Source organism: Thunnus thynnus, chromosome 17 (assembly GCF_963924715.1).
Source record: "Thunnus thynnus chromosome 17, fThuThy2.1, whole genome shotgun sequence".
Classification (NCBI taxonomy): domain Eukaryota; kingdom Metazoa; phylum Chordata; class Actinopteri; order Scombriformes; family Scombridae; genus Thunnus; species Thunnus thynnus.
The window spans coordinates 1,948,259-2,092,437 of record NC_089533.1 but is presented as its reverse complement, the minus strand read 5'-3'; the positions used below and the strand labels follow the sequence as shown (position 1 = coordinate 2,092,437).

Here is a 144,179-nt window from a genome sequence, read left to right as displayed (position 1 = left end):
AGAGGGTTCAGCCCGTAAAGGAAGGACAAAGAAGGAAGCCAGCGCAAACACCAACAGACCAAACCCAGGAGGACATGAGCGCAAGATTGTGGAAAAACTGCAGAACAGCGAGAAGAAAGCCAAGGCGTGAACACTGAGGTGAAACACACTTTCTACTAAAAATCACTTTGAAATGTTTGTCCGTGTCTGTTTGATCACCAGCTGAATGTGAGACTGGTTTAATTTATGTGCTCTTACTTTCATCAATCAAATCAATAGATAACTTTTAAAACGGTCAGTTTGTAAAATGACAGTTGAAGTCTTGAGTGATGGAAAAACAACCAACTTGCCAAGTTGAACTTCTCCTTTAAGAGCTGCCCGCCTCGTGACTCAACAGCTGATTTGTTTTTTTTGTACAGAAAAGTGTTTCAACTTCTTGGTTCATGTCTTTATAATTAACTGAATTTGACAGTATGTGTTCTATTTTTAATTGGTAAAGTTGTTTAATCACTTTATGCACTTTATAGTTTAAATAAAGCAGCAAAAGCTTCAAATTTGCTAATTTCTGAACAAAGTCTGGCAGATGGGGCTGAAGACTGAAGGGGAAATGTGTAGAAAAGTGTGAGTTATTTACATATATGACAAACATTTAAACCACCAAACTTCCTTTTAAGAATCTCTTAATCTAACTGTCCTCCTCTGTGTGAAGTGGTTTCTGCTCAGCTGTGCCTGTTTGGAAAGAAACGTTAACTCTTTGCTCACGTTGAGAGTGAACAGTTTACTTGTGATTGGTAACTGCTGGATCACTTTATATGCTCTGTACTTTCACAGATCAGTTGATCTCTGAATGACATTCAGCTTAGGGAACTTTAGGAACAGGGAACAATTTGTTGGTAGGTTTTCTTTTTTTTTTTTTTTACAAGTTGCGTAAAAGCTGTTGAAGGATTTTATGACTCAGAGCTCCCGCCTCACAACGCACTTCAAGTCTCGACCTGACAACACAAAGAAATTCCCCAAAATTTTAATTGTTTTGAAAAATATTGGATTTATTCAGTTTTGTACATTTGATTTTTCTACAGTACATGATGTTGAAGCCTTCTCTCCACTGACAGGAATATAACTATGGTGGAGAAATACTAAATTATTTTACTTTTTAATTAAATTGGACAAAAGTAGGCACATTTAAATACATATTGAGTCTTAAAAATACCAGAATCAGCCTGTAAATACTCACCATGTTAGATCTCTAACTGTGATTCCAAGATAAAATACACAGAACATGACTTTCTAAGACATGTCTCTGAAGCCTTTTCTGCCAAATAATAACCAGAATCTCATTTTTCTCATGTAGGACGACTCGGACGGCTTATCCCGGACACGACCATGGCCTCCTTGGCAACAGAACGAGACGTGCAGACAGAAGGAGCGTCCTGAGCTCCGATTTGGGCGAGGTTTCACCTGGGCGTGAGAAGGAGACCACAGATCCAGATGTTCCAGCTGCAGCTTCAATATTGTCGTCGTCTCTGACGGGCAGCAGCATGTGGCTCCTCCGCCTGTAGGTGCTGTAAAGCACTCACCTGTGGTGGCGTGCACCCGGTCCCTGTTTGGACCCTGTGGGTGCACCTGTGATTGTGGTGGTGGCGGTTGGGTGATTTCTATGTGTTGATGAGTTTTCAATGAATTTTAAAAGTTTGTTTCTATTAAAATCTTTTTTAAAAGACTTTTGAAGTGTTTTTTTTTCACCTCATGATGGAAAGCTTGTTATATTATCCACTAGATAAATATTGTGGAGTAGAAAGTACAATATTTCCCCCTGAAATGTAGTGGAGTAGAAGTATAAAGTAGCATCACATGGAAATACTCAAAGTACAAGTACCTCAAAATTGTACTTAAGTACAGTACTTTAGTAAATGTACTTAGTTACTTTCCAACTCTGCAGACTGGTGACCTGTCCACCTCTAAAGAAGGATAAGCAGGTTTAAATATTAACGGATGGATAATTGAAGCGTGTCGAGAGGTTTAGCAGTGACTGACACATGCAGAGACTTTGTGATCCCTAAAGATGGAAAAATAAGTCTGTTTACCTGTGAGATTCATACCTGCAGGGATCCACCAGCAGGTGGCAGCGACTGACAAACTGAGGCAGCCTGGATGCACTGCAGTGTGCAGAGACTTGCTGCAAACACAACAGCAGACTAAGGGTTAGTGAGTTTATGGCTCCTGAGTGCACCATAATGAACTGGTTATTTTCCAACTTCAGCTGTTTGCTTCTTCATGCTGAAAACCACAGAGCGTCAAACCTTTCCACAGAGTTTTCATATAGGAGAAAAGTTTAAATTGTGTTGTGTCACAACTGCAGTTTTACAGAAGAGGTTATGCAACAGTCTGGTGTTATATAACGACTCAGAGTGCAGCGGAAAGGTTTAAACACTGATTAAAGGACGGGTTCACAATGTTTCCAGTGTGTCTTAAACCAACAGTCAGGAGCCCAAATGAACAGTGAAACCTGTTTTTCTTGCTGTAATCATTCCTCCTGTTCATACTGACCATTAGAAGATCCCTTCATAATGACCTTACAATGGAAGTGATGGAGGACAAAATCCACAGTCCTCCTTCTGTGCAAAAATGTATTTCAAAGTTTATCTGAAGCTAATATGAAGCTTCAGCGTCCAAATGAGTCAAATCAAGTAGATATCTTTCAACGTTACAGTCTTTTTAGTGCCAAAGTTCCTCTTTTTGTTACTATACTTCCACCTGCAGCTCAACAGGGAAACACTGTCCGAGGAAACACAAAGAGGGAATTTGATGCTAAAAAGACTGTAAATGTGTCAGATATCCACTTGATATGACTAATTCAGACTGTTGAAGCTGAATATAAGCTTCACAGAGACTTTTAAATAACTGTGTGGACACACTCTTTCACTGTTCATATGGACACCTGACTGTTGGTTTAAGACACAGTTGGAAAATTGTGAACCTGTACTTTAATGGAGGTCTCTGAAAGTCAGATAGATGATGGAGCAGAGGCTTGTGGTGTCAGTTTGTTGTTGGAGCAGCTGATAAAAAATTCAAACTAGAACACATTTAGTTTGTAGATTATAACCTTTATTTTATATGTTCAACATAAAACTGCTTCTACAGGATCAGCTGGACAGATTTCTTGCTAAAACTACATAAAAAGTGAAATCCTCTACAAACATTTCAGTGTTATAAGCTGGCTGATGGCGACTTTTCTACTTGTGCCTGCAACCCTGATTCATGTGTAAAGCCTTTTAGTGTCTCCAGAGGGAGCTGTGTGAAATGTGATGGTTTAGACGCTGTTTCAGAGTCTTTTCCACACTGATAAGAATTTTTTGTGCCTTTCTTTTGAGTCACATTTGGAGGAATGACTGTGAGCTAACTGTGATCTGAACAGAGTGTATCAGTCTATTTCTGTTTAATCCTGATTTACTGTTTGGCTCTTGGAGCAACGTTCTGCTGCTGCTACTTGACAAACAGGAAGCAGAACGGTTCGAATCCCTTGTACACCTGCAGCCTGAGAGCAGCAGCCAGCAGGATTTGGCTCTGATGAGGAAACGGGGATCAGGAATATTTATAGGAACGATCCTTCATGCCAACTTTGAGACAGCGTTACATAATCAGCTTCACCATACAACATCCTGTTCAATATTCAATGTTCCCCCCTCCTCCCTCTGCAGAGGAGATACCAGTGCTTTTAGAAACTCCCCTGGTTGCCTAGCAACTATTTCTCAGGTTTGCCAAAAGAGAGCACTGTTCATTTGTCTCTTATGAGAGTGTAATATGATATGCTGTGTATGTGTGTGAGTGTGTGTGTGTGTGTGTGTGTGTGTGTGTGAGAGAGATGTACTCACTGTTGAGATGAGGGTAAAAGTCAAATTATGACTGTACATGAAGAGACGGCAGTGACGGAGAACTAACAGCGTAAAAAGGCGACATATTCTGCTTTTAGTGGTTTTCTGTTATTTATATCCTGTTCTGATGTCAGATGTTAAACATGGTCAAAGTTCCAAAACTTTAGGTGAACGTATGTAGAAACGCTGCCTGCAAGTCAAAAGTCAGGGCTTCAACCCGGTCTGAACGCTTCATTTGCAAAACTGCCTCTACTTCCACCTCGTGATGACTTCAGATTGTTTGCACATGCCCACAAACATCTGTTCCATAGCCTTGGTTGCTAAGGTGGTTACCAAGGTGGTTGCTAAGGTGTTTCCATGTGTTGTTCATGTTGTCCGCTCTCATATTTCAGATGTGATTCAGCTCCAACATGTACGGATGGATTTGACACTTGACAATCCTGCTACTATAGTTTTGGTGCTTTCCATTTGGCTAACGTGTCTACTCGCTTCCTCACTTGTGTGTCTTCCTCAGGTCTCAACTCCTCCCAGTGAGGACGGAGGAATTTAATTCACCAAACAGGACGTCTTCACTCACTTCAGTGTCATTTTGAGGAGATGGCAGCTACTCATAATATACATCTCAACTGTTAAATATGTAGAGTCATCAATATGTAGAAATAAATGAGTAACAGTTTAAAAGAATAACATCTGATAATTGCTCCAATTTGATATCATTCAATTAAAGAAGAAGTATTGTGTAGAATGCCTCAATTGATAAATTGAGGATTATGGTACCAAAAACCGCTGTAGATAATGAGGATATTTGAAATGTACACATTTAAAGATGAGTTGCAACCAATGAATGTGTCTTCTTATATTGAGCGGAAGCCATTCAAGTGAGTTATGCATTATACAGTAATGAGAACTAAAGGAACATCCAAGATCAAATTTACAGATATTACTGTATGCTGTGTTGAGGGGAGGAAGGTTAGTTTTGGATGTTACATCGATAAATAACATTGGCAGAGTCAAGAAATGTTAATATAAGTTGTGAGGCAAGTTTCTTTTGGACATTAGGTGTAAAACAGTTTCTAGGTTGAAGTAAAACACTGGTTCCAAAATGAATTTTGTAGAGAACGTGGTCAATGTGAGACTTGAATGTCAGTTCAGAGTCAACCCATAAACCAAAGTATTTAATTTCAACAATTCTATGAAGAGAAGCACCATCATTACACTTTATTATTAGATTATAAAACTCTGCCTTGTACAAAAGACCAAAATGTAAGATTTTGTTTTATTGAGCAGTAGTTAATTATATAAAAGCTAGTTTTGTAAGGCACTGAAATCCGTTTGAAGGGAAGTTTGCATTTGCCGTAAATGAGGTTTAGAAGTAGTATCACAGTATCATCTGCATATAATTGAACAGAAGAATTAGAACAGATTAAAGGAGGGTCCTTAATGAAAATAGAGAGAAGAAGTGGACCCAGCATGGAACCCTGGGGTACACCTCCTTGTTGAACAAATGAATAAGACTTACTCCCTGAAGGACAGCATATTGTTTTCTATTATGTAAAAAGAGTCAAACCATAATAATGCATTTTGAGACGGACCAACTACATAAAGCCTATCTAAGAGTAAGTAGTGATCAACCAAATCAAAAGCCTTCTTGAGCTCAATAAAAATATCCCCTGTAAGATTACCAATATCAGATGCTGAAAACACATCTTTAGTAAGTTTTAAGAGAGCAGTGGTTGTTGAATGATAAGGTAAGTCCAGATTGAAATGGTTATTAGTTATAATAATAGGATATTATTCGTATTAAGATATCCATAATGGTCTTTAATTATTTGGATCAAGAATGTCACCATCTTTGTGAAGTGGAGTATTTCCAGATAGCTGGTAACTCACAGGTGGATAAGGACATGTTAAACAAGTCAGCAAGGGGTACAATATTAGTCCATTTACACCTTGCATTAAAATGTATCTGATATCCAGATTGTATCTAGATATGATTTAACAAGATTACATTTACACCTGGTATTAATATGTATCTGCAGTGTAAACACTGAGATCAGATTGAGATCCGTCCAGCTCAAACAACCGAATGTCACGTTATCCTCTCATTTGCATGGGTCCGAACCCCCCCCCCCCCCCAAAAAAACCCCAAACAACAACAAAAAGAAGGTAGCCATCCGTGAAGCTGCGCTATCATATGGACTTTTGCTTGCTTCTCAAAGAGGGGAAGAAGCTGATTCTTGGTCTCGTCTTGACTCCATCCACAAGTGTCTTGAATATCCATAGCTTTCTTGCTGCTTTCTTGCTAGTAGCTTAGCTCGCTAACTGGCTAATGTCTGCTACCTTGCTGGTGTGGATCCGTTGTGCATGATGACATATTTCCACCAATGTAGGTGATTTATGTGGACTGACAATGCAATTGCATTTACAATTGTGTTCTATGTGGTCACAATGTGTCCCTGACCACCTTTTACACTTGTACTTTCATGTGGTCAAGCACTATCTGATACGATCACCCAAAATACATTTTAATGAAAGGTGTAACGGGGGTCCCTGAGACGCTAATTTAATATATCTGGATTCAGTCCCATCATTTCCTGCACCACTGTTCAAACTTAGTCGTTTGACAGCATTCAGAACTTTGGTAAGTGTTACTTTTGTAAAGGAAAAGGTTTTGTGACAAGATGAAATATTATTGAAACTATCACTGTAGGAAGAGTCAAGTATTAAGTCAGAGCAGACAGAAGAAATCATATTTTTACACATGTAGTAAAACACATTGTGAGCAGTCACATCACTATTTTAACAGTAACATGAGCAGCTGATTCTGGTGCTATGTTGGAGTACTTCCCTGTTACTGAAATGCATCAGATCGATAAAAAATAAATGATTTTGTCTCTCGTCCTTCGACTGTTTACCAGTCGGGGGTGGACGCTCTGCCCTTTGCTGATAAAATAGGTGATGATGTTCTAATGGGCCTCTAATTTAGCTGCTGACATCAGTTAACAGTGTGTGTGTGTTTGTTTGATGATGTACTTGTGAGTAAGGGGTGTTAACAGGAGAAGTTTAAAATGCTGTGTGGTGGTTTTCAGGATGACTGAACACTCAGGGGTGTTTTTGGCCGGTTGATCGCTGCCTCTCTGGGCTGCGAGGTCATCCTGAGACAACGAGCTCGCCCACTTTGATATTGGCTTGCTCCCTCTGAGCCTCATTATTTTTTACTCAAACCTGTCTCGTGCTGATTCTCCTCTCCCCCCTCTGTCACTGCTGCACCTCAGAGGTTTTCTAAAGCAGCAGTGGGTTTAGGATTGCATGTAATTATATTATTTTTGTTTAGAGAAAACAACAATTTAGCAAAGCTTCCTGTCAAAACACACATGACAAGTGAGATTTAAAAGGAGTTTTTCTAAATTGATTTTTGTACAAAAACATTAATTTACATCTTTATTACCTGTTGAATGTAACAAAATTATAGTCTGTAAATGGAAATGATAGTGTTGCAGTACATTCAATGAGATAAACAATCCAAACTTTGGGGATTAATTACAAACTGAAGCAGGTAAACTGAAATGATGCATTTGTTCTGGTGTGTCATCAACATGTGTTGAGTTGTTTTATTCTGAGCATGTGATCAGCCAGGATGTTGTAACTCGAATTTGTTCATTTTTTGAGTGGAATGGCAACCTCAGTCAAATGTAACATATAGCTGTATATTTAGTCCTCTAATGTCTGTAGGAATTATGACTCTTGTCTGGGGGAAATAATGTGACGTTGTTTTAGAACCACAAAGTTTGGTAAAATAATGCAACGTAACTTTGAAAACAATTTAGTTGTATATGAGTGTAATTTCTAGGAGAGAGTCTAGAGATGGAGGATTGTTACCTAAGTTTAACCAAGTAATTTATTTAACCCAAACCATGTTTCCCTAAACATAACTAAGTCATCTTTGTGCCTAACATATCCAAACCTCAACCACAGAGATGTCACCTACATAGAGAACAAAACACATACAGCTTGTTGTTCGGGAGAGCAACTAAAAATTACGTATTTTACTGTTTACTATGGAAGTCTTGTGTATTTTTCTGTTCTTGCACACAATTTTTTAATTAAAATAATTTAATTTTTCTGTGATGAATGCAGCAAGATGCCAAATCAGAGTTTGAAAGTAAAATCAAACATTCTCTCGTAAGCAAATGGAAAACTTTGTAATATGATTCTTGTCTTTAAAATCGGAAGTCTGCCAATTTTTGATATCAGTTATTACAAGCTGGCAGAGCTGTTTTTAGTCAAAGTCAAGTCTCAAGTCTTCGTATTCCATTTAGACTTGCCCTAAATGTAGAGACAATTAGCCATTAGAGGAAGTCAGAGGATCACCAGAGTTAATATAATTCATCCTCTGGAACCATGAATGTGTCAATCCATATAGATGTTGAGATATGTCACAGAGTAAGTGAAAACTTTGACCTGCTGGTGGCACTAAAGGAAGTCAGAGGATCATCAAAGTGGTTAGGATGTATCCTCAAAGGAGCTTGAATATCTGTGGTAAATTTTAGGGCAACCCATCCGATATTTGTCAAGATATTTCAGTCTGAACCGAAGTGGTGGACCGACTGACCGACATTACCATCCATGGAGCCTGCATGCAGCTAGCGGGGCTAAAAACAACAGTATAGCATGCTCACGGCTCTGTAAGGCTATATTTAGTTACAGCAGAACTTTTAGCTAAATGCTAATGTTGGCATGTTAACATGCTCTCAATGACAATGCTAAGATACAAATGCTTAGCAGGTATAATGTCACACCTCTGTTCATGTCCCTCCACTGGCCCCCTGGTGGCGGCTGGCATCAAGTTCAAAGCTTTGATGCTCACCTTCAAGCCAAACAAAGGGTACTGAGTCACTCATCAGGCCATATGTCCCCTCCCGTCTGCTCCAGTCTAAAAATGAATGACATCTGGTAAAACAATCACTGCCTGGTATGAAACCAACATGGAATGAGCTACCAGCTCCACACAGTTTGCTGATTCCACATGGTGTATTCAAGAAATGCCTGAAAACTCAGCTCTTCTGTGAACACCTCAACATGTGAGCTCCTTAACCTTTTAAACCTTTTAACCTTTGTTGATTTTTGCACTGCTTTCTTGTTGCCAATGGTGTGTCTTATGCACTTGTCTACTTCTGTTTATTTCCTTACTGTGATATAAAATTATTATGGAAAAGTGAAGGGGGTTAGCTCCGAAGTTAGCAAAAATGGGTTAGCCTAACCTGAAGATGCTAAACAGAGAACTAGAGAATGGAGAAATGTCTGCCTGCTGAGTCTTCCATCTTTTCCTCAGTGCATCCCAGGCCAAAGTAGTCAACCTTGGGGAAACACTAAAAGTGTATCCAAACTTTTGACTGTGTATACTGTGTATTAAAAAAACCTTCTGTCAATCACTCTTTTTCATTACACTTGTACCTGGTCAGCTACTTGAGAATCTGTATCATGGCTCATTTGGAGTCTCTGTCCTTTAATGCTTAATTGTCTTGCCTTGTTTGTAAGTCTCTTTGGATAAAAGCATCTGCCAAATGACAAAATGTAAATGTTTGTCAAGTTCATGTTGGTTTAGTGTGTTAACATGCTATGTGAAAAGTCATAGCATCTCCACAGTTATTATAATTCATCCTTTAGAGAACATGAACATTTGAACCAAATTTCACGGCAATCTATCCAATAGATGTTGAGATATATTTCACATAAAAAGTGAACACTTGCTGGGGGAGCTAGAGGAATAATCAAAGGATCACCAATAGCAATCCATCTCACAGTTGTTGAGATATCTCCATCTGGACCAAAGTGGTGGACCAACCTCATGGCTAAAAACATGTTCACCTCCGGTTTTATCCAAAAACAAAATAATGACTTCAGTTAACACAACTGGAGATTCAGAAGGCTTTCACAGGTAAGGAGTGACTTTATACAACTGTAGAAACTATCAAACTGGTAAAACACATTCTTCCTTTGCAGAGGAAGCAGTGATCATAGTTCCCTGATACTAATCTCACAGACAGATTGCAACAGATTCACTCATATCTGCTCAGCTTGCTGCTCCGCGCTGCATATTGGCTTCATTGATTTCCACATGCAGATGGATGGTTTTAATAGTCTGTCCAGATAGGCCAACAAATCCCAGTTAAACACAAGAGCACAACACCAGTAACACTGTGATTAGATTTTTATTTTCCTGCTTATAAATCTTTTTCCAATCTCCAATTCGTTCACGTCTCAGCAATGCGTTTAGGACCAGATTTACGTTATCTCACCGCTGTATGTAAATGGGGACAACAAATGACTCTCATCCATGTGTGATTCAGTTAGTAATGTAAGATAAACAGTGCAGAGGCCAGAGTGCAGATTTTTATTATTTTCCTTGTGCTCTCGTCCTCCACTCTGTTTGCCTGTAATCATGTTTTCATGAAGTCTGAGTGCAGCGTCCTTGCTTCATTACTAATGTGATGTTTTCAGTTTGTACATTTTTATATTTCAGCGTGGGGGAAAATGAAAGTATTGTGTGTGACTGTAGTAGAATAAATAAAAAGTCAGTGTTGGTATCATGAAGCTTCAGTGGTGGAAAATAGCTAGGTACTTATACTCAAGTTATGTATTTAAGTACAGTTTTGAGGTACTTGTACTTAACTTGAGTATTTCCATATGATGCTACTTTCTACATTTCAGAGGGAAATATTGTACTTTCTACTCCACTACATTTATTTGACAGCTTTAGTTACTTTTCAGATGAAGATTTGACACAATGGATAATATAACAAGCTTTTAAAATACAACACATTGTTAAAGATGAAACCAGTGGTTTCCAACCTTTTTGGCTTTTGACGTCTTACAAAAAGCAGTGTGTAGTCGGGGTCACATTTCACATGTCTATGAGTTGTTAACAGCTCCACCAAATAGTGATTTTTCCCTCTAAACTTCTCACATGCTTTCATTTCAATAAATGTTCAAATGATCCAATATTTCAGCAAAAATCAAAGATTAGAGAAAAAGTCCAAAAACTGAAAACAGATTTGTGTATCAGAATTTTCCTCTCCCATTAATCATCTACCCCTCCGACCCCTCACATTTATCTGGTTTGTCTGATCCGGTCACTGATTCTGCAAGCCTCATCTCCTCAGGCAGGTTGTTCCAAAGCTAAGGAGCCCTGATGGCAAACCCTTACTTTTATTGGCTTTTTACTCACAAAGCTTTTATTGCACTTACAGAAACATAACAAGTGTAGTTGTTGAGTTGAGTACTTCACCTGGTTCACTCTCTCCTCTGCTCCGCTCAGCCGGTGGTGAAACAGAGGAGAGACCATCAATGACAGCAAGATCATGATGTTACGATGGTAGAGGCTCAGTGGTTGATGACTGTCAGATGGCATCGCCCATCAGCCCAACCCTAGACTGGACAACTTATCTGAATGAAACAGTATTACTGGCAACGAGATTCATACTAGCAGACAGGGGACTTAACTCACTCTCAATGAGACTGATAGGCTTCAGGGGACTGAACAACATGATTGCTGATTTTGAGTTATTGAGTTGAAGAAAAGGTTGTGCCATCCAACAGTTGACATCACTGAGACAATCTGTAACAGCAGCTAGGCTTTTTGGGTCACTAGGTCTCAGGGGAAGGTATATCTGTGTGTCGTCTGCATAACAATGAAAAGAGACAATGTGATGTTGGATAATTTGGCCAAGTGGGAGCATATAGATGCATGCAGATACATAAAACTGAACCTTGTGATGCACCACAGGTAATGTGAGTTGTAAGTTGTGAGTAATTAACTATGGTGACCGAGTAGGTTCTTTTTAAAAGGTAAGAATAAAACCAACCCAGATGTTAAGATGGTCAATTAAAATGTCATGATGTACTGTGTCAAAAGTTGCACTTCTAATTGTGGTCTCCCCTCTGGTGCTTGCTAAAAGGTCATTAGTTACCTTGAGGTAACCAAAATCTAACTAAAACTTCTAAAAGATGTTATTATGACACATAAAAGTTAAAAGTTGGGTCGAATCATTTTTTCTAAAACTTTTGATAAAAATTGAAGTTAAGAAATTGCCCTAAAATTGTTAAGAACAGAAGGATCAAGGTTAGGTCTCTTTTAAAGAGGTCGACATGTTTAAAAATCGATGGAAAAGTGACTTTTGCTAAGGAGCTATTAGTAATCAATAAAATACTGGGCCCAACTGTGTCAATAACGTCAGGTCCGCTAACCACTGTGTTTGGTTGTGTCAGGGACTCTGTTTCTGGACTTTCTGTGTTTTGGGGTTTTTTGCTGTTGCTCTGTGTGTGTTTTAAAATGTGCTCTGGATTACAAATCGTTTGTGATAACTGCATTTGCCATTTTGTGTTTCTTTGTGTAGTGCTTCAGCTTGATATAGTTTTTCCTTTGAGCCCAGGGCTCTCACTTTCTTTAGTTTTATCTCTGCCTTACTCTGGTTTTATTCTTGACAGTTTGTAACCTTGTGTTTTTTGTAGTCCTGCTCAGGATGTTTTCCCCTGTTCAGTGTTTAGTCTTGTTAGCCTTGCCCTGTGTGTTGCCTGCCACACTCTTGTTGTCTTCATTGTTAATCAATCCTTGTGTTTCCCTCCTTTTCTAGTGTGTGCCCCACTCCAGCTGTGTCTTGTTCTGTGATTATTTTCTTGTTTACTTATACCTGTCTTTGTCAGTTCATGGTCAGTGTATCCCGGGGTTTGCAGTTGTTGTTTTTGCACCTTTGCTCCTCATCTTTGCTCCTTGTGTTTCAAGCCAGTCAAGTTTTGTTTTTATCTTCATCAGCCTGTAACAAGAGTCTGGTAATAAATAGTTATTTTCTTCAGTTCCCGTTGCCTTCCTATTGCTTTCTGCATTTGGATCCATCTGCCTGCATAACTGTGACAGGTTGATTTAATATGGGATATGATTTCAGATATAAAGGACAGCAATACAGGTTCAAAATTAGAGAAGAAGGATGCTCATGCTTCTTTAACTGCCTTTTGTTAATTCTTCATTGTGTCTTTCCAGATCTCATAAAATACATGCAAACACGTTTTTTTTTTTCCATTTTCATTCTTTTCTCATACAGTCTCTGTTGAATTTAAGCTTATCTAGTGATGTTTCAGGAGCAAGACCACACCTTAACTGCACCACTTCTGGCATTCCTATAAATGCATGTCAAAACATTTTATCACGATTGCACCTTGTTAATAACAAAAACTGAGAAAGAGCCATTAAAGAAATTACCTTTAAGAAGATTGTACTTGATGCCGCTTATGTTTGGCCGTCTTAATACGATCTTTTATATTAGCATTACCACTATGCGTGACAGAAAATGTACTCTTGCAGTGTGTACAGAATGCAGCATTTTCATTGCCAGATACTTTATGAAGGAAGGCGTAAGCTTTCTGGAGCTCTTTAGATAAGACCAACTCTCTCTTTGGCATGATAGCTAACTGTTAGCATACTGACAGGCTCTGTCAGAGAAAGCCGCATAGCAAAAGCCTTGACAACGGCACATTGATTGACACACATACAGACAAATTAGTGTTGAATTCAGACGTGTGGTGCGTTGTTCATATTATGTTACGTAATAATGAGCGGGACAGAACATGATAAATATCTATGTAAATGCTGAAAACAAGTATAATAAAATTATTATTTTAATTGTGGTGAAAACTGGGACAATTTAGTAGTGAATGTTTAAAACCGAGACATTTTAGTGTTTTACAGATGTTGGTCGGGACTCGGGACACCCAGCTTGAAACTGGGACAATCCCGTAGAAACTGGGATGTCTGGTCACTGTAAGTTAAAAGCACGGCAACCGAGTAGTTGTGATAAAATCACACTGAATATTACTGCTTTGTGATCAGACACACGTTGCTTCAATAAGAGGACTGCAGTCTCCCTCTCTGTGATGATAAAAAGTGAGTTATTATTTAGGGATCTGATAAGAGCAGAAGGTAACAGAGGTTGCCAAGGGACTTGTATTATATTGTATTAGATTAGCAACAGAGGGGTGTGATATTGAGATTGCTGCAGTGTGTCCATGATAGGAAATGATGGTGGTTATAGAAGAAGGCGTACCAGTCCCATTTAGGAGAGCTGAGTGGGTTGCAGAAGTAGGGGATGGTGGTGGTGACTTATCATTTCCAACCGTGCTGCTGTGTCATTCCCTCAGGCTAGAGTCCATGTTCTCAGACAGCATCTGGGATCCCCTCCTGTGTGAGTGGAGGCCATCATGCCTCAGAAGGATAGGCCTCACCCAGAACAGGACACAGTTGTTGCTGTAGGGGATTCCAGTGATGGCACAGTAGTCTTTCAGCCAGGTGTGTAGGGTACTTCAGGTACTATGACAAACATGTTGCATAGTTCACATTTCATCACTTTCAGGTTATTGCTCTCTGGACCGGCTGGTTAAAATGATCAGACTTGTGTCCGTCAAGTAAAAGGGGAGAGTGATAAGACTTTAAAACAACTGCATAAAAAAATGGTAAAAACAGCTAAAACGAAGTGCAACTGACAGGAAAACCCCTCCTCTCCTCCCCCCCAGACAGACAACAGCTAAATTGCCTAGAGCAGCCTGCGTACAGTTAAGCTAGGTTGTCAAAGGGAGACAGCCGGAAATAGGTGAGATTAGCCAGGCTGAGGACAAGAGGCGAGGAGCCCTCCGACTGTGCAGACACACCGCAAATGGCTGTTTTTCTGACTTCCTGTGTCAGTACGATTTTTCATGCAGGACTTTTACTTGTAATGTAATATTTTTACATTGCTGTATCAGTACTTTTACTTATTTAATGGATTATAATACCTCTTCCACCACTGCGAAGCATCATCATAGAGCTGAGACATCCAGTGTGCATGCGTGTGTGTGTTTAAGCCTCACTGACAGGTTGAGTGATGAGGCCTGCCGAGTGTTGGCTTATGATGGTGAGTCCCTGGCTGTGGATTTGTTCCCTGAGGGCCGAGCACAGACAGCAGGAGCCGGGTCAAAAGTCAGCTGCAGACCACTTTAATAACAGTCTGTGGAACACACAGACATTTGTACTGATATTCTTGTGAGGACTAACACTCAACATTTTAAAGCACCTGTAATGGATACTTTTATAATAACAATGTCTGATCTGTCAGTGTGTAATGTGTTGGTTGTGACTCGTAGTGATGAACCTACAGAGAATCATCAGTGACTCTGCAGCTCCTCTCGGCTTTACGGAGCTTTATAGTGAGTTTCAGCTCATTGTTTATCTGTCCGGTTGCAACTTTACTGTTCTGGTTAACTCTCAGTGCTCTCATAGTGTCGTTTTCAGCCACAGCAAACAGCTGTTTTCAGAGAAAAAGCTGTAACTACCTGCTCAGCACCAAACGGCAAACAGACTCAGTTAGCTGTAGACTAGCTGGTGAACATAGTGGAGCATTTAGCAGCTAAAGAGCCAGATATTTCCCTCAGGAGTTGGTAGAGAGTAAAAACAGAGCTAAAAGAGAGTGAATATTGGACAGACACACGACTCCACATGAATGATAATGTTGCTCTGTAACTGCTGGATGTTGAAATAAGCAACTATTTGATGACAAGTTAGCCACAACTACTTTATAATCGGATAATATTCCAGAAGTTATGTTTACAGACTGTTCTACTTAAAACAAGTGGGCAAAAAACATAATTTAAGCATCTTTAACCAGAATGAAACTATAAAGCATCAAGACTAGAACCTTGAGGAACCCCACAAGTAATTACTGACATTATTAATAGAAGGATAATGTTGCTCTGTAACCGCTGGATGTGGAAATAAGCAACTGTTTACTGACAAGTTCAACATGTCAACTTAAAAGCTGATGATATGTCAGTAGCTGTGTTTCCATCAATGTATTTCTCTGCACATTTTGAAGTGTCACATTCACTCAAACTTCCAAAAAACTTCCTCAAACTTCCACGATGTAGCAAACATTTACCACAAATGTAAACAAATGTTTCCGCTGTCAGCGTCTTCTCGGATATTCCATATTGCCAGTACTAGCTGACTTGAAAGAACAATTACAAATTGCCGAATTGAAACGAATTCCTGAAGACCTCTCCATTTTTCTCTCGTAGATGGTTAAGGCGACTGGTTTTGTTTCCAGTTCGCAACCTCTACTTCTTCTACTCTGTTTATTACAGCAATGGGTAACATAGCCTAAACTGCCAACTTCTGATGAAACTATGCTTTGTGTAGCCTAGTTTATTTGCTCCAAACCAGGTGATGGAAATGCACCTTATTCACATTTTCTTTTTGCGACAATTAAAGGTTTGCTTAAAATTCACTGGACATCAGATGGAAACACGACTGGTGTTGGTTTAACCAGGTTCACTAAGCATAAAATAAATGTTTAATTGTACACTTTATTTGTCACTGACTTTATCTGCTTGTGGATTATAAAGACACCTTATGGTTACCGCTCTGATTGGCTTCTTCTCCATAGCAACACCAGTCGAGGCTCATGGGTATTGTAACATTCTTAGCTGTCCACCAAAATGAAAGACAAAACATGATTTCTCAGAAGTTGAAATCCTTGAAACTGAATACAGAATGGGGAACCAGCAGCTCTTCACACACTGGAAACCAGACTCAGTGATTTGCTGTCAGACGAGTGAATGAACAGAAATGATGAAAACAGTGAAACATGCTGAACTCAGAACAAACAGCTGCTGCTGCCACAGCCGACTCCATCTCTACCTGTTGGTTTTATTAACGTCAACATGAATGTGTGTGTGTGTGTGTAATAGATCAACCTGCAGATATTGTTTATCATGTTCACAGCGGCCCACAGGTCATCTCATACTGACTGTATCACATCCTGTAATATGACGTTCAGGCTGTGAGAGGAAGATCTTATGAAGAGCAGATACCCCTAGAATATAAACAGAAGGACCAGGGAGGACATATTGCTGGTCTCTTCTTCTTTATGGAGTCAGTAACGATTAAATTTGTGTCATAATAATTGAACACAATCTCTTAAGAGGAAATTTAAAAAAAAAAATACTTGAAAGTAAATACATTTTTTTGGGGGGCGGGGGGGGGGGGGGGGGGGGGGGGGATTTTGTTAAATTATTGTGACACAAATTTAATTCAATACAACTAGAGCTGCAACAATTAGATGATTGACATAAAACTGGACTTCAACGTTACTAAAGCTTCCACTGAAGAGCCTAAAACGTCAGATCTGTTTGGAGCGATGAGGAGACTGTAACTTTCTTCAAATTAATACATGAAACAAACAGAAATGTCATATTTCCATCGTTTGACTGTCGTTCTTTCACTGATGTCATCTGAGTGTGTCCTCTTCTTCTGCAACGGTTTAATGGCACCGACTGCAGAATTAGCGCCATCTGCTGTTTATCTCCTAACATTCACACAACAGGAATGGATGGAAACAAAAGCCCACTACATTTTCTTTTAATTATGTTAATTGTTGGCTCTGGTCTTCTCAGGGGATTAAAGAAGATAAAATAGCAACACGCTTTTCCTTTAAACACACGGTAAGAAAGAATAATTGATTAGTAATAAGAAAAAACATCTCGCATAGGAACCAACCATCCAATAACCCATATACATATACAACTAAACTTTTTTGGCTCAGTTGTGTTGGCAAATGTAATCTCTGTCTGGATTATGTTCACAGGTAACGTGAATATAACGTAACGTGGTATATATATATATTTATCGCTCTGAAGGTGGAGACGGAGGTCGGGGTGGATGAGGGGCTACAAGATGCAGGACTCTGACAGCAGAGACCCGGGTTCACATCCTGAGTCCTGTGTGTGTTCAGGTTTAGACAACAAAAGCACTTTGGTTCAGGGTAGTGAAAGATGCTGGTGTGGCTTAAATTGTTGAGCTTCAAGTCACTGCAGACTTTTTTCTGTATTAAACAGAGACCATGATCTTTATCTGACCTTAACCAAGTGCTGCCAGTCTGAACACAACCAGAAAAAGTTTAATATTCCTATAGTTTCTGTTTCTAGGAGATAGGGTTGGCTCTTACTCAACAGACACCGCAGTTACATGAGGTCCTGTTTACTGCTAAATGTCAGTAATGTCACCATCAGGTGGCTGAAGGCTACAGACAGACCTGCACAGTGCTAAAGTCTCATTATCTGTCTAGTGGAAGTTGGTATAATGAACATACTGACTGACACCTTTTGACACACAGAGGATGCCAAATGAAGACAAGCTACAGCAGGAAATTTAAAACTTGACAATAATATCCAACATTTGGTTTGACAGTAACCACCTAAGCCTGTTAACCATCTCCAGCTTTTTCACACAGAAACTTAAAATCCTCTGAGACTAAAACTCATCACAACATTTCCATTTGAGTGCCAGGAAAGGGTTTATGAGATTTATTAAACAATAGCAGCATACTTATGGACACTTTTAATCTTCCGGCCACAAGATGATTGGAACATGAAACATGTTTGTTTTTGCCTTTCTAATTATTTTCCCTCAACTCAAAAAGAAACAGGCTGCTGGAGTCTTAAATGGAAATGCAGTTTATTATAAGATGCAAGACTGGAGGAACATCTTAGTGGATTAAATGATTTACAAACATTAGTTTAACTTCAGCACAAGTTTTATATTTTTCTTTTTATCAATCTTATGTCACCAAAAACAAAACTAAAATCAGCACAAATCAGGCCCTCTGAAGCTAAATGTTAACATCAGCATGCTAACATGCTCAGAATGATAATGTGCTGTTAAGCACGTATAATGTTTACAATGTTCACCATGTTGGTTTAGCGTGTTAGCATGCTAACATTTTCTAATTGGCACAAAGTACAGCTGAGGCTGATGGGAATGTCATTAGCTTTGCAGGGATTTGGTCATAAATAGGGCTGTTGCAGTAACCACAATATACATATATATATAATACCGTGCTATAGACAAGCCAGCCGCGGTGGATGGCAAGCAACCACCACAACTCATTGTTTTTCTTCCTCTTCCTCTTCCAACAAAATGCTGCACTACTGCCACCATCTATTTTGTCAGTGATATGAGTGTTTCTACAAAGCTCCGTTTTCCCCGTACACACTACAACGCCAAGCTGGCGTTTTCACATTCACACACTCTGAAGGAAGTTTTGGAAAAGCTCTGTTTTTAGGGGAGAAAAACGCCAAGTCAAAATAGAGAGAAGAAGATGCGTTTACCAATTTAGCCAGTTTAGTGTAGACATGGTCTAAATGTCTGTAGAGGATGTTAGCATGCAACACACCTACATTTAGCATGTTACCAACTACTGGATGTTTCATGGTACTGGTATTTTTTACATTGTTATCTCAATTTTTGACAGATTTTCTTCATTCCCCTCTGATTTTGAATGCCGGTGTTCACTTGTGGCATTTTAGACTTTCATCTAATAACTGACATTGTCCAAACAGTAATTTATTGACAGTCATCAGTGCAGATCTTCCCAGTAATAAAAGAAGCTCTTATGAGGATGCTGAGTACTTCACCACCTGATGGGTTTTGTGAACTGATTTACTTCAGCGATTTTCAGTCTTGTTCACTCAGTTTTAGTGTGTTTAAAAATGAAGATATGTCTTTAGGGAAAAGTGAAATGTGATCATAACAAGGTAATGGGTGATGGGAATTAATCAGAACATCATGAATAATGAATGATATCACACAGAGTTGAGATTTTGGGGGTGTTCTTTAGTGGGCAAGGCTGCTGCTGATACCCGCTCTGGGAGCAAAGTTTCAGTCAAAATTTCATGCTCAGAAGGGATGAAGTGCAGAGGGATGAGCTTTGAAGTCTGGACCCATGAGACTGAAGCATTCAAAGAAACTGAGATGAGAAAGTCAGCGCAATCGTACAGTGACCAGCAACATGAGCTGGATCAGAAACAAACTGCCTGAAATTCAGCTGCGAAGCTTCATGACTGCAGTTTGCTGATGCTGATGTTATTTGGTCAACATTGTGTCTAACCACATGTAAATTTGATATTCTACTTTCCAAGTAGTTTAAAGATGTTTTTGGAGTCACTGCTCCTTGGCTTCTTAGCATTATAAACGAGTCTCTTCTGTCTGGCCTGGTTATGGACAATTTTAAACAGGCCTGTATCCAGCCTCTCCTTAAGAAACCTGGTTTAGATCCATCACTCCCCCATAACTACATCCAAATTACCTTTGGTTTCAAAAATTGTTCAAAAGGTGGTTGCTGAGCACCTTTTAGAAATAATGTAAGGAAACAATTTATTTGCCAAATTCCAATCTGGTTTTAGAAAGAACCACAATACAGAAACAGTCCTACTCAGAGTAAAAAATAACATCCTAATGAGTGTGGACTCTGGTAACCTCACTATTCTCATTTTGCTGGATTTGAGTGCAGCCTTCGATACAGTTGATCATACAATTCTACTCAACAGACTCAGGAACTGGGTTGGCCTCGGTGGAACTGCTCTAAACCGGTTTTCATCTTACTTATCAAACATTATTCGAAGTCACTGTTGACAACTTTAGTTCCTCAACTACTCTCATGTCATGTGGGGTCCCACAGGGTTCAGTCCTTGGCCCTATACTGATCAGTTTTTGTCTGTTGCCCCTTGGCCATGTTATCGCCATTTCACCCCTGTGTCCTACCATTGTTATGCTGATGAATCCCAGTTACATGTCTCGTTAAGCCCTGAAATACATAATAATGTGGATTCTCTGCACTGCTGCCTTGCTGCCATTAAGGACTGGATGGCTTCCGACTTCCTACAAGTGAACACAGATAAGATTGAAGTTCTGGTTATTAGTCCTGATCATATTTCTAATAGTGTCACTCCCCACCCTGGACCACTAACAACACGACACACTAGCTAGAAACTTAGGAGTTGTTTTGATCAGTACTTCAACTTCAATCAGCACATTAAGGCTACGTTCACATTGCAATCCTCAGATTTATTGTTCAGATCCGATTTTTTTTATTTGGCTGTAATATCAGATTCCAGTGTGGACTGGTCACTGGAACAAAAGAACAATAACAAAGATGTCACCTACAGCATACTGTCATACAGAAGTTAACATGGAGGCCACTGAGGTCAGTGTTTACGGTTTCATTTATAAGATGATGTGCAGTGGAAGCCGGTGAATTCATGAGCAGATGACAATGAGGACGACCATTAAGAGAAAGACTTAATTATGGCTTTTTGTGGAATGGCTGCTCGTCTGTACAGAGGTGTGTGTGGATATGGAGTCGGAGCCAGGAGGGGGTGGATGCGATGTGAAAGGCTTCACAGAAACAGATTTCATCCAAAATTTCAGGATATCAAAGGCTACTTTTAACTCCATCTGTCTGCGCCTCTCCACAAGACTCTCATGGCAAGAGTTCAGGTGAGTGATGTAAAAGTCGCATGAATTCCGATACGACGGTTCAGACTGAGGTTGCATTGCAAAAAATCAGACCTGTACTGGATTTAGGCCCATATATGAAAGTGCCCCAAATCAGAATTGAAAAGAGCAGATTCCATATGATTTGTGTTGTTCACATTGTTTGAAAACAAACAGATATGGGTCACATATGAGCAAAGAAATTGTTGTTCTTGTTCAATCCGACTATTTACAAATCACAAATATTGCCAATGTCAAACCAATGCTCCCCAACAACATAGTTGAACAACTCACCCAAACCCTCATTTCCTCCCGCCTAGACTACTGAAATTCATTATTTACTTGTCTAAATGATGCAGCAGTTGCCTGTCTACCATTAATGCAGCATGCAGCAGCGAGTCTTCTCACAAAAACTCGATGTAGAGAACACATCACTCCAGTCCTGGCCGAATTCAATTTAAGATTCTGTTGATTACTTTTAAATCCCTTCACGGCCTGGCTCCGCTTTACATTTCAAAACTCTTAACCCCTTATTCTGCACAGAGACCCCATCAGATCAGAGAATCAAATGCTGTTAAAAGTTCCACAGTCCAGGCTTAAAACAAAAGGGGATCATGCTTTTACTATTTCAGCCCCAACGCTGTGGAACAAACTCACCCTCAGTATCAGATCAGCTGAGCCTCATTTTAAAAAGCTTTTAAGAAGCCACCTGTACAGACTGACATTTGTGTAATATTTTCATAATGTCTACTCAAATGTTTTAATGTTCTTTTTATATTCTGTTTTAACTCTCTATGTTTGACCACTGTTTTTATTGCATTTTCTTTTCCATCTTTTTTGTTTTATTTCTCTGTTTTCTATCTTGCACTTGTATTTTATGGTACTGTATTTTGTGAAGCACTTTGTAACTCTGGTTTTGAAAGGGGCTTTAATAAAATTTATTAGTATTACTATTATTATTATTGTTATTGTTATTATTGAGTGAGTGGATCTGTAGTAACCTCAGGGGATCAAACCTGTTGACATACATAAAGATATTTAGACTATTGACCTTTAAGCCGATCACTGGCTGTTGAAGTTTTAAACTGTCTCGACTTCCCCAGACATTTGGTAAACAAATCTCTTTTGCAGAGGTAGCTCTGTGCAAATAATCACTAAGAATTCAAAGTCTAATTTTCTTTATTAATTGTCAGTGATTTTAACTAGTGGTATTTGATTATTAAAAGTATTACAATTCAAAATGCACCTTGGTCCATCTTTGTCCAAAATGTGTATATCTACAAGTTACAGTTTACTGCAATTAGTAAAGTCATATAGCTTGTTAATATGGGTTTATTTACCATTTTAAATCTGAGGAAAGATGAAGTAATTTTATTCTTGAACTCTGTAATAGGCAGTGATGGAAGGTGTATTGAGATCTTCTACTTAAATAAAAGTAGACATGCCACAGTATAAAGACACTGCAAGTAAAAGCATTCAAAATTACACTTAAAGGGCACATAACATGCACATTTCCAGCTCTATATTTATATTCTGGGGATCTACTGGAATATCTTTGCATAATTTCCGGTAAAAAAAACTCTTTGAATGATTTACAGTTTAAACCTCCTTATTTATCTTCTACTGGTCCTTTATGCAGCCCCTCAGTTCAGCCTCTGTCTGAAACAGGCCGTTTTAGGTCCTGTCTCTTTAAGGCCCCGTCTCCTGATGAGCCCACTCTGTTCTGATTGGTCAGCTTCAGGAAGCTTCCTCCAGCTCCGGATGCTACGTAAACAAACTATAGTAGCAGGATTTCACTTCTTTTTCTCATATTTTACTCAAAATGTCAACGTCTTAAATCCATCCGTACATGTTGGAGCTGAGGCAGATCTGAGATATGAGCGTGGACGACACATGGAAACACTTGGGCATGCAAAGATCTGACATCATCACAAGGAGGAAGTAGAGGTAACTTTCAGTTTTTGTTGACATGTCAGATACACAGGACCTGCTATACATTTCTCAAAGTTGGGAACGCACGTCCACATTCATGAGGAGGTCATGTTACTTGACACAGATATCATCTCCAGTGCAAACTTACGTTCAGCGTTAACTAGCTTACTGCCAGCTCAACTAGCTTACTTTATGTTGCTGTAGTTGTTTCTTTGGTGAATAATTTCAAGAGCTTTGAGGCTAACCTATCAGTATGGTGATGCAGATTAAGAGATTAAGATTAAGAAGTTAAATTGCATTCTTCACAAACAATCACTAAATCAATTTTTTTTTTTGTCAGTTGGCTGCTGAAACGCACAAGGTCAATAATTTGGTATAATCAGCTTCTTATACAATAAAAAGGCCATGACGTGAAACTGGACTTTACAGTGAAATAGTGTAACTAACCTAATGAATGAATATCACATTTTTATAAACACAAAATAAAACACTTAATATATTGTGAGCAATGACATGACCATTATAACAGTAACATGAGCAGCTGGTCCCAGTGCTGTGTTAGAAAAAGGATCTAATAATCAGGACGGGGCTCAAAATTTAGGGATAAACGTCTAAATGATCAACCTTAATGATGTCACTGACCAAACAGTTTTTTGTCAGAGAAAAATGTGCTTTGGCAATACTACTGTTTTTGTTTTAATCGATTCTGTGAAAATATCTGAGCTCGATGATAACATTTTTTTAAAATTCGGCTTTCTTAAATAAAGTACAGTAGATGTTGTGATCCTTTCAAGTTATACAGTAGTAGCAAAGAGGAAACCCTGACTTCTCTAGCAAAATTGTGTTGTATAATTTGAATGAATTCGCCTGTTTAATTATGCAGATTAGTATCTTAAGGCTGGGTTAACAAAGGAAGAGAAAGAGAAGAAGCAGTGAGAGTGAGAGAAGCAAACTAATGCAAATGAAATTAGACCTGAATGGTTATTGTCTCATTCCTTAAGGGCCAGAAGGGTTAATAACACTCAATCTGCATAATACATGACCGTCTCAATGGCAGCAAATCTCTCAATGGCAGAGACTGGAGGAGACAAGGAGGATAGTTAACATTTTCAATTATCTGACTCATTATCATCAATAATTAACTACCCTGACACGTGTTTGTTACTCAGAACCATTTAAGAAGTCGTCCTTGGAAACTGTTTGGAAAAGGACAGACATTTTCAAAAAATACTTGACAGGTGATTGGATGAACCATCTGTCTATCACCGTCTTACCTTGCGGGGCAGCTGGACTCGCGAGATCAGAAGATCACAAGAATCCTCATAAGACACTAATTGGTCCAAACTACTGGTGGTTTGGACACAAGCTCATAACTTGAAGCCTGACAAGATGCATTTGTGTGATCTCGTGATCTTGGGAATCCAGCCGCCTCGCAAGGTAAATAATTAACAGGATTGAAAGTGTTTGGTTGGGCATGAGAAATACCTTCAGTCAATCAATGAATGAAAGAGCTGGAGGTAAACCAAGATGAGACCATTTTAGTTCATTACTGCGTCATTTTTTCACCAGGATTTCAATTAAATTATTTATCATTTTCACTCATATAACACTGTCCGCTTCATGATAGACAGTTCAAACAAAAAAGGATCAAAATTGAGGCAGCAACATTTTTCTTTCCTGTGGTGCCTACATTACCCACAATGCAACTTGACTCCATTCACTTGACTGTACAGATGCTGGTGTGTTATGCTAGCAGCAGCTAATGTAGCCTGAAGCTGCTAGCCTCACTACTTTTTTAATAACGTAACTTTTTTTTAATGCTAACATTACTTGTTTAATGCTACCATTGCTTTTTCAATGCAAAAAAATTTTTTTGATGCTAATATAACTTTTTTAATGCTAGCATTACTTGTTTAATGCTGATAGCACTTTTTAAAAATGCTAACATACTGCACATTACAATGTCATTTATAATGTAATAATAACACAAAGACTAACACTCTAAAACCAAAACCAGAAAACACTCAGATTAACTGACATTTAAGACGCTATAGAAGATATATGAAGACATGTATTGCTTAGTTATGGAATTGTTTACTTAATTCAGAAGATGGTAGTTTGACAAGACATATTTATCTGGGATAAACACATTATTGGTTCTTAGTCAAAAGTGTGTGTGTACATTATTCTGCGACTCTGGGTTTAATGAGGCTTTTTCTTATTAATGAAAAGCTCAATGTTTGTTCAGTGAGTGTGTGTTGATATATGGACTAAACCAAAACTGCATATAATTACGTTGATAATAACTGAATATGCTACTGAGCAATTATGTTATATATAATTTGTCAAAAAAGCATAGATCTCTGTGTACCCAGCTGAGATCTGGTATTTTACCACTGACTGTGGAAACTGGATGGTTTAATTAATCTAAAAGAGAAAAAGCGGATCTGTCCAATGTGCTGTCTAAATGATCCAGAAAATGAGTTCCATTATGTTTTCTACTCTCCTTTGTGATTGGGAACTGCACAATGCTTTGTTTAGTCAGATAACAATAAATATTGATTTTGTAAATATGGATGATGCACAAACACTTAATTGGCTGTTCACATAAACATAAATTAGCCAGTTACTTGGAGAAAGCTTCCGTTCTTTTCTGTTTACAGTTTATTTGGGATTTTTCTTTTCTTTTCTCACATGCTTCTGTATATGTTTTGTATATGTGTTACCTGAAGATGCATGTTTTATAGAATAGTGGTGTCTTGTAATCCCATGTGGGATTGTTTGGCATGACACAGAAATAAAAATAAAAACTAAAAACAATAATAGAACCAACACATATTTGACGGTTTTACTTAAAAAATGAATAAACTACTACATCACTAATCTGAATTCGAGTTAGTCAGTTAACTAAGTTAATGTTAACCACAGGTTTAAACATACCATGTAGTAGAGACGCATCACTTACGTCACATCCTGCCCATTAGAGGGTGATTGATGCTCAACCAAAAGATTTTAAATTGCAACCAAAGGCTACGGCAAACAAAGTCTTCTGCACCGAGCAGGAAGCTTGTAAGAGTGCAACCAAAAACTGATCAACTGCACTCAAAGGGAAAAATGTTTTGTGATGGTTTTTGATTTGAAATGGAAATTTCAATTAATTTATGTTTGTCTGCAAAACAATTGATAACCGTTTTGGTCTCAATTGATTTGTAACTGATTTCAAAACACAATATTTTTTTACTTAAATGCCAAAGGTTTGCTCTCAAGTATTTTATATTTGACTGCTCTTTTGAAACACAAAATAACCCCTGTAATGCATATTTGTACCGCATCTAACCAGCATTTTAACCACAACCCTGTGGTTTGTTTTATTATTATTCCCAGTAAATATCCTTCTGGTCTCACAGGAACAGATACGGCTGTTTCTGGCTGTTCTCAGGTTTAGTTTGGTTTGGTTTGGTTGGACTCCGCTTTCAGCTGGTGGAAAATTAAAAAAGGGAATTGTTCCATCTGGGCTTTACAAAACAAGACTAGTAATATTTTTTTTTCATTGAACTAGCCTGCAGGGGTTTCGTATCACAGTATGTTACACTGAAGATCAGAGATTGGAGAGCGAGAGAGGAGAGGTATGGATGAAAAATGGAAGAAAAAAAAAATCATCTCAGGGTTCCCTCGTCCATTTGGCATGCATGGACGGGCAGCGAGAGGAGAGTGTGTGGGTGGATGAGATGCAGAGAGGAGGATGAGGAGGGTTTTTTTAACGAGGGGTTCCTTCGCCCCAGGGACACCTATCTGTCTGACCACAGGAGAGAAGAAGAGCAGCAACAAAAGGTTGTGGTGGTGACAGAGGAGGAAGAGGAGGATGAAAAAGAATAAGAATAAGAAGAAGGGGGGGGGGGGGGATGGATGAAGGCCACACACAAGGGCCAGATCATCTACACCCTTTCCTGGTGGGGAGGAGGACATAACTGCGATGTGTGATTGTATATGTGTGTTGGATGCACACGTGTATCATTAACCACCATTAACCACAAATTATACAGTGAGAAAGAGAAAGACAGATGCTGCTTTTGGCACATTATTTTGCTCCGGTCTCCCCTCTGCAATCTGCAGCCTCGGGAAATAAAGAGAGAGGAGGAGGGGGGGAGAAAGAGAGGGAGAGGGAGAGAGTTAATCTAATACATGTGTAGTGTGATTAAAGGAAGAGCTTCATCGCTGTTGACATTTCAGATGAATGTGAGGCTCCGAGAAAGGATATTAAACACAGAAGAAGAAGAGGAATTGCACTGAAAACCAAAGGAAGATAAAGGGTTAAAAGCCAAATCTATCACAGGGAGATCTCTCTCTCTCTCTCTCTCTCTCTCTCTCTCTCTCTCTCTCTCCTCCCTCCTCTTCCTCCCCCCTTTACCTCTCGACCACTCGGCTGCTCAGCTCGCTACCTCCCTCACCACCTGTTAGTGCGGACTCCTCATGCACTGATATCCACTTGTTTGTGTAGGAATCTCCTCACTCACACAAACAAAGGTAAGAAAAATCATCATTTTTTTTTACTGTTTTACTGCAGATTTGTTTTCTTGTTCTTTGGGATTATTCACTTCTCAAAGGATTTTGCATTTTTAAAAACAAACAAAAAAAATCTCTGCCTCCTCTGTTCATCATTTTCTTTCCAAATTTGGCTTCTAGTGGTGCAAAGTAGAGCTGCAACAGTTAGTTGATTAATTGATTTGAGTTGATCAACAGAAAATGAATCGGCAAATATTTTTTTTACATTTTTGCCCCCCATGTTTTTTTTTTTAAAGGAAAAATGCCAAATATTTGCTGGTTGCAGCTTCTCAAATGTGATGATTTGAAGCTTTTTTGTGTCATACATGGCAGCAAACTGTATGTTTGGATTTGGGACTGTTGATCAGACAACATCACCCTAGGCTCTAAGAAATTATAACAGGCACTTTTTACTATTTTCTGATGTTTTATAGACAAAACGATGAATTGATTAATTGATCATCGTCAGATATAGTCGCAGCCATATCATACAAATCAGTGCTGAAAAAGTACATTTACTCAAATACTGTGCACAGTCTTACTTGTTGTTTAGATTTAATATTTCATGAAGCATTTAATGGTACAACCCAGAAAACAAACAAACAATGGATTTATAGATTTAGTTCCTTATTATGAAAAATGGACAGATAGATAGAACTCGAGGAAAAAAAAGGGAAAAAAAGGAATTTTACTTGCAATTTAACTATAAAACCCTTTTTTAATATATTATTGAATTATTATTACAAATGCATGTAACATGTAAGTTGAATTTCTGTAGCTGTTTAGGTGGTGTTACTCTTAGCGTTTAACCGTCTTTTGGGTAAATTACTGTTTTTTAATATCTTCAGGCCCCTGGTGGTCCATATTGGTACTGCAGGGAGCCCATTCAAGATTTTTAATCATTATCATGAAAATTATCATTATAAAATGACAAAAAAACACAAAAAATAATTTACTTCTTGGCAAGAACCTCGTAAAAATACCTTATCAATTAATGCAATTTGCAAAGAGGAAATCAGGTGGCATTACAGAGTCTACTACATGCATAAACATTATTTGGCTATTACTAATTCATTTTCTTTGGGCAGAGGGGAACACCCGGGCAAGGTTGGTGTTAAACCAATGCCTGCCAAAAATGTTTCTCTGCTTCTCTCTGGGGTTTGAGAACCTCCAGTCAAAGGCACAAAAACACCAGATTAAAATTCAACAGCTCAACAGCTGCATGCAGATGAAGATGGACACAGACCTGATGTTACTGGTTGTTTCCAGGAAGTTGCGTTGGCAGAGAAAAAGATGAGAAGTGGTGAAGGTGTTTTCTGAGGAAAAAAATGTATTGTTGGAAACACGTTTATTCAACAGGTTACATGAATCAGGACTTTTTTTTGTATTTATTCTGTTTTGAATGTATGTCACATACAAAAAATAATCAAAAAAGAAAAAAACAAAATAAATAACAGGCTTTGAATATGCACGTGTATGTACACACACATTATATAAGTAAAATTACGACAATTGAGACAAACAATAACAATAGATTATGCTTAGTAGATGAAGAGTAAAAGTTGTTATATTTGTGTCTACACAAGAGAAGTAATCGATAAAAAATGTTCAATAACCCAAGAAGGAAACGTCGTTGTTAGCTTATAGTGCAGAATTAGCTGTTAGCTTCAGAGATCTGGTCAGAGTGCCGGATTCTGTGAAGGTGGTGGATGATTTTACACTGAAACTGCAGGAAGAAATGCTTGTTTTAATGTCAGACAGCTCACTCTATTGTGTGTTTAAGGCTGTTTAATGAAGACTCTGATCAATACTTTGGTGACTAGTTTGACATGTTTCAGTGTTTCTGTAGAAACTGATGGCTTCAGGTGGAAAATGCATCATTACGTTTATAATTTTTCAGCGAAAAGCAAACAAATAAGTGATCAGATTTCTTGTCATGATCCAGTGTGGCTGATCAATAATCATACTATCATATGTTGCTCTATTGTTTTTATGCTAATGTTACTTTATTGTTTTAACGCTAATGTTACTTTATTGTTTTCATGCTAATGTTATGTTATTATTTTATGCTAACTTTCTTGTTTTCATGCTAACGTTACATTATTGTTTTCATGCCAACATTATGTTATTGTTTTCATAGTAATGTTACTTGTGTGAGGGGAGATTGTTCGGTACCCTTAGTTAATTTTTCACTAGCTGTAAAGTTAACTTTGTGTAGTCTGGTTGAGCATTATCGCTGCTACTAGCTGCTGTTTACGGGAATATATGTTGTATGTTAGCTAGCCGGAGCTGACAGACATCTGTCAGTGGTGGTGTGGTAAAGTTTTGAAAATGCAAGGTTGAGTGTTACATAGAAATTCACCTTTAAACAGTAATTTCATGGTTTTCAGCAAGTTGCTTTCTTTCTAAATGCTGAAAAAGTCCATATATAAGCTATCAGGATGTTGTGTTGACGTGTTTTCTGTCATCCTTCTGTGCTGCATCTTTGATTTTAATAAGCTATAGATGGGAAATTTGTCTACAGACTGCACAGATTCTCTGTATTTTCTCTCTGCTGTTCTATTTACCTCTACCTGACATTTTGTTCACCATTGCGCACCATTTTGTTTAATAAAAGCTTGGTCTGGTAGCAAACCTGTTAGCTTTTTAGCTTGGTTGCTAACAGAAAAATAAGTTCACACAGCTCATTTAAAGACGTATTTGTAGCCTCGACTCCTGTCTCATAACTGTCTGTCAACCATTATTGATCTTTTGTGGAATAGTTTTTACTCTGATAGGAGGTTAAATGAAACAGGATGTTAGCCATACAGCTAATAAGCGACAATAGCTTCCATCAGTACCATTTTGGTCTCTCCATCCCCTGAAAGGTCAGCACTGTCAAGACACAATGGAAATTGACAAAATTGACTTTGACGTGAAACTTTGCGTGGATTTACTTCGCCTCTGCAAGTGTTTGGATCGGACTGAACTGAATTCCATTGCAAAATTTTCATTTTCCGTTTTTAAATCCCAGTGTGTCCAGGTCTGAACTCTTGAAACACATTTTGTTGAAATATGAACATATAAACTCTAAATGATGCTTTTAAAGTTTGATTAAGTCTTTTAGATTGATCATCAGTAGAGGAATGCTGAAAGGATTGTTCAAGTAATAATTGATAAGTATTGGCATGATATGAGATGCTGGTATCAGTTCTGAGTGCATCCTTGCCTCATCTGTCATTGTAATAAAGTACAATCACTCAAGTACTGTACTTGAGTTCAATTTTGAGGTACTTGTATTTTACTTGAGTATTTCCATGTGATGCTACTTTCTACATTTCAGAGGGAAATATTGTACTTTCTACTCCACTACATTTATTTGACAGCTTTAGTTACTTTTCAGATGAAGATTTGACACAATGGATAATATAACAAGCTTTTAAAATACAACACATTGTTAAAGATGAAACCAGTGGTTTCCAACCTTTTTGGCTTTTGACGTCTTACAAAAAGCAGTGTGTAGTCGGGGTCACATTTCACATGTCTATGAGTTGTTAACAGCTCCACCAAATAGTGATTTTTCCCTCTAAACTTCTCACATGCTTTCATTTCAATAAATGTTCAAATGATCCAATATTTCAGCAAAAATCAAAGATTAGAGAAAAAGTCCAAAAACTGAAAACAGATTTGTGTATCAGAACTTTGTTTTTTCTTCTTTCCTCTCCCATTAATCATCTCACCACCCCTCAGATTTATCTGCTGACCCTTTGGAGGGGCCCGACCCCTAGGTTGGGAACCACTGGACTAAACTAGCTAACTGTATATAAAGTAGTGTAAACTAGCTCCACCTCCAGCAGCTACAACAGTAACATGCTGCTCTAACACTGATGCTTCACTATTAATAATCTAATGATGTCATATATAATAATATATCAGTCAGAGGGACCAAACCACTACTTTTACTGCAATACTTTAACTACATCAAGCTCATAATACTTATGTACTTTTACTGCAATACTTTAACTACATCAAGCTCATAATACTTATGTACTTTTACTGCAATACTTTAACTACATCAAGCTCATAATACTTATGTACTTTTACTGAAATAGGAATTTTCATGCAGGACTTTTACTTGTAATGGAGTATTTTTACATTGCTTTATTGGTTCTTTTACTTAAGTAAAGGATGTGAATACTGCTTGTCCTTCTCACACCTGTCTCTCAGTGATCAGGTCAGTATTCAAAGTGACGGCACTTGCTGACCACTAAGTCACCTCTCCACAGTCACACATCAGGCGAGGGAGAGACTGTTAATGCAGAGAGCAACATGAAGCCGCCGACATATCTACACACAGAAAGGACAAAAACAAGCAACACAGAGGGCCAGAGAGCTCTGCAAGAAAAGAAAGCATCTGCAGACACCAGGACAAGAATAAAGAAAGTGGGAGTGACTGGCAGGTGAGATAGGACAGCATTTCATGTGTCTTCATTAGCATACTCTACTGCGCTTTCCCTCAGCTTAAACTCTCCACTGCTGAGTCTCACCAGTAATCCCACTGTGACTGAATATCAGTCACTGGACGTGCACCAGATTTCACTTTCATGTAGGAGAATGTTTCCGCTGATAAACACTGCTCCTCCCTGAATTAAACATGACTACAGCGGAGAGCCAGTCGTCTGAAACAGCCCACAAATAAATTAATACATGCAGAAAATTGCTGTGCGATAAAAAACAAAAGAATTAATGTTGACAGCATGATCTATGATTAGTATAAATCATATCTCCAAAGTGTGATGTAATGAGTAAATATTGTTATTTAATGTATCATAATTACAGAAAACATTGAATGAATGATGATGATGAATGACACAGAGTTTCTTGTGACACAGAGTTTTGTAATATAATTACATAATGACAATTGTAGTAATTAATTATGACTAGTCTCATAATTATGACTTAATAATTCAAAATGAGTATCTTATATTATGAATTTTGGATCGTTATCAAAATTGACTCATTATTACTCAGAAATGATAAGTTATTAAAGATGAACTTATTCATACATCTTGAATGTTGTTGCGCTGTTCATGGTGAAAAGGAGATCTCATAGTAAACCATCACCTTGGATAACAAGCTCTGTGCGTAAACTCAAGAGATCATGTAGAACAGCTGAGAGAAAACGGTGGAAATCTGGACCAGACCGGCACATACGGGCACTTCGCAAAACGTCATGACTGTGCTGCTTTTGATGGGGATAGAAAACCTGCAGATGCTGCAGATGTTAATGCGGTTTGACGTGTGTTTAGCTGAGAATTTTGACAAGTTTTTATGCGTTCACTTCGTGTTAAACAAACCTTTTTGTTATAGACATGTCTAGTAATTATTTTGCTACCTTGCCTGAACCTGAGCATTGATGATACCTTAATAAATCAACTTTGATTGGTCTGCTGTGATTCCCCTTCAGCCTCCCTCCGTACAAGTAGATCAATGACCCGACTCAGTGGCTGGACATTGCTAATCCGAACATCTATACATATTTTTTAAAGTTAAGTACTAAGTCTTAACTAGTAAAGACTAGTTATGTTTATTCTGTAAGCTATAAAAGAGTGACATTACCAGCTATGAAGTGTTTCATACAATGATTAAATAACTTCTTTAAACTTTTCTTATAAACTTTACGTCACTTTAATTATAACTTTAAGTGATGTGTTGAAGGGATAAAAAATAAGTGGATTTCTTATTAGCCGATAATGTTGAACAGCGGGTTCCAAATATCAAACGTGTCGCCTGATTTTCTACATAAAACCCCACAGCTTCCTTCATGTTAACTCGTAGGAGACAGTCATCATGAAAGAAGCACATAAATCAGATGTTAAAAGACCTTAAGACATTAAAACAGTGGGAGAAAGTGATGTGAGATGAAATATAGTTCACACATCGACAGAGATCCTTGGTGTGTAACTGTTTCCTCTTTACAGCGCTCTGCAGTAAATCCATAACGAGGCTTTATATCTAAAATAAAAAGCGGGAACAGAATGAGATGTTGATCATATGTTCATATTTCTGTAGTTTTTTATTTTTTATTTTCTTGGATCTTGAGATGTAGATTTATCACTTGTCACATCTTCTTTTGCATGACTTTATTCTCCTACCGTATGCAGCAGTGGCAGCAGATCACAGAACAATCATATGGATCTTAACCGTCATTGTAACAGTTTTTGATGGTGATGAGCTTGGAGAAGTTGTTGGTTTTATACTCTGCATGAAGTTGGTAATAACCTAAATGAATAAATCAACCTTTTAAGGAGGAATGTGCTGTGTTTTGCTGGATTCTGGATCCTCAGAAAGGCTGTGGCGAGCAGTAGGAGGAGGAGAGCTGATTCATGAATGTTTTCACCATGCTACTGCAAGATGAAATGAACAAAATAAATTCACACGTCCTCATATTGTATTCTCGTGATGGAGCAGTTCACTGTGAGCCATTAATACAGATGCAAAGAGGCTTTAAACCACTGAAGATGGTGCAGGCATGTGGCTGCAGGTGCTGCGGAGAAAATAAAATACAATCAATACACAAACACATGTCAAGAATTTATAATACTATGAGGCATGATTTTACAACTCTAATCTTATATGAATGAACTTTTGCACATATTTGATTGGCCAACGCAGTGCGGCGCCAGGTGACATCGTACTGTGATGCGGCAAAAGTTGAGCCAGGTTGAACATTTTTGCCAGATGACCCTTTGGTCTTCTGCTGGAGACTTCTGCAAACGTTAATGTCTTACATCATAATTATGAGCCAATAAATTAAGATTCTTCCCTTCCAAAACAGCATGTTTGTTTATCTCATGTGAGGCACATTTTCCAGCATGTTGTGTGTGATATATTGACATTTTACCTGTGAACTGTAGGAAACAACTTTAACCTGTAATATAATATGTAAAACACAATTTAATAAATTCACATATTGTTTATTACAATCAGCACTTTACAGGTGATGATCATTTTCCAGGTTTATGTGTTTTTTAGCTATTTCCTAGGAGAAAATATGAATTCCACATGTCCACAGATTTAGCGTTGCACTACAAAGGTGTGAAGTAGGAGGAGATATTTTGGATGTTCCTGGTTCCTGCAGTAAAAGTCTCATTCATTTTTCTCATAGATGATGTTAGTGACTCACAGTTCTCTTTCTCCTCTACAGTTTGGATCAATGTGAAACTCTCCTGCTTGAATCATCAGAACAAAAGATGAACGACTGTGGCAGAAAATATCTGGTTCTTTGATAAAAAAAAGTCGAAGCTTGTGTACATAAAAACATCAGGGTAGAAGTGAACTATGACTCCAAAATTCTGCTAACGCTGCGTTCACACTACGTTGGATGGATGAGAAGGATCGGAAAGATTCCCATGTCAGGACTGATGAGTGTTCACGTCTTCTGACAACTCAGGAAGGTTGTATGATAACTGAGTCTGTCATATGAGGGTCTAAAATACTGTGCATTGAGAAAATTACATCTTATCCACCTAAAATTGGGTTTAATTACGTTGACTTTAGTTGATGTGAGGCGTCCATGTTTGTTTGGTTTTCAGGCACCTTTCCCAGTTTCCCGTGCATAATTATGACTTGGACATTGACATGAATGCATTTTCAAGTTGGAAACTCGTAATTACGATAACTTCGATATGACATGAAGGCATCATAACGTTGAGTGGAAGCTAATGATTTTGGTGTTGTTGTACCGTGTAAATCAGTAAACTTTTTTAATTTCTGGGTCACTTTTGAGAGAAATCAGCAACGCCATATTTGCTGAATTCAAAATGCTTTGTTGTTGTGGTTGTAAACAAAATGTGGCGCCGTAACCATGACAACAAAGCATTTTGAATTCATTACCTCTTACTGGCTTCTTCTCCATAGCAACAGCTGCTGAGGCTCATGGGTATTGTAGTATTTTGTAGATGTCCACCCTGCTAAAATGACAGACACAACGTGATTTATCAGAAACGACTGGTGGTCACAATATAAAACAAACAAAACACTGGCACTCACGGATCGATCTTCTTAATAAGATGCACACAACACTCAGTTTAAGACTTGGAGCTGCGCGCACCACTACTTTTTACTGGTCATAATATAAACCAGTAGGATGATTATATAATCCAGGAGTCTCGTGTTTCTACCTTAAGTAATATTCCTTTAAAGAAAAATTTGAAACAGGAATACAGAATGGGAAAAAACACTTGTTTATAGTTGGCTTTTTTTTTCAGCAATGGCCATTTTGTAATTACCTTGCGATATAGTAGTTTTCATCGTTAATGGCTGTCCACCATTCCTGCCCTGGTTTCAGATTGTCTACCTATAAGGTGAATGTATTTGGCTCCTCTGTAAACACGACAAAGTAGACGCTCAAAGTTTTTCTGCAGAATTAAAACAGTAGTTACAACCAGTGGCCACAGGTGGCGCCAAATCAACCAGGACGTTACCGTAGAAGAAACAATTCTTTGACAGCACATTTTAAATCACAGGAGAAGTACTGGATGAAGTTGTTGTTCTGCCTCCTTTTAACAAAGATTCTGCTGACAGACGTCACGTTTTGGCCTTGTGAGGCATCATATAAGTGGATGATTGTCAGACAACACAAGAGGCACGAACCCTCAGCCTGTTACTGAGTTTCACAGATGGACCTCTTCACTTTGACCACAAAAGACAATCAGGCGCTCCTCTCTCATGAGACGATACATCCAATCTGTCCACTGTTTCATCTGTCGGGAGAATGCACAAGACTCCCGGCGGATCAGATTCTTAGCTTTCATGTTGCTCGCCTCTTTGAACACTGAGCTTTCTGAATGAAGCAGTGCAAGTTTTTAGATTGTTGTGTCTTTAATTTTGCCTTTGTTTCACCCAGACTACTAATTACTAATTACAGACTACTAATGACTACAGTGCACTCACAAGACCTGGTCACACTGGCAGGGGCAAAGTCACTCTCAGTGTTTTTTTGAAATGCAAAGAGCTTTTCCCCTCCTTTAGTTACTCTTTATTGAATGAAATGATATTTTGTATAAGACCACAGTCTGATCTGTCAGTGAGTAATGTGTTGGTTGTGGCTCGTAGTGATGAACCTACAGAGAATTATCAGTGAGGCTCCTCTCGGCTTTATGGAGCTTTATAGTGAGTTTCAGCTCATTGTTTATCTGTCCGGCTGCAACTTTACTGTTCTTCAACTCACTCTCAGCGCTCTCATAGTGTCGTTTTGAGCTGCAGCAGGCAGCTGTTTACAGAGAAAAAACTGTAAAAAGTCACTGTACACTACATGCTCAGCACCAAACGGCAAACAGACACAGCTGTAGACTAGCTGGTGAACATAGTGGAGCATTTAGCAGCTAAAGAGCCAGATATTTCCCTCAGGAGTTGGTAGAGAAAACAGAGCTAAAAGAGAGTGAATATTGGACTTACATTCACCAGGTGGACAGAAACACGACTCCACATGAATGATAATGTTGCTCCGTAACTGCTGGATGTGGAAATAAACAACTGTTTGCTAATAAGTTCAACATATCAATTTAAAAGCTAATGATGTGTCAGTGTTGTGTTCACTACTTGTTTCTGATGAAAATATTTGGACAAAAAATCAGTAATTGCAGGTTTAAATATTAATGTCAGCTGTCAGTAAATATAGGTATTTAGGTATTTATACAGTACCGGTCAAAAGTTAAAATAAAGAAAAAAACCCTTGAATGAGTAGGTTTGTTCAAATTGGTGCATAAAGATGTAAAAAGGATTTGAGTGAGATGGATAGAATGAAGACGCTCCCTGTAAATCCAGAACTTACCAGAGAATCATTACATTTGTAAGTAGTAATCCAGCGGTAGTTGTCTGTACGTCCACGGCTACACTGCAATAAGGAAGCATTAATAGCTAATTCTGCATACTTTTAATGGCGCCAGTGAGCCACAAACAGAGAGAAAAATTTGGCCTAACCCTCCAGACCAGTCTAAGATATCTTTGTGATACAGGTCAGTGAAGTGTGAGACAGACCTGTCTGCTAGAAGAAGCCTCCTTGCAGGGTGAAACAGGCAGGAATATTTTTCCCTGCAGAGGTTCAGTGATGTTTAACTGTTCTGTCTGGAGGCCTCTGAAGCTCATGAAACAAGCAGTGTGTGTAGGAATCTGGAAACCTCATTATGGAGCTGTGTTTGCACCCTTGGGTAGTTCTGGTCCTGTATATGCTAATTGTTCTTTCTTGTTAAATCTATACAGTTCCTTTACAGTGGTGGTTCTCCCCCAGGGGTCCTTGACAGGGTTCCAGGGGGTCCCCAGAAAAAAGGGGAATCATTTATTTTTTACTATAATTCCATCCATAAGTAACACAATGTTTGACTATTTAGGTCATGGGTTTCATACACTTTCTGTAATAAAACATCTAAAAGCAAAGATCCTATCAGATGGGAGTCCCTGGTCTAATTTGTGTCAGTTTAGGAGTCCTTGAAGTGAAAAAGTTTGAGATCGCTGCTTTACAGCACAGCGGTTGTTAAACTGGCTGGTGAGTTTTTTTCTGTACACTTGCTTCATTTTCCTTCAGCATCACGCTGCGACACACAGACTCTCTCTCTGCTTTCTCAAATCCCTGCATACCCATTCTCCCTGTTTTTCATACACATTCAATTTTCTTCCTTTCTTTTCATGTGTCAGACGCTCACACATACACTCCTCATTAAACACCTGCTGTCAGATACCTGCAGTGGGCCGTGGGGGCTGCTGTTGGGGCTAAATTGTGTCAGATGTGCTACAGACAAAATGAAAATAGGCAAGGCTGTGAGGAATCAAATGGTCGCAGTTTTCCCACAGTGACTATTGCAGAGAGTGGAAATGTTAAACTGTCAGGTCCACACAAACTTTGAGGGCGTGAGGTGTGATGTGTCCGTCAGTTTGGCTTCGAGCAAACTGTCAACAAATCTCATGTTTGGATCCAAACCAACAATGAACTGATCTACTAACAAGTGTTGTGTGTGTATCAAAGCCTGATATATCTTATTCCTCTGTGCCGTAAACCTCTGCTCATGTCCAAAAACTACTAAAAACTTTTAATTAAAAACAGTTTGTTTGCTTCTTGGGTCATTGAGTCTGGTTGGGTCCTGTTGTGTCGCTGCAAGTCTCAGGTCTGTGAAACAGGTTTTTCTGATACCTGAGTGAAATGGACTCTGTCACTTCTGATCCTACACAGGCTTTATATTTATTGAAGGAACTTAATGACTTGTTTAGGACTCAAACCAGAACATTTAGGACTTTGGACTTGATGGTCTTGACTTGTGGCTCTTAGGACCTTTGGATCTTGTCTTGGGACTTGTTGGTTTGGCTCTCAGATGAAATTCATTGAATTGTTGACAAGGAGAAAAACATAAACATAGAGAAAAATACAGAATTTAGTTTAAGACAAACTAAACTAAGTGTCTTTGTGCTGTTTCAGACTCTATGACGGTGCGGAGAGGAAAGAAGCTCAGCATCTCCATCCAGGAACACATGGCCATTGACGTCTGCCCCGGCCCCATCAGACCCATCCGACAGATCTCTGCCTACTTCCCCCGCCTGTCCCCCACCTCCCCCATCCCCGTCTCCCCCACCCCCGCCGTCTCCCCGTTGTCCCTCAGCCCCGGCTCCGTGGCATCCGGTGTGGGCGGGACTCGCCTGCTGTCGCCTCTGCTGCCCCACGGCCGGGCGGGCGGGGGCGGGTCGCTGTCGCTGACCAGCAGCGTGGACACGTCGGTGGAGATCAACAGCTCGGACAGTGACGACTGCAGTGAGCCTCGCTGTTGGCATGTGTCTGTGTGTGTGTTACTGTGTATCTGTACACATCTGCAGAAACATCAAAGATAGACTGTAGCTGCAGGACTCGCCTGTTTGCATGACTCAGCACGCTATTTCAAGTCTAGTAACTAAGTTGCAGTTGTGATCAATAGTTGTTGATCAATATAAAACTGTCCTAACAGTGTTGAACCAATCAGCAGCTACCATACCTTGAGGCTGAAGTATCTTAAAGTGCCACTGACAGCTGCTAGATGCTCCAACTGACTCCCAATCAAAAAGCTTCAACTTCTCCAAAGGAAATACTGAGTCAATCATTGCTTTTAACGAGTCATTATGGTCTCAATCTCTAAATTCAGGCCCTCTAATAAGTGTGCTGGTGGTCATTTTAGAAATTATGCTGTTAATAAGAGTTCATAAGTCCATCTTTATATACAGGCTGTGTGTTGAACACTAAGCGTGACTTCAAGATGGAACGCAAAGTGAAGTTTCACCTTATTTGAAGAGATTTGATGGTGGCTTGAGTGTTGGCTACATGTTAGCTGTAGTTTTTTGCTAGCTAGCAACCAGTCCTCCAAATTAAACAACATAATATGTGGTTGGTCCATGAAGTCAGGAACAACACATACAAGTGTTTTCTGATCTGACGCCCCTTTCAGCAGTAATCAGCAGGATGACATCACTGGTCTGTGCTTTCCAAAACTGTTATACATCACCGAGTGTGTTTACATGCACACTAGTATCCTGGATTTGAGTCTTATATTCTGGATATGATGCTAACATGGAACAAGAGAAATCTAGTTATTCATCTCCCTGTATACATGATTCAGTATCCAGGTTTCTGATCATCTGTTGCCTTTCTCCTTTCTCTACCAACAAACTGTGTTCAAAAACCTGGATCAGGTGTTTACACGCAACAGTATCCTAAGGTGGATGCTAAGGTGGTTGCTAAGGTGTTTCCATGCGTTGTCCACTCTCATATTTCAGATCTAATTCTAATTTGTTTTATGTAGCCTGCGGAGCCAGAGGAGGCTTCCTGAAGCTGACCAATCAGAACAGAGTGGGCTTATCAGGAGGCGGGGCCTTAAAGAGACAGGAGCTAAAACGGCCTGTTTCAGACAGAGGCTGAACTGAGGGGCTGCATAAAGGACCAGTAGAAGATAAATAAGGAGTTTTTAACTGGAAATCATGTAAAGATATTCCAGATATTCCCAGAATATAAATGTAGAGCTGGAGATTGGCAGAATGTGTCCTCTTTAAGGTCAGGAAAACACTAGTTTGGAGCCACTTTACAGTGAAGTAGGGGACATCTTGTGATTCTTACATGAAGGAGAAGATTTTAACTTGTGATTTAGCTATTTTTGTGCAAAAAACATACCAGACATTATTATCATAATTGTCATTATTAATCAAAGCAGAGTCTTTAATGATGTTGTAGATGCTGCCAGTAGATATACTATTACATATTCAGATATTTTGACAGAAAACAAAAGGAACATCACTGAACATTCAACACAAACGTTCAGTTTCAACATTTTTGCCACTTACCAGACACCTTAATTAATATATTTTTTTATTATGATGACAGAAACATAATTTGGAAGCATTACATTTCCTGCAATATGTATTTGCTGTTGCGATTTGGTAGAATATAATTCATGGAGACAGGGCTGAACTCAGCCAGAGAAGGTAGGAGCTACTTTTAGTCTGAGTATGTTTTGAACCAAAGTGAGGATGCAGAGATGCTGCAGTGACTCCGCTGTGATCAATAACCACCAACACAAGAGTCTAATTTCTCTCAGCAGCCACAACACAAACGGTCATTCCCCCACCTGTCTACCTCTAGAGTTCAGCCCAGAAAAACATCTGATAAATGATTCATGACTTTATGTTAAAATAACATTTATAATGCAGTGCACAGACCTCCTGAAACACATCTGAGTGTTTTAGTGAGAATCCCTCCACAGCTCGAGTGGATTACACACATTTAAAGTGTTTGATGAGGCAGCAGACTGCAGCTGAAACATGATGAATGCTGCAGAGACGCCTTGAATGTGTTTGAATTGGCTCTCGGGTTATAAGGCATCACTCTCCAGAAGAAGAATGAGATGTGAAGGGGAGTGGAAAAGACATGGTCTCCTAACAGGGAAGAAATCACTCCTTTGTGCTCTCTGCCTGCTCTGTAGTGACAACATGAAAATGAATTGTGGTAAATGACGCAGGCTGAATGTCACTCCCCTCTGACTAAAGCAAAGACCAATTAGGGTTTTTTGCCAATTTTATTTCCTCATCAACATGTGTATATTTGTTTTGCAGTCACTGTTTGATGATTTCCTTTTGTTTTTTTAATAACGAGGCTTCAGATTCATCAGAGGAGGGAAAGCCTGAAGGAGGAGCGCAGCGTCAGAGTTTGACGGTCTGTCTCACATAACTAAAACTCCAGGCTTTGATCAAACATAAAAGACCTTTCAGTGACAAAGAATATGTTTTATCTGAGGTTCTCCTTTGTGTAGAGATGATTCCTCTTCAGATTTCATCACTGTGGGGCAGCATTATCGTGCAGTGACGTCTGCAGGGTGCTGAAGTGCTGCCTTTGTTTGAAGTAAACCATGAATGATACCACATGTACTGTATAAACAGTTTGTTGGTATTTATACCTGATATAATGTATGTTAATCCCTGTGAATCATACTGTATAATCTTATATAACTGCACTGGAGGAAAAGCAGCTTGTGTTTGGTGTGTGTTCCTTGTATGAACATCTTTCTACCTTTTCAAGCGGTATGTTTGCATGCTTGTAACCAGCCCTGAGAAATGTGCTTTTAAGAGGATTTTGCGTGTTGACATGTGATGAGTTCTGTTCAGATTCATGTGACAGGTGCTGCTCCACTAAATGAGATTTCCGTCCTCTGAATGCATGGTGTGCTGCAGATATCTCTCTGTTCTCTTGCATGCTTTCAATTTATTCTGACACGTTTTGAACAATGTCGTTTTTTCTGTCCACTGACGCGACGGTTATAAATCATGGTTTTTTATGAGTTATGATAATTGTCTCTCTCCTCTCTGTCTTCATGTGTTATTTCCTCAGCTGCTCTGGGAACGCTGGAGTTTGAGTTGAGATATGAGCGGAGCTCCAGTGAGCTGCACTGCACTGTGCTCCGGGCAAAGGTAAGAATGCCTGCAGGCGCTGAGAGCTTGATTTTTCAAGTTAAACCAACAGTCAGGAGCCCAAATGAACATTAAAGCTGTTTTTCTTGCTTTAATCATTCCTCCTGTTCATACTGACCATTAGAAGATCCCTTCATAATGACCTTACAACGGAAGTGATGGGGGACAAAATCCACAGTCCTCCTTCTGTGTAAAAATGTATTTAAAAGTTTATCTGAAGCTAATATGAAGCTTCAGCGTCCAAATGAGTCAAATCAAGTAGATATCTTTCAACGTTACAGTCTTTTTAGTGCCAAAGTTCCTCTTTTTGTTATTATACTTCCACCTGCAGCTCAACAGGGAAACACTGTCCGAGGAAACACAAAGAGGGAATTTGATGCTAAAAAGACTGTAAATGTCAAAATATAAAAGATAACATATTAATGTAGAAATCACAATTCCTATTTCAATAAACTGATAATCCAACAAAGATAACTTAAATGATAAGGCTGGTGATTTTATATATTTCTCTTCATGTCAACAAATCTCATGTTTGGATCCAAACCAACAATGAACTGATCTACTAACAAATATTGTGTGCGTATCCAAAGCTTGATATATCTTATTCCTCCGTCGTTGTCCAGAAACTATTAAAAACACGTCAGTGAGTCACACCGCTGCACTGGGTGACATGTTAGTTTGTTTAGAGACGACTCCAAAGGATGACAACAGGTTACTTCCTGCAGTCTGACAGCTACATTACACCGCATGGCCAAAAGTATGTGGACTAGAGCTGCCACAGTTACAGCTCTGCATGTGAAATAGGAATATAGAGAAATAAATTGTGTTATACAAAGTTAAACCCTGTTTACGCAGGACTAGAATCACCTGCATATTTCCACCTAAGAGCATAAATGAATCAGTGGAATTTTATTTAGTTTGCAGTGGAAAATATTTAAAAAAATCTATCATTTTAGTCCAAATTCATTTTTGTGCTATTCTGACTCATGCCATTTCAGTCCACTGAACAGATTATCCTGTGATTTGGTCGGTAAATTTCACATTTATCCCTGAGGTTCCCACATCAGTGCACGAAGCATAATATAAATAAATTTAAATCACATGATGGCAGCCAAATATCGCTGTCAGCAGGTGTGTTCTCTGAACTGCTGAGTCAGTCGGGTCGTCCATCCCGCTGACCCGCTCACTCTGAGTCCCGGAGCAGATGTTAAACGCTGGGAGGTGAGATAAGAGCTGCAGGACAGCAGGTGTTGAGATGAGTTTCGGAGGAGACCTCCTGGATGACGGCAGATACCTGCACACACACTCAGCTCTGTAATGGATAGATTAGGTGTCTGGTGACTGGCAGATTTATGACGGCGCTGCCTGTTGTCTCTTTATAGTTCCTCAGTTGTGGCTCAGTTAGATAGGGCTCCTGTGTGACAGCTCGCCCTGAGTTACAGTACAAACGACTGTACATCTTTCTCCTCGTACTGTTGCTCATCATGGTGGAGATCCTGAGGCCACTTTAACCGAGCCAGGTGGGTCTCAGGTGAGGAACCTGATGAAAGACAACACAGTGGCCCTCCAGGTTAGCAGGCTGGGCTCGGCGCTGAGTGTGCTGGTACAGATGAATCGGGGTTGGAAATAGAACATTTGTCATCATTGTGATGATTGATGATTGAAATCAGAAGCTAGTAAGTAATTCCTGCTGGGTTTAATCTAGATTTGGTGTTAGTATCACATCATGAGCGGAGCCTTAATTTAGTTCCAGGAACTAATTCCAAAAGAAAGCAGAGAACAGCAGAACCTTTCACAGCGGATATTCAGCACAGTCCTGCAGAGGAAAAAGTCTAAATGAGGAACCTAGAATTTCAGAAACTTTGAAGACTTTTAGTTTTTCTGGGAATAAGTGGTGGGCTGGCTCTGGACGTCAAATGAAGGAACTGAAGAAGCCAAGAAGGCAGAAATGTTTCGACTGGAGGTGAAGATTACACCGAAATGGACAAAAAGTGACGAGATGAGCCGACATGAACTTAACTTGTACGAATCAACGCAGCGAGCTGACTGCAGCTTTAAGTCCTGCAGACAGTGAAAAAAAGATAGTTTGTGCAAACTGTGTGTTTCTGAGGACAGCGATGTGCAGTTGGAATACTTTTCAGGGAAAAATCATGTTTACTGGTAATTCAGTACAATCTGGCATCAGGTTAATTAATGAATTGTTTGTTTTTTGCAGTTAAATCTGCTAATATTGTAGATGCAAAGTAAGGGTCTCTGGCACGGTGCACGGAGAAGGGAAAGAAGTCTAGAGAAAGATGAGAACTCCAGCAACACTTGTAGTATGAAGAACAACTTTATTAGTTGACCAACGCGTTTCTGCTTGTGGCCTTCATCAGGGTCATCATAAAACACATTACAAACAACATTTAAATAAAGTAAGTTCGGTATGAAAAAAGGTAAAAAAAAGTTTAAAAAAAAAAATCATCATATACATCCAGACACATATCTGCCAATGGGGCATCTACAAAGATGGGTTGAATATATGGTCATGTGACTTCAGGCCAATTGTTGTCCAAGAAGGGACATGGGTGACGCCATATTTGGTCCATTAACTAGAAAGGTGCAACTAGTGGTACTTGGGTTTTTGTTAATCCAAAAATGTGCCTATTAGATATGGCATACATTAGAAACACTTTGATTAGGATAATAATAATAATAGTAGTAGTAATAGTAAAGATAAAAAGCTTTATAAAGTGCTGTGTATAGAGAGAGCAGAAAGATACATAATACAACAATATAAATTGATAAAAAAAATAATAAAAAATAATACATCACCCTGACCCTGATGAAGGCCACAAGCCGAAACGCGTCGGTCAACTAATAAAGTTGTTCTTCATACTACAAGCGTTGCTGGAGTTCTCATCTCTCTAAATCTGCTAATATTCACAAGAAAATGACTTTATACTGGGAACACAGAGCGCTGCACACATTAGCTCCTTTAGCTAAATTGTGCTAACAGGGCAGGTATCATAATCAAGTCACATTAAACTTAGTGAAATATTGCGACAATAGTCCGAGTCTCAGTGAGTCTCAGAGCTAACTGTCAATCACAGCTGTCAATCAACAGCCACACAGCAAACATCAAAGCTACTATAAGTCTTCAAATCTTATTAACGGAGCAATAATTTCTAAAATGACCACCAGAGCACTTATTAGAGGACCTGAATTAAGAGATTGAGGCCATAATGACTCAATGACTGACTCAGTGTTTCTGGAGAGAAGTTGAGGCTTTGTGAATGGGAGCCAGTTGGAGCAGCTAGCGGCCGTCAGACTCAAGACGTTGAAGCTGCTGATTGGTTGTCGTAGATCAGAAGTGCCGTTCACATATTGATTGACCGCTGTGAGCTCCCACCCCTGACTTTAGCCTCCTCTGATTGGTTAGAAGTGTGAAACTTGCTTAAAAACTGGATTTTGGTGCATTTTTTTCTCATGAATTCTTACACCTAGTTAAAAAAAACAAAACATCAGACATATGCATCACATGATTGTGTATTATTGTGAGAGAATTATCATAATTATTAATAAGGGACACTGTGTCATTTTATTCCACATCATGACATAAGTCATACTGAGAGCATCATGACAGAAATTTAATGAGACGTTTTCTGTCTCTCACTGCAGCTGGATTTGTGTTTTTTGGAGTTCATAAGTTTTAATAACAGCAGACATACAGAGTGTGAATGTCACAAAGAGAAACAACATGAGAGAAAAGCACACTGATAGGAACAGAACTGAGCTTTAAATTGCTTCATTATCTCTGAGATGGGAGATAATGTGAGCACCTGCTGCCTCTCAGCTTTTCCTCCAGTGTTTTCTTTGTTCGACTACTTGAATGTCGATGATTTCCCTCCTGGCTGCAGACAGAGACGCTGTTTCAAAACCTGAACAAGTGGATTAACTCAGCGCCATCTGCTGTGAAGGAACTTTCTCTGTGAGGATGAAGGACAGATTAGATTCGTTAATATACAAACGGCATTGTATCTGCTGCTGTTACTGAACATATGAAGTGGATGAAAGGCATATTACTGCAGATTTTAAAGATGAACATGTGGCAGAAAGATTAGAAAGTAGGTTTAAGGCGACAGTCTGTCTCCACATATCTGGTGAAATTTTCCGATGATACTTCTGTCTCAAGGCTCGGAGTCTGACCATGGTTGTGCCCTCCCTGACCTGAAAACTTCCTAGACCTTAATGTGTCGAAAACAAAAGAACTTCTTGTTGATTTTAGGAGGAATTGTGGAAAACCAAAATTAAGTACTATCCATGGTGACAATGTTGAGATTGTTGACACATATAAGTATAACACTGAGAGTATTGTGAAGCGTGGCCAACAAAGGATCCACCCATTAGTCTTTTATTGAAAGTATTTTAATGTTTTCTTTTATTTGTTGGTTTGGGGGTCTCTGTCAAGGACAAGAACTGCCTCTACAATATTGTGAAGGTCTGTTCTAAGATAACTGGTATCCGGCAAAGAGACTTGCGTTCTCTGTGGGAGAGGCAGGTGGTCAAAAAAGCACGGGGGAATAGTTTCCCAACCCGACCACATCCTGTCCGACTTAATTTTAATGCCCTCAGGCCGTCGTTTTTACAGCGCCACTTGTGAAGAAACATCGTCTCTCAAAATCTTTCATTCCTTCTGCCATCAGGCTGTTAAATCTTGCTAGCAGTATGTGGAATGAATAATATTTCCATACTCATGGAGTTTTATAGTCTTAACTAATCATTCTGGGGCTTGTTATTGCTGGGACAAGGATTTAACTTATTTATTATGGATCTATTTATTGTTCTTTATTTACATGTCTGTGAGTACCTGTGTACTGACTGTCTCTGGCATAGATCTGTCTGTTATTTGTTTGTTTGTTTTTTGTTTCTTATGCATGGTCTGGGTACACTGCCAAACTGAATTGTCCTTTCAGGATAAATAAAGTTGTCTGAGTCTGAGTCACATATGACCAAACATCTCAAACTACTGGAACAAGAGGTGTAAAAGTGAGACTGTTATGTTCATTACTCACAGGAATTCTGAGATTCAGTGCTGATTATATTAACATTATATGCAGGTCAACAAGTAATGGAAGCTTTTTTTACGTCCACTTACAGCTCATATTCGTCTATGACAAAGAAATTCTCATTTGTGAAACAGTTTGTTGATCATACAGACTCTTCTAGCGAGTTAATAAATGCGACAAACACTTGAAGGCAAAATAAAACTTGGACACATTATTAATAGTGAGCTGCGGCCAGCATACATATGTGCAGGCAGAATGCAATTTAAATACACATTATATTATAAATGTGTATCTGTCCTCCGTCACATGTGAGATTACATTTTTAGACCAGCCACATCTAGAAGGTCACAGCACAGTTTTTCTGTTCGCTCAGCCTCATTATAAACCCCCGAGGGGGCAGAAAAAAATCGCCTCTCTGCCGTCACTGCAAATGTCAAAGCTGTTACGAGAAATTTAGGAGCAATTTTTCATGATAATCTGCAAACTGCTCATGAGGTCAAAAAGATTCAGATTGTTTCATTTGATCCCATCGATTTCAATGAAAAATCATCAACCCTGCGGTCTGTTTTAGTCTTTGTACTACAGTGTTTATATCAGTGAAGAAGACCTGTGAGACAGGAAAAACTCAGGAATCATAAGATCATAAATGGAGTGAGCTCATAGAAGTTTGATTACATAAATAGGCGATTAATCAGAAAACATATATAACACATAGAAAAGTTAATGATACAGTGATGTGAAAAAGTGTTTGCCCCCTTCCTGATTTCTTATTTTTTTGCATGTTTGTCACACTTAAATGTTTCAGATCAAAAACAAATTTCAAACAAATTTAAAAATTAGTCAAAGATAACACAAGTAAACACAAATGCAGTTTTTAAATGGAGGTTTTTATTATTAAGGGAGAAAAAAGTGTTTGCCCCCCCCTGTTAAAACATAACTTAACTGTGGTTTATCACACCTGAGTTAAATTTCTCTAGCCACACCCAGGCCTGATTACTGCCACACCTGTTCTCAATCAAGAAACCACTTAAATAGGACCTGCCTGACAAAGTGGACCAAAAGATCCTCAAAAGCTAAACATCATGCCCTGATCCCAAAGAAATTCAGGAACAAATGAGAAAGAAAGTAATTGAGATCTATCAGTCTGGAAAAGGTTATAAAGCCATTTCTAAAGCTTTGGGACTCCAGCGAACCACAGTGAGAGCCATTATCCACAAATGGTGAAAACATGGAACAGTGGTGAACCTTCCCAGGAGTGGCCGGCCGACCGAAATTACCCCAAGAGGTTACAAAAGACCCCACGACAACATCCAAAGAACTACTTGCCTCAGTTAAGGTCAGTGTTCATGACTCCACCATAAGAAAGAGACTGGGCAAAAATGGCCTGCATGGCAGAGTTCAAAGACGAAAACCACTGCTGAGCAAAAAGAACATTAAGACTCGTCTCATTTTTGCCAGAAAACATCTTGATGATCCCCAAGACTTTTGGGAAAATACTCTGTGGGCTGACGAGACAAAAGTTGAACTTTTTGGAGGGTGTGTGTCCCATTACATCTGGCGTAAAAGTAACACCGCATTTCAGAAAAAGAATATCATACCAACAGTAAAATGTGGTGGTGGTAGTGTGATGGTCTGGGGCTGTTTTGCTGCTTCAGGACCTGGAAGACTTGTTATGATAAATGGAGCCATGAATTCTGCTGTCTACCAAAAAATCCTGAAGGAGAATGTCCGGCCATCTGTTCGTGACCTCAAGCTGAAGCGAACTTGGATTCTGCAGCAGGACAATGATCCAAAACACACCAGCAAGTCTACCTCTGAATGGCTGAAGGAAAAACAAAATGAAGACTTTGGAGCAGCCTAGTCAAAGTCCTGACCTGAATCCTATTGAGATGCTGTGGCATGACCTTTAAAAGGCGGTTCAATCTCGAAAACCCTCCAATGTGGCTGAATTACAACAATTCTGCAAAGATGAGTGGGCCTGAATTCCTCCCCAGTGTTGTAAAAGACTCATTGCAAGTTATCGCAAACGCTTGATTGCAGTTGTTGCTGCTAAGGGAGGCCAAACCAGTTATTAGGTTTAAGGGGCAATCACTTTTTCACACCACTGTATATAAATGCTGACCATGACTGTATACATTTTTTTTTTTTCTATTACACAAGTTAAAAAAAGGTTGTTTTGGCTGATTTAGTGTCTACGTGCGAACCGTCGTCACTGGTTACATAATTACGTCTTTGAGTTGTGAAGAATTCAGCCAAAGAGAGATTTTCCTTTCAAAACTGCCTTTCAGAGGAAGATGTAAAACTTTGCTTTTTTTTTTTTTTTTTTTTTTTTTTTGCAAAAAAGTTAGATTAAACAGGAAAAATACAAATTCGTTTTGTGCTTTGTTTGTTCTTCATTGGTTTGTTTGGTTTTTTTTGTACATTGATTTTTGGCAACTTTGGTCTGACTGAAATATCTCAACAACTATTAGACGGATTGTCATGAAAATTTGGTTCCAACATTCATTATTTAGGGAGATTATCTGACTTTGACTCTAGCGCCACCATGAGGTTGACATCTTTGGCTTTGACTCACACATTCATGTTCCCCTCAGGATGAATTCTTAGGTCCAATACTTTGATTTATGACCAAATACCTGTAAAACTAATGACATTCCCATCAGCCTCAGCTGTTCTTTGTGTTATCTGTCCGTCTTTACTCTACATATATGAAGTATCTGACAGTTTGTAGTGGGATAAACTTTTTTTTTTCCCTCAACATGAAGTCTTGGAGTTATTTTATTATTCTTGCTCAACTCTCTTGCCTACAAAATATGTTTAATACTCAATACTACTTTAAATTCCAGAATATATGAATAAATTAGTCTGGTAATTTACAAAAAAGTACTTTACATTTCAAAAGTTTTCCTACTGGGCACAAGAAACAACCACTCTCAGTGTTTGTGCACTGGAGGCTTCAAGTTTCCACATCACACTTGTGTAAGTTGCATACTGGACCACGATTGGCTTCAAACTAGTTGTGATGTCACAAATTGTGTGCATAGTCCCGCCCCTTAAAGTGATATTTTCAGTGAGCTCAGAGAAACTTTCCTCGTTCAGCAGATGAATGTGAAAACAAACTCTGCACAGAGAAGCTCAAACATTCAACTGAAGAGATAAAAAGAAAAACATGTTTCTGAGTGGAGGGGGACTTTAAGTTTTTCTGAATTTTGCAGGAAAAAAGTCGACTGAGATTTGTGAATCGTCCCATTGCTTGAAAAAACTGTCAATTTTATTTTTTGGGTCCTATTGTGCAGCCTTAGCTTAACAACATACTGCCAGTGAATACAATCCAGGTAGCAATTATGTGTCCTCTCAAAACATAAAAACAAATAGTAATATTATTTATCTAGACCTGACCCAATAACTGAATCATTTTCACAGCAGACATGTCATTAAGTTGTGACAGTGAACCAGCAAATATAAAACCAGGACCTTAAGTGAAAGTCATTATTTACACCTGTGCTGTTGTTCTTACAGTGTGACCCGTCTGCTGTGTGAGTGAACTATTGCTTTTCTTTCTCTGCAGGGTCTGAAGCCCATGGACTTCAACGGTTTAGCCGACCCATATGTCAAACTGCACCTGCTGCCTGGAGCCTGTAAGGTGAGATATGACCAGTTCACACTGAAACACACTTTCACCCGCAAGGACTTAATTAAACCAGAGGACGCTTTATTGATTAATCTGCAAGTTATTTTCTTGATTAATCAATGAAATGTCAGAAAATAGTGAAAAATGCCTGTTATAATGTCCTAGAGTTTCATGGACACATCTTCAAATGTCTTGTTTTGTCAGATCAACAGTCCAAAACCCAAAGATACAAAGATACTTAGCTTACTATCATGTATGACACAGAAAAGCTTCCATTTCAACATTTGAGAAACTAAAGCCAGCAACTTTTGGGCATTTTTTCTTTGAACAAGACTAGGTCAAAACCTTGTATAAGGCGGGACTGTTTATGGTCAATGTGTGAAATTGTGGCCAGTGTGTTACAGGGATAGTCTGTGGTTGTGTCTATAATGTGAATTCCTGGATATTAAATGTTCATCTGCAATTTTCTGTAGTGGTCGCAGTAATATTTGTTGTTAAAGTGAACTGAATTGGCATCACATGACATGGTTAAGCTATGTTTGAGTCAAAAAGGTTATAAATGCAGCTGCAAGAATAATACTTTCCACTCATATCTTGGTATGTTTGATTTGAAAGATATAACTATTCTAATTATCTGTTAACTCCTCCTGCTCTTTGATCTGTTTCTATCTGTGGATGTCTGTAAACATATGGTCTCATCCATATGTTTACATAGGATTAGCATGCTAGGCTAACAGTCTGTCAGCTGTGACTTTATATCCGCATGGTGACGTCTTTCAGAGCACACAAACACCATAAACGCACCTGTCACCTGCCCAGCACGGTGCTGAAAACCGGAAACACTGCGGCTACACCTTATCTTCATACAGTCTATGGGCTACACACAGTTCGGCACGGCTAACTTGCTGCTAGTAGCCGTGCAGGCTGGATCCGTCACGTCTCTTTGTATCTGTGGGTTGGTGCTGCTGTCAGTGTTGGAGCCTCAATGTGAAGCACTTTGGTCGGTAAATGTGGACTGCACTCACTCTCAGTCCCACTGAGCTTGGGGCTCCGCTGTAAACGACCCCTGAGGAGGTAATAGAAACGCACCAATTCATTGTGAAAGAGCAATGGCCAATGGGGAAACTCCAACACTGGTCCAGCCAACCAATGGCGTAACTTCTTCACTCAGTAAGTGACAGTCAGACTTTTTACTAAATTACTAAAAGGATTATTTGATTAATCAAAATAGTTACTGATTAATTTTTCTGTTGTTGCAGCAAAATGTATTTATTTAGCACTACAAACACCTAAACCCTAGGTTTATAATCACAATATGATAACAATATAGACACAGAAATGTGCAGAATATGTCCCCTTTAAGCCACATGCTTCATGTACATCATCATTTATTCAATAAGTCTGTTTCCATTAAACATGTTGCGCAAATGCACAAATAAACATAACAGGTGGATGGAAATGCACCTAAAGCAACAAAATATCATGACATGATGCCATGCCATTATGCAGCAATGCACAACTAAACAACTACTGATTATAACCATATTTAGAGAGGTGCAGTCAGGCAGACCAACAATTAGCAATAAGACATTGATAAAATATAACAATCATTTATTAACTAAGCACAAATTAAAGGGGACCTCTTATGTGTTTTCTGGTTTTCTGTTATTTATATCGTGTTCTGATGTCAGACGTTAAACATGCGTTAAACATGCAACACAGCTGCAAAACTTAAGGTGAACGTATGTAAAAATGCTGCCTGCAAGTCAAAAGTCAGGGCTTCAACCCTCTGAAAACTTCATGTTTTTTTCTACCTTGCTGACGAGCTGATGTCAGCTCGTCACACATGCTCTTAAATGGTCTTCCATTCAGTAGCCTTGGTTGCTAAGGTTGTTGCTTAGGTTTTTCCATGTGTTGTGTGTATCGTCCACTTGCATATTACGGATTAGATTGCGGCTCAAATATGTGCAGATATATTTGAGAAGTTGACATTTTGAGTAAAGAAGGAGAAAAAGTAGTGAAATATTACAACTATAGCTTGTTTTATGATTTGTTTACGTCGCCTTCTGAGTGACCACAGGTTGGCTGTGACACAGTTTCCTGAAGCTGACCAATCAGAACAGATTGGGCTCATCAGGAGGCGGGCCTTAAAGAGACAGGAGCTAAAACGGCCTGTTTCAGACAGAGGCTGAACTGAGGGGCTGCATAAAGGACCAGTAGAAGATAAATAAGGAAACTGGAAATCACTCAAAGATATTCCAGTATATAAACCTGGAAATATGCAGATTAGGTCCCCTTTAAGTCAGAAATTCAACCTACAAGTTAAATTAAATTTAATCATAAATTGAATTTGGATGTGGTTGAACTGTTTTCTCCAAAACATAAAGAGAGAGAGAGAAACGGCAGTGTGGAGCTGCAGAGTGTGAAATGTCAAACTAAAATCAATATTTATCTTTCTGTCTTTCTGTCTCTTTGTCCTTCAGGCCAATAAGCTGAAAACGAAGACGATTCGTAACTCTCTGAATCCAGTGTGGAATGAAACGCTCACTTACATCGGGATCACAGAGGAAGACATGCACAGGAGGACGCTCAGGTGTGTGTGTGTGTGTGTGTGTGTGTGTCTGTGTGTGTGTGTGTGTGGCTGGTTTCATCAGATCTCATTTCAGACTGATTACACTTACAGCCATTAATCAAGCGCAGGGACATCTTGACATTCAGATACGAAGCTCAGTTGTCATCTTTTATTAATTTAACTGTCAGCGCAGAAAATCACCGAGCTCTCACAGAGAATGGAGGAGCAAGATTCATGAAGTGAAATGATGTTTTCACTGTTTTCCTCTTTGTTCTGCGTCATAAACATCCCCAACAAACAGCCATCAGGTTGGATTGAGGTGCAGCGTAATCAGAGGTGTCATGTGTAGACATGTGCTCTGATTTCAGTGAAACCTGCTTTGGTTTTCTACAGACTGAAGGTTTTAAAAGGAGCTCAGTGCATGTCGATGTATTTTCCGCCCTTTAATGATGAATCAATGTTTTCTACCATTGAAAGCACACAGTGTAGGGGGTTACTGGAGGGCTGCATCCATAATCAAAAGAAGTGTGAAATAACAGAGCGGAAAGGCTTTAATTATCGAGCGCAGGAGCGAATGTTTAATCTCAGTTAAATGTGGAGCAAAGCCACCGTGTAATTGTGAACGAACCTCTAAGGGAAATGTAAAAAAAAGAAAGTATGCGTGTCATTTTTCTGAAAACACATGACGGATATTAGTCAGTGACAAATCCTTCTCAAGTCATTCCCTCATGAATCCAGACTCTGGACTCTCAGAGTTACTCTTTAAAGGGATCTTTCACCCAAAAATATTTGATTGTTTGGTTAACCATTTAAGAAAAATAAACCCCTTTTTCCCTTAAATGTTTTCGGTAACACTTTTTGTTGTTTACAGTGTAGATTTGTTGCATGACTAAAAGTTACAGAGAAACAGACCTGAACAGGATGTGTGGTAATATGTCTGCTGGTCATTTACATAGTTTTTAGTTTGTTCTAAAATGTCTTCTTACTGGTTGATTTCAATCAGAAGAGACAAGTGAATGAAGCAAAAAGAATTGTTTATTACACAGATGATATTGATGATTAAGTCTTGTCAAAAGTCTTTGGCGTTTAGACTCTACAGGGAGATTTTGAATTGAGGGACATCAGTCCTGAGCAGCCGCAAGATAAATCCCCCCCATGGAGTCCAGACGCTGCTGGTGGTGGCTGATGACCTCTGCTGAGACGGATGAAGTGATGCACTGATGAATCTGTGAAGACTGGATGACGATGGGGAGGTGGTGGGGCGCGCATAACGCAGCATGAAAGCACTAAAGGCAGAGAGGGAGAAAACATATTTAAAAAGACAGCTGCGAGACGATAGGCTGACAATGAAGGTGTGTCACTGAGCTATTGGTTAGAAGTGACCAGCTAACGTCTCAAGAGCCCAGGCGATGACAGCAAGGAAATGATGAGTAAACATGCGTTTGGGACGGGATGACAGATGGTTTGAGAAATAAAACTACAGACTTGAGCAAAAGATACTGACTGAACTTTAACTAAAGCTCCAATAATGAGCTCAGAGATTTTGAGTTTAGTGTTATTTACTTGGGGAATGTGCCAACAAAAGCATGACAGGTATTTATTACAAATATAACTAGCAGTGAGTAAAAAAGTTATAACCAGGAAATAGCTGAACGAAGAGTCGCCAACAATCCCCGAATGTACAGGAATAGTTCAGGAAATCTATGTTATGGAACAAGTGACTTTTTCTCTGAGACATGCCTCTGAAAAATGTAAAAAAAAAAGTCAAAAAGCTGAAGATACAATCCCAAAACCATAGTCAAACATCATGTTTTGACTGAAGTTATGAGACGCTGTATGTCCAGTGTAGCCACCAGAAAGAACCGTTACGTTATGTACCCAGTGTAGCTAAAGGGTAATTGAGGCTAATATGCTGCTAACAGACTAAAAGAAGAGTAGAGAGTTGAAACCATGATCAGCATTCATGTGATTGGCAACCTCGAAGAACCAAAAAATCCAGACTCGTGTTAAATCATCAACATTCTGATCTGGATAACTTGTACAAAGAACGGGGCCCTGCACTATAAAATAAATAGATAAACAGAAAAGAAAAGGTTACAGATGAGAGGAAAAAACATCTTTAATTATGTCAAAAAATGCAATAAAAACGGCCGATGTCTCACTAAAAACACCTGGTTTTCTCTCCAGAAAAACAGCTGCAAATGTCCTGACGTCTCGCTAAAAACATCCGCTTTTGTCAGTTGAAACGAGAAGCAGACATTGGTTCGAGGTGGTTTTGAACCGTCTTCTCTGCTGATTTCCAACTTAAAATCCAGAAACTTACTAACCATCCACCAGCCTGGCCTCCTCCTAATGGGAAGGATCAACTCATATAGATCGTATGTGAACTACGTCACTTTAGAAAAAATTTTGAGATGATACGTTCTGTAGAAATGTTAATATGCTACGAACACGTGTTGAAACGTAGATATTCAACGTTTCTGTGGTTTGCAGAAATGTAAACTGCCAACGTTTTATTCTGGTGACCAGGCTGCAGATTTATCACATGTTCATTTGTGGGTCTTGAGTTTGTCGGGAACGATATCATGTTGAACATTTGCTGAAGGTTTGAGCAACATAACCAAACATTTAGCACCTTCCTATGATCAGTTATGTTTCCTCCATAAACAGATTAGTGGAAGCTAACTAATTAGTAGTATATAGATGTATTTTGGAGGCAACAGCGCTGCCCTGTGTTGAGCTTCATCACTTCTTCACACTTTCGTGCCAACATCCAGGTTCCAGAGTCCTCTGAGATTTGACTCTTTCACTCCTCTTCAGCTTTAAAACAAGGGTGAGAAAAACATTCAATGTGAGGATATTTATGGACATTTTCTCTTGGTTGTTGTTGTTTCTTCAAATGGCTGTTTGAGGGTTCAAACGTGGTTTCAGGGTTACGTTACAGCTGGATTTAGGGTTGCGGGGGCAGTCTGGATGAATACATAACGTCAGGATAGAACGTTCTGGATTGCAGCTCTGCAGGCCGCTGCTCTTTGAACGGCTGCAAATCTCTTTCTGATTCGGTTCATAAATAATAAAAATACACTCTGGATGGAGGTCACTGACTCAGTGGATGCCTATATACACACACATACACACACACACACACACACACTCCCTCTTCACTGTACTTTATACTTTATAAATATCTTTTCTGTAAAATTCATTCAGTCAAAATATATTCAAGATATTTTTGGTGACTCTCTCGCCTCTGTTATTTCTGTGTATTTCACTCTCATCTCTCAACCTTTACCTTTACCTCCACATTTAATATGCTGTTTGTATTTGCTTTAATCCGGAGCTCCTGACTGTTTTGTCACTGGTTTAATACGTCTGTTTCTGCTGAAGCACATTGCTGTTATTGGCTCTACAAACAGAACGGAGCTGCTTCCCCTTCGGTCTGATTTAGTTTATTGAAAAAGAGAAAAAAAAAGGATTTTTGTGTTTGAATTTGGCGGTGTGGTGTGAAGGATGTGTGTTCACCCGTCTCTGTTGTTTAATTTTTTTCTTGCTGATCAAGCCGACAAACTCAAGTCAACATCAGGGGACGAGTGAAGCAAAGTCTGCCTCAAACTCACCGGATAGAAGCTGGAATGGACCAGACACACATAACCGTAACCCTTTTACACGTGTGACAGTCCTCACTGACATAATCTATTCACATCCACCTGCTACATGACGCACATTTCCTAATTTAGACATCACTCCCAGAGTTGGGGGTGTTCCCCAGAGATAAAGCTGAACTACTGACACACGCTTCATGAACACTTATTGTAACACTTTAATTTTCTAAAATTAAACGTATAATATATAATTATTCCACATTAAAATGTGTAAAAACAACTAGACCTATGTTATATATGTTGTTGAGTTGTGTACTTACATTATCCCAAATGTTTCCAACAATTTTCAAACCCAGAGAAATCTGTAATTTAAACAAAGTAGCGGTCCGTTTCATTTGGTCGCCTGTCGATGGCGTCATACCTCCTCTACCAAAGAGTAAACACACACAAGATGCATACGGCGGCGCTGTGTTTGTCCGCTACAATGGCGTCTACCAAAGAGTAACTTACACACATACAAGATAATACATCGGCGCTGTGGTTGTTCCACACAAACTGTTGTACTATATCTTTTAGCCGGAAGAAGGATTTTAGTCATTGGACGTCTGGATCTTAAGTTATCAGAGAAATAAACTGGAAAAAGGTTAGCAGCAGCTCGGCTAACAGCCCCTCCAGGAAGTTCGGTGGTCACCGAACATCGTCAGAGAAATATTGATTTTTTTTTTTTTTTACGTGAAACAGCTTTAATTAGTATTTTAACAATTTTAATCTGCGTGTACGTTTGTTTCTGGAGAGGAGGAAACCTCTGCGGATAATTCGGCTCCCGGGAGAAACCTGTTATTGTTTTGATTTAGAGACCCCTAGCGGCTGAAATTACATATTGTGCGTTTAAAAGCGTAATAAAAACAAAAACAGGATTTTTAAACCTCTTTCCACTTTTATTCAAATACAAATACTGAGCCCTCTGCACATCCCTACTATATACTGAGGCACTGAACAGAGTTTATTTGTAACATCAGAATATGACCACGGTTGTAACATTCACTTTCAAAAGTATCCTCACTTTGCAAAATTTCTACCCTTCTGAAAATGTCACCACTTTCCAAAACTGACCTCACTTTCCAAATATAACTTGTTGTCCAAAAAATGATCTCACTTTACTAAGATTTCCTCACTTACCACAAACGTTCACTCTCTCCGCCACCTTCTAAAAACACTTTTCAGAATGTTCTCACCTTCCAAAAATCTTCCCACTTCCCCCACAAAAAATGTCCTCAAGCTGTCTAAGACCCAAAACGGTCGTCTCAAAGATAGAAATACAAGAATAAGAACAGTTTCCTAACAGCTTGTTTTCTTAAACTCCAACTGCCCAGTTAAACACAAGCATCTTCCTCTGCTTCTCTCACCAGACCTCACTAAAGAAACTAAAGAAAAACCCCTCCGTACATATCCATGATTACAAGATGAACAGACATTTAGTTTTATAACTGGCAGCTTCTACAGTTTGATCACTTTGACCTTTTTTCTATGCTGTGGTGAGAGCTGCAGCAGGAGGAAGAGGAGGATTTCCTTCATCTCTTGTTACTGCTGATGTTTTCAAGCCATGAGGAAAAACCTGAGGTGGAGACCGCAGAAGTCCAGAAGAAGAGCAATCAGAGCGTTGTCCTCATTATCTCCTGCTGCTGTTTGTGTTGAAGTCAGATATCCACATTCAAAGAAATGCAAATGTGGTTTCTCAGTGGGAACTGACTGGAAATAAATTGAATTTTTAGAACAAAATATCACTCTGATTTTTGTTTTTTACTGTTCAAAACAGATATAGGAAAGAAAAAAAAAAGCACACGTTGTCCGATGAGCCACAATAAATTTTTCAGGAATCACGTGTCCAATTAATTTTACTTTATCATGTCTGAAAAACCACACACACACGTCTCAGTGAAATATTCTTTACTTGTCAATTCTCAGTTACAAAAGAGATATATATTGAATCCCTATCCTGCAGGTCTTCCTCCCTGAACTCTCACCTGTTACCTGTTCACTGTTTCCTCTCCTCAGGCTGAGTGTGTGTGACGAGGACAAGTTGACTCATAATGAGTTAATCGGCGAGTCCAAAGTGCCTCTGAAACGTGTGAAACCCGACCAGACGAAACATTTCCACACCTGCCTGGAGCATCGGCTGCCGGTAACACACTCACACACACACACTACTGTATATCTATGGATATAGCATTACCTGTTTAGTTAAACTGAATAAATATTTACCTAAAAATGGTAAAAAATAAATAAATAAATAAAGGTAAAATACGCAGGAATAAGTAACTTTTAACTGTGAAACAACACAATTAGTGAATCCCAAAAATACTCTCATGCTGTTCAGTCTGGAGAGGTCATGTGTACAAATGCCATAATTAGTTCAACAAACAGGAAGGATGGGTTTATGTAAATGATGTAAAAAAAAAAAAAAGAAAGAAAAAAGGTAATGATTATGTAACTGACAAAAGCGCCACACTGTGAAAAGTACTACACTCACCAGCCACTTCATTAGGAACACCTGTGCAATCTAATACAATCTAATACAACAGACACAAATTCTACATTTGTTTTTTTTATTTTTTTGTTGACATTGTCAGAAAGGTGATAATTCTACTTTATGTTTATTATTGAGGTGGTAATGTGTGGTGCTGGTGTACTGGGGTGCATTATATTGAAAAATGTTCCTAATATTTTGCCCTCCTCATGTATGTTAATTAAATGGACAAAATATTAGGAACACCATTATAAATTCATTATTAATGTTGTTAGTTAATCTCATTAATAATGTTACAAAATTCATAGTTACACGTCATTGGTAATGTTATTAGTAATCCTTGTTATTAATGTTACTAGTTACACCATATAATTGATATTAATTATGGTTATTATTAGTTGGTAAAACAACTTAAACGTATAATATATAATTATTCCACATTAAAATGTGTAAAAACAACTAGACCTATGTTATATATGTTGTTGAGTTGTGTACTTACATTATCCCAAATGTTTCCAACAGTTTTCAAACTCAGAGAAATCTGTAATTTAATCAAAGTAACGGACCGTTTCATTTGGTCGCCTGTCGATGGCGTCATACCTCCTCTACCAAAGAGTAAACACGCACAAGATGCATACGGCGGCGCTGTGTTTGTCCGCTACAATGGCGTCTACCAAAGAGTAACTTACACACATACAAGATAATACATCGGCGTTGTGGTTGTTCCACACAAACTGTTATAAATTGACTTTTATTCAGTTTTAAGACACATTTTCATGATAAATTTAGGTGGTTTTTAACTATATCTTTTAGCCGGAAGAAGGATTTTAGTCATTGGACGTCTGGATCTTAAGTTATCAGAGAAATAAACTGGACAAACGTTAGCAGCAGCTCGGCTAACAGCCCCTCCAGGAAGTCCGGTGGTCACCAAACATCATCGGAGAAACACTGATTTTTTAGGTGAAACAGCTTCATTCAGTGTTTTTACCTGTAATCTCCGGGTCCGTTTGTTCTGGAGAGGAGGAGACCTCTGCGGGTAAAAACATCCTGAATGATGAACACTGGAGTAATCCTATCCCGGTGAAGCTGGTTATTTAACAACGAAGACAACAACTCCCATGATCCCTTGCTACTTCACACCGTCATCGCACTCCGTCTTTTGTTATTGTTTTGAATGAGACCCCTAGCGGCTGAAGTTACATAGAGTGCGTTTAAGATTTAAAACAAAAGAATTTTACATCTGAAAACAACAACATCAGTGAAACCCTGAATTCTGTTTATGGAGCTCAGTCGGGTTTCAAACATACCTTCACGCCTCAGAGTGGAAACAACAGTTTCTGCAGCAGTTTGGTGCTTTGAACAAAAAGCTCAGCGCACAAAAAAAAAAACAGGAGAGAATCTTCCTCACTGTCTCCGTCTGTTTTCTTCTGTCTCACTCATCCAGCTGCCGTCTCCTACAGCCATGGGTGAAGCTCTACGAGGAATCTCCTGCTACTTGAGAGAGGTTAGAGAACGTCTATATATCTGTCCGTTATGTCACCTTCACAGTCAACACTGATCAGCTTGATGTGGTCATGGGGTCTAAAATCAATAGGTTTCTACCTCATGAGAGTTGACAGTTCAGCTGTGGTCACATGACCCTCCAGCTCCTCGGTGGTAATATTAAAGCCTCTATATTGAGGTTTGAAAACCACTGTATCGACTACCAAGAGAGAATATTTCTGTTTATTGAAATTCTGCTTCCTGACTTGCTCCGACTGGCTGAATTTATAAAATATTTTTGAGTCTCTGCACTGCAGAACTAAATATGAATGAAGGATGAAAATATTATATAGACACAATGAGCTGATGACATTTGAGGCCCTGGAAATAAGTGTCCGTTTACTTGTGTAAATGAATCTATTTGTCTGCTTAATACAATTTATATTGGTGTTGTTATACTGTTTGTAGGAATCTGTTCTTCTCAGTGGATTTTTAATATACATTTTGTAACAGGAAAGCTCAAGTGTACCACATGACATGAAGGAATTATATGTGGGTTCAGTTTATCTCGTCAGTCAGTATAAACAGACTTTCAACTAACAGCTAAATGGAATACAGCCAACATGAATTATAACTAGTTACTATTGTAGATTAGGGGTGTGCCTAAATACAAATACATTATTTGGCAAAGCACAAATAGTGGGTTTTATACGAATATTTGTTTCATACAAATATTTTAAAAATGATTTGTTGGGGGTGTTCCCCAGAGATAAAGCTGAGCTACTGACACAAGCAAAGTGTTCTTAAAGACTCTCCATAACCTGTTGTTCCCCTTCTCCTTTCCACAAAGTTAGGTTGTAAAAAATAGGCAATAAATGAAAAGTGCAAAGCAATAATCAACTTTGAAGTTCCTCCCTACATGTTACAGGCTGTGCTGTCTGTGTGTTATGGGTGTATCAATAGGTAGAGGTCTGTCTGTAATGAGGCAATGAATAAAGTCTTAGCTCAGTAGTCAGCGCAGTCGTCTATGATCTGGAGACTCCAGTTCAAGACCCGGTGTGGGGACCTCCTTCGTAAGGTAGTTTATTCATGAAAAACAAATTTTCTAAAATTAAAAGTGTCATAAAAACAAAAACAGGATTTTTAAACCTCTTTCCACTTTTATTCAAGTACAAATACAAATAATTTTGATGCCTCAACAAATACAAATACAAATACTGGACTCTCTGCACATCCCTACTACAGACTATCAGTGTTTTACCTCGTTATTGCTGTTATTAGTCACACCTCGTTATTAATGTTAGAGACATCTGATTATTTAAATTCAAAAATTATTTTAGTCTTGGTTCATAGTTACACAAACAATTAACTCCCAACAAAACATTACAGAGGAAAACAATATAACATAGCATTAAGGATATTTTACTAGTTACATCTTATAATATATAATAATTAATGTTTCCAGTTACACCTTCATATTAATGTTATTTTCCTCAGTTGTTACCTGTTACTACCAACGTCCTGTTAATGATGTTATTGACATGATTAGTTACATCTCTTCATGAATATTACTCATCATACCTCATTATTAATGTTACTAGTTACACCTTATTACAATATTAATGCTATTAGAAACACCTTATTTCTAATGTTATTAGCTACAACTCACTAATAGTAGTTACACAATTATTGTTTTTAGTTGCACCTCATTGTTAATGATACTAATTGTTTGTGCTTGAAGTCAAAATGTTCACTGTGACATTTTGAACAGTATGTGAAACCTCTGCTGACAGAACTGAAATCGACTTGTTACACCTCTAATGAGAGCTGTTGTCAAGGGAAAAAAATCTCCCTGATGAGTTCATAAATGAAGAGAAGCTGATTGAGACTCTGAGACGGAGTCAGAAAGGATTATGCCTGATTGGTGCGACCGAGAGGTTGCAGGAAGTGATATTTTAATTGGCTTCTGTTTGTTGTTTTTCTACATATATTTATTTTTTCATCCATTGCTACTGTTCACTCAGTAAACTGGTTGAATTATCTGAATCTCAGTCTGACCACTTTGTCTACATTAATTAGAATCAAAAGAGGAAGAGGAAGTATAATCTGCATGTTGAAGAGCAGAGAACAGGAGGATGAAACCTCTTCAGTTTTAAGTGACATTTGATGAGAAGTCGACTTCAAATATCTCTGGACCGCATCCCGAGATGTTGAAACTCGTAAGAGTGAGTTAAGTGGCTCTTGTGATTTACTTGTAGCAGCATCGTATGCTTAGAGGAGGTCAGGGGTGGAGCAACGATTTTTAAAATGTGGGGGCTCTGGCGGTGGGACATGACCACTGCAACCCCCCCGCATTCGGCCCCTGTTCCAGTCGCCACAACATGCCAAATCAAAATGAATGCCAAGCATTTCTACACTTTCATCACCACCATATGCAAATAATATTGAGTTCAAAATGTACATTGTAGCACCACGTCCTTCATCTCAAGATAGGCCGCTATATTCACCAGCATTCACATGACTTTAGACTTTTAAGTGTTGGATCACTTATATGAACAAACCTCACAGAAAAATGTCTGAGAGGTTTAGGAGAAGAATATGAAAGAAAATATAGAATAACACCAGACTGACCCTTTAAAGGAGACATATTCTGCTTTTTGTGGTTTTCTGTTATTTAGGCCTATATCCTGTTAGTTCCTGAGCCCACAGCTTTTGTTGCTAAGGTGGTTGCTAAGGTGTTTCCATGTGTTGTTCACTCTCATATTTCAGATCTGATTCAGCTCCAACATGTACGGATGGATTTGAGAAGTTGACATTTGGAGTAAAGAAGGAGATAAAGAAGTGAAATCCTGCTACTATAGTTTGTTTACGTAGCCTCCAGAGCCGGAGGAAGCTTCTTGAAGCTGACCAATCAGAACAGAGTGGACTCATCAGGAGGCGGGCCTTAAAGAGACAGGAGCTAAAACGGCCTGTTTCAGACAGAGGCTGAACTGAGGGGCTGCATAAAGGACCAGTAGAAGATAAATAAGGAGTTTTTAACTGGAAATCATGCAAAGATATTCCAGTAGAGCCCCAGAATATAAATATGGAGCTGGAAATGTGCAGAATATGTGTTCTTTAAAATAGAAACAAGTGGAAAACATTCAACTCATGCTAAATAAAATAGATTATATTCATTATACCATTTAACACCAAAAAAACACATTGTCATTTATGTCTGTCTGGATCTGCTTTCAACATATTTTGGCTTATTTTCTGTCAAACAATCTGAAAAATCAGAAGCAGGATTCAACAAGACCTCTGGTCAAGTTCATTTACTTCTAGATCACATTTCAAAACAACAAATATTCAACTAGAACGCTTCACAAAGACTGTGAAATACAATCAAATAAAAACACAGACACCATCATGAAGATAATTAAACAAATTAATGAAAGTGCAGAATTAAAAAACACAACAGCATTACATTGGGAACAAATAAACCATAAAAAACTCTAATTGAGGGGCAAAATGTCAATAAGAACCAACATTAAAAAAAAAAAGTTAAAGCTGAACTTGCGTTTCGTTTCTTGTCTCTGGCAACAGTAACAGTCGACCAAAAACTCCCAGACAAGTAAAAAGAGTCACCATCACTGCTGTGGCTGCGCAGCTTTTTTCAGATAAAAGAAACTGACTCCATCAAATGTCCCAGCGGGGTCGAAGTGCATGAATTTGGACAAGAGCGGGAGGAGAGAGACCTCCGGATAAATGAGAGATAACTCATCAGAAGAGCAGTGAGTGACAGCCAGAACAGAAAGAGAGTCAGAGAGTCTGTGAATGGAGATGGAACGACAGATGATGGCTCACCCCGGAGGAGTCGAGAAAGTCTGGAGGGAACAGAAAATGACACAAGCTGAATAGTTTGGAGATAAGTAAACAATTTGAACAGAAACTTGTCTCTCCTGCTGGGAACACGGTTCAGTCCTTGGATATAAATTCATGTCACGCACAGCAGTTGCAGCTCCTTCAAACTTTTAGGTCTCTATTTTAAAGGCTTGTGGAGATCTTAAAGATACTGTGAGTCAGGCTGAAGAACAGAGACATTGAGAAGCCTTAAAAAACATTTGATTTTGGATTTGAATGTTTCAAGTCAAGTCAGTTTTATTTATATAGCTCCAAATCACAACAGAAGTTATCTCAGGGCACTTTTAGAGCAGGTCGGCGACAGCAGCAAGGAAAAACTCCCCTTTAATGGGGAGAAACCTGAAGCTTGATAACACTTCAGTAAATTGGTGCAATAAGAAGACATTACGTCTGAGGTTTAAGGTCAAAGGGGGAAAAAGTAGGGAAAGAATCTAAGATAACAGAAATAAACTTTTGGGCAAAAAGTCACAAGAAAAACTGTATTTGCTCAAGTAAAAGTCACAAATATTTCTGTAAATGTGCTGTAATATTTCGAGAACAAAGTCGAAATATATAGACAAAATGTGTCTATATTTAATACTCGAATGCAGTAAACAGGTGAAAGCTTACAGGTCAGAATAAGATCATAAACTTCATTCATCCATCAGGTAAATTGTATCGCAGTAAAAGATGCAAAACTAGAATATCAGAATATCTATTATAAACAAAATTAATCAATGAAAAAGAGAAATAAAAGGTATTAAATACTATTTACATCATAAAAATAGCAACTACAGGTATATTAAGACACGAAGGGCCCTATTTTAACCATCTAAAACGCACAGTCTAAAGCACATGGCGCAAGTGCATTTAGGATGTGTCCAAATCCACTTTTGCTATTTTAATGGCAGAAAAATGGTCACTGCGCCAGGCACATGGTTCAAAGGGGTTGTCCTTCATCTCCTAATTAATCATGGGTGTGTTTTGGGCATAGTCATCTCCCATCCCCTTTAAGAGCCAGGTGTGCTTGCACCTTGGCGCGTTGCTATTATAATGGCACATTTGCCAGAAGGAAGCTTCTCTACAGAGGAAACTGATCTGCTCGTGCGTAAAGCGAAAGTGCACGATCCATAACGAGCACACTGCTGCTCCTGCTGCTCCTGGACCCTCCCGTGGCCCCAGACCACCAGTTTAAGATCCTGTTCATTAATTTGTTGCAAATTTATTTGCATTTGTTTTTTTGAAAAGGTTTATTTTTATAATTAAAGCTCTGGTTTCTTTAAAATTAAGTTCACATTAAATCTCAATTTAACACGTGTACCCACAATAGTCTGGAGCCAATCGTGGTCCAGTATTCATCTTACACAAGTGTGATGTGGAAACTTGAAGCCTCCAGCGCACAAACACTGAGAATGAACTTTATAGTGAAGCAGGAGACATCTGGTGATTCAGACATTATTATCATAATTATCTTTATTAATCAAAGCAAGAAAACATTAGAAATTAAATATAGTTGCATATTCTGGATGTTTCAATGAGGTAGAAGGAGGAAATGTTGCTTTTATTACTTTATTATGAGGTAATTGAATTTTCTAAGTTCAGTTATCTAAAGTAATGCTAAAGTTCAGGTGAAATTTTCAACCACCAGCACTTTTAGTTTAGTTACAGTTAACCTTTTTTATGGACATTTTGTATGAAAATCTATCAGTATTGGAAAACAGGATGAATCCAAGCGGAACTGAGTCGCTGTTCTCTGTAAACCTACCAAGTTTAAACAGCCACCTTTCATGCCTACAGGGAGAGCATTTGTTGCTAAAATTATAGATTTTCATTCAAAAAAGTTCCAAAATGATATTTCTGAACCTACAGCTCTTCTATCTACACCACAGGTTACACGTGTTGATGTAATCCCTGAATATTTCTGTGAGAAAGAGTGAAAATACAGCCGGTGAAATCGCCCTGCTAGACTTCAAGGTGTGAAGCCACATCACAGCTCAGTCCAGCACCCTTTACGACCTGCCTGGAGGATTTAAAGTCCTTCAAGTGTCTCACAGTTTTCGCTGCAACATTCCTGGAGGTCACACTGAGGCTGTGATGACGGTTTAGGAGGGATTAGGTGGAAACAGGAGAAGAAAGAAGCTAAAGTCTTTGAGCTCAGGGTTCAAATAACAGACAGGAAGAGTCAATACACCTGGAGGTTTTCATCAGATACACAACATGTCATGAATGGAAAAATCTTTTAGGCTGTTTTTAACAATTTAGTGTGTTTGTTCTACACTGATGGTGGTTTGGTTCAGTTTATTTTCACACAGAAAGACCAAATCGCATCGCTAAGCCAGATGAGAATGTTCTCCTCTCATTGGTCAGATGTGTCTGGGGCAGGAGTGAGAACTTAATCACAGGAAGTAGGTCCTGAACAAAGTCTTGCCTGCCCAAATATCAAGAAGACAATGTACTTGGTTGTTAGTCAAACTTGCAGCCTTGTAGTCAGTCAGATGGAGGTCGGATCACAGAGACCACTTCCTCTAAAGGGTCTCTGTGCAGTTGTTTTGGTCCGAGTACGATTGCTGTGTTCAGATCTGCACAAATGAATCGCAACGAGGAGGAAAACCAACAAGAGTCCCATTCACCCAGACTAAACTACATTGGTCTGAAAATGCACTAAAGTCACTTATTGACACATGATATCTGGTTTGTTTAAGCGTACACAAACAAAAATGTAAAAAACACAGTTTGTGGTTTCTTGACACACAATCATAACCTCCATAAAACCACAAACTGTCATTTTTAGTCTTGCTAGCGGCTCTAGTGATGACGTCTGTCGATCAGTCAGTCTGTTGATCAGTCCACCAGACTGAAATATCTTAAAGCTATTCATTTTGTTGAGATATTCATGTTCCTCAGAGGATGAATCCTACTGACTTTGGTGATCCTCTGACTTTTCCTCTAGCATCACCATGAGGTCAACTTTTTACTTCTTTATTGACGTATCTCAACAACTGTTGAATGGTTTGTCATGAGATTAATTCACACATTCATGTTACTCTCAGGATGAATTTTAATAACATCGATCTCCTGACTTTTCATATAGCGCCACCATTTGGTCAACATTTAATTTGTCCAAAACTTTGGTTTATGATCAAATACCTGCAAAACTAATGAAATTCCCATCAGTCTCAGCTGTACCTTGTGTTTACTGCTAATTAGCAAATGCATGCTAACAGGCTAAACCAACATGGTGAACATGGTAAACATTACACCTGCTAACATCATCATGCTAGCATTATTATTGTGTTAGCATGCTGATGTTACAGTAGCATTTATCTCAGCCTCACAGAGCTGTGAGCATGACTGTAGACTCTTTAGAGATTTGCTGAGGATTTATGTCCCTTTTTTAGGAGCTAAACAGCCAGATTTAGTCTCTGCTTATATACTTAAGGACTGATTTGAGGTTTAGTGCTGGTAAAATGGAATAAACCTGGCACAGCTGGAAATTATGTATTTGGTCTCATGCGATATATACAGTATATACCAGTCAAAAGTTTGGACACGCTCCAAAATTTACCAAACAAATACCTTCCGCACCACTAATTTCCTCTCCACCAATATTCAGAAAACTCCAGGTGTCAAAACAGTCTGGCGTCAGGTCTTATTTAGCAGCACTTTGTTCAGATTCAATGAACAGCAGCTCAATTATCTGTATTTGTAAGTTCCACATTAAATTGAGAAGTTGTGTTGATGAAAAGTTTTGTGGCCCTGATGGTAATTTACGACAAGCTTAAGAAAGCTAACCATCTCCTGGCTTTAGTTTCATAGCTAGCACATAGACATAAAGGCAGCAGATATATTTTTTATCCATCTCTGGAAAGGAAAGAGAATAAGCATATTTCCCCAAATGCTGAACTAGTTAAAGAGGCCATGTTATGCTTTTTGTGGTTTTCTGGTATTTATATCCCGTTCTGATGTCGGATGTTAAACATGGTCAAAGTTCCAAAACTTGGTAGTGAACGTATGTAGAAATTCTGCCTGTAAGTCAGAAGTCTCTGAACGCTTCATTTCAACGTTATTTTTACCTTGCTGACAAGCTGACATCAGTTTTTTATATATACATATATATATGCGCTTGCCATCCACCAAATGTCAAAAAGTTTTGATACCAAATTACAGCATGAATTTTTCTCTGATGTTCCTCAGGGTCTTGGTGTCTTGGCGTCTTTTGGAGGGATTTCTGACCATTTTTATCAATTCTTGAGTGGTCAAAATGTTACATTTTGCACCAAATCTGTGTAACAAATGATATCAACCCAAAAATTGGTGCAACAACTACTATATGGCCATCATATACTTCCATCATAATGTTTCAAATTAATCTTCAGGTTCCCAGCTTTCAGATGATGTATCACCACTTCTATCTGGCATATACTATTGACCTGCTATCGCCCCCTAATATCCCCTTTCCCCGCCTAAAAAAGACAAAAATGGGTCTATGGTAGGAGGCGGGGAGTGGCAGAGGTTAAAGAGACAGGAGCTAAAACGGCCTGTTTCAGACAGAGGCTGAACTGAGGGGCTGCATAAAGGACCAGTAGAAGATAAATAAGGAGTTTTTAACTGGAAATCATGCAAAGATATTCCAGTAGAGCCCCGGAATATAAATATAGAACTGTAGATGTGCAGATTATGTCCCTTTTAACACATATGCACTGTATTTTAGAGGAAACGTGAGCCATGTTTGGTTGAACTGGGACAAAGTGTAGAGATGTGGCATAAACACAGAGTCTGTGTCTATTTCAGATCCTCATTTCCATCTCAGAGAACCTCAGAAAGGCTGTTCATCACATCAGACTACCTACACTCCATGTGGGCAGATAATAATGTTAGAGTGGAGTGAAACCTATTATCTGAATTAGTCCTTATTATATGCTCTCTAACCGGGATCATTCCCAGTGAATTAAATTGTCATGAGATGAAACTGCTTCTCATTTTTCTGATCGACTCTTGGACCTCTTAAAGACCTCTGGGAGTCTCTGAAGTCTCGCAGGTTAGAGAATCACCTCGTGTTCATCTCACCAGACTTCAAAACAGGACAGGATATTCTGTTATCTGTCACTGTCTTTCACTTCCATTCAAAAGACTACTACTCACCATTTCCCTGTGTGATGACTAGCGTTAGCGTTTCCCTCTACTTTTTTTTCTATTAGCCCAGTGTGACATTATGTTCTTTTGTGTGAAAATTAAGGCAGTAAAAAAATGTTTTTGTGAATCTGACACATAGAAACATGCTAACACCATTATATAAGCCAATCTGGGAACCAATATGATGACAGAAAAAAACAAAACCATCAGCAGATCTGTTCTCTTTTCAGACCCCTTTGTAGCTCTTATTTTGGAGCTGCAGTGATTAATCAATAAATCTGTAACTATTTTGATAATCGAATAATCATTTCAGTCTTTTTTTTTAAGGAAAAATGCCAAAAAAAATTCTGGTTGCACTAGGGCTGTGGCTAAGGCTGGGGTGAGGCTAAGGCTGGGGGGGAGGCTGGGGCTGTGGCTAAGGCTAAGGCCGAGGCTAAGGCTGTGGCTGAGGCTAAGGCTGGGGGTGAGGCTAGGGCTGTGGCTGAGGCTAAGGCCGGGGGTGAGGCTAGGGCTGTGGCTGAGGCTGGAGCTGGGGCTGAGTCTTTGTAGAAGTCTGGTGGGTGCTCTGTTCTAACTCCGGCACACTTGTCTCCACTCAAACAATCACACACTCAGACACACTAGGAGAGAGAGCCACTGGGGGAGTAGCAGGTGAAGCAGCAGGGGCAGATGTACCAGGGGGATGTAAGCAGGAAGTTTAACATTGCCATGAATTTAATGTAGCGGTCGGCTACAACCTCAGCTCTGCTTTTTAGCATATTTGTTTACATTTTGGCAAACCGGCGCAATTAAAAGTCTGTTGAATCAGCTGTTAGCAGCTCCTGTTTGCAGTGTAACATGATGTACAGACAACTATCACTAGATTACTTTGATCCTGAAGAAAACTTAAAGATGTGATGATTCTCAGGCAGGTTCTGCAGCCTCTTTTTTCTCTGATTTTTAAGTGGATTTATGGAGGTTTATTGGTGATGGACATCAGAGATAATTATATCCCTGGGAAGAAAGATGATTTTTGACTCTTTGCCTCTGGCAGTATTTTTGCCTTGCCTTCGACTCTCCGGCGCCCCCCTGGGGAGCTTTCTTATGCTGCTCAATATCCATGTCTACTACAGACCAGATGCGGTCGTTTCCCGATGGTTAAAGAGTGTTCGATTACTGAGTTCAATTACTGAGGATCACAGAAAATATTTAATCTCCCCTGTGATGTTCATCCTGTCTGAATGGGGTTTAAGCTACTGTTTGCCAAGACTTTTTTGACATAAAAATAAACTGGTTACCAAGGCAACAGTTGCCCACCAGGTGCTATACGATGACTTCAAAGCTGTGTCCATCACCTGTCTCTGGTGTTTTGTGTGTATTTGTCTTCCATTGACGACATGTCTGTCACTTGTTTGCAGAAAATGAGACTTCAGGGTCCAATTAGACACTTTTAATGATTTGTTTAGAGTCATGCAGCATGTGCTTACGCAGGCCGGGCTAAGCCTCTTGTTGGTTTGTCTGTGTTCCGTAACCCGGCGTGAGCTCGTTAGCCACCTGCTTCACCTCAGCAGTCGTACAGGTGTTTTAACAAAGACGGAGGCAGGGGAGGTGTTTTATTGTCTATGAAATCCTGCCGATGTTTCCAGCCAATTGACCTCAGCGTGGTGACAAACAGGAGCTTTACTTAGTGACTCACCTTCAGGCTTTTGTTTGTGTGTGCCAGCTGTAAAACACAAACCTGAAAACAAACAGCAGGTCTCTCTTTGGTCCGCTTTTTTTCACTTTCACTAATTTCCTGCTGATTAGAAATGTATCTCTGGTTCTCAATACAGTGCCTTCAACCTGATTTTTTCAGCACAGGGGCAGATTTATTGATTTGGGGACCCTAGGTGAACTCAGTCATGGGGCCTCCTTTGGGCCTTATCTCCACCCTTTCTCTAATTGAAAACGTCGGTATCGGTGGTCATAGATGAAGTTCTCAAAACTTTAAACAATTAATACCACACTAAACATAGTATGTTAACAGTTATAGTCCAGCATTCAAAAATGTACTCAGGTAAAAGTGCAGAAATATTATTAGCACAATGTACCTAAATTTATTTAAGTATCTAAATACTTCTTCCATCACTGGGACCAGCAGGCTGCTGCACTCCTCTCTCTTTCTGTCCTGAAAGCACTTCTCCTTTCTTATAGGCTAACTAGTTGACTCTCCCTCTTCCTTGAATGCAGTTTTTCTTATATCATCATCATTCTCTTTGCCTATTTTCATGAGAGTTTGGGGGGGAAGAAGGTTCTTTTGAAATGCACACTGTGATAGCTCTGTTTCACTGAATTGCAAGTTACCTTAAGCAGGAGTTTCTGCATCTTTAGCAATTTGTTGAGAGACGCACAACGGTCGCAGCTGCTCCTCTAGTGATGGAATAGTCCAATATGTGCGTGGGAGAGTCACAGGTGTGTGTGTGTTTTTTTTTTTTTTAAAGTGCTTTGGGGTATAATGAGTTAGAATTGTAACATAATTTTATGTTTCATATATAAACATCATAATAAATCTATAGTTGTTTGGGGCCCCTCTGTGTCATCACAGAGCACTCTAATTATCATTCAATGCTTGCTCTGCTCTTAGTTTATTAGTTTATTATTTATCATAATTTACACTGGTGAATGTGTCCAAGGACATTCCCCCAACCTCATATCCCAAAAATGCTATTCCTAGATAGCATTCCTAGATATTCTATGGTGGCTCCTGAGGAAAAAGCACATCCAAAAGCACAAACATTAAGGAAATCAATTTGTGTGTTTTAGTATTTGTTGCATTTCTGTTAATGTTTACAGTTTATAGTATTTTTGGATTTGGAGGGCATTTCCTTAATGTTTGTGCTTTTGCTTTTGTTTGTGCTTTTGTCCTTTGGAGCCACCGCAGTATACTATATGCAAAAACTTAAATGGGCCATATTCTGCTTCGTATGGTTTTCTGTCATTTATATCCTGTTCTGATGTCAAATGTTAAACATGGTCAAAGTTCCAAAACTTGAGGTGAACGTGTGTAGAAATGCTGCCTGCAAGTCAAAAGTCAGGGCTTCAACCTGCTCTGAATGCTTCGTTTGCAAAGTTTCCTCTACTTCCTCCTCGTGATGATGTCAGATCATTCACATTGCTGAGGTTGTTCACATTGTTCACTCTCATATTTCAGATGTGATTCAGCTCCAACATGTACGGATGGATTTGAGAAGTTGACATTTGGAGTAAAGAAGGAGAAAAAGAAGTGAAATCCTGCTACTATAGTTTGTTTACGTAGCCTCCGGAGCCGGAGGAAGCTTCCTGAAGCTGACCAATCAGAACAGAGTGGGCTCATCAGGAGGCGGGCCTTAAAGAGACAGGAGCTAAAACGGCCTGTTTCAGACAGAGGCTGCTACAATTTACATTGTAAAGAACTTTAGTATAAAGTCCAGAGGTTGTGATATGTAGCACAACGAGCTAGTGAAGTAGTAAACAGAACCATGTTCCTGCACATGCTCAGTGGCATCTGCCTTACACAGAACTACTCTCCAAAGACAGAAAACATAATTGCTGTTATTAGTCTTTGGAGCCGTTTCTAAACAAACTAACGTGACCAAACTCTTCATGATGAAGGAACATGTCACCCAGTGCAGCAGTGTGACTCACTGATGTGTTTTTAATAGTTTTTGGACGACAACGGAGGAATAAGATATATCATAAACACAATACTTGTTAGAAGATCAGTTCATTGTTGGTTTGGATCCAAACATGAGATTTGTTGAACAATACAGAAAAGCTAAATTAGACAACTTGTCATCGTCTGTGCTAAAATGTAAAACTCAAATTGTCTGAAAACTCAGAAATCTCAGTTCTTTGCTCACTATAGAAACACAGCTTGCAGATTTCCAGCGGACTGCAGGTCAGTTTTGGCATTTCAACAAAGACTGACATTTTTCAGTCTCTTGGAAAACATTCAGACTTCCTGCGAGGCCAGTTGTCTGTTAAACCAGACATCTGGATGAACTCTGCAGCTCAGCTCTTTATTCTGTCACTCAAACAAGGACAGAGCTTTCACTCTGATGGAGTAACCGTGCACCGGCTGCCCATCGGCACTCACCTGGAACAGATGAACCTGCAGCCTGATGACACGTGCTCCAGTGGGAGAACATATTTATTGAAGTGTGGATTGGAGCAGATATCAAGGGTTGGACTGATGCGTTATTTCATTTCATTTCTCTTCAGAGAGGTTGGCTTCGTAAATGTTGCTGCTGTAGCGGAGCTGTCAGTGCAGGGTTCATCTACAAAGTGCTTTTCCCACCAATCGGAGGAGGCGGGAGAGAAATCCTGCCAAGCTGTGCTGACTCCCACTAAAAGCCATCGATCTGCTCATTTTCTGACCTTTTTATCTTTTCTTAGCAACAGTTTTATTGTGCAGGACAGTTGGAAGCAGCTCTCTGGAGCTCAACAGAATTTGTAGGTAGCACTTAATAAAAATTAATTGAATTCAATTTCAGTAATGTCCTCTCTTTTTCCTGTTCAAACAGGTGAAAAAGAAACCTTAGAGGTCTTTTTTTGCGGTGTAATGGAAGGTGGGAGTGTGGAGGAGGTGCAGTTGGTAAACTGTGAGCTCAGACAATCTGTAATGAGGACTGGTGGTGTGATGGAGTGAGTTAGTGAGAGAGAGAGTCTAATAAGACAGGAAACCTCACTGCGGGAGGCGTGAGAGAGAGAGAGACAAAGGTGGAGGATTAAATAATCGATCCTCTCACTCTCTGCTGTGTCACGACCACAAAGATCAAATCAAAGACTTGCGGTGAGATGAGTTTTAATGAACACTATCAGTAGTACAGGTGGTGTGTGTGAGTGTGTGACCTTCTGTTCTGATCTTCTCAGCTAAATGATTTTTGTGTGGGAACTTTTTGGGGTGAAATTAAATTTGCAGCTCATCAGGAGAGAATGGGATTATAGATGCACTCATAAGGCTCCACTCCCACCAGCTGCTGCAATTTCCAGATGAAGCTAAACACAGAAATATAGCAATACCTACTGTACATTATCCAGTCATGGATGACACTTTCATTCATGCATTTCAGCTCTACCTGAACACTGCTCTTACAGGTAACACAGCAACTGAATGATGAATTACCTCTTCTTTGTCTTGTCTTTTTCCAATTTGCAGCATCAGTACTGAACTGTTTCATCTTCTTAAAGCTGTGTTTTTGATGCAAATGGAAACATGATGAAATCTTTGGTCGTTAAAACAAACTTAGTTTGTCTCAGTGACCATATTTTGACGAAAGGGTGGAGCTGACCATAGCGCTAGCTGCTAGCTTGGTTAGCCTAGTGTATTTACAATATATGGTTAACAGTGATAATGCTAATGCTAATTTCTGCTAGGGAAAAACAGGCCTAAAACCATTAAAACAAAATGTACTCACCGGAGAAACTGAACATCCGACTCCTTAGAGGGTCTTCTATCAACCAAACGCCGAACAAAATGTTATAATTAACTTTCATGAACTGAAAACACACTGTGAAATAACAGCAGCTACACCTATAGTCTGTGAATCTGGGTTACCATGGTAGAAACTTGCCAATCACAATGTAGCCCCAAAGCATACGCTGCTTTATCGTCTATTTTACTCTAAATGGAGCCGTAATTTACTAGATGAACATCATGCTGTATTGAGGAAAACTTGATACTAACTAATTTGAGACCATAGGAAACTGTTTACCGAGGTAATAAATCAAGTGAGAAGTAGAGTCATTTTCTCATAGACTTCTATACAATCAGATGTCTTTTTGCAGCCAGTGGAGTCGCCCCCTGCTGGCCATTAAAGAGAATGCAGGTTTAAGGCACTTCCACATTGGCTTCACTTCAGACCCGGAGCTTCTCGTTTGCTGTGAACATAATCTGGGGAGCGATTACATTTGCCAACACAACGTAAATGGGAAAATAATGTAATTTGTATATCTCTGCTGCCTCACAACTTAAATTTGGTACCTTGAAGAAGCAAATTAAGGAACAAACAAACAAACACAACAAGCCAGACAGGAAGCTGAAGAACAAGAGATAATCGCTTCACTCAATTGCATCTTCCTAAACTCAGACAAATGTCCAAGCAGTAGGTACAGTTTAATTTGAGATGTCAAAACTACAGCAGCACTTGTCGTGTAAAGAACATCTAGGTCATCCACACACTGTCTTTCACCGACTGCTAGCACAGATGTAGAGGATAGTTTAATCACAAAAAAAATGGCTGACATTCACACAAACCTTCAGGGAGAGAGTGTTTGAAGAACCGGAAAACAAATACCAAAATATCCAGAGAGGATCAGTGTTCATCTTGCTTCTTTTTCACAAAACAAAAAATGAACCTGCTGGCAGAGTGATTCTTCAGTGACTGTGGGTTTTGTATCTGTGAGCATCCTAACTGGTGGGAGTGACACTGATGAATACATGTAAAATGCTGGAATATTTTCAATTTAAAGTGCTTGAAGCAAAAGCACAAAGCAGCTGAAAACCCAGATGACATCAAACTGAAACAAACAAAAAGCATCAGAAAAAACATAAAAAACCTTGGATACTAAACATTAAGACATTATTTTATTAACAGTTATAACTTTGATGAAGCAGTGCACCTTGATTTTGCCCTTTCTTGTAAAAAGTTTCTTGATCTAAAATGCGATACTCTAGTTTTCTGTCCATGTTCTAAAATAGATTAGTAGAATGAGTTAAGTAGAATATGAGATATCATCTGTGTAATGTTGACATCTTGTCGGTGCCAGAAGAAAACCCCTTGAATGTCCAAACATTTGGAGTTGGACAGGTTCATCCTCAGAGGTCTGCTAATGTTCACATTAATCTTAACCTTGGGTCATTAGTTTCAGAGGTATGCTGTCATAAACTGATATGGACAAGTGGAAGTTTTAAACTTTTGGAGGCCATAGATGAAAATGTGAGGTTTAAGCTAATTTTGGAAACAATAGCAGGACTCAGACACATGGCTTGCAAAGCTCAAATGCAGTTTTATTGAGAAGTTGTAGAGATGGAGGTTTGAAGAGCTGAGCCAGAATAACAGTGGAGCAAGACAGGCAGAGATAGCTGAGCTGTTGGCTGAAGGCAAGCTGGCAAGATGTTGGGCGAGGCAGGCAGACAGATACCAAAGGGGAATAATGGACCTGAGGCACAGGCAAACACAGAGTCATAACAGAGTTCAGGCAAACATGAGAGATATACTAATTAGGGATTTAAACCTGACTGTAACATTTGTACCACATTGGCAAACTGAACGATCTTGCAAAGACCCGAGTGTAGAGCCGAGGTATATATACTGTAGGAGGTTGATTAGTGGATGGGTTGAAGGTGTGCAGCTTGATTGGCAACAAGAGGGAAACAGAGAGAGAGAACAAACAGGTGACCAACAAGAAACACAGGGGAGGAAATTTTATGACAATTCATCCAATAGTTGTTGAGATATTCCAGTTGCAACCAAAGTGTTGGACTGACGGACATTTCTAACCGCAGAGTCACTCTGCTAATATGGCTCAAAAGCTTATGTTGCTTTGTTTTTTTACCTAATTTAACAGAATGCAAGACCACTTCTGACTCAACTAATCTGACTAACTAACTCAGTGCAGCATCTAGCGGAGCTGAATGTCATATATCGCACCTTCAAACTTATCCAACTAAACTAAAATCAATTAAACTAATCAAACTAAACTAATCTGGCTAATGAGACCAAACTAATCTGGCTAATCTGACTAAAGTAATCTATTTAAGATAATTTGACAAAATGAATCTGACTACTTAGACCAAACTAATCAGACTAAACTAATTCTACTAAACTAATCAAACAAATCCACTAAAATAATCTGACTAATGAGACAAAATTTATATTAAACTAATGCAATTTACTAATCTGAATACTTACACTAAACTAATCTTACTAAACTAATACAATTTAAGTAATCTGTTCAAACTAATCAGACTAATCTAATCATGCTCAACTAATATCAGTAAACCAATCAGACTACTCTTATCAGACTAAATTAATCAGAATAAACTAAACTGACTAAACTAACTAGCTAATCTGATTTTGCCCACAGTGGGAGAACGAGCAGCTCCACAGCCTGGAGGAGAGAGGCCGTCTTCTTCTGTCCCTGCAGGTCCTGCCTCCGCTCAGTTTGGAGGATAAAGACACAGAGGGAGGAGGAGGAGGAGGAGGCAGCGAAGGCCGTCGCAGTGGGGGTCTCTGTGTGGGCGTGAAGCGCTGCGCTCACCTGGCAGCCATGGACGTCAACGGGTTCTCTGACCCCTATGTCAAAATGTAAGAACTCTGATACACTATTGTCAAAAAACAGGTAAAAATCACGGCAGGTTTTAGAGAGCAACACCGCCAGTGTTTTGACTCTCAGATATGTCAGTTGATGTGGACTGGTGTGACAGGTTTTTTTTTAAAAATATATCCAAAACTAAAGAAATGATAATCTCACCAAAACACATACAGTCTTCCAAAAATGACTCAGTATTGAAATCATCCAGAACAACAAATAAATGGTTTTACTGAGAGGAAATTCATATATATTGCGAGATTGAACTGAGTAGAGGGGTCTATTTAGTATGTTGGACATGTGGGTTTTTGACATAAGCACTTATGCAACAATATAATGTTGTAATGCTGCTATTTGTGTGTGTTTGTGCTACCTGGTTGTTACAGAGGGTTATGGTTAGTCCAAGGGTCTTGAATTAAATTACATGCATCCTTTGCAGGGAAGATTGGTATTAAAGGGCAGGTTCACAACTTTTCCAATGTGTGTTAAAACCAACGCAGTTGCCAGAAGAAAACGTTGGCATTGAACGTTTCTGCAAACCACAGAAATGTTGAATATATACATTTCAACACGTGAAATACGTATCATATCAACATTTCTACAAACGTAGCATATTAACATTTCTACCCGTTGAATAATGATGTTTTATGGTGTGACAACGCTGCGGTTAAGTGCTGGTTAGGTTTAGGCACAAAGACCACTTGGTTAGGGTTAGGGGAAAAATCACGGTTTGGGTTGAAATAAAATAAAAAATACAATAAAAACGGCCGATGTCTCACTAAAAAAAAGCCAGATTTCTCACCAGAAAAACAACTGCAAATGTCCTAATGTCTCGCTAAAAACACTCGCTTTTATCAGTTGAAATGGGAAGCAGACATTGGTTTCAGTTTCGAGGTGGTCTCTGCTGATTTCCAACTTGCTGCCAAGAAACTTACTAACCATCCTCCTCCTCCTCCTATATAGAAAAAATCAACTCATATAGATCACATGTGAATTACGTCACTTTAGAAATGTTGAGATGATACGTTTTGTTGACATTTTCATATGATACGTTTTGTAGAAATGTTAATATGCTACGTATTTCACGTGTTGAAACGTAGATATTCAATGTTTCTGTGGTTTGCAGTGCCAACGTTTTATTCTGGCAACCAGGCTGGCTAAACCAACAGTCAAGTGTCCATAGTAACAGTGAAAGAGGTTTTCCTCGCTGTAATCATTCCTCCTGTTCATACTGGATATTGAAAGATCCTTCAAATGTGCTTTCAATGGAAGTGATGGAGGCCAAAATCCACAGTGTGTCCACACAGTCATTTAAAAGTAGATGTGAAGCTTATATTCAGCTTCAGCAGTCTGAGTTAGTCATATCAAGTGGATATCTGACACATTTACAGTCTTTTTAGCATCAAATTCCCTCTTTGTGTTTCCTCGGAGTGTTTCCCTCGTTAGCTTCAGATAAACTTTTTTTGTGATCAAAGTGTTCCTTTCATTAATTAGTGAGATTTGTTTCATGACATTCAGCATTAGGAAAGACAGCCATTCTCCTGATAAATAACAACAATGTGCACAATTAGTGTCTAATAGGAAAAATAATGGTAACAAAGAGGAAGAAAGCAAAACAAAAAGCAAGATCATCCTAAAAGGATTTTGAGGTTCACAGAGACCAAATTACACATCTCTATCATTGACTCCTTCACCCCATGTACCCAGGCTGTTGATAGCTCTAGGTACACAATATCTAGGTACACTATAACTCATACTGGAAAGGAGAGGGAGTGGAGAGGCTTCCAGCGCGTAGCAATCAATTGTTTCGCTGCTGTAAGCCCAGCTAATAGCGCTCGCTTTTGATCAGCGTCAAACCCAAATTGGACAGATCGTTTAGAATGAGTGTAACGGGCATATGGGGCACACTGATCTCAAACCTCTCAGAGAGGTTAGAGGCAACTTCCCCCAGAATCTGACCACTGGAGAACATTCCCAGCTTCAAATGGACCTTTAAATACATTTTTGCACAGAAGGAGGACTGTGGATTTTGTATATTTCAATGTTCATTTGGGATTTTTTTAAAGTCAAAAGAGAAAGGGGGGAAGAGAAATAAAGAATTAATCATTTTATAATAATAAATATTTGGTATAATTATATATGTATTTATCATCTCACCCTTTAACCATCCACAGACCCTTCAGCAGGGAGTCTATCCACTGTGTTATGAGTCAGACTTATGATGCTGTCTATGAATTGAATTTTGTTTTGTGTGTTTTTCCTGGAGTGGACCGAAGTGTCCCTCGTCACGCTGTCCAATCCAGACGCTCACCAAACAGTGAACCCTCCAGGACACCAGTGGCTGAAAACAACGTGATGCATTACAAAGAGCTTTGAACAACAAGACAGCAGTCTCCTTTAGACAGTGTCCACTGTACAAATGTCACTTTTTGTAAATGTGCTTAGAAAGCGCTTCATACATTAAGTTAGCATCACTGTGCTCATTATTTAGCCACCAGCACACTATTTACCAAAAGATAACAACCATAACTGCTCAGATACAAACTTATAATTGGGACTGGAAGACATTTCAAGCCTGAACTCCTCGTGTAGCTCCCCTCAGACCTCACGGAGGACTAAATACTGGAATACTACATTAATGAGACAATTAAAAACTGGAGTTTTGCCATCTTATTAACTTTGCTAATCAATGATGCAACTGTTAAAGCAGCACCATCTGTTTCCTAGCAGGCAGGATAATCAGTGAGAAGAGGGAAACAATTTGAGCAGCATCTTGTCGGGGCTCAGCTCCGTCAGAGGGAAACACCCGAGGGCCAACGTCGAGGATTTAAGGCTCCTCTGTGCTTTTGTTTCCTCCGGCACTCAAGGGGCTCTTGCTTTGAAGAGGAGGAGAGTTTTTCTGTTGCACGCCGTCAGAATGCAAACCGAGTGTGAGCCAGAACAAGCAGGCGACTGACAGCTGAGGGGTTGAATGAACTCGGGAGAGAGAGATTTGCCGGTTTTAGAAATCACTGCAGCATCCGTCTGCATGCGGCAGACACTCTGGACACTCTGTACGGCTCACTTTGATCCGATATATCAGTTTAAAACAGATCAATATTCCTTTAAACTACAAACCAGACAAGGTCAAGTCAGTGTCGTGCACCTGTTCCCCTCCAATCTGTCTGCCTGGCTTTATTATTATATTTAAACCCAAGAGGAGAAATCTGTCCTGTGTGGTGTGGAAGGATTATTAGACAGTTTTAGTGTCTCATGGTGGTCGTAATGTTGTTTTAGATGCTTTTAAAATAAGAAAAACAAGATTGAGGAGTTAGAACACCAGACATTTTTAGAATTTTTAAAAGACTTTTTTTTTTTTTTAACTTTTTTGGGCGGTAATTAAAGGTATATAATTATTCCACATTAAAATGTCTAAAAACAACTAGACCTATGTTATATATGTTGTTGAGTTGTGTACTTACATTATCCCAAATGTTTCCAACAATTTTCAAACCCAGAGAAATCTGTAATTTAATCAAAGTAACGGACCGTTTCATTTGGTCGCCTGTCGATGGCGTCATACCTCCTCTACCAAAGAGTAAACACGCACAAGATGCATACGGCGGCGCTGTGTTTGTCCGCTACAATGGCGTCTACCAAAGAGTAACTTACACACATACAAGATAATACATCGGCGTTGTGGTTGTTCCACACAAACTGTTGTAAATTGACTTTTATTCAGTTTTAAGCCACATTTTCATGATAAATTTAGGTGGTTTTTAACTATATCTTTTAGCCGGAAGAAGGATTTTAGTCATTGGACGTCTGGATCTTAAGTTATCAGAGAAATAAACTGGAAAAACGTTAGCAGCAGCTCGGCTAACAGCCCCTCCAGGAAGTCCGGTGGTCACCAAACATCGTCGGAGAAATGTTGATTTTTTTTTTTAGGTGAAACAGCTTTAATTAGTATTTTAACGATTTTAATCGGCGTGCACGTTTGTTCTTGGAGAGGAGGAGACCTCTGCGGATAATTCGGCTCCCGGGAGAAACCTGCTGAACATCTGGATCTAAAATTATAAGAGAAATAAACCGAACAAGTGTTAGCAGCAGCTCCGCTAACAGCCCGTACCGGACGTCCAGTGGTCACCGTACATCGTCGGAGAAACACTGATTTTTTTAGGTGAAACAGCTTTATTCAGTGTTTTTACCTGTAATCTCCGGGTCCGTTTGTTCTGGAGAGGAGGAGACCTCTGCCGGTAAAAACATCCTGAATGATGAACACTGGAGTAATCCTATCCCGGTGAAGCTGGTTATTTAACAACGAAGACCACAACTCCCATGATCCCTTGCTACCTCACACCATCATCACACTCCGTCTTTTGTTATTGTTTTGATTGAGACCCCTAGCGGCTGAAATTACATATTGTGAGTTTAAATGTTTTAGCAGCTTTGTAAAATATTAGTATTTGTGTGAGCTGGTGTTGTTTGACTTAAAATGTTAGCTGAAATGTTTGGTCACGTTACAGAAAGTTAATTAACTTTGATTGTCTTTTAACGCTTTTAACACTCAGCGAGCACTTTACTAGGAACACCTGTACAATCTATTGCAATCCAATACAACAGCCACTTTTATTTTACATTTTCAGTTCTTGTTGATGTTTGTTGACGTCAGAAAGGTGATAATTCTACTTTGTTTATCATTGAGGTCATAGTGGGTGGTGTATGATAATGGGTTGGACAAATTAAGGGACACTTATCAATATAATGCACTCCAGTACACCACCACCCACTACATCCTCATAACATGAAGTAGAATTATCACCTGCCTGATAATGTCAACAAAAACTGAAAAAGTAATAAACTTCATAAAAGCAGAGTTTATGGCAGAGCTGTTGTATTAGACTGCACAGGTGTTCCTAATAAAGTTCACAGTGAGTGAATTTGTTTCTATCTAGACTGTAAATTGGACAAAACAAGACATTTTTAACTTCGCTTTGGACTCTGGGAAAAGTGATGACCGTTTGTCACTATTTTCTGACATTTACAAACAATTAATTGAGAAAAGAATTGACAGATTAATTGATAATGAAAATAATCATTAGTTGCAACCCTAACCTAAAACAGCTATAATCAAGTTAGCTGTAGACTAGCTGGTGAACATAGTGGAGATATTTCCCTCAGGAGTTGGTAAAGAGTAAAAACAGAGCTAAAAGAGAGTGAATATTGGACAGAAACACGACTCCACATGAATGATAATGTTGCTCCGTAACTGCTGGATGTGGAAATAAGTTCAACATATCAGATGAAGCCATGACAGTGTTGTGTTCACTACCTGCTTCTGATGAAAACTAGTGGACAAAACATCAGTTAGAGCAGGTTTAAATAAATCAGTGCTCAGTTTTAGTTTTCTGAGATGACGTGGTGCATGTTTAGGTTTGCTTACATTTGTTTGCATTCATGTGAAGCTGTGGGTATTTATTTAAATGCCATTTTATAGGTCGTCTGTATACGTTTAAACTTGCTCGAGACAAATATGTTTTGTTTTTCTGAGCAGTTGTGCTGTCAGGCATCTGTTGGTGTATCAGGAGTTTGATTTGTTTCTGATGAAAGGTAAATAGATCAGCACAACAAATGTTGTCTGCTTGAATCCTCTCGTCACCGGTTGCAGTTGTCAGTTCAACTATGGACATTAAAGTGGTTCACTTCAAAAACATTGAAATGCAGCAGCAGAGTTGGCCTCTGTTAGAATGAATCACACTGATCAACAGCTTGTTGTGTGTGTGTGTCAGAGTCAGACTGAAGTCACTCAGAAAAAATGAGCCAGTTAGCAGGTCTCATATTCCAGCTGGTATCTCATTTCCTGCAAAGCCTCCCAGAAGCTCACAGACATAGATAACAGGGTACCAGGGGCCCGAGATGGAGCGGAGGGGCCCCAGCCGTTTTTTCTCTTCTTATTAGCCTGCAGCGGTTTGCAGAGGAGTGACGGTGATGAAGAGGAAGCCGCCGAGCACATCGGTCCACCGCTCCTTTATTATTTACTCCTGTCATCTGTTAGAATAACTGGTCACAACCAATTACAGAGCAGCTCTGTGTGGTGAAGTGGTTCAGCGACGACCGCCGCCGCCGCTAGTGATGATGATGTGTGGAGCTCAGGCTTCCCTCTCTGCTCTCTGCCACCCATGACTCACTGAGTGTGTGTGCTGCATTGTGAAACTGATTAATTATTAATTACCGCTTCATTAATGATGATTTACACTTAATGAAAATAATCCAGCAGAGAGCAAAACGTCTGCCTCAAGCGTTCAAACACTCCTTTAATTAAACACATTTTATCAGTTTCATATTGTTCTGTTTTCTCATATTAACATTGTTCTACACAAGGAAAATGTCAAGCTTTTATTAAAAGATTATAAACAATATCCGCGACTTACGGCTCTGATCTGATGGAGATTCATCTGTGATCACACATTAAAAGATTCAAACATTTACTCACCACAGACACAATTACACACAGCTCAGTGTGCAGGGAAATGCTTAGTTAACATCTCCATGTACTGTGCAGAGTGCAAATACAATAAAACATTGAGAAAATTGAATACAATTGAAAAACATATATAAAATACAGAAATAATATGTAGTATATGCACTATGCAATATGTAAGTATATGCACAGTGTTGTAAATAGTTCAGTGTATATGGAACACTGAACAAGATGAAATATGGAGAAACATGAAAATGAAAATATGGACATTATGCAGTTAAAATAATTATATCTTTGGATGCTTAAAGGGACATTGAAAAGAGTCTTTTTTTTGTCTGACCAACAGTCCAAAACCCAAAGATGATTAATATGAACGTCTGAGTAACCCCAAACCTGGACATTAGCAACGTTTAACGGTTAAGTTATAACTGCATGGACGCTCTCCATCAGAGGAACTAACGTGCTCTTTCATTTTCTACTTTTTTATTGTCAGATACCTGAAACCCGACATACAGAAGAAATCCAAACACAAAACAACAGTGATGAAAAAGACCCTCAACCCCGAATTCAACGAGGTAAGAACTCACAGCTGCTCCCCTCAGACTTAAGCCGAAATTATACTTTCCGCATCCGCGAGAACGCAGAGGTCTGCGAGGGTCCGCTAGGGTCCACGTGTTGTGCCACAATGCCGTCTTCCTGTTGACGCCGAACTACTGAGCATGCGTGGAACGCGTCCTCCAAGTGGACTCCAGAAAGTACTATAAACAGAACTACTAGGCATCTGTGGTGTCTGCAGCTGTCCGTGTCATTTAAATTTCTGCTCATCTGCCTTTTACTGCTGCTCTCGAACAGTATCTCTGCACTGTGTACAAACTTTGTGATATTTAGACTTTTTTTTAAGAATTTCCATGATTTCCACTCCACAAGTTTTTTTTTTTTACTTTTTTGTTATATTTCTACCTTTTTTTAAAAAAAAATTCCAATGTGTTTTCTCTCAGGTTTCTTTATCTATACAAACTTTTTTTGCGATATTTCCAAGCGGCAACCTCTGGGGCTGGAAAATGAAGCCAATGTGGAAGTGCCAAAAACTGCAGTTCCTTGAATGGCCACTTGAGGCTCTAAAAGCGAGTCATTCCCCATAGACCCCCATGTTAAAATGCCCAACTTTACAGCAGAAATAAACATGTTTACAGCCTGGTACAAAAAACCGTTTTGGTCTCCGTAGCTAATTTCCTCTTTCATGACAACTGTACGGGGGGTGAATTTTTTTATAACTCACCCGTTTAAATTTTATTAAGCTGTAAAGTTATACATAATGAAGGACATGGCTGCTTTGAGTGACAGGTCCGCCAGCCGCTAGGTGGCTTGTTTCAGCCATTCGGGCCGCCTCTTTGCTCATTTTTGATTGGCTGGGAGTTAGGCAGCGTCACACACTGCCAAGATGGCGACGGCCGGAGCGGCTCGCTTTGAGCTTCAAAACCGCTCTTCAGAAACCAACGGGTGACGTCATGGTAACTACGTCCATATTTTTATACAGTCTGTGGATATTTCACCTTTTTTTTAACTTCTGGTGTTTCCACTCTAGTTTTTTTTATGCGTAAAACCTTTTTTGTGATATTTAGACTTTTTTTTTTTTTTTACAAATTTCTAATGTTCCACTTTTTTCATGTGTCATTTTTTTTTGCTATATTTCAACTTTTTATTTGAAATTCTGGCTTCCACTCTGCCTTTTTTCCTGGCCTTTCGACTGCGGTTTTTTATGCATAGAAAACCTTTTTTTGCTATATTTCGATGTTGTTGGTTTTTGTTACATTTTTTATTTATTTCTGGCGGTTCCACCTTAGATTTTTTATCTGAAAAACCTTTTTTATGATATTTAGACTTTTTTAAAAAATAAATAAATTCACTGCATTCCACCCATTTTTTTTGCAATATTTAAATGTTTTAACAAGTTTCTAATGTTCCTCTTGGGATTTTTATGCTTTTTTTAATGCTGTTTTGGGTGATATTTCAATCAATTCAAATTTCCAGCATTTCTACCCAGGTATTTCTTTTTTTATTTATTGTTTTTTATTTATTATTTATTTATTTTTATGTGTAAAAAGTTTTTTTTGCGATATTTCAACTTCTTTACTTTTTTTTCAGGGGTCATTTTTGGGGATTTTTTTTTTTTTCCAATATTCCAACTTTTTCCAGTGTTTCATGTTACTCCCAAATGCAGATGTTCTAATATATTCCAGACATAATCAATATCACTGTTTCTCAGCCAGGAATCTGCTGACCACTAATACTACAATGGACAAAGTGGTGGATACACACTGAATACCTGTTAATAGATTAATCCATGGTTGGTTTGTGCTCTGTACATGAAGAAAAATATAGAATATCACAAGACTTATTGCTGAAGATCTAATAGAAAAAGAGACTTCATGACGCAGGTTGTACAACAAACATTCAGCTCTGGTTTGTTGCTGCAGCAGTCAGTGTAGGAGTGTTTGTAACGCTGGACCTCACAGACCCGTATTCTGTAATAAATATGTTTCCCTGCAGGAGTTTTTCTATGAGATCCCCCTGTCGGAGCTGGCTAACAAGACACTGGAGGTGACGGTGTGGGACTATGACCTGGGACGCTCCAATGATTTCATAGGTGAGACACTAATGCCTTGCTCTGATCACTGACCCTCTCAGTGAGTTTCACTTTGAACACATCATCATGACATCAAATCCATTCATCTCTACCAGAGGAGAAACCTCAGCGGGCCACAAACATCATGTTGGAGAATTCTCAAGAATGTGTTTTATATTTGGACTGGAGAGTAAATAAATCACCACGGGGATGTTTCTGACAGGATTCAGCTCAGTGAGAGCTGGAGTTTGTTAGCTCTAGTTGTGTTTTTATCATTCTTAACATCTGATTTCTTCTTTCTTTCTTTCTTAGCCATAGTCGGTCACCACCTTGGTCCATAATGAAATACTGTATCTCCAGAACTATTTGATGGATTGCTATGAAATTAACAACACATATTCAAGGTCCCTGGAGAATATATTCTAACCACTTTGGTGATCCCCTGACTTTTCCTCTAGCGCCACCAGCAGGTCAAAGTTTTCAGTTATGCTGTCATTGCTGTCAAGGCAAGGCAAGTTTATTTGTATAGCACATTTCAACAACAAGGCAATTCAAAGTGCTTTACATAGAGCATATAAGGCATTAAAACAGAATATTTGATTTGATTTGATTTATTGAACAGGACAGTTTGCAGTATTAAGCAGAAATGATGCACTGCACCGGAGTTAGCTTGAAGCTAATTTGCATCCGTAGTCCATTATAATCAAAACAACAACAACAGCACAACAACAAACAGTACAAAGCAAAAAAAACAAAAACAAAAAACAAAAACAAAACAAACAAGCAAAAAAAAAAAAAAAAACCCCCACAAAGAACACACCATACAAAATACAAAGCCACACACAACAGCACATCACATACACCTACAATGTCAATTAAAAATCAATAATGTAAACTAGACTCAGTGGTCACACAGCTGATTCATCTTTAGTTGATTTTTTAATTTGGCCTTGAATGCATCGATAGAACTAATTTATAAAAGCAACACAAGTAAAAGACATATAAAAACAATTAAAAAGTGTTAAATTTGGAAATAAAAAGAAGCTAAAAAGGGAATAAGACAGACAAAACAAGAGAAGAGCCCCTGAGGCAACTCACATTTTTTCCACTTGAGAACGCCTTTTTAAAAAAAGTTTAGGTTGTTGAAAAAAAGTTAAAAAGTTTAGTAATGCAGGATAACAGCGCGGCAGGCTGTAAAGTTTTACAAACAGTCTTGTCTCAAAATTACTAAAAACATAAATGTGAGAGGGATGATGAAATCCTTCAGCAGCCAATCAGGAGAGAAGCTTTGTGCTGCGCTTGATGTTATAACTGAACTAAACCAGGACGCACACTTTTTATTTCTCTGGCTATGTGGAAATCTGATGTTTTCTTGAATAACAGCATTAAAACACAAGTCTTACGGGTAAAACATAAGACTCATGCTATTATAGGAGGTCAGTGTGGGCCACTGGTTTATACTCTAACAGGGCGGCCACAAATTAAAGCTTTTATTCACAATTTCAGTCCCAATTTTATTTTGAACATGTTTAAAGACAAAACTAAATGCAAATGTATATAATATAATATAATAGCCTCTTCTTCCTTTTCTGCAGATCCATCTTCCACCGTTCTGGTCTTGTATTCATCCATGTGATGCTTTAAGTCTGTCCCACTGTCCAGCTAAACTTTTCAGTTCTGACTGTCACCTGTCAGCTGTCAGCTGTCAAATCTGATCAGATATTTACTGAGGTCTAGGAGTGCATTAGTGGGAACAGAAGTGGTTCTGATCTGATGAAAGTTCCTGGTGTGCAGCTATGCCAAATCAGCAAAGAGAGCACCATGTGTCATAAATCTTCTGTGGATGGCCTCAATAGCTGTGTCCAGAATTGTGTTGTGTACATTTACCTCATATGCTCTCTCAGCATCGCTTACTGTAGCGCCTCATCTTGAGCCTGCTTTTTTTCTTCTTTGTTCTTTTCTTGGACAGTGCAGCCTCCATTTCAACGTCTGTTCCTCCCTCTCCTCAAAGTTTCATTTGTCCATTTGACAAATGCATCTGCAGCTGCCTTCACAGTTGTGAAATCGCTGGCAATTTTGAGGCTCTCTTGTGTGGCAATCACCATTCAATGGGCAGAGAGGATATCCATCCCTTTTACTTGGAGGTACTTGGACAGTGGAGTGGTTTGTTCAAACACACTCAGGAATATCTGTGCCGTTAACACTCTCAGGCCCTCTTTAAAGCCTTGTGCTTTAAAGCTATAATATGTAATTATTCCACATTAAAATGTCTAAAAACAACTAGACCTATGTTATATATGTTGTTGAGTTGTGTACTTACATTATCCCAAATGTTTCCAACAATTTTCAAACTCAGAGAAATCTGTAATTTCATCAAAGTAACGGACCGTTTCATTTGGTCGCATGTCAATGGCGTCATACCTCCTCTACCAAAGAGTAAACACGCACAAGATGCATACGGCGGCGCTGTGTTTGTCAGCTACAATGGCGTCTACCAAAGAGTAACTTACACACATACAAGATAATACATCGGCGTTGTGGTTGTTCCACACAAACTGTTATAAATTGACTTTTATTCAGTTTTAAGCCACATTTTCATGATAAATTTAGGTGGTTTTTAACTATATCTTTTAGCCGGAAGAAGGATTTTAGTCATTGGACGTCTGGATCTTAAGTTATCAGAGAAATAAACTGGACAAACGTTAGCAGCAGCTCGGCTAACAGCCCCTCCAGGAAGTCCGGTGGTCACCAAACATCAGGAGAAATATTGATTTTTTAGGTGAAACAGCTTTATTCAGTGTTTTTACCTGTAATCTCCGGGTCTGTTTGTTCTGGAGAGGAAGAGACCTCTGCAGGTAAAAATATTCCAAATGATGAACACTGGAGTAATCCTATCCTGGTGAAGCTGGTTATTTAACAATGAAGACAACAACTCCCATGATCCCTTGCTACTTCACACCGTCATCACATTCCGTCTTTTGTTATTGTTTTGATTGAGACGCCTAGTGGCTGAAATTACATATTGTGCGTTTAACACGTATAGTTGGCTTTTCTTTTGCCTGCTGTTCTATGGCGACCAGTTTGAGCACCGCATCGATAAAAAGGCCATCCTCTGGTTTACCAAAATGTCCAAACACTTTTTTTGAGAGCATCATGCTTGGCCCCAGCGTGCCTGTCCAACTGGAGAGAGGCGTCTGTGGCTTTTATCTTGGGTTCTTTTCTCCCACAGATTGACCCTCTGATAAGACTCCCTGATGATCACAGCTATATCAGCGTTCCACTTGTGATGACAGTTTGAGTAGTGTCAGCCAACACAAGATTAAGGACATGAGCATAGCACCACACATGCACATGAGTGGGAGGCTGAGAGGTTACCAGTGCTGAAAAACCTTTGTACTGGCCCCGCTAATTGGATGCCCCATCTGTTGCATTCCCTATACACATGGCCTTGTCCAGTTTCAGACACTCTTAGACTTCCAAGAGCAAGTCCACAAAGTATTGGCACTTCACTACAGCCTCTGTAACATACCTGAAGATTACTGAACACTGATCTTTCTGGACATCACTGGAAATACTCTCTTGAATTAGATGGCCAACGCTATCTATTACAGAGTTCACAGTAGCTTTGGAGAGCAGGGTGATGGGAGACCCTCTACCTCTTGTTCCACTGGATTGATGTACTTTCTTGCTCTTCTTTACGCAATTGTCAAGATGCTCTTTTAAGCAGACAACATACTTTCCTAATAAAAGGATGACCTCCAAAAAAATGTTATGGTCTATGGTGTTTTCACCACCTGCCTGTAGCTCAGCCCCCTCTTCCCAAGAACTTTAACTACATCCACTACACGCTCAAAAACCTGGCGTCTCTTTCCTAGTTGTTCCCTATGAGCAGACATCTGACTGCTGATATTTGCTTTTGAGTAAATTTTGCTTTTTGATGCTTGATCTGGTCTGTTTGTTAATGCGTCTCACCAAATATCGCTCAAGGAGAAGTCTTGTTCCGAAATCTCACAAGAATTGAGTTGTGGAAAACAGCTAAATATTCAACTCAACTCTCGCAAGATTTCAGAACGAGACTTCTCCTTGAGTTATACTTGGTGAGACACAAACAGACCGGATCAAGTGAAAAATGAAGAAAAATGTTTTATTTCTCTGTATGGTGCTTTCCATAATGTCATCAGACACTTATAATAACAATCTCAGCCTATCAGTGGCAAAAACAAACACTTCTAGGGAACATACATTGACGAGGCGATATTGCCCCGTCGGATTACATTATTGCTGGCTGAAGCATTCTCACTCAATACTGGACCAGTTTCAAAAATTGTTGTCCCCATTAGTCACTTAGACACAAAAAGATGGAGAAAAAGGGTCCAGGCTGAAAAATATAAAAGTTTTCCTTTAAGAGAGAGGCATGATGCATTTGAAACGAGGAATTTCATTTGCTTTTATTTCCTCTTTGACTTTAGACACTGTGAGATATCAACGTTGCCATTATATACACAAGGCTGATAGTAGCAGTCATTTCCTGCACATCGTTGCCAAAAGGAATTATGTCGGACTAATTACTATCAAAATAAAGCATGCATGAAGTTTGATAAAAATATTTATCGCAGCTAAATTTCCTAACACTGTTTTCTTGTAATTATGAGATATTTGAGTCATAATTATAAGATAAGGCTTCCACATTTTTTGTGCTTCTGCACCAGCGAGAGCCGTGGCCGAGTTATCCATCCGTCTGTCTCATTCTCGTGAACGCGATATCTCAGGAACACCTTGAGGGAATTTCTTCAAATTTGGCACAAACGTGCACTTGGACTCAAGGATGAACTTGAATTGATTAGAATTTGGTGGTCAAAGGTCAAGGTCACTGTGACCTCACAAAACACATTTTTGGTCATATCTCAAGAATACATACGCTAATTATAAGTTTTACATAAATGACTAATAGGATAAAATGATGAATTGGTGACACTAATCTTGGTGAAATCTTGAAACTGTGGTGATTGTTTAGATCTTCTGTGCTGCTTGGTTGAAGATGTGTGTGAAGCGTCCACGGTTTAGAATTTGTATTTTCTTTGCACCAACATCCATATCTGAAGCATCATCTACTATCATGGCTACAACTTTGTGTTCTATCAAAATCAGCTTTACTGGCCGAGCGTGTGAACACATACAAGGAAAATACACTTAATACCTTTCATTAAATTCCCTCAAAGTCTTCACTACAAATTATTATATGAGTCTGGACAGACATGGATGTAAACTCAGACCTGACTGGTTGGTGGAGGCATACAACCACAAGTTTCTTTTGTGAATCCAATGCACTTCTGTTGAAAACTATTAAAATAAAGGCAATAATTACAGGCCTCATGATTAAAAGTCAATCCACAGAATGACTCAAACTAACTGCAGCACATCCTGCTTCCTGTCGGTGTTTAGGTGGCGTTTCTCTGAGCTGTCACTCACAGGGCGACGCCCTCCGTCACTGGATGGACTGTCTGAAGAATAAGGGCCGCAGGGTGGAGCGGTGGCACATCCTGACCAACGAGCTGCCACGGACCCTCAGTCACGACTAAAAGCCAAGCAGCCGCCTCCACGCATGCAGACAGTCGCTGTCAGGGATCACATGGTTCACAGAGGTCCTCCGCTCACTCTGTGGGTCGGACTCGAGTAACTTCACCGCAGGAATCAGCAGGAAGTGAGAGGAAAAGTGTATAATAATAACAATGACAGCCAGAGCAGAGTGCCTTCATTTCTGATCAGAAGAGAAGAAGCTTCAACACTGTCACACCTGCACTCAGCATCAACATCATACTGTTAACAGGTTTATGAGAGGAGGAACTCACAGGAATTAAACAGAAACCAAAACTGTAGATTTCACTGGATTTATAGTACCGCTAAAATTAAATTGCATGTGAAATTGCAAATTCAGGGAAGCGGGTGTGTGCTGCTCTCGCAAGTGAAGTAATTAACCAGATGTGCATTTGCTAAATGAATCTCTGAAGGTGTTTTCAGACAGAAAGGAAAGTGAAACATCATAACACCATTCGCTGGCCTGTTTTTATGTGCCCCAGAGAGCCAAAATACCAACTGTACAACATAAAAAACATGGCAATGAGTCACACCGCTGCACTGGGCGACATGTTCCTTCATTATGAAGAATTTGGCCACGTTATTTTGTTTGGAAACGGCTCCAAAGACCAATAACTACATTCACGTTTTCAGTCCCTGGAGAGTAGTTCTGCAGATGCCACTGAACATGTGGTTTACTTTGAGAAATGTACAATGTAGAACAAAGTCAAGAGTTTGTGATATGTAGCACAACAAGCTAGTGAAGCTGTAAACAGAACCGCGTTTCCGTGCTTAGTGGTGCCTGCCTTACACAGAACTACTCTTCAGAGACTTTTGGAGCCGTTTCTAAACAAACTAACGTGACCAAACTCATCACGATGAAGGAACATGTCGCCCAGTGCAGCGGTGTGACTCACTGACGTGTTTTTGTGTCTTTGGACAACAACAGAGGAATAGAATTAATTTAGAAGAGATGAGGCTTCAGTGATGAAGACTAACTGACTGACTGATTTATCAAATACACATCTGGTTAACTTTCACACAGGGCGCTCAGCCCTGAGCCTTCTTTTGATGTGAGGAGTTGTAAAGGAGGCTACGCTGACATTGATGTCATTAACGCTACATATTGTGCAAACTCTACAACAAGAAAGTTCAATGCTTGTTTACTTGTGTTGTGCAAGCTGTTTATATGGCCTAGCGTAGCGCACACACTGTAGCCTCTTCTACATCATAAACAGGAAATTATATCTGGAACTAAATGACGTTGCAGAATAGTGCTGTTTTATTGGGTCACTGCGCTGTGACCTTGGGCACCCTAAATCATAACCCCCACCCCCCCAAAAAAAAAAACTGTATTAATGCTCTGGACAGACGCAACAAAGGGCGCCAGTGCATTCGATAGACATGTTTACAGTAGCTTGTTCTGGCACATAGTGAAATTGGCTTGTTATAGCTATAGCTATGTTATAGCTAGGACCAGGCTTGCTTTCTTACTTCCATTAAAGAGCAGATTCCCTCAACCTTTTAAATTCTCACTTTCTTGAATATCTGCACAGCTACAGTTTGTTAAAGGTTGGTAAAGATGTGGTTACAGTTGATAAAAATAGTTCCACCCCTCATAGACATTTGTTTTTTGTTATATATTAGATACTTTACATCTCAAACAGTCCGGATATGCTGCAGAGATAAGATCTTGTTTTGGTTATTCCTGCAATTGTTTAACTTTTTCTTTGTAAAATAAGCATTTTACGGGGAGAATATGTTCCAGGGTTGGACCTATTTGAACATTTGGTCTTCAAAGGTGCTAACAGTGAGCATGTTTCAGTGAAGAGGTTTAGTGTCCACTGACTGAAATTCTGTTCCACATTGAGAATATAATTTCTCATATTCGGGGACATAAAATGATACTGAACACTTAGAGAAAATACAAACCGTCATCAGCTTCCATTTAAAAATTGTACAGGTCTCTTCTTTCAGATAAAATCTGATTTTCTGTCACATCATTACTCTGACATCACGCATGGATCACATTTCTACTGCACTTCTCAATAAGACTGTGAAAAAACAAACTGCATCCTGTTGTTGCCATGATGATGATGATGATGATGATGATGATATATCAATACAAGTGGTTCTTCCTCGTTGTTGCATGATGCAATATGTTGATATACTTCTTTATATCTCTGTACTTCCCCTGCCTGTTTTCTAATTCAAAGTGAAGTGAGACATGATGAGGCATTCAGGTACAGCTCGTGTTCTGTTTACAGTGTTCTTGTTCCTCTTTTATGCACGACTGTATGTATGAATGTGGCTTTCTATACGATATTGTTGAACTGTTGTTTACACTGATCTTGTGCTTTACAGGTGTTCTTACATTTCTATCAGGTGTTTTATGTACGATGCAACAATAAATTTGGAATGCAACACAGACAGAAAACTGAGTTTGTTCTTGTGCAGTGATACTCCTAAGTGGCTTCATGCTGCCCCCTGAAGCTTTAAAACAGAACTGCAACTGATGTCCATTACCAATAAACCTCATCAATCATCGCATTTATAAGTTTTTTCTTCAGTATCAAAGTGATCCAGTGTAAACAGGAGCTGCTAACAGCTGATTCATATGCCTTTTAATGTAGACTATCTGACATAAAGTAAACAAATATCAGCTAAAAATGGTCCAGTTGACATTATTTGATGAGCTTTTATGAGGTCTTGCTCTCCTGATGGTTTTATTTTTTCCTGTCTTCATATCAGTTCCCAAACAGGCTGATATGTTGCTGTTAGCATGTTTGCATTTGTCAGATCAGCAGAAAGATTTTCATACAAAAGTCAGTTTTTTCCATAAATAAAAAAAGTTCACTTAAATCCTTAGAACTATATTTCCTCCTTCTCCCTCATTAAAAAATCCAGAAGCAGAATATGTAAATAATAAAGTCACAATAAAGTTTGCTGCTTGTTGTGATATTTGTTAAATTTCAATTTTGTCAATCCTTGTCCTGTTTTCTGTCTCCATTAACTCATGTAAACCCTTCATTTTTTCCCTGTTTCCCATAATGCATCAAACATATTGGCTATTTGGATGCAACACACGGGTCAACTTGCAGCGCTGACTGTACAGATGAAAAGTTCACAGCATCCGTCATCACAGACTTTTAAGGTCAGTGAACGCCTCCTGAAGCAGCAAGTAGACTGACTCATACAAAATCAATAAATGTAAACTTACATGTTTTTAAGACAAACATATTCAGCTTGGTGCTGGAGTTTGTTGTGGTGCCCTGGGTTTTGCCTCTAAGGCTACATACAGGCTGCCTTATTACTGCAGGTTAAAGAAACCCTGCAGACACTATTCGGGGCTGAAAAACCTGTTTTTTCGCAGATAAGAACATTTCTTATCTATTTTTTAAACATAGATTAATAATTAGGGCAGTGAAGCCCAGTGCTCTTTGTGCACAAACATATTATACTATTAGGTATAGTAGTATTAGCTATATCATACAGCATACTGTGTTTTTAACAATACAGAGGTTTAATAAAAAATCATATAAATAATATAAAGTTAATAATGCCTATATTTTTTCTGCATATATATTTTTGTAAATATACAAATAATAATAGGAATGTACTAATAGTTTACTTCTTAAACAAACCTGCGTCTGTCATGTTAGAGCTGTGATAAGTTGTACTGCAACACTAGATTTTGGGTGAGCAAGCTGTCAATCACACAGTCTGTGCACACCCACTCAGGTGCCAATCAGGTGAAATCAGAGATTATATAAGCTAAAACAAACTGTAGAAATTAGTTATTTAGCCTGGTTTTGTCCGTCCACCAGTTTTTATTTTCTCATATCTTCAATAAAGAAAAAAATCAATAAAATTTAAAAAGGTGATTTCCAGGACAGAAGGCGTCGAGGTGAGACATCGAACACAGAAAAGGATCACAGCTCTGAGCCTCCAAACATTATGAAGTGTTAGACTTTTTATGATTTAAAAAAAAAAAAAACAGATTTGTCAAAAAAGTTTGCTGTGGATCAAAGAAATTTGTAGACTTGTAGAATTATGAATCAGTTAATAAAAATAAAACATTGCAAATAAACTTGAAATGAAAGTCACCTAAAAAAGCAAATCACTGACCAGAGACGTGTGCTGTTTGTTCCATTTTATACTGAAGTAAAGAGTTTGCAGTTTAAGTGAGTCAATCAACATTTTTAGAAGCAAAGGACAGTTTCACTGAACATTTATTTTGCCTAAAAAACAAAGATGTTTCACATCGATACAAAATACTGATAATCACACAGAGAAAATAAGGCTGCAGAGACGATCTACTCACATTCACACAGTCACTCCTGTTACTGTTTGTCTGCTTGAACGCTTCACAGCTGACAAAATATTTATTCTTGCTTCCTGTGAATCACGGCAGATAAATCTGCAGATCATGATTTACAATCAGATGTCTTCCTGGAGTGAGATCAGACAAACCTCTTCTAACACGGATAGAAAAAAAAGAAAATAAATAATATATTCTATTTTTAGTATTGCAGAAACCGGTCTGTCACAAAGCAGGATGTCTCTTCTCATTAGTTCATTTTCAGTATCATTGAGAACAGTAAATGTGCAGCGCAACAGTCCATTTACTGATGTGATGCTTGTTAAGTCATGACTGCAATTACATCTGTGAAACCAGACCACAGAAACAGAGCGGAGTCAGAACAAGCTATACTTCTGTGGTCAATCAATAACCAGACAAACAAAACACCTGTCGCCTGAGCAGGAAGTGTTCAGCTGCTTTACGTGACTTTATCTGTGGAGGGTTTATTCTTTTTCTTGAAACATTTACATCTTTCAAAAATCAACTTTTGGGCTCATTCAAAACCTGTCAACCCACTGGCATTTAAAACAATATTAAAGTCCAACTGAAATTACATTTAATGACCCCTCGGCAGTAAAAAATAATGTCAGCATGTTTTTTTTTAATGTATTGTTAATAGTTTTGTATTATTAGAATGCAGTAAAAATGCCAAACATCGTTTCCTGCTTCTCAAAATGTCAGGATTTGCTGCTTTTCTCTGTTTATTATTGTAAACTCGTTGTAATCATCCCTGGGGAATTAAAGTACGTCAATATTGGATGATTCTGCAGCTCACGATGTACGTTCAGAGTCGATGTTCGGTGAGAATTAGGGTGAGGAGGTTGAGGTGATGAACTGGCATGTAGCACGTTCCTTACAGGAGTCACAAACCTGTAATTTTGCTGTTTTTATGAACCGTAATCACGATTTATCCTTAACCTTTAAGTCTGACTGAAATCACGTTTAATCATCCCTCTTTGTAGTCAACAATAATGTTTTTAAATGTATTGATGATAGTTTTGTATCATTAGAATGAAGAAAAGTCTCTGAAATGCTACTTATTGTCTCACCTGGGGGGAATGGGGGGGGGGGTGTTGGTGTCTGTGTTTGATTGACAGCAGCAGGCAGGCTGAACGAGCATCTAATGGGTCTGAGCTGAGCAGCTAGTTAGCTATCTAGCCTGCTAACTTATGTTAGCCTGTGTGTGTGTGTTGTTTGGTGGCTCGTTCAACAAGCTAAGCTGCAGGACGAGATGTGTGTTCATGTCTGTAAGTTAGATAAGAAGGAAACTTCATCAGGAAAGCTAATGTGGGTTGTTGTTCAGAGTCTGTGGCTCTTGTGTTGTGTAGCAGGATGCTATCAGGCTCAGTGTGACCGTCTGCTCTGCCAACGATAGAACGCCACGTTATGACTTTATGCAAGATTTTGATTTGCTGTATCAGAATAAGGACTCCAGCTATGTAAACAGATTACAGAAAACAGAAAAAATATTGCCTTATTATCTCCATAAAAAGTATTTCCTCATCAATCAAAATTTGTTATAATGATAATGTTGTTCTCATAATAGTAGGTACCTTTACTGTGACAAACAGGCCAACCAGGATTTTTAATGACAGATATTTCATCTCATCAATCTAAAGCACTATTAATCCACATTCTGGACATGAACTGACATGGAGTTGATCAGTATATGAGACGCAGATATGTAACCATGGTAACACACATATGCATCAGCACGTAACGATCAGAAAGTGGAAAGCAGTTATTTTAGCAGTTTTTCCATCAACAGCGAGTGAAACATAGTGACGCTGTCATTATCTCCCCTGGAAGACTATGATGAAGGCTCCTCTTTAAAACCCTGTTTCTACCTGTCTGTCATTTGTCATGACAAGAGGTCCAGTTGCTTCTTCATGAGGTCTTGAGCACACGAAGAGCAACAATGTGCTGTATAACTTATATAATTAGGGTTCAAACCCTGAAGGTGTTAGAACCCTTCTATGTTTATGCCAGTTTATTATTATTATTATTTTTCTGCTGCATTTGCTCAAATTGCTGTGAGCTGGAATGAGCGAAAACCATGAAACTTGGCCCAATAACTGGAAATGATGTGTATGTGCTTCCCAAGAAGTATGAAGCCGATCAGCCAGATGGTGGCGCTGTACTTAAAGCCCCAAAAATCAAGCAGCAACCTCAGGGGCTGTAAAATGAAGCCAATGTGGAAGTGCCAAACACTGCAGTTCCTTGAATGGCCAATCGAGGCTCCAAAAGCGAGTCAATCCCCATAGACCCCCATGTTAAAATGCCCAACTTTACAGCAGAAATAAACATGTTTACAGTCTGGTACAAACAACGGTTTAGATCTCTGTAGTTAATTTCCTCTTTCATGACAACTGTACGGGGGGTGAATTTTTTTTATAACTCACCCGTTTAAGTTTTGTTAAGCCGTAAAGTTATGCATAATGAAGGACATGGCTGCTTTGAGTGACAGGTCCACCAGCCGCTAGGTGGCTTGTTTCAGCCATTCGGCCCCGCCTCTTTGCCCATTTTTGATTGGCTGGGAGTTCGGCAGCGTCACGCACTGCCAAGATGGAGACGGCCGTAGCGGCTCACTTTGAGCTTCAAAACCGCTCTTCAGAAACCAACGAGTGACGTCACGGTAACAACGTCCACATTTTTATACAGTCTGTGCCAAAAATTCAGTTTTGGAAAGGCCACGCCCCTCACACTGTAAGTCTGTTTGACTTGAAATTTGACACACAAGTGCGGCTCAATCTGCTCTACAGAAAAGCCTCTCGGACCATAAAAGTCCACCATGATGGATTTTTTACCAATTTGCTTAAAATGAAAAACAGTAATATAAATAGAACTTTTTGGATTCGGTATACAGCGTTGGGGGACTGAGATACACATTTTTATTATAAATGAGCAAGATCAAAATTGAAATGCTGCAGGCTTTGTGATGGTGAAACAAGTGTGTGATTGGTCTCACTTCCTTAAACAGAATTAAACTAGCAGTGACAAAGTGACTCACCTTTGTGAAGCCTGAAACCTGCTCAATGCTGCTCACAGCTTTACTGTTATCTGACTGAGCTGCTTCCTTCTGTTGATTGCAATCAATGCAGCTTAACCCAAAAATGGCTGCTTTTCACAATATTACAACGTGTTGCTTTTCTTGTTTTAAGGAGAAAACTTTCTCGACACATGGCGAAACTTTGCGGATGCGTAAGCAGATGATGAAACGGTATTTAATCAAAATAATGTGAATCTAGGGGAATTAAAAATACAACTTTCTCACTTTTGGTTTCTTTTTTTTCTTAAAGGAGAACACAGGACAAGTGATTCACAGAGCGGATATGTTGCTGTAAAAGATAAACAATCTAATTTCAGTTGGACTTTAAAGTATAAGCTCATAATTTGAATTCATCACTGTCTGGGTTGGTCTGGATTCTGGTTTACAGTAGATGTGTTGATGCCAGCTACTCCAAACTTCACATTTCTGGTCCAAATTTGAAAATAAACCCTCTTCCAGCGAGAGCAGAGAAATGTAGACTCCACTTTCAGTCCAAAACTGAATAAAATGAACAATCTGAAGCCATCTTTTGTCTCTTTTTTGGGTGAAGACCCTGTGATCAATCCTCTGCAGGAGACTCTTTCTGGCAATATTTGCTTACAATCAAAAATCAAGACAGAAAAATAAATAGATAAATAAATATGAAGGCTGTGTAGCTGCCTTGAAACCAAAACTTCATCATGTCCCCCTCAGAAAAACACAAAGTGCTCTATAGACGCTCAGCGGGAGGAGAGAGAGGAAGTCAGCAAAGATGTAAATGGACTCCTCGTTAATCAATGACCTCCTAAACACTGCTGAGTTTTCTTTGCATCTTTACGGGCCAAATGATTGCATCTTTACAGGTTCAAATCCTAGATCTTAAGACGTTACAGGTTTTTTTAATGAGTTCAATTTTGATAACTGAAAACATCCAGCAGTCACGGAGCAACATTATCATTCATGTGGAGTCGTGTTTCTGTCCACCTGGTGAATGTAAGTCTAATATTCACTCTCTTTTAGCTCTGTTTTTACTCTCTACCAACTCCTGAGGGAAATATCTGACTCTTTAGCTGCTAAATGCTTCACTATGTTGACCAGCTTGTCTACAACTAACTGAGCAGGTAGTGTACAGCGGCTTTTTACAGCTTTTTCTCTGTAAACAGCTGCCTGCTGCGGCCCAAAACGGCGCTATGAGACGCTGAGAGTGAACCAGAACAGTAAAGTTGCAGCCGGACAGATAAACAATGAGCTGAAACTCACTATAAAGCTGCATTCATCACTACAAGACACAACCAACACTTAACACTGACAGCTCAGACATTAGGTTTATTAAAATAGATAAATAGCCACTTTAAGTAAATAAGCTGACTAATTCTTCCAACTCTTAAAAAGCTGGATGATTTGAACCTGATCAGACGCAACGATTTGGTGTGTAAAGACCTTCAGATTTAAGAAAAACATGTTTGTTACCTGCTGGCTTGCAAGGGTGCAGCCTCACCTGAACACTCACATCTGTTCATTAAAACACATGTTTCTTCTCTGTGCAGACTCGACCTCGCTGCAGCCTCTCTCTCTCTTCTGACCCGTCCAATCACGCATTAGCCACAAAGCACATGTCTTTCTTTAGGTGGATCTGCAGGCCGCTGGCGCTGGTGAATGTTTTGGAGCACTGGACGCAGCGGTACGGCTTCTCTCCTGAGTGCGTGCGTTTGTGCTTCTTCATGGTGTCTCCGTCGCTGAAGGTGCGGCAGCAGTACGGGCAGCTGTACGGCCGCTCGCCTGTGTGGATGCGCAGGTGTCGCCGCAGGTTTCCTCTCTGGCTGAAGCTCTTGGAGCAGAAGGTGCAGCGGTGCGGCCGCTCGCCTGTGTGCGTGCGCAGATGGCGCCGCAGGTCAGCCGACTGTGCGAAGGACTTGCAGCACCAGTCGCAGGCGTAGGTCTTTCGCTTCTGCTCCAGGTGGAGGCGGAGACTGCTGGCCTGGCCGAACGCTTCGCCACAGCGGGGACAGCGATGAACAAGCTCGGGGACGTAACCGGCGACTGCGCCGTCATCAGACGTCTCCTGAGAGCTCTTCTTGTTGTGATCATGTCGGTCAACACGCAGCACCACCGCTCTGTCTGCTTCTGCTCTGAAACTCGACTCCTCCAGGGAAACGCGGGTGTGTGCGTTCGCTGTCAGAGACTCTGTGTGATCTTCAGGTTCAGTCACTTTGTATTCCTCAGGTTCAGTTTTGATGCGAGCAGGAGCCGGGGCCCGCGGCTCCTCTCTGAGCGCTGGAACCTCAACGTGGATTTTAGGGACCGCAGCAGAGGACGTGTTCAGGGTGGAGAGAGAAGGAAGAGGGGAAGCTTTCCTGAACGCCTCTGGCTGCAGGTCAGGCTTCAGCACCGACTCCCAGGACTCAGCTGGCTTCTTGTCGCCTGGCAGAGAAGTCTCACTCTGGACCGACAGTAACTGGACCGACAGCACCTGCTCATGTGTCTGACTGGCTGGAGGCTGTCTGGTCTGGTTCAAGGTGGAGTCTGGCTCGTCTGAGCAGGACCTCAGCTCCGGATCACTGGGCTGCTGCTCAGGAGCTGCGAAACCAAGACCGGACCTAGTGGATCCTGGAACAACAGAGAACAATACTACAAGTCAACACAAGAACAGAAAAAAACACACTAGCAGTCATTTGACACTTTCTTGGAGTAAGTTTAAGAGGTGAAAGCAACTGACACTTATTTTCATTGTCAATTAGTCTGATGAAAAGATCATTTAGACTACAAAATGTCAAAAACACTCCTCACAATCTTCTAAAGCCCAATGTGATGATTTATGGTCTCAAACTCAAAATATTCAGTTTACTGCTGCAAAGATGATGAAGATCAGCAAATATTCACATTTCAGAAGTTAGAAAATGTGATTTTTGTTTCACATTTTTGCAAAAAAAAAACCAAACCTAAATAATTGATTGATTAACAAAATAGTTGCCAATTAATTTTCTGTTGATCAACTAACTGTCTAAGTGTCTAATTATTTCATCTCTAAATGTTACCCATTACATTACCTTTAAAGTACCTTTAAATTTAGACCAACATGCTTTGAACCAGCAAACTAAAAGTAGCTAAACCGCCTCAGTGGTCTACTTTCAGGTAGAAATGGATGGAGTTCCTGAAGAGCTAATCTTTCTATTCATTCACAAAGTAGTTATGACTGAACAGCTATGAATAACATAAATGTGTATAGATTTACCCTTTAATGTAAACAGAGACGACGGACTGTCACTCAAGACTCTGAATAAAAGATTATTTCAGTTAGTTAGTTAACCAGTTGCCCCAAAATAAGGTGACCAGATGTTTCGAATGATTGGGACAGTCCCGTATTACGAGCAGTTGTCCCGAATCTCGAATCCTGTCCTGTTTGTCCTGAAAATTAGACTAAACCAGAGTTTTGATTAGTTATAGGCTAATAAAACATTAAATACTGATTGAGACGGTGAAACATTCTTTTGATGTTGCCCACAGACGGGCACTGTTGACCTACATGAATTATGGCTCTTGTAGTTTTTTTTAGTCGTGTACAGTAGTGCAGCAATTTACTAAAGAACTATGCATAGCAGCAAAGCGTTGAATTAAAACATTTATGGAGGGTAGTTAAACCATTCATCGCTGACATGAAGCCCTAACGGATAATGATTAACACACTGATGTATACAACACAGTCATTGTGTTTCTTTTTCCCAATGACAGACAGTTGACTTTATGAACAAAAGCAATAAATTTTAGGGTTGATTTTCGACTTTCACATGTTGACTTTCAAGTGTTTTATTGCTCGTTGACACTGAACGTAATGTACTACAGGCCACGCCCACCGTGGACACGTGACACCGCCCACCTTGAACTCCCCTGTACCGAATTTCACCTTTTCTCATCCCATCACCTTTACCACCAGAACTATTGCTTCTAAGAGGAGAAAACGTCATACCAGACTCCATGCGAAAATCTGTTAATTTAATGTCGTGTTGTTTCATGTTAAACATAGATCATATAAAAACTGGGTACTTGGTAAATTTTCTGTATCAATAACTTTCAGAGATTAACAGGGCATATATCGACAGCTGATCCACAAAGAAGCATCTCAGTCTTTCAATAGCGAAATCTATTCACAGTACATGAGATGATTATTTATGTCGGCGCTTCTTTGGTGGAGGAAAAGAGGAAGTGACAGGCAAACTGACACCAAAAGACTCATATGTCATAAAATTTCGACCGACTGGGTTTCTCTCACGGTGCCGAATTTAAACCTTACTCTTTAACTACACAGAAAACCTTTTAAATACGTATTACAGCGTGATTTAACGTTAAATTCCTCTAAACGATTTAACTGGACAGATTTTCAGCGCAGTTTGGAGCATCGTTTTCTCCGGGCTCGCCTCGGTGCTAACCAGCTAGCTCGGCCCTTACTCAGCCACTCAGTCTCGGCCTCCAGCAGCAGGATGTCCCGCAGCTGCCTCCGCAGGCTCTCGTTCTCCCGCTTGGTTCTGGCGGTCTCCTCCCGGTACTCGGTCACCGTGTCCTCCACCACGTCTAAGATCTCCTTCACCACCGCCGTCAGCCGCTCCGTCAGGTAGGCGTTCAGCAGCTGCAGTTTGGTCATTTTGGAACCATAAACAGCTGCGGCTGCATCCACACCGGAAACAGAACAAGACAACAACAAACGAAACCGGAAACCTTTCTTCTCTTTTGTGCTTCAACATAAAAGTGTCGTTTAAAAAAATCTAAAAAAACAAACAAACATCGACTGTAAAAAAAATAATGGACGTAGCCACCGTCACGTCAAACTACTGGTTTGTGAACTACCATTTGCGATATTTTTTTTCCCTATGACCCGCCCTGCTCTGTCTCTGATTGGCTTACTTTGATATTCTTACCCTTACCCTAACCAGTCTCACTCGTCACCAAGCGGCAACCACTGGGGCTGTAAAATGAAGCCAATGCGGAAGTGCCAAAATCTGCAGTTCCTTGAATGGCCACTTGAGGCTCTAAAAGCGAGTAAATCCCCATAGACCCCCATGTTAAAATGCCCAACTTTACAGCAGAAATAAACATGTTTACAGCCTGGTACAAAAAACGATTTAGGTCTCTGTAGCTAATTTCCCCTTCCATGACAACTGTACGGGGTGAATTTTTTTATAATTCACCCGTTTAAATTTTATTAAGCTGTAAAGTTATGCATAATGAAGGACATGGCTGCTTTGACTGACAGGTCCGCCAGACGCTAGGTGGCTTGTTTCAGCCATTCGGGCCGCCTCTTTGCCCATTTTTGATTGGCTGGGAGTTAGGCAGCGTCACGCACTGCCAAGATGGCGACAACCGGAGCGGCTCACTTTGAGCTTCAAAACCGCTCTTCAGAAACCAACGGGTGACGTCACGGTAACAACGTCCATATTTTTAGTCTATGCTCCTCACGCCTAAACCTGAGTAACCCAACCAAGGAAGCCAACGAGTACTAGCTAATCAGAGGCAGAGTAGGGCAGGTCATGACTTCACCATCCTAGGAAGAAAAGAATTAGCCTACCATTTTGAAGGTGCAAGTTTGGCATTTTGACTGTCGCCATCTTGGTTTTTTGGAACCAGAAGTGACCATATTTGGATGAGAGGGTGGAGGTGACCCAAACGCTAGCTGCTAGCTTGGTTAGCAAGGTGCATTCGTAATTCATGTTAACTGTTATGTTAATTGGCATACCAATCTTGGCTAGCTAACAGGCTAAAACAAAACGCACTTACCGGAAAAACTGAACAGCCGACTCCTTAGAGGGTCTTTTAGTTCAACCAAACGTTGAACAAGACTTTTTTTAGGCGACCAAAATGTTACAATTAACTTTAATGAACTGAACACACTGAAATAGTGAGTCTATACTCTGTGAATCTGCTGCTGCTTTATCTTCTGTTTTACTCTAAATGGGACCGTAATTTACAAAATGAACATCATGCTGTATCGAAGAAGACTTGAAACTAGTGATTGAGACCATAAACTCATTAGGAAAGTGTTCACTGAGGTAATACACGGATGTCTTAAGAGAACTGTATACAGTGTTGGAGGCTCTGTTCATTCCTAAGAGAGTTGCTCAGTGGCACATGAAGCCAGCAAAGCCACTTCCCACCTTAAAGAAATTACCAGCATGAAAACATAAAGAGACTTCTGCTGGTGTGCATGCTCTATGGCCTCAATGCACCCATAGAGCATGCACTCTGGACTCCAGATACCTCCGCTGGCTAGGCCAGCTAACTTCCAATTTATCCCTCTGACTAACTTGAATGGGAATAAAACAATTTAATTATGCGGCTCTTCTAGAATTTTCAAATGTTATCTGATAGTGAAACGAATCATTTCAAGTCCTTTTGTGATGCTCAAAAAAATGTATCCACCATTTTACAGCCGCTCCTTTTTCCATGATCGCGTGTGGGGGAAAACGCTGTTTTTGGGACTTTGAGGTAATAAATCAAGTGAGAAGTAGAGTCATTTTCTCAAAGACTTCTATACAATCAGACTTCTTTTTGCAGTTAGTGAGTCGCCCCCTGCTGGCCAATAGAGAGAATGCAGGTTTAAGGCACTCCCTCCTTGGCTTCAGTTTCAGACCCAGAGCTACCTGCTTGCTAAAAATGCGAAAAATGAATTTTGCCCAAAAAAGGCACATATTATATATCTATCTGGCTTGTACTTAAAACACATTATCAGCAAAATGTAGCATTTTAGACATATTTGTTCATTGTCAGCCAAGAATTGTGAAGTCTGGATATTTTGATTCCTCGAAATCACTGCATCAGTGATTTTATTTAGTTAAATTTGACATGTTTTTCTTATCTTAAACCAAAATAGGTTAAATAATATAACACAAGCCAGATGAAAGGAGGAACAATGAACCTTTTAGGTTAAAATATTGAAACCGATATTAACAATAAAGTTTATTTGTATAGCAATTCTCAAAACCAGCATTACAAAGAGCTTTACACAAAAATGAAACAATAAAAACAAAGACACAGGAATAAAAGGTGAGGCAGTGAATCATAACACAAAGTGTAAAAAGAAAAAAATATATCAAGCATAAGAAACAAAAAATCAAACAAGTTCACGCCAGTTGGTCTAAAATTCCTCATTCTTCAGTGGAAAAATACAGATATTTATACCAGTTGTTATTATTCTTCAGGAGTGTGAATAAAGGTATTCTTGTCATGTTTGTTAATGTCTGACAGATGCTTAATGTGTATTAACAAAAAGGAACCACATTACACGCGGCCTAGCATCATCACACTGGCTTCCTTTTACCTTTTAGAACTGATTTTAAGATGTTATTACTTTTAATAGCCTCAGAATATATAATGCGCTTCTTAACATCCTATGAGCCTGAACGTAGTCTTTAGATTGTCTAATAAGTCACTTCATGCTGTCCTCAGATCTGATTTAGTGACCAGAGGGACCACAACATCTGGATTATTGATCAACATCTGTGTCAACTTTTAAAAAGCATTTAAAAACTTTATTTTTTAGGATGGCATAATCCTTATAATGCTCAAATGTTTTGTGTATTTGTACACATGCATAAATGTGTGTATGTGTCATGTAGTATGTGTAGGAAGATATATATGTGTACACCTGTGTGTGTATTTATCTATATACTTCTACATGTAAATGTAGGATTTTATGGATATGTGGACATACACAATATTTGTTTTTATTGCCTTGTTTCAGCACTTTAATATTTTATGATTATATTTATTCTGGATCTTTTTAGCACTGCTTAATTGTTTATTTTATTGTCTTTACTTTTTCTAATTTATGTTGTTTTTATCGCCTTGTGACTCTCGAAAAGTGCTATATGAATGTTCAATTATTATTATTATTACTACTATTATTATTGTTGCTGTCATTATTATTATTATGTTATTGTTAATACATAAATATGTTTAAAATGTATTAATTATTAGTGCGATTATTACAAACAACAGTAACATCACTGACTGTACTGTAACAAGTTATTTTAATAAACAACATGATCACCTTTAAATGCATCGCACATGGTTTGATAAAGTTTATTTTAATATCTTATTTGATCATATTAATCTGTATAAATATCTGTGTTATTCTCAATGTGGAGTTGAACACTCGAACTGTGATCACTCGAGAACGATGAGACAGAGAGCAGACATCTTGTGTCCAGCAGGAAAACTTTAGAATTTAAATACACTTACATATTCATAGATTCTGGAATACTTAATGAGGGAGAAGGAGTAAATTTTTTTTTTTTTTTTTTTTTTTTTGTGGAAAAAATGATATCAGACACAAATTATTATTCAAAGAGTATTTTACCTGTATCTTAAAACATGTCTGAAGGGGATCTTTTAACTGCTGTTATCAGAACATACAGTGTAGTGTTGCAGTTGCTCCCTGTGACCACTGGAGGGCAGCGAGTACAGTCTGTGGTCCAACATCATACTGCATGTTTCCAGTGAAGACTTTCAAAATGAAAAGCAATACAAAACATAACTGCCTCTTATATTGTGTTGAAATATGTCAATAAAAGTGGGGGAAAAAAACGTTCACAGAGGTGGTATTTATCGAAATCAATAACACATAAGCAATAAAAATAAATATATATAACACACGTGGATGGAGTTCTCTGTACTTGTTTTTTTTTTTGTTTTTTTTGAATTTCTGAAAAGCATTTAGTCTAGAAAATATCAGAAAACTGAAACAATCTTCTAAAGCCCAACCTGACGTCTTCAAATGTCCGATTTAGAGTCTAAAACTCAAAGATATTCAGTTTACTATCATAGAAGATGAAGAAAACCAGCAAATAATCACATTTGAAAAGCTGGAAACAGTAGATTTTTTTGTAGTTTTGCTTTTAAAAAAGAGACTTAAACAATTCATTGATCAAGTAATTCTCATTTCTGAATTCTTTCAAAAAGTCATTATTGCTAGCCAGCTGTGAATAATAATGTAAATGTGTATGGATTTACCCTTTAATAGTAGCGGCGATGACTAACAGTCACCCAAGACCCTGAATAACTGATTATTAAAGTTAATTAGTGAGCCAGTTGCCACCAAAACTAATTTCTCCGGTGTGGAGAAAACGTCACACCAAAGTACGAAAATTAGTCAATTTAATCTTGAGTTGCTTCATGTTGAACGTTGAGCACGTAATAATGAGGTACTTGAAAAATGTTCTGTATCATTAACTTTCAAAGTTTAATACTGCATATAAACAGCTGATCCACTAAGAAGTGTCTCTTTTTTACTAGCAAAACTATTCTCAGTACATCAGATTATCTGTATTTTCTCAGTGGAAATAAGAGGCAAATTTACACCAAAAGTCACATTTGTCATTAAATTTTGATTGAGTGGGTTTATTTTATGGGTGTCTCCTTGACAACATAGAAAAAATATCCAATATCCAAAAATAAAAGTGTGCAAAAGATTCACACATGGTATTTATTACAGGACTGTTATATTGGAATAAACTATATGATGAAGCTGTTCATATTGTTTAAAAAAACAGAATCTATAAATACAATTAACATTAGTAGTAACACAATTTTATCAGTATCTGTGAATAATAATAATAATAATCAGTATAAATATCTGCATTATCCTACTGAAGAACGTGGACTTGTAGACGCTAACTGGTGCATTGTTGGGATTGTGCTCTGTCAGCACAAACACAGCAGGACAGGGACAGTGAAAAAAGGTGCAGCAAGTTACCCACAATTCACCAAGACAATACAGGAAATCTCAACATTTTCCTCCAACATAAGAGCATCACTGTCACACAGTTGTTTTTAGAAATCAAGAACTCTGCTGTTGTTTTTAGAAGTAGGACACATTTTGTCAAAATTCATTATAACTCTTCATGGTTTTGTGTAACTTAACTTAGATAATTACAGTACATACAAGTTTATACCTTTTTATATTATAAGCACATAATGTGCATATGGAAGGTGATACTGCATTGCACTGGGAGCCAATAAATTGATTGAAGTACTGGATTATTGTGATGGTTTTTCTGTTTACGTGGAGCCTTCCTGTTGTTTGTTTGTGTCATCCAGCAAAGAGAGCATTACTGCCACCTGTAGTGAAAAATGTACCTCACATTTCTCTTGTTATAATGTGAAAACATCTTATTTTTAATATGAAAAACGTTCTTGTCATATCAAGACAATGGTTTTCATTATAATAAAACACGTCTGTCATTATAAAGATCAAGTTTTCTCATAACATATTTATGGCAAACACTTCCCATCGGCTTTCAGAAACAATAGCTGATAATAACTCCATCTTGGTTCCTTAGAAAGAGTAGAATTATGTTTAATTCAATATGTGATCGCCCTAAATTCAAACATTCACACAGCAGTACTGCTGTTTTTAGGACACCTTTCTCCTTATAACCAGTAATTATTCTCATTATAACAAGAAAATGTACTTGTTTTAATGTGAATAAGCATCACGTCATAATGAGTTGTTTTTATTAATGTAATGAGAAAATAATCATAATCATAATGAGAAAACCATTTCATTATAATGTAACATTTTCTCATTCTAACAAGGAACTGAGCAAATATTGTTCATCATGGTGGCAGCAACATGCTGCTGTACATTACAGTGATCTAACATGGTTGAGATTAAATCTGCATTAACTGACGTTTAGTTTTCAGGAGAAACAAGAAGTGACCAACACTGACACATCATCAGCCTTTAAGTTGATATGTTGAACTTGTTAGCAAACAGTTGCTTATTTCCACATCCAGCAGTTACGACGATTCATGTGGAGTCGTGTTTCTGTCCACCTGGTGAATGTAAATCCAATATTCTCTCTCTTTTAGCTCTGTTTTTACTCTCTACCAACTCCTGAGGGAAATATCTGGCTCTTTAGCTGCTAAATGCTCCACTATGTTCACCAGCTAGTCTACAGCTAACTCTGTCTGTTCGCCGTTTGGTGCTGAGCAGGTAGTGTACACCGGCTTTTTAGAGCTTTTTCTCTGAAAACAGCTGCCTGCTGTGGCCTGAAACGACGCTATGAGAGCGCTGAGAGTGAACCAGAACAGTAAAGTTGCAGCCGGACAGATGAACAATGAGCTGAAACTCACTATAAAGCTCCATAAAGCCGAGAGGAGCTGCAGAGTCACTGATAATTCTCTGTAGGTTCATCACTACGAGCCACAACCAACACATTACACACTGACAGTGAACACAGTGTTATTAGACCTCCAGGATACACACAATGAGATACTGTCAGGGAACGACTGCAGTAATAGTTAAAATAAACCAATGTTGAAGTGAACAGTGATCTCTCTTGGTAAAGTTTGATGTTTACTGACCCGTCCATCTTCCCCACTCCTCCCAACATGGACTTTGTCACTCTGCACCCGTCATAATTACTATGGCTGCTGGAGGGTGCTGTCACTTGAACGTTATCTCACATTGTTGTGGGGTACTTACTGAACCTACTAATGCTAAAACAAATTTATTTTTGAAACAACAATGACTTCATGCTGACAGAGGAGTGTGTGGACCAAAGACAGTTTAACTTGGAGGACTTGTTAGTGTGGATTTTGAAAATTAGACATCATGATGTGGATTAGAAAGGAGCAAAGACAAAGAGAGATTTTGATAATTGTCTGTAGGTTCATCACTACATTGTCATTTAATAAACTGCTATGATAAAAATATTGATTACAGACACTTAAAGGACCAGTGTGTAGGATTCAGTGGCATCTAGTGGTGAGGTTGCAGATTGCAACCAACTGAATACCCCTCCCCCTCAACTAGGGCATTACGATACTGGTACCAATAGCAGTACCCTTAAAATGATACCAATACCACTAGAGTACTTCATCTGGTACCTTTTTTTTCATTCGATACCCATCATGTGAATGGAAGCATTCAATTAAAATGCAACCACTCCTCCCTATCCAAATGATTTTAACACAAATACATTTTGAAAGTGTTCAAATTATTGAAATGTTTATTACTGTGTAAAACTGTACAATGAAGTATTGTCACGACAGACTGTTGGGGTTGTAATTGCTGCAGTAATGGGCCAATCACACGTTGCATTAAATCAAAGAAGCCTTGCAGTGATTGGCTGCAAGCCAAAACCAAACCATAGGTAATTTTTTACTAGATCTGGGTACAAAAAGGATCGAATGCAGGTATTGCTTGACTGAAGTTTCAAGACTACTCGGTTCTGGGTTATTTCAGTCGATACCTTAAAGGTGGAAGAGGACCCGCTCCCTATGTAGATATAAAGGGCTCATTCTAAGGTAAAGAAACCATGATTCTTATTTTCAGGTGATTAAACACTAATTAAAACATACTCATGAATATGATGTTCCATTTCTTTTTTAAGAATTCTTTATTGCAGGTTATTGTTGGATACAGTCCACATTGGTACATAAAAACAATCTTAATTTTCCATTTTCCTTTCAATAACAACATTATAGCAGTGTAAAAGAGCATACAATCATAATTATTTGGCAGATTTTTACACATCGATGCTAGAAAACAAGAGAATGAACCAACAGATACATACAGTTACCACTGTTACATGGTTGGTATTGTTGATCATTCATCCCACATGATATTCCATTTCTGCCAGTTGATCCTACACACTGGTCCTTTACATGCATGAACCAGTTTCTCAGAATCAGCTGTTGAGATGTAAATCCTGAGGCTTTCATTTTGAAATTATAAACAGACACTGCTTTTAATGTCAGCCAGCTTCACACTGATGGAGGATGGAGAGGAAAGCAGCACAGACACGCACTCGCACTCGCACTCGCACACACACACACACATGCACACACACACGCACACACACACACACACACACACACACACACACACACACACACTCTCTTAAAGCACCCCTCCCTTCCCTTTCAGCTCTTGCGGTGGAACACACGGAGAGCTGCAGCAGTGACACTCAGCACTCTGCATCATCACAGATCAACACCACAATCACAAATAAAAGCAGGAAAAGGCTAAAGAGATACTCCACCATTTCTCCCACAGGTCTGACAGGGCGTTTGGGTCGGAGCTGTGTGTCAGATTTCGTATTTTCCAGCACTGTGGCTCTGTCTCACATCACTGGATTGTACCTCCCGTTTCTTCTTCTGCAGAGACAAGATGAACTTCACCCTGCAGCTTCCCGTTGACTAGGACCAGGTAAGATCTGTGGTGATAAAATGTGTTTTTATTTCACATGTCAGGTGTATGAAACATGTGCTGCTGCTACAGTACCTACGGTGGGTGTGTCGCCCTCCCTCAACTCAGCCTGCATCACCCCAACATCTGGATTTTTACCTTTTCTTTGTCTCGCTTTGATGCTGATGCATTTGGTGCATTTTGGACAGCGACTGTCTGTGTGTGTGTGTGTGTGCGTGTCTGTGTGTGTGTGTGTGTCTGTGTGTGTGTGTGTGTGTGTGTGTGTGTGTGTGCCTTTTTGTTGCCTCTTTGGGACCTTTTCCGGTACAAACACCGACCTTGTCGGGACCAGTCCACAATGAATGGAAGTCAATGCAATCTCCTAACAAGGTGTGTGTGTGTGTGTGTGTGTGAATTGATGTCACGCATGCTCATACATCAGTGTGTTAAATATGTATAAAATACATTTGTAGTTGTGTCACTGTCATGGCGTGACATCCTCTGCATCACAGGACGTGTTTTTTTTATTTTTCCTCATAAGCAGGAACGATTGTGTCATATTTTATATATATATTTATACATATTATAACTGTTCGCTTCCTTTTTCTCGAAAACCCAGCAAGACACCGGGTAGTTCGGATCACTTCATGCCATGTCCTCCTTCCATGTGGAAATAATGGAATACATTATATAATAGTCAGAATACGGCTGCAGCCAAAGATTATTTTCATCTTTAAACATCTTGTTTTGTCCAAACAACACTCCAAAACACAAAAATATTCAGTTTACAAAGATAGAAAAAATAGGAAAGCAAGAAATCTTCACATTTGAGAAGCTTTAACAGCAAATATTTGCAGCACATAATGATTGCTCGATTATAAATAAATATTGTTGTTGACTAATTGCAGCAGTGGAAGAAGTATTGAGATCTTTTACTCAAGTAAAAGTAGCAATAATACAATATAAAAATACTATTAATGAGTAAAAGTCCAGCAATCAAAATCTTACTCAAGTAATAGTACTTACATAGTTACTTTAAGTATCAAAAGTAGAAGTTCCCAGTGTTATATTTATTATATATATTTACACAGATATAGTGTTTGTAAAAAGTATTGACTGCTCTTGGAATTATTCATATCTTATTGTTTTATAAAATGGAGTAAAAGAGGATTTAAAGGACAGGTTCACAATTTTTGTGTCTTAGGAAAACAGTCAGGTGTCCATAGTAACAGTGAAAGAGGTTTTTCCTCGCTGTAATCATTCCTCCTGTTCATACTGGATATTAAAAGATCCTTCAAATGTGCTTTCAATGGATGTGATGGAGGATAAAATCCACAGTGTGTCCACACAGTCATTTAAAAGCTGATGTGAAGCTTACATGAGGCTTCAGCAGTCTGAGTTAGTCATATCAAGTGGATATCTGACACATTTACAGTCTTTCTAGCATCAAATTCCCTCTTTGTGTTTCCTCGGACAGTGTTTCCCTGTTGAGCTGCAGGTGGAAGTATAGTAACAAAAAGAGGAACTTTGGCACTAAAAAGACAGTAACGTTGAAAGATATCTACTTGATTTGACTCATTTGGACGCTGAAACTTCATATTAGCTTCAGATAAACATTTAAATACATTTTTGCACAGAAGGAGGACTGTGGATTTTGTCCTCCATCATTTCCATTGTAAGTGCATTATGAAGGGATCTTCTAATGGTCAGTATGAACAGGAGGAATGATTACAGCAAGAAAAACAGGTTTCATGTTGATTTGGGCTCCTGACTGTTGTTTTAAGACATACTTAAAAAATTATGAACCCGTCCTTTAATCCCGGTAAGACAGCGAGCACGCCGACCCCCAAGTGAAAAAGTAATGGAGCGTTAACAGGATTAGTAACTGTAATAACTTACAGTACAGCACACAGTCATCTCACAATGTGACAGCGTCAACATGACATCACTCAGTCTGACACAGACAGTGGTGGAAGAAGCATTCACAAAGTCTGTTCATCATATCATCATCATGGCTGCCAGTTTACTGAGGGCCTGTTCACACCTGGCATTAAAATGTGTCTTTGGTTGATCTGATCACAAGTGAAGAGCTCTAAGTACAGGTGCACCCAAGACGCATTGAGGATGCATTGAGATCTGATCACTCAGACCACATTCAGAGGTGGTCTGAGCCGCATGTGGCCACATTCTTTGAGCAGTGTGTACGTGATTGTGTCCTGGGCCACACTGAAGGACTGCCTACTCAACTGACATCCTCTGTTTAAGCTTGAGAAACAAGAAGAAGAAGCAACAACAGGCAAAATGGATTTGATTTCCATTCAGGAGTTTTGATTTTGCCCGCATGCCAAGGTCTTTGCAAACTTCTTTTAATTTCTGGCAGGCTTGGCAGAGGAAGTGCCAAGCCTGCCTCCTGCCAGTTAAAAACAAGGCATTCGGTCTTTGCAAACTGAAATGATGTACGTGTTTGTTTGCATATAAAGCATTGTTGTTATCACAGTGTCCAAAGGTGCCTTTAGTTATTATGGTGTGTTGATGAGCTAGCATAGCTGCCACCAAAATCTGCTCTGTGGTCAGTCTGTGTGATGAAGTTGAGGTGGCAGCTCAGTGAGTGTCAGCAGGATGAAGGTCTGTCTCTCCATCTGAGACCAAACTCTTCTGGTTTAATGACAGGTTTTACAGACTTACACCCGCAAATCTGTTCAGCAAATCAAATGGAGGTGGATGACTATGTCCAGCCATTATCCAGTGTTTAATAAAAGGTCTCTATCGAGTCAATACATCAGCAAACTGATGATCTAACCCCGGCATGAAATAAACATCCTCAGAGCATCGAGTCATTACACTGCTGCTGCAGAGCTAAAAACAACACTCTGATAGCTTTAATGGTCGTCTATTCCTGCTAATTTTCCCTGCTGTCTCCTAAGTGTCCGACGCAGCTCAATGCAGTCAACGCTAATCCTGCCACTTACTGAGAGAGGAACAGAGGCAACAGCAGGTTAATTGCGGTGGGAGTCAGCTGTTTAGACCCTGACCCCTTTAATGGTCTTTCAGCATTTCATTAAAGACCTTTCACCCTTTCTTTGGAACTGAGTGTCAGTAAGAGAGAAAAAAAGGGGGAATATTACCTCGTGTCCCCAATTTTTAGTAGAGACAGCAGATGTGAAAGCTCACACTTCTTTGCTCAATGTCAAACGGAGACAACTTTGTGCACCAACATTTTAGGCTGTTTTCTTAAAGACCTCTGAATACTGAAACACGGACACAAAAGGAAAGCCATTAAAAGGAGGACATTGCCGTTTCGAAACTATATCTGTTTTAGCCAGTACTACAAAACGATTCTGTTTACGTTGCAGTGACCGCACCCTCTAGTAGCCGTAGTAATTGTAATGGGAGTAAAGCAGGAAATCAGGTGATGTTATTATAGAGTGACAAAGGGTGGATGGATGGATCAACTAAACATCAGACTTAAACACGAGCGATCATTGTTCACCTCTTGTTTCCAACTGATAGTCAACACAGGTTTCTTTTAACTATTACCACAGTCATTTCCTGATGGTATCTAAGTAACTGTTACAAAAAAACTTGTCTATATCCTTGAGGTCTAACAAATGTGTTGCAAAGCTGATTTTTTAAAATGGCTATCATTAACGGTGTTGGTCGTGGCTTGTAGTGATGAACCTACAGAGAATTATCAGTGACTCTGCAGCTCCTCTCGGCTTTACGGAGCTTTATAGAAAGTTTCAGCTCATTGTTTATCTGTCCGGCTGCAACTTTACTGTTCTGGTTCACTCTCAGCGCTCCCATAGCGTCATTTTGGGCCGCAGCAGGCAGCTGTTTTCTGAGAAACCCACTGTACACTACCTGCTCAGCACCAAACGGCAAACGGACACAGTTAGCTGTAGACTAGCTGGTGAACATAGTGGAGCATTTAGCAGCTAAAGAGCCAGATATTTCCCTCAGGAGTTGGTAGAGAGCAAAAACAGAGCTAAAAGAGAGTGAATATTGGATTTACATTCACCAGGTGGACAGAAACATGACTGCACATGAATGGAAATAAGCAACTGTTTGCTCAGCACATCAACTTAAATGCTGATGGTATGTCAGAGCTGTGTTCACTACTTGTTTCTGCTGAATCGTAGAGGACAAAACATCAGTCAGTGCAGGTTTAAATATTTTAAATCCTGCATTGTTCACATCCATGTTTACAGTCTTCTTCTTCCCTGCCTTTGCTGCTGCATTGCTGCGTTTCTTGGTGCATTACAGCCACCTGTAGATTGTTGGAATAATGTGAACCCACGGCAGAAATGTGTCATTAAAAAGTTTGTTTTTACCCTGGTTGATGTTCTCTTGATTTGAAAGGTTTACTGTGGACATTAAATACAATTCTAATTGATTATAAGTGACAGAAGTGTCAGTTATTATCTTGAAACCAAACACACCCACATGACAACCATTAAATAATGTCTATAAGAACACCATATGTTTAAAGAAATAATCACGATACAGTTTATTATAAAAGTGTTTTTAACCTGGCAGTTGAACGTTGCAGCTAGTAGAAGATGCACAATTAATATTATGATTTACCATCTTCAACACATCTGTAAATACAACCATATTTGATAGAAAACAAATATATCAAATACATTTCAAAAATGTGTTTTTCTGTCGGATGAACCACAAATGAAAAATATAAAGTTTAAAAGGTCCTCCTCTCTGTCTCTGTCTTCATCTCAAAATAACGAGCATGAGTCATTTCACAAAAGATTTCAGAGCTTTTTGCAGAGGTCTGATGAAGATCAGTATCTTGTAAGATGTTTTAAATTACACTAAAACTACAAAAAAAAAAAACCCTGAGGCTACTAAAAAAAAATGCAGTGTACTAGGATAGATACAGTAATATAGGGTGTAAGAAAAGACTGCATTTGTCCTCAGTCAGCTTTTACAGAGTAAAGCAGCGCTGCAGCGTTTGGTCCTCAGGGGGAAACAGTACAAGTCATCAATCGAGTCTTGGCAGCTCATTACAATATTCACTGTGTCGGTGCTGCAACAGAGCTTTCTTTCAAATCTCCTCTTTAAGAAGCTGTACCTCCTGCAGGCTGACGCTCAGATCAATAAGTCTCTGCCTGAGTGATGTGGTGGCGTTCATGACATCCATACTGCTGCAGGATGATCAACATTTTGTCAAAGTAGAGATCACAATACTGTTCAAGCATGTTCAAAAGTTATAGTAACATACAAAGAACAGCTGCAGGAAAACTACACATGTTTTAATGCTTTATAATGGACAATTAATATATAAAATACATAATAAAGTTTATTAAGTTTGGATTTAAATCGTGCAATAATAAAATGATAACTAGGACACGAGTCTGCAGGCATGCTAGCAGCTCTGAGGCTGAGTTAATGTTGATGCGTAGCATATATAATGTTTACCATGTTCATAGTGTTGGTTTAGCATGTTAGCATGCTAACATTTGCTATTTAGCACTAAACACAAACTCTGAACACTTAGTGTGAACAAGTCTGAACTGAATGCTGTCAGATGAACATAAAGACCACATCTGTGAAAAGCTGTAAAAGAGACAAATTGAAGTTGCTGAGGAGATTGTTCTCATATCAGATATCTCTATAAACGGGTTTCCGGTTTACGACAATCAACACGTAGCCACAATGCCCTGATAGCTTATATATGAACCTTTACGGTATTAAGAAATAAAGCAACTTGCTGGAAACCAGAGAAATTACTGCTTAGAAGTGAATTTATATGTGACACATCCTTCCATTTCCAAAACCACCTTTGACAGACATCTGTCAGTTCTGTCAGTTCATATGACACATATTCCAATCAGTGTTGCCGGATACAGCTAATGGTTTCCAGCCCAAAAACTGTTCAAAGACACACACAAACTGTGCCAAAACACACACAAAACCACCCAAAAATATTTGTTCAATATTTAGTTCAGTATATTAACTGTTTAACTGTACCACACTTAAAAGCAATGCACACCGACAGCTGAAGCATACATAAAAAAAATCCTATAGCAACAAACAACAGCAGCAGCCACTCATCACAGCAAACCACTGACAACATAAGGCTGCTTTCACATGATAACCTTATTTATTTGTAGTTTTGTTCAGGTCTACCAAAGTAAAGAGTAGAGAGAGGTGCTCTCCTTCTTCTTCTTCTGTGTTTATTGGCGGTTGGCCTTACGGTTGGCAAACAGCTTTTAGGTGATTTACCGTCACCTTTTGGACTGGAGTTTTGCCCTCCATATTAATAAATGACGTCATTAGCTTTAGCCTTAGCCAACCTCAAGGTGAAATGAGAATATCCTCCACACACTTGTTTATAAGGCGGCTGCTGTCTTTTTGCAACTAGATCTCATTTCAGCCAATGACATGATAACTTTCAACTTTATTTTGGAGACTCTGGGTAACATTGCATAATTGCCCAAATTTTGTTAACCCGCCCAAACCAATTTTGACCTGCACAATCAAAATAAATGATGCCCAATTAGGGGGGAACCCTCCCAATCTGACAACACTGTTTCCAGTGAGAAACAGCAGCTAGCAGCAGTGATTACGCTTACACAGATTACACAAAGTTAGCTCTATAGGTAGTGAAAAATGAATTAAGAGTGTCCCAAACAATCAACCAGCAGCACAGAATCCCCCCCACACAAGTAATGTTAGCATGAAAACAATTAAGTAATGTTAGCATGAAAACAGGAAAGTACGTTAGCATAAGAACAATGAAGTAATGTTAGCATAAAAACAGGAAACTAACGTTAACATTAAAACAATAAAGTAACATTAGCATAACAACAATAGCGTAACATTACCATGAAAACAAAGTAACGCTAACATGAAAACAATAAAGTTTGTTATCATGAAAACGATAAGGTAATAATAATAATGTTAACATTAAAACAAAGTATCATTGGCATGAAAACAATAAAATAACATTAGCATGAAAAACAATAAAGAAATGTTTGTGTGAAAAAAATAAAGTAACGTTAGCCTGAAAACAATAAAGTCACGTTAGTATGAAATGGGGGTGTGCCCGAATACATTTACGTTATTCGGTGAAGCACATATAGTGGGGTTTTTTTTACGAATACCTGTTTCATACAAATATTTTTAAAATTATTTGTTTTTGGGAAGAAAAAAACCGTCCAATACCAGCACGCAGGTCGGTTACATCGCTATCTCAGTCTCTGTCCTCTGCTCCACTGTTATGTCTATCAGCAGGTCTCAACGAGGGGAGTCACATCCACCTGCTACATGACACACATTTCCTAATTTGGACATCACTCCCAGAGTTGGGGGTGTTCCCCTTAGATAAAGGCACTGACACACATGAAACGCTCCCAAGGGACTCTCCATGACCTGTTGTTCTCCTCCTTTCCACAAAGTTAGATTGGAAAAAAAAGGTTCAATAATAGCCTTTGAAGTTCTTCCCTACATGTTACATTCTGTGCTGTCTCTGTGTTATGGGGGTATAAATAGGTAGAGGTCTGTCTCCAATGAGGCGATAAGCAAAGTTTTAGCTCAGTTGTCAGTGCGGTTATCTACAATCTGGGAGACTCCAGTTCGAAACCTGGTGTGGGGACCTCTGTCATAAGATTTATTCATGAACACTTATTGTAACACTTTAATTTTCTAAAACTAATAGCATAATAAAAATAACAACTGAATTTTTAAGCTTCTCTCCACTTTTATTTGAATACAAATACATATAATTTTGCTGCCTCAACAAATACTGGGCCCTCTGCACATCCCTAGTATGACAACAATAATGTTGACATGAAAACAGTACAGTAACGTTAGCCTGTAAACAATAAAGTCACGTGAGTGAGAAAACAATAAAGTTGCTTTAGTGTGAAAACAAGAAAGTATCATTAGCATAAACACAACAAAGTAACATTAGCGTGAAACACTACCATGACGGCAATAAAGTAATGTGAGGAAGAAAACAATAGAGTATCTGCAGTTTCCTGATAATGTACTAGTCACTGGACTGCAGTGTTTACAGGTAATACAGGATTTAATCAGTAGAATTGATCAGCCATACAGGATTATGACCAGAGACTCTGATCATCTGTACTGAAATTCAGTTTACAATGCAGTCCAATAAAAAAAGGTTGTGATATGAAGCACAGGCTAGTGAAGCTGTAAATACAAACATGCTCAGTGGTGTCTGCCTTACACAGAACAACTCTCCGTAGACTGAAAACATGGTTATAGTCTTTGGATCTGTTTCTAAAAAAACTAACCTGACCAAACTCTTCATAATGAAGAAACATGTCACCCAGTGCAGCGGTGTGGCTCACTGACATGTTTCTAATAGTTTTTGGACAACAATGGATGTCTACAGCACAGAGCAATAAGATATATCAGGCTATCAGGCACACAATACTTGTTAGTAGATAAGTTAATCATTGGTTTGGATCCAAACATGAGATTTGTTGACAAGAAGGCAAATATTAAAAATCCCCAGAATTTTTACATTGTTGGTTCTTTTATTTAAGTATCTGAGTGCTTCCTTCAACACTGTGGGACTAAAAACAAATACAGCTCATGTCCACCTACACAAGTGACCGGGAGCCAAAAACTTCAGCACCTGGCAACAAGAAACTGTTGAGTCACTGGTATGAATCAACAACCCTGTCAACCCCCGCAGATAGATCTTTGTTTTACATATACTTATATATATACACATGTACACAGTATACTGTGCTAGAAGTAACAAAAACTTTCTTCCTCTTGTACTGTTAGACAACAGAGATTGTATAATCTTGTAACTTCTGGTTATTATCAGATTAATACGCATCAATGTATAAGTAGATAATCCGTTTGAGAATACATCTTAATTTATGACAAATAATCTGCATTTTTTCTTCCATGTTGTCTTAAAAATTGGGATTAAAAATGTATTTTGGCCTTAGTGGAAACAGTAGTGGACAAAATTATCGCACCACAAACAGTTCATTTAGTAGCTCCTCTGGAGCTTTCGATTGTATCACAAAAAAGAAAAAAACTCAACTTTTTTTGTTTAATTTAATCTAAAAACATAAACTTTGTTGACTTTGATCCTTCTTGTCATGCTGGTTTGAGAGTGGAGACACTAAATAGAATTTCTGACAGCAAAGCAGAAAACTTTAATACCGTTCTTTGATTACAGTACAACAGTTTTAATATTCTCTCTCAAATCTCTGGACTCACTGTGGAGACGCAGCATTTAATAACACTGCAGTTATTAAGTGAGGAAAATAAACAATATGAATAAAACCAATATTGCATCCATGACCCACTTTGTTGCCTGATGTCTGTTGGATAGTTTTTAAAACTGAAAAATTCTCCAAACCAAATAATCATCTTACATAAAAGTGCACAAAATCAACTTATCTCAGAATAACATAAATGATAATTCAACAAAAGAGCAACAAAACATGACTTAAAACGTACACAGTAATCTGTAAAACATAAAATACTAACATTGTGAAAACAAGAATTTGCTGCGTTCAGAGTTTAAGACATATATACATCAGAGGTACAGGTGTTTTAATTCTGTTTCGTTCTACCAACTGCTGATGAAAATATTGAACTCAGTTTGCTTGTTTGACATTCAACTGTCTTGTTGACATCTCTATGTCATCTCATATCGGGCAGTTAAAGCAGGTGGGATTCAATAAACAGTAACCATGAGCAGAAAGCTGCACAGATCTGCAGACTGTTGATTCGCAGTGGGATTGGTAGTATTGGCTGCTGTCATTCTCATGCTGTTATAATTTTTAAAAACAAACTATAAAAATATGTTCTTGGCTGATGTTGGCTGCCAAAAGCAGTAATTTGTCATAAATTATGAGGCATTTTGTGATTATTTTTAAACTTTTATTTAAATGGCCAATCTGGTGTTATTCCATATTTTTCTTATGTACGGATCCATGTTGTAAGTGGAAGTAAACAAGCCTTCATCACTGTTGTAGCACCTCACCTGAAAACCCACAGTTGAAAACCCACATAACACTGTAATGTTTGTAAAGGATCTCACTTTTTAGGTGCTTTTGCCTAGAGATCTGTCCAGGAGATCCCGTGGAAGCAGTTCTACGGGATCTGTTCTGTGCTGTTATCTGCTGCTGCAACAACAAATTGACACCTCAAGCCTCTGCTCCATGAAATCTATTTGACTTAAAGAAATCTCCATTAAATCATTTCATTCTTAGCAGCATGTTGAAAAAGGACCAACCAGAGCCCGCTAAAGTCTCTGTCTACAGTACAGAGGAATAAGATATATCAGGCTTTGACACACAGCAACATAGTAGTAAAATCTATGCTTCTATCGCTTTAATCTATTTCAGAGCGAGCCTTCAGCTTTTCTTCTCCATTTAGCTTCGTCTGCACAATCCGATGGCCACCAGTCCCAGCACCACCCAGCCATCCAGCAACATGGAGGAGCCGCAGCAGCCGGACCAGCCAACCAGCACACAGCCAGAAGGAGAAGCCAACCACACCGCTGTGACTTCTCAACCGGCCAGCGCTAAGCATCAAGTCCCACCCCCGACAACAGACGCTCCTGAACAAATAGAGCACGACAAAGCCATGGATGAGCTGACCACGATGAGCGACAACACCGAGACCAGTAACTACAACACATGCCCTGTTCCTGTGCACATCATCCAACACTTGTGACACTTCAATTTATGTTATGTTTTTGGTCTGCAAGTAATTACGCAAACAACAGCGAAAAGTCTTCCAAATAATACAACACAGCATGCAGCTTATTGTGTCTACACTTTTTACAATACACAACCTGTTGGACATCCAAAAGTAACTTACAATACCACCACCATTCTCATGTTGACGTGAAATTCTTTGCCACAATTTTAAATGCGTGATCACTGAAAAGAAAACCTAAGAATCATACATACCGTCCATCACTTGAACTCACTTTATTAACGCAGTTTCTGTCCTCAGTCCTTCATCAAGCAAAATTCATACAGACATAAAAGTGTGAGAACTTTTTTGAAATTACAACCTTAAAATATTTGTTCATTAAAATGTTTTTTAAACTACAGAGTAGGATACACTACATAACAATACAAAGAGCATTTATTTGTTAAACAAATAGTTAAAATTGTTTGAATTTTAATTTTAAATACTTTTTATCAGAATATTTAGATTTCGTAAATGACTGAATTAGAGCAACTTGAATTTTCTGCCTAGCTTTGTTAACCTTGCAAAAGGGAACTAAAGGAACAAACTACATACAATCTAATGGGTTTCAGAGCAAAATATTGGTTTCAAATGTGAAAATTCTTTCATTTTAATTAACTTTTGAATACTTTCAGTTTTTGACCTGAATTTTCTGAATCTAAATGTGTGAACCTTCAAAACACTTGCAAAAATGGGTTACAATTTCAAATGTCAGTATCAAAATTTTAACAAAGTATGTGGTAATGGTTCAATTTTACAATTACCTCAGCTTTAACGTTTATTGTCATTATTACGTTTTTTATTTTACTTTTTTATTATACATTAAAAAAGGAAAATTTTGCACATTTTTAGGCACTATATGTACATGCCGTGATGTGCAGAACTAGCTAATAACAGATAATACCAGCCTGTTGATTCTCAGTGGGATCAGTAGTATTAGCTACTCTTTCACGTTAAATGGAGGCATTTCATTCAGTGTTAACATCAAAGCTTGAGTTGTGTATTATAAAAAATAAATACGTTCTTAGCATATTTTTGCTGCCAAAAAGCTGTTGTTTTTGATAAATGACGATAAATGATGTGATTATTTTTAAACCTTTATTTAAGGGAGAAGTCCAGTGTTACGCCATATTTTTCTTTTAGTCAACAAATCCCACAAAAAGTACAAAACCAACAATGTTTTGGTTTCCGTTTCGCAACTTTCCTCCTTCCCTATTCTATCTGTAGCTCTAAAGCTGTAAATCTTTAAAGACACAAATATATAGTTTAAGGCTCAGTAATTTCTTGAAACAGCTGTCCACTCTAGTGTCAAACAGGAGTAAAAACTGCACTTTGTAACACTAATAAATTACATTATCCAGTCATTTAGCCCTGTCTGCCACCTTCTTTCCTTCCAGTCAATGGCATTGGTCCAGTGATGGTCGACTCTCCCACAGTGTCCTCTGTGTCACCCAAACTGCATGCTAAGCCAGGCGGCCATCCCAATGGTCGGCCTCGTTTGGGCAGTCGGGCTGGCTCAGTGGCGGCAGGCTCACCCAGGCCCTCGCTCACCCGCCAACCCAGTGCCATCATAGAGGGCGCGGGGGATGGATCCAAGCCGAGGGACTACCTGATCCTGGCCATCCTGTCCTGCTTCTGCCCACTGTGGCCCATCAACATTGTAGCCCTCACCTTCTCCGTGATGGTACGACTTTAGACTGTGTCTATAACTAATGATCATTTTCATTATTGATTAATCTGCTGATTATTTTCTTAAGGAATCAATCAACGTTATAAACTGGTTGTTATTTAATACAATTACTTTGATTAAAGTGGAAATTGTTCATATATAATATATTCATACAATTGAATTGTCAGTGTTGCTTAGGTCAAGTTTGCATTACACTTGGAGTGGCAGAAGCTGGACTTTCAACTATTTATCCATTATTTTTTGAAAATTCAACTGTATTTTCATTATTTTTAACTAACAGTTTTAACCAATTATCTATATTACCTATTTCAGCCATTTATCACTTCATCACTTTTAGCAAACTATTTCCACTTCTCTGCTCTCTTTCTAACTAGTTTTCACATTTTCAATGGCACCATGCAGTGCAGTGACGGATAAAATACATTTACTTAAATAAAAGTACCAATACAGAAATGTAAAAATACTCCATTACAAGTAAAAGTCCTGCATGAAAAACCCTATAAAACAAAGAAGAAAAAAGTTCAGATACAAAAATCTGTTTTTAGTTTTTGGACTTTTTCTCTAATCACTGATTTTTTGCTGAAATATTGGATCATTTGAACATTTATTGAAATGAAAGAATGTGAGAAGTTTAGAGGGAAAAATCACTATTTGGTGGAGCTGTTAACAACTCATAGACATCTGAAATGTGACCCCGGGTAGAAACGAGTAGAAACCTCAAGCAGTGGTGGGCGGTCATCTGCTTTGACCGGTTGGGTTGAGTGAGAAAAAGAAAGAGGGAAGGGGGGGCGGGGGGATAGAATAACAACAATCAGCCAGGGAAGGACCCCAACAGGACTGCGAAGGACCGCGAAGGCTCGGCCTGCAACCCAGGGTTTCCTGTGAGATGAGAAAGCACAAAAAACTCTGGGGAAGAAGCAAAGTTAGTGACATGCATTGATGTTACATGAATGCATACAGATGGAGAGGAGGAGGGGGAGGAGAGAGGAGCTCAGTGCATCATGGGAAGTCCCCCGGCAGTCTAGGCCATAGCAGCATAACTAAGGGCTGATCCAAGGTGAGCCTGGTTGGCCCTAACTATAAGCTTTATCAAAAAGGAAAGTTTTAAGCCTACTCTTAAACATAGAGAGGGTGTCTGCGCCCCGGACTGAATCTGAAAGATGGTTCCATAGAAGAGGAGCCTGATAGCTGAAGGCTCTGCCTCCCATTCTACTTTTAAAGACTGTAGGAACCACCAGTAAGCCTGCATACTGGGAGCGCAGTGTTCTAGTGGGATAATACGGTACTATGAGCTCTTCAAGATATGATGGTGCCTGACCATTAAGGGCTTTGTAAGTTAGGAGAAGGATTTTAAATTCTATTCTAGATTTTACAGGAAGCCAACGTAGCGAAGCTAAAATGGGAGAAATGTGATCTCTTTTTCTAGTTTTAGTCAGTACACATGCAGCTGCATTCTGGACCAGCTGGAGAGTCTTTAGAGACTTGTTAGGGCAGCCTGATAATACACACACTGCTTTTTGTAAGACGTCAAAAGCCAAAAAGGTTGGAAACCACTGGTTTCATCTTTAACAATGTGTTGTATTTTAAAAGCCTGTTATATTATCCATTGTGTTAAATCTTCATCTGAAAAGTAACAAAAGCTGTCAAATAAATGTAGTGGAGTAGAAAGTACAATATTTCCTTCTGAAATGTACTGAAGTGGAAGTATAAAGTAGCATCACATGGAAATACTCAAGTAAAGTGACTCAGGTTGATGGGAAACTTACTAATTATTGTATATTTCCTAAAGATCAGCATTACACCAATTCTTGAAATCCTACTTGGTTCTTTATGTTCCCCCTAAACACGAATAAGTGGCTATATTATTTAAATCAAATTACAGTTTCTGTTTTTTAGTTAGTTTGTTAGTTAGTTAGTTGAATTTAGTTGAGTTAATTCATTTAACTTTCCATGTACCCCCTGGTAACTGCATAAGTACCCTGGTTGGGAATCACTGTTCTAAAAGTTTCTTCATCCTCTCTTTCTACTCAGTCCCGAAACAGTCTGCAGCAAGGCAACATTGATGGTGCTCGCCGTTTGGGCCGTAATGCTATGGTGCTGTCTGTCGTCTCCATTTTGGGAGGGATTGTTATAATTGCTGCAGCCATCGCACTCAATTGGGGATGTAAGTAAAATCTGGCTTTCTTATCGTGTCAGACCTGATTCTCCCTCTATAGTTTTCCCTCAAGAAGATTTAAAGTTAGAAAAAATAATCACATAATTTAAGTTAATGTGGTTACGACAAGCTATAATGTGTAGAATTTGTCTTGCTGAGATAATGCAGTGTTTCTCCTCTTTTTAATGTTTAAATCCACTGTGAATTTCTTTCTTTTTCTGCCTGCAGTGATATTAAAATCCTGATAAAAAACTGGCAAGACCGACTTCACAACAACAACTGACCAACACACCACCATCCCCCCACCTCACTGAAGCACGATCGTTCTCAAGCGTCTGCACCAGATGAAAAACTAATAAAAATCTGTTCTTGTTCTTTGCTGTTGTTTCTTGCTGCACGATGAGCATGGTCTGACACCTGATGCCTGATTTGGATACTGAATAGGAGAAAAGGATGGATCACCACATGCTCATTTCATTCTGTGGTAGCAGACTCTTCACATTTCTTTTTCTTTCTGCTGTCCATCGATGAAACCCATGTGTCTGTTGTCATGGAAATGGACGACTGTCTCTATGGAAATAGGATTGTATGAGTCTCCATGCCACAGGTCCAGCTACTGGAGCAAACTGGGGGACGAGGTTTCCACTTTTGATGCCAAAAAATTTGAAACTTGGTCTTAACTGGACTGAAATGGGGAGATGCTGCTGCTGTTGATGAACTTTCTGTCTTTTTTTGGAAAAGGCTACACAGTGTACTGAGAAAATGGTGAATTTTTACATCACCCATCTGTTCCTGTTGGTGTTTATTGTGTGCACATGAACACGGAGATGGACACTCCCACGCTTACTGCTGCTGATGCACGGCCATCATCAAGCACCAAAATCCTGATGTTGCCGCTCTTCTACTTGCTGCTGCAGTGACTCAGACAGACATGCATACAATGTAACAAATATATTTCCAATAATTAATTGATAATTAATTAATGTTTACTTGGGTTTAGAAGGAGCAGAAACCGGTTGCAGCAGCTGTTTGTAAGTTCAAACTTAGCCTCGATATAACGTCAGTGTTTACTGAGAGCAGATTTACACATCACTAAATTAAAACCGATCACAAACTAGTTACGTAGAAATGAGTTGTTACTAAATATTTACAGCTACTAACTGTCAGGTAGAACTGTTGTGTAAAAGTTAACGTTATCTGAGCTGTTTAGATTGAAGAGAACATATCTGACCTGACACTTTACATCTCACAGAAAAAACAAATACTACTACTCAAATTACTGAACCAATAACATTAGACTAAATGACCAATGGTGGTTAGCTTAGCATAATGGGATATTTCCCTCTCACTGTAAACTGTATGAATACTACTAATTCTAACATATTTATCTAGATATGCAGATACAAATAAAACAAATAATTACACGTTAAGTCACAGCTACATTCACAAAGGATTGGCAGTTCTCTTTATTTTATCTTTTGGACCCTAAAACTCTTATTTTTGGAAGTTATGGTACAGCTGTGATTCTGACAGTCACTTACTATTTACACAGTTGGTTGCTTCTTATTGAATGGCACAACAAACACTTTACAAAAGTTTTTTTATAGAGTTTTAATGGTACAACCTGATTTAGTAAATCACTCGTTTGAAGCTAGTTAGTAGTCACTAAGAACTTAAGAAAGACTTTACACACTTGGTGATGAATTTATGATAAGCTACTGCAACAGAGTCCAGTTCTTTAGGAAAATTCCAGGAAATTCCTATTTTCCCTCAATTATTATCAATTTATCTTTCTTCTCTTCTTTCCACAAAACTTCCAAAGACATTGGAAACCCATTGGCATTACCAAAGCACTCCAAAACTAAAAAAAAAAAACTGAACTAAGAGTATAAACATCACAAGACATTAATTTGAAATTGAAATATCATAAATTCAGTGTAGACATCTATGCCGTTGTGGTCAGATGTGGCTCATTGTAAAACAGGCATTTGAATAAATCCAGAATAGCAAACAGTTCAGAGGAGCAGGATTTGAGATCTGTGGTGTAACCTAAGTCATCCAAATTAATAGAAGCTGTGGAGCTCACAGAGAATAGCATTAAACTACCCATCACTTCATGTCCATTAAGTGGAAAACAGTGCACCTCTTGTGGTCAGAGAGAATAATTAAGTGTATTTGAATCAGAGGGACTCAGTTACAGGCAGATAGCTGCACATAGACATCCAGACAACCACATGCATGCTGTGAGCAGGGCCTGTAGCTATGACTAAGGGGTTTTAGGAGGAGGTCCATCTTCAACATTTCTACAATTATTATTGGCAGATTCCAGATTATTCCAGTATTACAGATAACTTTAACTTTGGTTACTTTAAGGCCAACAAAAATAAAGTAAGGTTCCAGTATTTCTCTGCCAGCATTTTAAGCTCTTTACTTCATGCTGGAAAACAAACTTTACTGAAAATACAAGTTAACAAATAAATTAATAAAAAAAATATGAAAAATCAGAATTTTTGCCACACTAGCAACATGGCTCCAGATGGTGATGTTGGTTTTTCAGTGCGCGATGTTAGAATTTAACTTAAAGCACTGCCACTGTGCCTAAATACAGACTCACAGAGCTGCTAGTGTGACATGTTTTGGCATGTTCTGGACTCAAAACTACAGTACTTCCAAAATTCTGGCTACCATCCTCGCTATGAGGCTCTGTTTTGGCATTGGTTTGTTTAAAATCATCCTGATTTTTGTTTGTGTTGAAGGAATATCCTGGGCCATAACATAATAGTTTTAGACATGATTTTGATATTATGCATCATTATTAGAAAAAATGAAAACCATATAAATCATTGTAAAAAAGACCAGGGGTGTTAGACGTAACGTTGGCTCTAATGTGACAACGTTTTGGTCGATGAGCTCAAACAGCAGCTTCATTTTTAACCAGAAAACCTTCAAAGAGCTCATTTCGTCCTTGTCAAGTCAGTGCCCTCTCAGCTTTCACAGTCTCGATGTCACACTGTGCCAAACACTGGAGGGTGTGCCAACCTGAACAGACATAGCCCTCTGTTTTGGCCTGGTGGAGTTCAAATGTGTGTGCGTGCTAACAGACACTCTGTGGACAGATTTAAGGAAATAGGCTGGCGTTATGGAGCTGAATCAGCCCGTTATCTCCTATAACCTGTGCATGTTTACAGTATTTATTACAGAATGCTTTTACATAAGACTGTAGCCTCATTTAGCGGGACAGCTAACTGAGTAGCACTTTGTAAATAAATAGTATGAGAAATTGTAATATGCCTGCCCAGTGAAGATATCGCCTTTTCTCTTTGGGTTGTCATGGAGACGTAACTGACCCACAATCAACTTGGCGCCATGCAGCTTGATCTTTACAGCAACAACATTTCCTTAAAAAACCAACAGTACCATGTGCAATTTCAGCAAGTGGTTTTGACATCTAATAGGTATCTGCAAATTATCCTGAATTAAGACAGATTTTGACAAGTCAGAAATCATTTTGAGACATCTGTGCAGCAGCACAAACATTGCACTGTTTTAAAATTTACTAGACTAACAGACTTCACAATTCTTACTTACACTTTTAACTTAAAGATATCACTACTGTAGTTTTGACTAGCCATAACTCCAGTTTCAGATTTTGACAACTGAATTTTGACATATCTTAGTTTTAGATATCCATAATGATCCTTAGGAAATCTTTAAATGTGCTAAACTTCAATTGAAAATTATGATATATGGAATGCACATTTCTTGATAGCACAAATGGAGATTGTAGATATTTTAATGTAATGTCTGTCAATCTTTTCATTCTTACATAGTGGCAGATTTACCTCTCAAAATTCCTTGTTATTTTTGAAACAAAGTTTGAACAGAAGTAGACAAAAGCAACATATCATTTTCAGGTAGAAAAAAAACATTGCAAACAAAGTGTTCAGGGCAGGTTGAAGACCTGACTTTTAATTTGCAGGCAGCATTTCTACATACATTCACCTCAAGTTTTAGAACTTTGACCATATTTAACATGGGACATCAGAAGATATAAATAACAGAAAACCCCTAAAAGCAGAATATGGGTTGCTATATTTAATGTGAATCTTGTCTATCTTTAAGATGTCAAATCTACTCACTATAAAAGCTCAGCCTAAAAGATCAAAGCAGTGGCGTATTTGAACTCTGCACCAATCAGATGACGTCTCTGTGTGGAGGTGAGGTCAGGTCAGACTCAACAGTGGTGGGACGAGGGGGGTCCTAAAATGTCACTTTGGCCCCACTCACACCTTCACTCCACCCACTCCTGTACTGTATGTAGCATGCTTGTTTACTAATCACATTATGCAAAAATGGTCCCAGCTCAATGTCAGTATGAATGCTAGCTTTCCTGATTTTTGCTATAGTCGTGTACTCTTATACGGTTTTGTATGGAAACTGCTTGCGCTACCTCTCAGAGTTGCCTACAGTGATTTATAAAATGCGCCTCATTTGTTTCACTATGATGATTTGAACTGACTGTTAAATCTCTTGTGCTATTGGTTGTATTTTGCGCTATTTCCACTGCTAACCTATTTAACATTATAGCTATGATATTAATGTGCGGGTTGTTATTCCCACAAATCTATCTATACAATCACACATACTTTATTCAACTGACACAAGTTCTGTAAATAGGAAAACTCCTGTACTACGTATATCTGAAAAGAAAAGTCAAGTTCAAGTTTATATGTCACTCAACCACACATGAATTCACACATACAGTACCAGCCAAACTTTCGACTGGTACTGCGTAGTTGAACTAAATGTCATCTCTACAGGGTCCAGTTTAAGTCAAACATATGGAAACTAAACTTATAGGGAAGCCAAATGTTTAGTTTTTAGGAGGCCCTAAAAGTTTAGTTTTCTTGAGAAATGAAAAGTTCTGAGGAAGGATTTTGCTTATCAAATATACAATCTGTAATGATCTCTTCGAAATCATAGTATGTGTGTAGGCCGTTGTTGTTAGCATAGCTAACGCATAATGGTGGAAACTAGCGAGCCGTAATCCTGATGCCAAACTATCAGAAAAGAAATGTGTGAAAGTATTTTGGATTTGACTCCATTGATGGAAATTTCATGCATAAAAGTAAGGCTGTTAGCTGACTTTGTGAAATGTTGCTGCCTTACAGTAATGTAATCATATCACTCAGTGAAGCAACAGAGGCACCGTGAATTTACAGAACGTCAAATCTTCTGCGTAATTTAGGATTAGGGCTACATTATATGGATTAAGGTCAAATTAATTTGAATGATTTACATGTTATATTGAATTTCATAAAAATTGGATGTTTAAAAAACACGCCCTCTATAACATCTAAGAGAAAGTGTGAAATATAACATTATATCAGCATGTAAAGTTTTCAAAATTCAGCAATGTTCATTATCCAACAATCTGAATTGGATTTTACTGTAACTTTTCTCAAACTTGTAAAGTCACACTTATTTGTATAGTTTATATTAGTGTATAGTGCCTCAAAGGGATTTACAGAATATCAGCAACATAATGAAAATGTTTGGCGTCTGGCAGGTGTATTGAAGAAAAAAACAACAAATTTGTGTGCAAGAATGAATAAATTGTGCACACAAATTAATAATTTATATGGGTCACTTGGATTTAACGCAGTTTTGTTTGGATTTTGGATGGATATGCATGGAAATACTTCACATTTTGCTCATTCAACATCAATTAAATATGTAAAATGTCAATATGGCGAATGATATGTTCTGTTTATTTGAAAGATTAATTCAAGAGCATGATTTATTCATTTATTCCTCCCAGGCTCTGTAAAAATTGGACAATCTGAAGAGAAATCAATCGATGATATGGTGCAATAGATGGGTTGTAATAATAGAAAAATAAGATCGTCGCACTTAATAGATATAAATATAATGAAAGATTAAGATTAGTCCAGTATCAGTCCAATAACGTATAACATATTGTGAAAAATGTACACATATGGTAAACACATTTCAGGCCACCCTGTAGCTTTGGTTCAAAAAGCTCAAAATCTTCTGTAGGACTTTTTATTTCGAAAACGCAGTCCACTGTGCATGCTGTATAGATGCTGTATTTAAAGAAGACTCGTTCATTTTGATGTTAACAACACTTTAAATGGCACCTAACAGAAGAAATCAGGTTTTTTGTTGTTCTGTCTTGTCAGTTTTTCTTTTGTTTGCTCTTTTTCATCACTTTAAGTTCTTTTATAAATGCTCTTTTGACACCTGATTACCTGATCTTTTTTTAAATAGCAATGTGTGTGTGTGTGTGTGTGTGTGTGTGTGTGTGTGTGTGTGTGTGTGTTTGTGTGCGTGTGTGTGTGGGGAGAGGGGGGGGGACTGTAAGCATGTGTAGACCATCAGCTGACTTCATTATGTCCTCGTGTTATTGATTGCTATCTTCTCACACTCTTTTTGTGCCTGTGCATGCCTTAAGTTGACTGCTTTATGAAGCATACAGAATGAGTATGGGTGTACACAAAAAAATTTATCAAAGACACTGTCAATCTTGACTACTGATGTTGAATATTTGATCATGTTTGAAGGGAATAAATCCCAGTTAAATACTACCTCCTCTGGGTCTGCAGGCTCATGAATCCATACCACATGCTCTGTTGTACTGTACCATACATTCAAAGGTACTTTACTACATGTTTTCTTGTACTGTACCATATATTCATGTTCTGAGATACTTTATTACATGTTCTGTGGTACTTTACCACATGTTCTGAGTGCTGAGATATTTTAGCACATGTTCTGTGGTAAACGTCAAGAAATAGCAAACAAGTCTCTGAGTATCACAGGAATTTAACTACAAAACCTGTGGTAAAGTACCACAGACTCTATGGCACAATCCTGAGGTAAATATCTCAAAACACCACAGAAGTCTCTGACTAACACTGATAAAAAAAAATACATACAAAGAAACTTTAAAGATTAATGTGGAGTGGAGAGAAATGGTGTCATCAGCTGAAAATCCTCAAAGAAAACAACTAAAAAAAAAAGTCAGAAAACTTGATTATTATGAATGCACAACATAACCCACTGTTTTTAAGCAACAGCTCATTTCGGGATATTCACTGTCTTGTTTATGTTGAAATGAGAACATGGATATCAATCTGGAGCTAAACCATAGAGGTGATTATTTTATCTTAGCTTAGACTAGCGGGGGAAACAGCTAGCCTGGTGTTAACTACTCAGAAAACAAAAATTATTGGGTTTTCCTCTGTTTTTTTTACATTTTTGTTTGTGTGGAGACTAAATAAGATGTACTGGGTTAATTAGTGATCTTTATAGTTGTAGGTAGATGTGTATTCTTTTTACTTTGTTTCCCCTGTTTCCCTAGTCTGTATGCTATGCTAGGCTAACCACATCCTGACTGCAGCTCTGTCCTAAACACACAGACACACACAGATTGATATTCATCTGAACATCTCACTCTGAAAGAAAGAAGAGTATTTCCCAAAATCTCAAGCTATTCCTAAACAGTTAGTGTGATGAATGGCAGAAAAGACATGATGACAATCTGCAAATTAAAAAGCATAAAAATTAACACAAAATGTTTTCAATGCAAAAATTGTACCAATTGCACAAAGTATTTAATATTTATTTGTATTTCATTGTGAATACATCAAGACATATACAACAAGATGAGAAGAGTGTGTGTCATATTCTCATTAGCAGTTCTACAAATCTAACAAAGGATTTGAAAACACAGTAAATGTATTTAAAATAAAACTTAATGATCAGTATTCAGTTTTCAGTTTCCCTCAGCCAGCAGGAAATACTTCTATTTTATTAAACTGTATCCTGCTCTGTGTCTGTGCACATGCTTTTATCTTGCAGGGTGTGTGCATGTTTTTTTTGTGACATGAACAAATCTTGCTAAACGAGAGGAGCAACAGACATAACAAGGGAGTGGGCTTCATTTCCTATACACAATGTTTCTAGGACAAGTGCGAGTTGTCATGGCAACCATCGGCAAGGGAGTGAGAGGCAGCCGGGGATGCTGGGATGGGGCAGAGAGTGAGAAAGAGAGAAAGAGAGGTCTGATTCCTCACTGTTAATAAAAGAACTCTCTGTGCCTCATTTGAATTTTAGATTCTTATAAATTATTAAGAGACTCCACCACTGTGGCTACAAGAGAGAAGCTGCAGTGAGGATGGATAGAGAGCTGTCGACAGCAGAATGAAAAAGTGTTTCTATCGTGTGTGTGGGTGTGAAATGCTGAGACATAATTGAGATGAATGGAGGCCTTTATGGGTGTTTCTGGCGGAAAACTGAGGAAACAAAAGGTGGCAAAGCAACGAGACACAGAGAGAAGAAACAGAGTAGATGGAGGTTTGGGGGGGAGGCAGTGTGTCATAATGCAGCAGGGGAGGAGGAGGAGGAAGAGGAGGAGGCTGCATACATGAGGTGAAGCCAATAATAACAAAAGCAGCTAAATGAATGTTGACACTCAGGTGGAAGGAATGGATGTCATTGTCAAACTGGATGGAGATATTTATAAGATTTATAAGAGAGAATAAAAAATTGGAAAGAAAGGGAATATTTAATGGATTAATCTGATGTTATTCTATATTTTTCTTCTTGTAAACAAAACTCATGTGTAGACAAACCAACAATGGGCCTCATGCAAATAGCACTCATATGTGCCTCTTACACTGTAAAATGTAACTTGTTGTTTCAATTTAAAGGGCTTGTATGATGGAAAACAAGTATTTTTGGGATAGATTAGGGTGATGGTGCGTTCAAATCAGATGCGCAGGAAGCTTTAGTAACTTCTGTAGTCGCAGTTTGCATCGCGGCCAGATGGCAAGCAAAGCAGCACACTGGATGCTTCCTGGTGACTGGTTGTTCAACAGCTAAAAAGTCTTAACAGCCTTCCAGAGGATGGAAATTTACGCCAGGAACGGCTCAAATTCATTTTTTGAGACAATCTTCCCTCCTCTATCGGTCAGTGATTTTGCAGCTGACTGTCTGCTTAACGAGACTCAGCACGCCGCAGGATTTTCTACTGTTTCATCTTCAATCTTTGAATGAAGTTTTAAAACATGGTTTCTTTCTGTTACTCAGCAAAGGAATATAATGTATCTGTGCTAAAGCTAAGCTAGCGACCTCTGGCTACATTTACTTTGTGAGGAAACTTCGACATAATCTTACCGTTCTGAAACATCCTGTTGAAGTCTCAACTGAGCAGCAGCAGGTTCTTCCCTTCATTCAGGATCAGACTCCACTTCATAGATACTATATACTGTGTTATGTCTCCAGCTGCAGACATTACTCCAGGTAAACATGCTGCTGCATTATTCATTAGGTCCTGTTCTGATTGGCTGGAGGCGTGGTCCCCACCTTCACTCCCAGCCAGTCGGCGTAGGAACTCATCAATATTGTCAATTTTATATGTAAATAGCTTCGGAAACAGCCTACTAGAGGACAGAGAGGAATCTCGGCTGTAAAATGGATTTAGAAAAACTAAACAACTTTTGGAGAATAAAATGTCATAGATATGTTTAAAATAGACATGATATGTTTAAAATAGACTCAGAATATATATATATATATATATATATATATATATATATATATATATATATATATATATATATATATATATATATATATATTCATAATAATACCATAATAGCCATAATACTTATAATATTCTAACAGTATTCTAACACCACCAAACATTATCTTGATTAAATATTGCATGCTTTATAAACCCCTTGTCTTCGTTTGGTGGCTACTAATTAATTACTAATTACTTGAACTAGTCAAGTAGCTGTTTGGAATTGTAAATCTACAGTACTTCAGATTAAATTTAATTTTCATTCAAACCGAGAATTTACAGATGTAGTTTCTGCTATTGCTCTGTGGCAGCAGCACAAAGATATTGTACAATGCTTCCCTCAGTGATTTTATTTATAATAAGAGTGTACGAGGGTCAGGACTGAATTCAATACTAACCTTCATCATGGTTTGAATTGTTTTTATTGTTATGAAAAGAAACTACCATGACTTATTTTAATATATGACCACCTCTCATATTAGTCATGGAGCATTTTCCTTCAGAAAAGCATCTAACTTCATGTCAAAGCGTTCCCTCCTTATTTCTGTCACAGCACAGCGCTGCTGTGATGGATTCATATTTTCTAATTGTTTCAGCTCCTCTAATATGACTACTGACACTGATAAATGTGTCTGCTGATTTCTGACTGCAGGTACCTCTAATTCTTCTTTTCACTCTTTGGGGAACATATATTAGTTGATTGTTGCCCAATCACCTGTCACTGTAACAGTAGGATCTTATTCAGACAACAGGTCTACAGTATTTTAAAGGAGGATGTCATAATCATAGAGAAGAGATGCTCTACAATGCTATATTTAAGGAGGAATAGTCATTCAAATTTGTGTCAGTGGTGTAATACTCTGGAAGATGTTAAACACATTATAATGTACTGTAGTAAATATAATTCAGAGAGGGAACCACAAAATATAATACATGAGGCAAGCCAGGAATGGTGATTAGAATAATTATTCAGTACAAATGAAGGATTCAGGGAAATCAGAATGGATTCACTTTAGGGTTATATCTTGCAGGCAGGATCAGGAAAAATAAGTCTATTTGCTCAGATGAGCAAATAGACTCATTGAGATGATTAATAGGAGAGGAAAGAAGAAAAAACAAAGTTACTGATACACAAATCTGTTTTCAGGTTTTGGACTTTTTCTAGAATCTTTGATTTTTGCTGAAATATTGGATCATTTGAACATTTATTGAAATGAAAGCATGTGAGAAGTTTAGAGGGAAAAATCACTATTTGGTGGAGCTGTTAACAACTCATAGACATGTGAAATGTGACCCCGACTACACACTGCTTTTTGTAAGACGTCAAAAGCCAAAAAGGTTGGAAACCACTGGTTTCATCTTTAACAATGTGTTGTATTTTAAAAGCTTGTTATATTATTCATTGTGTCAAATCTTCATCTAAATGTAGTGGAGTAGAAAGTACAATATTTCCCTCTGAAATGTAGAAGAGTGGAAGTATAAAGTAGCATCAAATGGAAATACTCAGGTAAAGTACAAGTACTTCAAAAAAGTACTTCAGTACATAACAAGACATTTTTGCTAAAAATAAATGACTTAAATGATAATAAATTAGTTCTCAAAATAGTTGCCAATTAATTGTATGTCAGTGGACTAATTGATTAATTGTTTAAGTTCCATTTTTAGATTGATCTTTACTTATTCACAAGACTGAACTTCAAGGGAATTCATTCCTGTTTTTAGACTGATTATATTTGTCCACTTCAGTTTTGTTGCATATCAAAATTTAATAACTGTAGTTTCTTTGGTATTGACAGAGCTTGAGATCATCTGATTACCAGGAAATGTTAAATTCCACATAAACATGGAGGTCAAAACCTCACCAGGCGTCTGTGAGGGATGGAGGAGACAGATTATAGAAGATAAAGAGAAAAATACATTAGAGGAGACAGTTGGAGAGAATTACAGTCAACCTTGGAGGGATTTCATTAGCCTCCACTGACTGAATTATCTAATCGATGAATTGAATAAAAGAGGAGCCACCTCTTCTGCCTGATCTGCATCTGCCTGGCTGCTGTCCCAGTCCATTCTGATGTCCTCTGTGATAACTGTCCAGTCCTAATGACAATGTCGCACCAACATGGCATGTAGCTAGTTCATTTTCAGAGTATTTTTTTTATTTTATAGACTTCACGTGTACATCTGATCAAAAGTTAACTTCAATCTTTATATGAAGAACCACACCTATGCTTTTAAATGTTTAAAAGGATATAGGCTTATTCTCTTTCTTGCTGTGAGTTAGATGTTCAGTTTGATCAGTGTGTGTGTGTGTGTGTGTGTGTGTGTGTGTGTGTCTGTGTGTGTGTGTGTGTGTTTGTGACACTCGAGTAAACAGCTTCATGTTTACCAGACAGACACATGTGTGAGGTCATCTGAGCTGGACAATGAAGTCAGCAGATGCCAACAGGAAGTGATTTAAATGGAGTTTGTGTGTGTGTGCAACACGTTCAAGTGGACAAATATAATTAGTCTAAAAACAGGAAGGAATTCTCTTGAAGTACAGTCTTGTCAATAAGTAAAGATCAATCTAAAAATGGAACTTAAACAATTGATCAATTAGTCATCTGACATACAATTAATTGGCAACCATTTTGAGAACTAATTCATTATGATTTAAGTAATTTATTCTGAGCAAAAATGTCTTGATATGTCCAACCAACAGTCCAAAACATTTTGTTTATTATAAAAGTTTATTATCACATAGGACAAATTAATCCAGAAAATATTGGCTTGCATGTTTGCTTTAATTTCTGCTTTAAATATCTGGTGATTCATGTTGTCTAAATGTCATCTGTGGTCAAACTTCTACTTAAAACGTCTATATTTTACTGTCTTTTGTACAAGTTTACTTTTTGTTTTGTTCCTTTTGACAACAAATTCCATGTTTATTCTAAGGTTGTCAGAGTATTCCTGTGTCACTGTCTAACACTATCAGCTTATTCCAGCTCTTTACTAAATCTACATGATGTGTACATTTATTCAAGTACTGTACTGAAGAACTTTTTTGAAGTACATGAGTATTTCCATTTGATGCTACTTTATACTTCCACTCTACTACATTTCAGAGGGAAATATTGTACTTTCTACTTCACTGCATTTATTTGACAGCTTTAGTTACTTTTCAGATGAAGATTTGACACACTACTTTATAAAGAACCATTCAAAAGTTTGGAAACACTTCATTCAAGGGTTTTTCTTTATTTCTAAAATTTTATACATTGTAGAACAACACTGAATATATCAAAACTATGAAATAACACATTTATGTAGTGAACAAAAAAGTGTTAAACAAACCAAAATATGTTTTAAATTTTAGATTCCTCAAAGTTGCCACTGTTTGCCTTTATGGCAGCTTTGCACACTGTTGGCAATATCTGAACCAGCTTCATTAAATAGTCACCTGGATGGTTTACCAACTGTGTTCCCACATATGCTGAGCACTTGTTTGCTGCTTGACTTCCTTCACTCCGCAAAAATCTTACATTTGGACTCATCAGACAAAAGTACAGATTTCCACTGGTCTAATATCCATTCCTGATGTTTCTCTTCTTATTACTGGTCTCCCTCAGTCATGGTTTCTCTGCAGCAGTTTAATTATGAAGGCCTGATTTACACACTCTCCTCCGAACAGCTGATGTTGATGTTGGCTGCTATTTGAACTCAGGGAAGCATTGATTGGGCTTTAATCTGAGGTGCCGTTAACTTGTGATTTCTGAGGCTGGTAACTAATGAACTTCTCCTCTGCAGCAAAGGGAACTCTTGGTCTTCCTTTCCTGGGTGGTCCTCATGAGAGCCAGTGTCAACATAGTGCTTGATGGTTTTTGCGAGGGCACCTGAAGAAACAAAACCAACACTAGCTCGGCGTGACACAACTGATGCTCTCAAATGTGTTAAGAAGGCCCATGTCTGCTGATGACACATCCAAAGGGATGGAAAACTCAAACTGCTTCAGCAGAGAATCTAAAGCAGCGTTCTTGTAACTTCTGGGGAATTCTCCATTGTTTCTGATCTGGAATCTGTATGTTATTCAGGAGTGGAGTTACATCACCTTTGCAAGAATCTCCTCCTGATCCTGCTGACTCTCTGATTGGTCAGAATTGTTTTTCTGGTACCAGGAGAAATAACTACAACATAAGAGCTTTGTTTTAAACAACATTGTTGCTGTTCCTTGTACAATATCATATTGGAATTATTATGGGAAAGATATAAACTGGAGAAAAGTGTGGACTCCACAGCAAAGGTTTGTCATATCTAATGAGATGAAATACATTTCTTTTAAGTTGATTCATAAGTTTCAACCTGTAAAGTTTTTCCTTTAGGAGTTAAAAAACAATATTGAAAATATGTGTTCTTTCTGTGAATTACTTTTCCCTTTTCTTCAAAGATATTATTTTTAGTTTCTATTGACATGACAAAGACAATGACTCTTAATTTCTTATGAATTATATTTTATTATTGCAAAATTTTACATTCACAAATATGTTTACCAAAAGAAACAACAAAATCTTAATTTTCCTCTTTTTTTCTCTTTTTTTCTGACATTTCATAGACAAAATGATTAATAGAGAGATCTCTAACTAAATTTACTCTCTCCTCTCCCCATATTTTTTTAAAATGTCTTTTTTCATGTATTTATTTCTCCTTGCTTTGCGTGTTAAGTCTGTATGGTTTTCTTGTACAATCACTTGGTGGCACTATTTCCTTGTTTGTACATTGCACTCAATTTCATCAATAAAGTTAAGGAATAAAGAAAACACAATCTAAAGTTAGTACATTTCCTGGAAAGAACCAAGTACTTTAGCACTAATTTATAGGTCAAATAAAGACAGTGTTCGGTTAGTACACTTACAATTAATAAATTCCAATTGATAAACTAGCATAAGCTAAAGTCTTTTGGTCAGTTCACAGCAGGTCAGCTAAACATGTAAACATTTTTTTTGTTCCACAGAAAAACATACAATTCAACATATATGAGAGTAAAGTTTCCAATAATAATTGACTGATGAATAAATATTAATGGAAATCTATAAGTAGACCAAATTACACAGACTATCCTTTCCTGGAATATTTGAAGAAATGAATAAGAGAATGTGAGAATAATAATAACCAAAAAATCAGATGGCATGTCCTGGTGGTCCAGTGGTTAGTCAAAAAAATCTAACAGTTCCACAGATATCTAAAACAAAGAACACAGATTCAATAAAATATGGCTCATTTAAACACAAAGAGAGAAAAACATAACTACAATAAAAAATAAATGTTATACATGAAATGAAGCTTGGCACAGGATAAAAATGCTGCAAGTTAATTTATTTCCACAGATTTATAGCCCACCACTCATTGTGCAGTTATAGAAAAACCAGGGACAAGCCCTACTCTTCACTTTCACCACTCAGACTCATTATGCTGGATATGAGGATCAAACCATCAGCCTTCTAGTAATAAGTTCGCTCTTCTAACCTTTAGGCCATCACTACCCACCTACAAGAGTAAATTTAATCTTATATTCTTCATATAGTTTGTTCTGAGAAGAACATCACTCTAGTTTTCCCTTCTTTTTGTGACATAGTATCATCCTTTCGACAATTGACTGTTCTGGGCTGCTTATGTCCTCCATGCACACACACATTGCAAGCTTATTCCAGCCTGGCTAGAATTAACATTAACTAGACGCAGTTAAGCTGCATTAGTGGAATGGCTTGAGCCTCAAGTGAAAGTTGATATTAATTCTAGCCAGACTTTTTCAAGTAAGCGCAGCTTTCTTTAGCTGTGTTGATGGAACATCCCTCTGTAAGGACACATAAGTCAACAGGAGGTTTATGTTTTTAATGAAGTTGTGTACATAGTCTGTTTGCATCATTATTGCTGTGTGCAGTGTTGTACAATACATGCAAGATGCTGCACTAATGTAAAAAAAA

General features: G+C 38.6%; 5 protein-coding genes and 1 long non-coding RNA gene across 14 annotated transcripts in view; 3 read left to right on the top strand and 3 right to left on the bottom strand.

The window, feature by feature from the left end:
* nupr1b (nuclear protein 1b) overlaps positions 1-1,699 on the top strand; it is a 2,000-nt gene extending 301 nt beyond the window's left edge. Inside the window, exons 2-3 of the mRNA XM_067570480.1 lie at positions 3-138; positions 1,331-1,699. Coding sequence (XP_067426581.1) covers positions 3-130 — 128 coding nt within the window. The 3' untranslated portion in view covers positions 131-138; positions 1,331-1,699. The remainder of the gene's footprint in view (positions 1-2; positions 139-1,330) is intronic.
* A 37,433-nt stretch (positions 1,700-39,132) lies between these two features.
* doc2a (double C2-like domains, alpha) lies at positions 39,133-96,175 on the top strand. The gene is made up of 10 exons (XM_067570506.1): positions 39,133-39,457; positions 42,551-42,630; positions 51,247-51,321; positions 53,793-53,902; positions 59,539-59,665; positions 61,455-61,514; positions 78,593-78,813; positions 85,771-85,852; positions 87,828-87,924; positions 93,346-96,175. The coding sequence occupies exons 1-10, from the start codon at positions 39,133-39,135 to the stop codon at positions 93,480-93,482; spliced, it is 1,314 nt and encodes a 437-aa protein (XP_067426607.1). The 3' UTR covers positions 93,483-96,175.
* A 1,516-nt stretch (positions 96,176-97,691) lies between these two features.
* Positions 97,692-105,625, bottom strand: LOC137201230 (zinc finger protein 239-like). Of its 3 annotated transcripts, none has more exons than XR_010932144.1 (3): positions 105,312-105,625; positions 102,367-103,475; positions 97,692-98,143 (listed from the first exon to the last, which is right to left on the bottom strand). XR_010932144.1 is itself a non-coding variant. In XM_067616179.1 (2 exons), exons 1-2 carry the CDS (start codon positions 105,502-105,504, stop codon positions 102,460-102,462), a joined length of 1,209 nt encoding a protein of 402 aa, XP_067472280.1. In that variant the 5' UTR covers positions 105,505-105,624; the 3' UTR covers positions 97,692-102,459. The 3 variants fall into 3 exon arrangements, 1 of the variants encoding a protein (XP_067472280.1); XR_010932145.1 differs by having other exon boundaries at positions 102,379-103,475; XM_067616179.1 differs by having other exon boundaries at positions 97,692-103,475; positions 105,312-105,624.
* On the bottom strand, positions 97,692-112,146 carry LOC137201231 (uncharacterized). The gene is made up of 2 exons (XR_010932146.1): positions 111,919-112,146; positions 97,692-102,056 (listed from the first exon to the last, which is right to left on the bottom strand). It is a non-coding gene; the product is annotated as an uncharacterized lncRNA (long non-coding RNA).
* A 1,085-nt stretch (positions 112,147-113,231) lies between these two features.
* Positions 113,232-135,220, top strand: LOC137168156 (trafficking regulator of GLUT4 1). Its single transcript, XM_067570659.1, has 5 exons — positions 113,232-114,072; positions 124,413-124,693; positions 126,165-126,451; positions 128,489-128,621; positions 128,841-135,220. Exons 2-5 carry the CDS (start codon positions 124,462-124,464, stop codon positions 128,855-128,857), a joined length of 669 nt encoding a protein of 222 aa, XP_067426760.1. The 5' UTR covers positions 113,232-114,072; positions 124,413-124,461; the 3' UTR covers positions 128,858-135,220.
* Positions 135,221-142,746: 7,526 nt separating this feature from the next.
* LOC137167831 (protein NLRC3-like) overlaps positions 142,747-144,179 on the bottom strand; it is a 23,655-nt gene continuing 22,222 nt past the window's right edge. For all 7 annotated transcript variants that reach the window (XM_067570132.1, XM_067570131.1, XM_067570135.1 and 4 more), the window contains one exon: positions 142,747-144,179. This exon is cut by the window's right edge and continues 878 nt beyond it. The gene's annotated coding sequence lies outside the window, so the exon portion shown is untranslated.

Bases quoted from the DNA above. Each gene is read 5' to 3' on its own strand.
- doc2a (XM_067570506.1), top strand. From the start codon at position 39,133: ATGACGGTGCGGAGAGGAAAGAAGCTCAGCATCTCCATCCAGGAACAC. The intron at 51,322-53,792 runs GTGAGATATGAC...TTTGTCCTTCAG, and splicing joins TGCTGCCTGGAGCCTGTAAG to GCCAATAAGCTGAAAACGAA. The intron at 59,666-61,454 runs GTAACACACTCA...TCACTCATCCAG, and splicing joins GCCTGGAGCATCGGCTGCCG to CTGCCGTCTCCTACAGCCAT.
- LOC137168156 (XM_067570659.1), top strand. From the start codon at position 124,462: ATGGCCACCAGTCCCAGCACCACCCAGCCATCCAGCAACATGGAGGAG. The intron at 124,694-126,164 runs GTAACTACAACA...CTTTCCTTCCAG, and splicing joins GAGCGACAACACCGAGACCA to TCAATGGCATTGGTCCAGTG. The intron at 126,452-128,488 runs GTACGACTTTAG...CTTTCTACTCAG, and splicing joins CCCTCACCTTCTCCGTGATG to TCCCGAAACAGTCTGCAGCA.
- LOC137201230 (XM_067616179.1), bottom strand. From the start codon at position 105,504: ATGACCAAACTGCAGCTGCTGAACGCCTACCTGACGGAGCGGCTGACG. The intron at 103,476-105,311 runs GTAAGGGCCGAG...CTGTTGTTCCAG, and splicing joins GGCCGAGACTGAGTGGCTGA to GATCCACTAGGTCCGGTCTT.